At 46.2% G+C, this 116341-nt stretch overlaps 4 protein-coding genes, 1 long non-coding RNA gene and 2 other non-coding genes across 10 annotated transcripts; 2 read left to right on the plus strand and 5 right to left on the minus strand.

Moving 5' to 3' along the window:
- Positions 1–1191: 1191 nt before the first annotated feature.
- Themis2 (thymocyte selection associated family member 2) lies at positions 1192–16441 on the minus strand. 2 transcript variants are annotated; one of them, XM_063288271.1, is made up of 7 exons: positions 16333–16441; positions 15159–15289; positions 12367–12507; positions 9117–9527; positions 4871–5940; positions 2759–2906; positions 1192–2422 (listed from the first exon to the last, which is right to left on the minus strand). In XM_063288271.1, exons 4-7 carry the CDS (start codon positions 9463–9465, stop codon positions 2313–2315), a joined length of 1677 nt encoding a protein of 558 aa, XP_063144341.1. In that variant the 5' UTR covers positions 9466–9527; positions 12367–12507; positions 15159–15289; positions 16333–16441; the 3' UTR covers positions 1192–2312. The 2 variants fall into 2 exon arrangements, with proteins under 2 accessions (XP_063144341.1, NP_001258409.1); NM_001271480.2 differs by lacking the exon at positions 15159–15289.
- Positions 16442–16616: 175 nt separating this feature from the next.
- Positions 16617–18798, plus strand: LOC120102994 (uncharacterized). The gene is made up of 3 exons (XR_005505028.2): positions 16617–17781; positions 17881–17965; positions 18510–18798. It is a non-coding gene; the product is annotated as an uncharacterized LOC120102994 (long non-coding RNA).
- Positions 18799–24052: 5254 nt separating this feature from the next.
- On the minus strand, positions 24053–24691 carry Swi5l1 (SWI5 homologous recombination repair protein like 1). The gene has a single exon (XM_039111568.2). It carries the CDS (start codon positions 24582–24584, stop codon positions 24336–24338), a length of 249 nt encoding a protein of 82 aa, XP_038967496.1. The 5' UTR covers positions 24585–24691; the 3' UTR covers positions 24053–24335.
- Positions 24692–41704: 17013 nt separating this feature from the next.
- Ppp1r8 (protein phosphatase 1, regulatory subunit 8) lies at positions 41705–58824 on the minus strand. The gene is made up of 7 exons (NM_001107911.1): positions 58756–58824; positions 56408–56468; positions 50367–50520; positions 48775–48995; positions 46479–46623; positions 45194–45258; positions 41705–42782 (listed from the first exon to the last, which is right to left on the minus strand). The coding sequence occupies exons 1-7, from the start codon at positions 58809–58811 to the stop codon at positions 42429–42431; spliced, it is 1056 nt and encodes a 351-aa protein (NP_001101381.1). The 5' UTR covers positions 58812–58824; the 3' UTR covers positions 41705–42428.
- LOC120103195 (U6 spliceosomal RNA) lies at positions 46281–46387 on the plus strand. Its single transcript, XR_005505290.1, has one exon. It is a non-coding gene; the product is annotated as a U6 spliceosomal RNA (small nuclear RNA).
- On the minus strand, positions 54057–54220 carry Scarna1 (small Cajal body-specific RNA 1). The gene has a single exon (XR_005505365.1). It is a non-coding gene; the product is annotated as a small Cajal body-specific RNA 1 (non-coding RNA).
- Positions 58825–73651: 14827 nt separating the features above from the next.
- Stx12 (syntaxin 12) lies at positions 73652–102524 on the minus strand. 3 transcript variants are annotated; one of them, XM_006239066.5, is made up of 9 exons: positions 102249–102524; positions 90763–90832; positions 87324–87423; positions 82416–82553; positions 81817–81860; positions 80535–80640; positions 78947–79019; positions 77689–77771; positions 73652–74011 (listed from the first exon to the last, which is right to left on the minus strand). In XM_006239066.5, the coding sequence occupies exons 1-9, from the start codon at positions 102364–102366 to the stop codon at positions 73778–73780; spliced, it is 966 nt and encodes a 321-aa protein (XP_006239128.1). In that variant the 5' UTR covers positions 102367–102524; the 3' UTR covers positions 73652–73777. The 3 variants fall into 3 exon arrangements, with proteins under 3 accessions (XP_006239128.1, NP_075228.2, XP_063144435.1); NM_022939.2 differs by lacking the exon at positions 73652–74011 and adding an exon at positions 74203–75705 and having other exon boundaries at positions 102249–102444; XM_063288365.1 differs by lacking the exon at positions 73652–74011 and having other exon boundaries at positions 74203–77771; positions 102249–102495.
- Between the last annotated feature and the right edge of the window lie 13817 nt (positions 102525–116341).

Below are 116341 nucleotides of genomic sequence, written 5' to 3' on the forward strand. Positions count from 1 at the left end.
GTCAAAATCTTGTTCAAATCAGTGGTAGAGCGCTTGCCTAGCAAGCGCAAGGCCCTGGGTTCGGTCCCCAGCTCCGAAAAAAAGAAAAAAGAAATCTTGTTCATTGCTTTTCTCTGGGATCTGTCCCTGGATCTCCCAGTACAATGAACACTGGCTTCTGGGGAGAGACAGGTAGAAACTGTGGATGAGGTCCCCATAGTTGGGATTGGCCAACAGGCTGTAGGAATTACCTGGAGAACTCCATTCCAAGGTTCAAAGGTCAGGGAACTTGCTAGAACAGGTCAAGGCCGCCCAGAGAGGAGCAGACACAGGAGCACACATGGGTGCAGTGTCTAAAATCTGACCCAAGTTGGACCCAGTCTCAGGACAGCTGTAAACTCAGTACCGTTTTATCTGTTCCCTGTCTTCTCTGGTGGCTAAATTCTGTGGTTCATTTCCCAGGCTGTGGATAACATCACCCAACACGCCTAGACCCACCTTGGAGGGTGCATGAACAAAGTTCGTATTTGTTCTCTTAGCTCCAGCTCTGAACACAGGTTAAGCCACGCTGTTAAGAGTCCAGGGAACCGGGGCTGGAGAGGTGGCTCAGAGGTTAAGAGCACTGACTGCTCTTCCAGAGGTCCTGAGTTCAATTCCCAGCAACCACATGGTGGCTCACAACCATCCTTCTTCCGGTGTGTCTGAAGACAGCTACAGTGTATTCATATAAATAAAATAAATCTAAAAAAAAAAAAAAAAAAAAAAGAGTCCAGGGAACCAGTGGGGATTTTTGGTCTGTTTTTAACACAGTGACTTCCGTGAGGAGATGACAGGCTTGGAGGCCAGTGCCTGAGACATAACTGTGACACTGGTTATCAATGACACTAACAGTGAGTGCCAGGTACAGGTACTAGATGCCTTGTAAATATCTCAGTTGATCCTTAAATAAGTTTACATGTCATGAAACTAAAGCCTAAACTGAAATAAACGCTCAAATCGGCAGCTGGTCCATGGTGCGCTGGGAACCCAAACCCAGACTGTTGCCTTTGGAGCCCTCTAACCACTGATCTAGTCTACCTCCTTGACCATCAGTCACTAAGCCTGTTGCCTAATCTTAAAATCAGGCAGCCGTTTCTCTGTAAGAGTTCAAGGTTTGGATGTGGTTTCTAAAGGGCCTGGTGCACAGACAAGATAATAAATATCACTCACACAGAAGCATGTGTCGTTTTTATTCTGAGGCTTTACCATGAGATGATCTTGGGTCGTCAAGTCACCTAACAGCTTTCTTTTTAACAGTGTCAGAGCATCACCCAGATTTCCACAACTTTGGGTCTCCCCAGCTTCTCAGTTTTGTTTAATAAATAAATAGGTAAGTCAGGCTGGCCTGGAATTCAGATATCCACCTGCTTCTGCCTCCAGAGGTTAAAGGTGTGCACCACAAACCCCGGCTTTAAATTTTTAGATTGTGTCTAACTGTGGAGGCTTGCAGGGGCTCGGCTCTGTACATGAACTGAGTGCTCACAGCGTCCAGAAGCAGGTGACCCCTGGAGCTGGAGTTACAGGCAGTTGTGAAACACCTGATGTAGGTGCTGGGAACTGAACTTGGGTCCTCTGTAGCACCAAAGTGCTTTTTTTTTTTCTTTTCTTTTTTTCGGAGCTGGGGACCGAACCTAGGGCCTTGTGCTTGCTAGGCAAGCGCTCTACCACTGAGCTAAATCCCCAACCCACCAAAGTGCTCTTAACCACTGAACCATCTCTCCAGTCCCTCTGCCTTTGTAAATTAGCTCTCTTAGTTCCACTAACAGACTTGATGAACTAGTGTCCTCCCTAGGATTTTATTCTTGGAAGCACATGCCCACATTTAGTCCCACAAGGCCATTTACTGGGTACCGATCATGAGCTGGGTTCTAGCCCCCGTGAGAATACTGTCTGCCCCCCGGCACAGGGCAGAGCAGGCAAAGGCGGCAGCCTACACTGGGTGACATAATGAAGACTGAGTTCTCTTTACTGAGAGGCAGGCAGCACTGAAGGGTGGCCTCTGATTCTTCTCTGTGCCTAGTAGTGGGTCAGCTGATGGGTACAAGATGAGCCAGAACCTGAATGGCTTCTCTGGACACCAGTGTTCTAAGGCTGAGGGTGTCACATGCAACTTTCTGGGACCAAGCCGACCTGGAACCCAAAGAGGCAGGAGTAGTGTCAGTCTCACGCCCATCGGAGTCTAAGTCCCTTGAGACTCTGCCCTAGGTCCTCCAAGAGTTAGCTGGTAACCCTGTGAGGCGGCAGCTGGGAAGTGTGGCTTTCCCCGAGCACCTAGATGTTTTTTCTGAAAGTGCTCAAATTTCTTCATAGTCGTGGTCATCTATATCTGGGTCAGGCGGGAGATGTGACTCAGTGGTGGAGTACTTCCCCAGCGAGCTCGAGGATTTGGGTTTCATACTCAGCACTGAAGAAGAAAGGAAAGTCCAGGTCATTCAGAATCTTTGCCTTTAGGCAAGTTCCTTCCCCCTTCAGTTTCATCCCCTGAACAGGGAAGGGACTGGCCTGACTGTGGCTCAGAACCACTCTCCTTACACACTGTAGCTGTTTATTGTCACAGAGGACACCATGCCTTAGGACTGGACTCATTGCATCGCTGGGGTCTGGAGTCTATAGAGAAAGACTAGCGAGGCCTTTCCCTGATCCGCTCCATATAAGGTTGGCTTTCAAACTAGGACCATGACAGGGTCCCCCTGGGTAGAGCCATCAGAGATGGGAGACGGCTGTGATGGGTCAAACTCACCTGAATTCTGTGCTTGGGGATTGGATTTGTGGTCTTTCTTGTTAGAAATCTTGCTGTACACACTTGACTTGTTCGCGGGGAAGGCTTCCAAGGTCTTCGCCTTGCGTTCAAGCTGTGGGCAGGATGGCTTCGGTTCTACAACTCGAGCCTGAGCAAGATGAGAAGAAAAAAACAAAAGCTAGAAAGCAGTAACGGTGCAAGACTCGGCTGCTGGGACCGAGTCGCCTGACAGGGACAATTGGCTGTGCGCTTTTCTGGGTCAGGTTTCTCATGGACAGAAGTCCCTCGTGAGACTGAAACTACTCAAGGACTCATCATTTTACCCACTATCACATGACTTATACGATAATAAATTCAGGCCTCCTGAGGTCCCAGCACAGGATACCTGTTGAGCTCACCAAGCAGACTTTGGATAGCTCACTCAGTCACCCTGGCTATGTAGTCAGGGCTGAATCAAACCCAGCCTAGCCATCCTCCTAGCTGTGTGAGCTCAGATGACTCGGCTCTCTTATCTCAGCTGTAAAGAGAAAAAGAGAACACTGGTGCCTCTCTCTCTCTCTCTTTCTCTCTCTCTCTCTCTGTGTATGAATACACATGCATGCATAGGCGTGTGGGCTGTGAGAGTAGGTGGGGTCAGCCACCAAGTTAGCAAGCTATCGACAAACAGGAAGTAGCTAACTAAAGGGCTTGTGGGAGAAGTCCTAGCATGTCAATCACCAAGAGAGATGGATGCTCAAAGAGCTAGTCTAAGCCGGGATCCCACTCTCCCGCCTTTGATTCCCCTTGGTTCATTCAGCAGCCTTGAAGTGGTGGAATTTTTGCTTTTCACCCCGCCCCCACCCCCATATCCTGCCCCACTCTTATTAGGAAGAGAGACAGTGAGTGAAAAATGGCGGTGAACACAGTGAGGTGACAGAACAGGGCCAGCTCTGCCCAGAAGTCAGGGCCTCACTTCCGTAGCCTGAAGGAGGAATAAAGTTTCTAGCCCTGGGTCTAATGGGTCAACAGGCCGAACCTGAGCCTTCCTGTGGCTGGAGTGGGAAACAGGAAGTAGTGGTGGGAGGGGGCCCAGGAATGCCAGGCTGCAGCCAACCCATGAGAGACCCTGATGCCGTGTGAGCCACTGAAGCCTTTAACACCGAGCCCAGCAGTTGAAGATGAGGAGCCCTGGAGGTCAGATTTAACTTAACTTAGCACGACCTAGAATTTCCTGGACCTCTGTCAGATCAGGTAAGGTCTGTGGGTACGTCTATGGGGATTGTCTTGACTGCCAATCAATATAGGACAATTGAGAGCACTGTGGAGGACATCATTTCCTACGCTGGACTCTGAATTCTATAAAAGTAAGAAAGTCAGCAAGGAGTTTGTAGAGCATTTGATGCACCCGCTCTTTCTGCTCTTGACATGGCGTGGCCAGCTGTCCCCGGCCTCTGTGCCTTCCCTACAGGGACCGACTAAACTGGAATGGTGAACTAAAACCCTTCTTCCTCTAAGCTGCTTTTGGTTCAGGGCATTTTATCACAGGACCATAAGTCAAACTAGGACAGGAGGCCATCCTAAGAGCCATGGGGAGGACTGCAAACGTTTAGGTAAGAACAGAGGATGCTCTGCCTGGAAGAAGCATGAAAGTGACAGAGAGGAAACGCTCTAGGAACTTGGAGTCAGAATGCGTCCACACTCAAAGTCAAGCTTTCTCTTTGCTGACCCCGTCAGAGTCTTGATCTTCATTTTCCCAATCATAAAACACTGATAACTACCCCGGCTTTAAGATCGTGAGGACTAACCAAGTGGGAATACCTGGTACAAAGACTAGAGAGATGACTCAGAGGTTAAGAGCACCGGCTGCTCTTCCAGAGGTCCTGAGTTCAGTTCCCAGCAACCACATGGTGGCTCACAACCATCTTTAGGGGGAACCTGACGCCCTCTTCAGGCAGGCAGGTGCATATGCAGCAGAGCACTGATACATTAAACAAATAAAATATTTAAAGAAAAAGAATTGAACCCAATGAGCTGCAAATTCAGTACAACTGAGAATCATTGCAGGCAAAAAAGCAAGGCCCCAGGGTGAGCCTCACAGGTGACCCCTCCCTGCCGCTGAGGTTCTGTCCATACCTTTACGCCACCCTCCTTACAGCGCTGTGTGTTCTGCTGCTTCTTCGGGGGCCTAGGCGGAGGAGCTTGGTTCCCAGAGACTGGCAGCTTCCGGAGGCCGTAGTAAAAAGCTTCTGACAGTTCCTCCACCGTAGGGACAGACAGCGGCCCAGCCACCTGGCCTGGCCGTCCCTCAATCTCCACCACAGTCAGATCCAGCCACCTGGGAGGGATCTCGAAGCACATTTCCGGCTGGGAGTCCAGGCTTACTACCAAAAAGGGCTCTGTGAGCTTCTCCTCCAGGCGCAAGCCAGGGAAGGAGGTCAGAGGGTCAGTGGGGTGATGGGAATCTTTGGCCACCACCTTGACCTCACAGGGCAGGGTATACTGGGCAGTGAGATCTGCTAGGCTATAGCGTCGGCTGTCATTTACCTCCTCCACAAAGCTACCAGAGAGGTAGAGGGGTAGCAGAACCTGTTCTTTGTCCTCTACCTCCTCCCCTTCCTCTTCTTCCTCCTCCTCCTCCTCCCCAGACTGCTCATTCAACCGCTGACATATCAAGACATCTATGTCCTGCCCTTGGGCCCCACAGACCTGGCCGGACCTCAACACCTCCAGCCGATCACCCACAGCCAAGAAAGAAAACTCAGGATTCTCCTCTTCGTTCCCATCACAGTCTTTCGTGGCCACCACCCGGAGGGGCCGGCCCGGCTGGAGAGCACCCAAAAGGTCATAGGCCGTGGGGAACTCCCTTGGCCTCCGTTTGAGCTTGCCCTGGTAGGCTCCGGAGAGCAAGAAGTATCTGGGAACTTTTCGGCTCTTGCTTGAGGCCACAACCCGCCACGGTGATGAGGCTGGACCATAGATGCAAAGCCTCTGGCCTTTGCGTAGGAAGCTCATCCACGGGCTGAGGAAGATGGGTGGACCATCAGGAACCTCCAGGATCTCCGTGGACAGAGGGAAGGGGCCTCCCCGGGCCAGCACCTCGCTCAGCCGCAATGGTTTGAAGAAGTGGATGTGCTGGGAAGAGGCCGTGACATCTTCTACCTCCACCTCCAGAGTAGACGGGATCTTGACGACGCTGCTGCGCACTGTAGGGAGAAGGCAGTTCCGGAGCCCGGCACAAAACATCCGGTCGCAGCCCCAAGCCTAGCTCTGACTCCTTTCCCGCCATCCTTTTCCTACTATATAGATTTTTCAGCTCAGTCTTTTTTTATTTTTATTTTTACTTTTACTTAATTTAATGTTTTTATTTAAGAATTTAAATTTGTCGGGGCTGGAGAGATGGCTCAGTGGTTAAGAGCACTGACTGCTCTTCCACAGGTCCTGAGTTCAAATCCCAGCAACCACATGGTGGCTCACAACCATCTGTAGTGAGATCTGATGCTCTCTTCTGGTGTGTCTGAAGACAGTTACAGTGTGTTTATATATAATAAATAATCTCTAAAAAATAATTTAAATTTGTCTTTTAAAAAAGATTTATTTATTTTATTTATATGGGACTACACTGTAGTTGTTTTCAGACTCACCAGAAGAGGGCGTCAGATCTCATTACAGATGGCTGTGAGCCACCATGTGGTTGCTGGGAATTGAACTCAGGACCTCTGGAAGAGCAGCCAGTGCTCTTAACCGCTGAGCCATCTCTCCAGCCTTTAAAATTGTCTTTCTTACTTTTAACTGTGCATAGATGTGGGCACATGAATACAGGGGACCACAGAGGCCAGAGCAGTTGGGCCCTGCAGGGGCTGGAATTATGGGGGGTTGTGAGCCACCTAGCCTAGAACTCCAGTTCCAGAGATGCGATGCTCTTTTCCGGCCTCCATAGGCACCAGGCACATACATGCTGCACAGACATACATGCAGCCAAAACACCATACATGCAAATTTTAAAACTTATTATTATTATTATTATTATTATTATTATTACTTTGTTTGAGGCAGAATTTCTCTGTTAACAGTCCTGACTGTCTTAGAATTTGCCTTCTAAACCAGGCTGGCCTCCAACTCACAGAGATCCTCCTGCCTTTGCCTCCTGAGCACTGGGATTAAAGGCCTGCACCACCACACCCAGCCCAATAATTAATTAAAAAAAAAAACCTCTTTATTAAAATAGCAATAAACACATGATCCAGGTATAATGCCACATCATCACAGTGTCCGAGCTTGGGAGACAGAGGCAGGACTCTCAGGAAAGAGTTCGAGGCTGGGAAGGCTACATGAGATGCTGCGTCAAAAATTTAGAACATGCTAATTAAGGAGGCTGTGGAGAGGGTCGAAATATCGCTGAAGGGTAATGTAAGGGGCGTGCCGTGTTGAGGAAGCCAGGAAAGTCAGAGTGAGGTACTTAAATGGAAACTTTGAGGACGAAAAAGGTGACCGAGTTAGGAGTGGTGTGAACTCTGACAGAGGAAATGCTGGTGCTAGGAAAAAGGGACACCTGCCGCTCCTCCTGTCTGTCTCTTCCACAGTGACCTGGAAAAGCATTTGCTTTTCTTCTCCATAAGCAAAATAAAATCTACTTTATCAAGCCAGAGGTATGCATCTTTAAAAGGGGGATAACTAATTTAAAAGCTTTCAGGCGTGTTTGGTTTTTAACCGGGTATGGTGCCACAGATACAGACACCAGCACTGGACTCGGGAGGCAGAGGCAGGAAGATCAGGAGCTGGAGACCAGCCTGGGCTACGTGAGACCCTCTCTTTGTTTTATTCAATTTTGGAAATGCTGGAGATCAAGGGCTAGCAAATGCCCCACACCGAGCCAGACCCCAACCTCTTTTTTTGTTCGATTTTTGGTTCTTTTTCTTTTTTTTTTTTTTTTTTTTTTTTTTTTTTGGTTCTTTTTTTTCCGGAGCTGGGGACCGAACCCAGGGCCTTGCGCTTCCTAGGCAAGCGCTCTACCACTGAGCTAAATCCCCAACCCCTTGTTCGATTTTTGTTTGGTTTTTTTGGGTTTTTTTTTTCTTTTTTTTTCGGAGCTGGGGACCGAACCCAGGGCCTTGCACTTGCTAGGCAAGCGCTCTACCACTGAGCTAAATCGCCAACCCCTTGTTTTGTTTTTAAAGACAGGGTTTCTCTGTGTAGCCCTGACTGTCTGGGGCTCACTCTGTAGGCCAGGCTGCTCTCAAACTCGGAGATCTGCCCACCTCTGCCTCCCAAATGCTGGAGTTAAAGGTGTGTGCCACCACCCGACCCTGTTCCCCTCTATTGATTTTACTATTTCTAAAACCTTTTTGTGTTTACACTTATTCATTTATTTTTATGGTTGTGTGGTTTTTTTTTGTCTGTCCACCTATATATGTGCAGGCGTGTGTTTGTGCCATGCTGTGAGTGCGAAGGTCAAAGGACAATGTGCAGAAGTCAGTTCTTCTACTGTTTAGGTCCCAGGGATGAAACTTGTGCATGATGGGGCAGGACCCTTACCTGCTGAGTCACTCCTGCTTTATTTATTTACTTATGTGTGTATGTATGTATGTAAGTATGTATGTATGTATTATATATAAGTACACTGTAGATGTCTTCAGACACACCAGAAGAGGGCATCAGATCTCATTACAGATGGTTGTGAGCCACCATGTGGTTGCTGGAATTTGAACTCAGGACCTCTGGAAGAGCAGTCAGTGCTCTTAACCGCTGAGCCATCTCTCCAGCCCCACCCCTACTTTTAAAAACAATTGTAGGGCTGGGGATTTAGCTCAGTGGTAGAGCACTTGCCTAGGAAGCGCAAGGCCCTGGGTTCGGTCCCCAGCTCCGAAAAAAAAGAACCAAAAAAAAAAAAAAAAACCAATTGTAATTTTATTATTGGTGTGTGTGTGTGTGTGCACATGCCAGGGAACATGGAGGTCAGAGGGCCATTTTCACAGCAAGTGCTTTTATACACTGAGCTGCCCCCGCCCCTTTAATTAATTAATTGTTTGTTTTTTTTTTTTCGGAGCTGGGGACCGAACCCAGGGCCTTGCGCTTGCTAGGCAAGTGCTCTACCACTGAGCTAAATCCCCAACCCCAATTGTTTTGTTTCTCAATTTTGAGACAGCATCTATGCAGCTGGTGTGGAGCCTAACCTTCATAAAGCATGGAGGAGAGCTTAGGTGCCTTTATCCCTTTTTCTCATCTCTTTTCATACCACATTTCCGTTTTCACAGGCCATCGGTATCCAGTCACATTGCGGACATTAGGTAAGCAGCCTGGAGCCCCCGGCCTATGCACGGATCGGGGCTATCTTCGACGGTACAGCTCCCAGCCACCCATGCCCGTGCCCCAGGGAACTTACTGTGCATGATGGCCTGGAGCTGGTACTGGGGCTTTAGTATCACAGAGGCCCAGGGGAGGCTGGGGCAGGTGAGCCTAAGGCCCTTCATAGCTGGGTCCTGCAGGATTTGGAGCAGGGTTTGTGGAGCACTGGGCTTGCATCTCCAGAAGGGTCCCTTCTGGGAAAGGGGCAGATGAAGGATGATCTCCTGGGTCTTTGAGGCCTGCACACAGCGTGCATAGCGGGTCCCGTGGTGTACTTCCACGGCCTCAAGTCTGAGGGGCTGATCCTCAGGCACCACCCTGGCCTCCGTGACAATTCTTTGAGTTGACTTGAAGTAAATGGGACACTGTGTGGAGTTCTGGGGCATGGCGGAGACGAGATCCTCCAGGGTTCTATAGCTCTGCAGGCTGGTGAGTGTGCTGAAGAGGCCTGTGGGATTCAGCAGAGGGAGGAAGCATGAGGAGGGAGGGGTGTGCTGGGGACAGGCTCTGCAGATAACCCAGCCAGACCCTCCCAGGACGGGTGTCAAGGATGGACCTGCATCTGGACATCTAGACTAAAGGTATAAGGACAGAGGCTGAATGACAGTGTGCAAACAGTGAGGGCAGAAATGATGACACAAGGGACACAGGGAACAGAATCAGGGCACATTCTCTCTCTCTCTCTCTCTCTCTCTCTCTCTCTCTCTCTCTCACACACACACACACACACACACACACACACACACACACACCCTCCTCAACGTTTCCGTCTTTAACTTAGCCAACCCATTTTTTTCCTTTAGACCCCTCCCCCAGAGCTCTGGAGCTCCAAGCCCACACACCCAGTCTATCTCTCCATCTCGGGGTAGCACCGGTTGTCTCTTTGTCCCAAGTGAGAGCCCCAGAATCTACTAGCCCAGGGGCCCTACCACTCAGTGGCTCTGCCACAACCAAACGACAACCTCCTCCCATTCCTGCAGCTCCCAGACATTCTGCCACCAGGCTGCCCAATTGCCCAACTTCTAGAAACAGTAGTTTCCAGTCCCAAAAGTCACGGCCCAAATCTAATCAAGGAAATCTCACAGAGCTTAGACTGGAGCACATCCTCCAGAAATACTGGTCTGGGACCTCGGGAAATAGTTCAGTGAAACAGAAAGCTTAGAACATCTGTTATCTGAGCTTACGCTCGGTGTGGAGGGAACACTGCCTGGTGTCCACAGGATGGTTGACAGACTTCAGATTTAAGCTGTGAGGTAGACAATAGCATGGCATTGAAACTAAGTCCCCTGACTTTGCTCGCTCCCCTCTTAGTGGTCTGCGAGCAAGTGAGGGAACTGGTTTCTGGAAAGAGGCATCACACTCTCAGTCAAAGCATCCCAAGGAAACATGTCTACGCACCCATGTATGTGTGCGCAGGTGTGGGCCTGGATGCGCACTGTCGTGTGGGTGATGGACCTGTGTGTACAAGTGTGTAGACTGGTTGGACCTAGTGGTAGGTATTCGAGAGCTCAAAGAAGTCTTCTGTAGAAAAACAGAGCCCTCAAAGCGCAGCAGGAAATGCCTCATTTAAATATCTGAAAAGCCCCGGATTCCTCAACACGTTCACCAGCCAGAGTGTGTTCGTCCAGCCGAAGGGATCAGCTTCTGTTCCCATCTGTGTGTGCACACACGTGTGCTCAGAACGCGCCTGCTCTGTGCCAGCCCCTCTTCTACTCTGTCTCCTCTTCAAAGCTCACATCAGTCCTGGGGCTCCCAACAGAGGAGGAAGCTGAGGCCACCAGTGTCAGGCTTTCTACCTACGCTGCTCCCAGCCACAAACAACACACCTCCTGTTTTGTAATAACTAAACCCTTTCAGGGTTCATTTTTCTGTGTGGCTTGCTTGCTTGTTTTCCAGACAGGGTCTCATGGATCTCAGGCTGGCCTTGAAATCCAAAAAGACCTTTTTTTTTTTAAAAATTATATATATTTTTTGGGGTTGGGGATTTAGCTCAGTGGTAGAGTGCTTGCCTAGGAAGCGCAAGGCCCTGGGTTCGGTCCCCAGCTCTGGAAAAAAAATATATATATATTTTTATTTCACGTCCACTGGTGTTTTGCCCGCATGTATATCTGTATATACATATACATCTGTATATCTGTGTGAAGGTGTCAGATCCCCGGAAACTGGAGTGGTAGACAGTTCTGAGCTGCCATGTAGGTGGATGGGAATTGAACCTGAGTCCTCTGGAAGAGCAACCAGTGTTCTCAACCATCTCTCCAGCCCTCCAAAGAGATTAATATTACTTTAAATTAAAAAAAAAAGTCACCTTTAAGCCAGGCATGGCAGTACACGCCTTTAAATCCCAGGACTCAGGAGGCTGATCAGCATGAGTCTGAGGCTGGCATGATTTACACGGAGACCAACCAAGGCTATACAGTGATACCTTGCACCAATAAAATAAATCACATTTATTTATTGTGTGCATGCATGTGCGTGCTACAGCACATATGAAGAAGCCAGAGGACTACTTGTAGGAATCACTCTCTCCTTCCAGCATGTAGGTGCGGGGAATTGAACTCGGATCATCCGGCTTCAGCAGAATCTGCTATTATCTCCCAGGCGTGAGACCTACTCCTGCTCCTCCTGCCTCCCTTCCAGGATTACCGGAATGTGCCGCTACCCCCGTTGAAGTACACAGTGCTGGCGACACGACCCGGGACTTCATGTTCACGCGGGAAGCACCTACCAGCTGAGCTATGTCTTCGTCCCTGACCCTTTCTGAGATGGAGCCCCATGCATCCTCGTCTGACTCACTATGAAGCTAAGGCTGGCCAGGACTCCCCAGTCTTCAGTCTCTACCTCCCCTATGCTAGAATCCAGGCTGTTTCCCCTGGGGTTGCTCGCGCCTCTACAGACCCACCCCACCCTGAGCTGTGCCTGCTTCATATTGCCCTTGTCTTTGCTCCCTGTCACTCCAGAAAGGCCTAGTTCGTCCTGAGTCTACACATCCAGCTCCCCAAAGGACACGTGGGTGTCAGGAGATGTTTGATGAATGAAGAATGGGTGAGCAAACACAAGGACCAAAACTTGAAGACCTAGAGGCAGATGCCATCCGAAGAAGGCTGGGACAAGCCAGACTCAGGGATGGCCTCTGAATATGCCCTTGGCCTTCCAGTTACATAATGGTAGTTATGTCGCCCTCATATGCAAAGCCAGAGGGGCAGGCATACTGCCCAAAGTGGCGAGCCAACCCACAAGTGGTTCAAGATTCACCTACACGATGCTAGAGCACCAGGTACAAGCCTTACCTGTGAAATTGGGGTTGAGCTCCAACGTCTGACCCGTCTCTGGGTCCTCACACACAACCTTCTCGAGGTGGATATGGGTGACCTTGATTAGGTCCCCCGTGGAGAGGCAACATTCATTCCCAAAGAGCTCATAGACGGAACCTGTGGAGACATGGACTCAGTTTTTCCTTTTGGCAAAGGCCTGGGTGGCCTGTTCCATACAAACACTACACAGCGGTTCCTGCTGCCGTATCTTTCTACTTTGAAGTACTCGGGACTGGACCTAGTTCCAAACATACCCGTAAGTACTCCAGCCCACCCCACCCCTCGCCCCACTGGAGTAGCAGGCTTCTTCCTTGCCTTTCCCTGCTAAAGGGAAGCCAGCCTCAGCCTGCTTACTCGGTCTCCTCTGACCACTGCAGGCCTGATGGTGCCCTTTCTCCCAGCTCTCCTGGAGTGAGCACACAGTCAGGGCTGGTCTCTTTCAACATCTTTGCAGTCTCTAGGGGTAGATTTCACCCAAGAGGCAGGAACTAACCAGGCACCCACAACACCTGTACTACATTTGCAAAATCAAGCTCAGAGTAGGTGGGCTTCGCAAAGATACAGGCGACCAGGCAGGCACCTAGCTCCTCCCACTCCCTGCTCTCTGCTTCAGATGAATGAGCTGCGCGCTGTCTGTCTGTCTGTCTGTCTGTCTGTCTTTCTTTCGAAGCAGGCTCTCTGGTAGTTCAGCTTGCCCTGGAACTCTTTCTACTAATGATGATTGATCTGCTGATCAACTCTACCTCCAGGGTGCTAGGAAGGCAGGTGTATGCCACCGTGCCAAATTCTTTGGAGTACTCAGTACTCGGAATCAAATCTAGGATTTCCTGCATGCTAGATGAGCGCTGTACTAATTGAAGTACACGCTTCCGGCCCAGCGAATAGCTTTTCGCTTTTGTTTTTTAAATCAGGCTTATCTAGAATGCATATCTAGAATGCAGGCTTATCTAGAATTCCACCAAAGGTGTGGAAGTCAGGACAACCTCCCGAGTCAGTTCTTTCTTTCGACCCTGCGAGACCCAGGGATTGGATTGGGTTGTCAAGGGCAGCAACCACGCCCCTCCGCCCCGCCTACCAGCTAACTCACCCTCCCGCCAGCCAGCCCCGCAATCTATTGAGTTGCTCTTAAGAGGACAGAGAGGAGATTGAGGATCTGAGAGCCACCTCCAAGTTCAGCAGCCACTTGCCTGCATGCAAAGTGCTAAAGCTATAAAGAACACTGGGAAATAAACAGTAAAGCTCTCACAGTGCTGTGTGCCCGAGTCCATGTCCAGCGGCAGAGGATGGGAAACCGCAGGTGACAGGACCTTGAGGCAACCAGGGAAAGTCCTAGGAGAGCTGCTTACAGGGTCGGGAGAAACTGGTGTAAGCCTCACCCTAACAACTCAGGAAAGTGCACACAGTCGGTCAGAGGCGGACCTTACAGCCGAGGAGTGTGTTAGCCACGGAGTTATATATACCTGGCTCTGTACTGAGTGTTAACTGACGCTTCAGTGCCCTGAAGACGCGTGACTCCCCTTCCGGGAACAGGCCAGCAGTTTCCCTTTTCTAAATAAATAGCGACAGCAAGTTTCTCATTCCTAAAAGTGACAGCTTGGAGAGGCGGTACCAGCTCTTCAATGATCAATAAAGGGGAAGAGTAGGAACTCAAACAAGCTCACCCCTGGCTTCAGTAGGGTGTTCCAGGTCAGCCTCAAAAATATCAAAAAAGAGCCAGCAAGATATTTTCAGGTAAAGACTCTTCACTCCCCAAGTCCCATATGACAGAAGAAAATGGAAGAAGACAAAAGTCCTGTGACCTTCACATGCATACTGTGACACATGCACGCTCGTCCCACAAACAGACAAACAAACAAACAAACAAATAAATAAATGTAAACAAAGGCTCAGACGGCCAGCTGTGGTGGTACACATCTGTAAACAGAGAGTCTGGAGAAGTCTGGGCTACACAAGAACAACTTGTCTTAAACAGGGGCGAGGGGTGGGGGAGGTTAAGGGTGTTAGCCAAGAGTGCTGATCTAGGGCTGGAGAGATGGCTCAGTGGTTAAGAGCACCTGACTGCTCTTCCAGAGGTCCTGAGTTCAATTCCCAGCAACCACATGGTGGCTCACAGCATCTGTAATGGGATCTGATGCCCTCTTTTGGTGTATCTGAAGACAGCTACAGTGTACTTAAATATAATAAATGAATAAATCTTTAAAAAAAAAAACAATTAGGGGTTGGGGATTTAGCTCAGTGGTAGAGCGCTTGCCTAGCAAGCACAAGGCCCTGGGTTCGTTCCCCAGCTCCGAAAAAAAGAAAAAAAGAAAAAAAGAGAAAAAGAGAAAAAGAGAAAAAAAAAAGAAAAAAAAGGAGTGCTGATCTAGGATGTTAGATGGCCCGTCCCCACTGCAGCAGGGAGGGTAAAGTGGGGATTGGAGGCGGAAGATGTGAGGGTAACAGGAGGAGGGTATGAAGTCCAGGGTATTTACCTCCAAAACTGGAATTCCACTGCATCTTGCCCTCACGCATAGTTATCTACCCTCCAGGTAACTTCATTTGCATACCGACACTCTGTGACATCCGACATCCGTCTGTCCTCACGTCACCACCCCAATTTCTTCCACTTCCCACCACCCCAGGTCAGAGCAGATGAGGAAACTCAGATATTGTGACATAAGTAAGCAAGAGAGGCTGGGAGGATGTCCTGAGCTGGAGAAAGAAAGACCAGACTCCCAGAGCCCTGCTTCAGGGACCCTTCGGGGTTCCGATGGACGGGAGAGACTCACCCTTGTGTGGTCCTCCTTCGTCTACAATCCACTTGGCCAACAGAACACGTTGCTGGCAGCTGCTGTGGCAGAGCCTGGTTCCCTCATCCCAGAGAGCAGGATGAAGCAGGCATCCGTGAGAAGCTTGTCCTCTGAGGGAGAAGCCCTGAATCTCAGTGTCTCCCTCCACAGTCTCCTCTGCCCTCCTCAGAGCAGCCTGGTGGGTCTTGCTCACTCACATCCACATCTCTTTTCTTCCCTCCCTTACCCAAGTGGCCACTTGCTATTTGGCCAGTAACTGGTGGCTGCGTCCTGATATGTCCATCTCTTCTTTACTATGAGACGGGGAGAGCCATGGGCAAATGTGCAAGCGAAAAGCGGCAAGGCTTCAGGGGGTGGCAGGACCATTCCAACTGAGAATCCAGCAAAGAGGAGAAACAGGGAGGCAGGGAGGCAAGGAGCAGAGAGCGCACGGGGTGGGGTGTGGGGCTGATCTGGTGCTTAAATAATGAACTGGAATGTATCTCATCAGCGAGAGTTCAGGGTCCTGGGTTGGATCCCTGAAGAAAGGGAGAGAAGATAAGAAAAGAGAACGGAGGGAGGGAGAGAGAAAGAAGAAAGAAAAGTGAACCGGGCATGGCAAATTCAGCCAGAGGCAGAAGGATCGTTGCAAATTTGAGGCCAACCTGGGTTACAAAACAAGATCCTCTCAAAACAAAACAAAACAAAAACCCAGTGAGCATCCTAGTGCCTGCCCGACACAATGAACAGTGACCTCCATTCACTTACTAATCCATTTATTATAATTGTTCTCGGTGCTTGAGACAGGATTTCCTAGGCTGTTCAGGTTGCCCCTGCCTAGCTGCTACCCAGTTTCTGTTAGGATTACCCAGCAACCTCAGTTGAGAAAATGCCTCTGTGTTAAACTCAGGATTTATCGCCTGCGGGACCGAAGCTGAGACGCAGGGAGGTGGCGCCTTTTGGTGCGGATTCCTAAACTTCGAGCAAGTAGCAGCCTCCGAACTCAACCCCCAAGTTCCTCAGGGTCTCACACTGTATCCCAGACTGACCTGGCATCATTTTATAGGCCAGGCTAGCCTCGAACTCGTGCCAATACTCCTGCCTCAGCCCCCCAGTATTGGGATTACAGGCATGACCCATCATGCCTGGCTCCTTCCACCCAAAGCCCGCTCACCCTCGAAGTAGACTCCGGAGCAGACCCGCAGCACGCGCGGAAGGGAGGCGGGGTCCAGGCTGCTCGCAAAGTCCTGCAGCGGCACAGGCTCCATGGTCGCGACCCAACTAAAGTGGCTCAGACCAGTCCGCAGTTTGCGGAGGACTGTCCGGAAGCCACGCCCACTAGAGACCACGCCCCCAGGTCCGGTTGGTAGGAGCCCCACCGGGTTCTCTGAAACCCCGAACTCTCGAATGAGGACTTTATTCCTCCTGATCTGTCTCTTCAACTCTAAAATGGGATCATTTCTTAGGGCTTCTACTGTTGTGATAAAAACAATTTGGGGAGGGAAGGGGTTATTTCATCTTACCACCCTGGGATCACAGAGGGTAGTCGGAGCAGGAACTTGGGACAGATACAGGAACTGGGACTGGTCCAGAAGCCATCAAGGAACACAGCTTACTGGTTTGCTCAGCTTGCTTTTTTTACACAGCTCAGGACCACCTGTCCAGGGTTGGCTCTATCCACGCCCTCTGGGCTGGGTCCACCCACATCAATCGTAAGTGGAGAAAATGCACTACAGACTCTGATGGAGGAGGCATTCTCTCAACAGAAGTTCCCAGATAGTTCTAGCTTGGGTCAAATCGATCAAAGAACAACCAGGACAATACCTTTCTTTACTTTGCTCCTTGGGACAGATCTAACATAAAGACTTGGTAATTTGATACCCAAAGGTCTTGTGTGTGTGTGTGTGTGTGTGTGTGTGTGTGTGTGTGTGTGTGAGAGAGAGAGAGAGAGAGAGAGAGAGAGAAACAGAGAGAGAGAGACAGAGAGAGACAGAGACAGAGAGACAGAGACACAGAGAGATAGAGATACAGATAGAGACAGACAGAGACGCACAGAGAGACACGGAGAGACAGAGAGAATCCTGTAGCACAAATTGTACTCAAAATTTCTGTGTAGCTGAAGATGACCTTGAACTTCTTCTTTTTTTTTTTTTTTTTTTTTTTCTTTTCTTTTTTTTCAGAGCTGGGGACCGAACCCAGGGCCTTGTGCTTGCTAGGCAAGTGCCCCTACCGCTGAGCTAAATCCCCAACCCCGACCTTGAACTTCTGATTGTCCCTCCCCCACCATCTGAAATGTGTGCATCCACACACACTTACTCTATTAGGTGCTGAGGATCAAGGCTAGGGCTTTATGCATTCAAAGCAAGCACTCTACCAAGTAAGCTACATCCTCTTCCTTGTTCTGGGTTTTTGAAGTAGGATTTCATGTGACCCACTGTGTAGCTGAGGCTGACTTCCTTAGACTCCTGATGTTCTTGCTGCCTCTCCTGCCAGGTTCTGGGATAACAGGCATGTACCACTTACCGCTTCAGGCCAGGAAGATATTGAACAGATAAAAAACGGTTCCACTTCCCCAGCAGTGCCCAGAGGAATACTCTTCCACAGTATTCCAAGTCCAAACGAGGTACCACAGCTCCCTTGTGTTGTTGGGGGTCTGTCAGGACATACACACTCTTACCCTTTGGGTCTGAGGAAGAAGACATATTGTCCTGTCCATCCCCAGATACACCCTGGTCCTCTGCCCGGATGCCTCTAGTGATGAGAAATGGCTACCGATCTCTCTAAGACACTCAGGTCCTCTGACACGGGTGAGTAAAAATGGCGCCGTGGCACAGGCTGTGATCCCAGCACTTGGGAGGCTCAGGATTCAAGTCATCTCTGGGTTATAAAGAGCATGGTCGCCATGAGAGCCTAGCTTAAAAACAGAAGGCAGGGGGTTGGGGATTTAGCTCAGTGGTAGAGCGCTTGCCTAGGAAGCACAAGGCCCTGGGTTCGGTCCGCAGCTCCGGAAAAAAAGAACCAAAAAAAAAAAAAAAAAAAAAAACCAAACAAACAAACAGAAGGCAGTTTCTCCTAATGCCCTGCCTCCTGCTTTAGGAAATAAGACTTGGAAATAAGAATGGAATGACTTGGGGTTGGGGATTTAGCTCAGTGGTAGAGCGCTTGCCTAGCAAGTGCAAGGCCCTGGGTTCGGTCCCCGGCTCCGAAAAAAAGAAAAAAAAAAAAAAAAAAGAATGGAATGACTTCCTCCTGCTGAAAAAAAAAAAGTGTAAGTAGAAAAACAGAAGTTCTCATGGCTCCTGGGAACCCTGGTGGTGAAGGGCTATCCACTGTCTCTCAACTATTTTCTAGAGTTTTCCATCATAGACACTACGAACGGCTCAACAAGGCTCAACAAGAATCATGGGACATTGGGCTGGAGAGATGGTTTATCGGTTAAGAGCACCGACTACTCTTCCAGAGGTCCTGAGTTCAATTCCCAGCAACCACATGGTGGTTCACAACCATCTGTAATGGGATCTGATGCCTGAAGACAGCAACAGTGTACTTATATATAATAAATGAATAAATCTTTTTTTTTAAAGTGAAAAATCCAAACAGAGATTTAAAAAAAAAAAAAAGAATCACGGGACATGCAGGAGACAGCCAGGAACACCTCCCTCTTCAGGGCATTAGCTCAGGGGTGGAAGAAGGGGAGGAGGGGGAAGGGAGGGGGAGAGGAGGGGAGGGGGAGGGGGAGGAATGAGAAGATGAAGGAGCACAAGGGAGAGAGGAGGGGAGGAGGGGGGGAGGGGAGGAGGGGAGGAGGAGGTGGGGAGGAAGAGAAAACAAAGAAGACTGAGGAAGGGAGGAGGCTCCTACACTCAGGGATGCTTAGGGAATTGTGAAACTGAGAACGAAGGACTTTTGGAGGCTTGTCCTGTTGTCTCTAGATTCTTTTAATTATTTTTTTAATCATTTTTATTTCGTTTTCTAATTTTTGAGATGAGCTTCGTAGCTCAGGCTGGTGGGAAGCTCAGGTCCCCCTGCCTTAGTCCGGGACTACAGGCACGTGCCAGTGCCACCGTGTTCAGCTTCCAGCTTTACTTAAAAAAAAAAAATTGGGGGTTTGGGGATTTAGCTCAGTGGTAGAGCGCTTGCCTAGGAAGCGCAAGGCCCTGGGTTCGGTCCCCAGCTCCGAAAAAAAGAACAAAAAAAAAAAAAAAAAATTGGGGAACTAGAGAAATGGCCATCGGTTAAGATTTCCCTCAGGGGCTGGAGAGATGGCTCGGCGGTTAAGAGCACTCGACTGCTCTTCCAGAGGTCCTGAGTTCAATTCCCAGCAACCACATGGTGGCTCGCAACCATCTGTAATGAGATCTGATGCCCTCTTCTGGTGTGTCTGGAGACAGCTATAGTGTACTTATATATAATAAATGAATAAATCTTTAAAAAAAAAAAAAAAGACTTCCCTCAGGCGACCCCAGGCTCATTCCCAGCACCCACACGCCAGCTCACACAACTGTTGGTAACCCCAACAGTAACTTGACGCAAGACACATATGCTGGCAAAACACTCATGCATGTAAGGTAAAGTCAGTAAATCTAAAAAGGATTCCTTTCAGTTTTATTTCACGCGCATTGGCGTTTTGCCGGTGCGTGTGTCTGTGTTGAGGGTGTCAGATGTCCTGGAACTGGAGTTACAGGCAATTGTGAGCCACCGTGGCGATGCTAGGAGTCCAACCTGTGCAAAAGCAGCCTGTGCTCTTAACCTCTGACTCATCTCTCCTCCTTTCCTCCCATTTTATTCAAAGCAGAAGCAGGCTTCCTTAATAATGACCACAGAAGAGTTGGACGTGAGTGAAACTCGTAAGAGCTAGGTTTCCAAGTTTCAAATGTTCTAGAGGCTGGAGGGATGACCCGGTAGTTAAGAAGAGTGCTGTACGGAGGACTCAAATCAGTCAGTTCATGACTACCTGTAAAGCCAGCTCCAGGAATCACCCTCTTCTGGGCTTTCTCTAGGCACACACACACACACACACACACACACACACACACACACACACACACCTCTTAAGTCTTAAACCTTGAAAAAGCCAGACATGGTGACTTACACCTTTAATCTTTAAGCCCAGTTCTTGGGGGCAGAGGTATGCAAATCTCTGTGAGTTCGAGTCTACCCTGGTCTACCTACAGTTCCAGGCCAGCCAGAGCTACATAATCAGACTCTGTCTCAAAACCACTTCTTGTGGCTGGGGCTGTAACTCAGTTTGTAGAAGTCTTTCCCGGCATGCAGGAAGTCTGTTATGCAGGCATAAACAGAACATGGTGTTGGGAGGTAGAGGCAGGAGGGTCAGAAGTTCAGCGTTATCCTCAGAACACAGTGAGTTCAAGATCAGCCTGAGATACATAACCTTGCCTGAAAACACATACTGTATATGTTACTAATTTTTGACAAGGCTGGTGGTCCAGCACTTAGGTAGAGGCAGGTGGATCAAGTAGACCAGGTAGTTCAAGGCCAGCCTGGTCTACAGAGCAAGTTCAAGGCTGGCCAGAGCTACACAGTGAGACCCTGTGTCTCATTTTTCTTTTCTTTCTTTTTTTGTTTAGCTCTCCTCCACCTCCTTACCCTCTTTTCTCTTCTTTTTCTTTTGTTTTTCAAGACAAGGTTTTACTGTGTAACCCCGGCTGTCCTAGAACTCACACTATAGACCAGGCTGGCCTTGAACTCAGATCCACCTATGTCTGCCCCCCAAGCACCCATGCAAATGCAAACACACAGGCGAGTACACACAGACCCACAATTTAAAGATAAAATTTGTTTGAAACCACCAAATTTGGAAGCATAAAGAACACTTCCCACGGAAGCCATGCTGTGAACAGGGACTGAACTGTGACCTCGTATGCTCACGCTAATGGAGTACTTCCTAGCCAGCAGCCATCTTCCCTACCTGCGTCCCTTGTACCCCTGACTCTTCTCTTAGCTGCCACCTGCTATATCCTCTTTTGTAAAGTGTCCTTTGTAAATCGGCACCCTGTAACGGGGGTAAAATACAGGTTGGGTATTTAAACGGAGAGGCCCAGGGAGGTACCTCTTGGGATTCCCACAGCGGCCTTGAGAAAGCACAGAGCAGAGCCTCGACCCAAAGTGAAACTGGTTCTGGGTCTGGGGAAGTGGCTTAGAGTGAGGAGGAATTTTTTTCCTTCCCTGTTTTGGCAATGCCCAGATGAAAGCCAGGGTGCTGCACCCTCACCAGGTCAGAGGTTCTTCTCGAATCTGATACCCACAAGTTGGAATAGGAAGAGGAAGAAGCCACAGCCCTGATTGCTATGCCAGATGACTTTATTTTCCCTACCGCCGCAAATGTTTCTGTCATTTCTGACGTTCAGGGAGGCAGCTGAGGCTCCTGTCCCCTTCACACACATACATACATACAGACAGACAGACATACACACACACACACACACACACACACACAAATACACACACATACACTACATAAACACACATACACACACACACACACACACACACACACACACACACACACACACACTTCTAGTGGCTGAGACAATGGTTCAGTGGGTAAAGCGCTTGCCCAGTAAGCCTGGCAGCTTGAGTCTGAACCCTGGAACCTACATAGCAGTAGAAGGCAAGAATCAGCTGTGCTTACGAAGTTGTCCTCTGACTTGCACAGGCCACCACAGGACTAGTGCCTTCTTCTCCCACGCCCTACACCATCGTAACCAACCAGGATTACTAGTTGGGCTGGTGATGGTGGCACACACCTCGAATCTCAGAATCCAGAAGGCTAAGATGGGAATGTTCAAGGTCAGCCAGGGCTGCAGAATAAAACCCTACATTAAAAAAAAAAAAAAAAAAAAAAAAAAAAGGAATAATTTCCGACTCAGTGATTCCATGCGACTAGATGCTCAGAAAAACTGAAACTAGGGAATCTGGAGAGAAGGCTCAGTGGTTAGAGCAGCAGCTGCTCTTGCAGAGGACCTGAGTTCAGATCTCAGTACCTACATGGTGGTTTACAACCATCTGTAACTCCAGCTCTAGGAGATCTGATGGCCTTTTCCGACCTCCTCTGGCAGCAGGCACATAGGTGACCCAATGCATACATACAGGTAAAACTGCTACACGCGTGAAGAATCGAAGAAATAAATCTAAAACAAGAGCTTTGAGAGAGACGTTTGCACATCGCCGTCCTAGCAGCCAACAGGAGAGGCAGCCCAGTGATGGATGAGCCGCTACCATAATGTAGACTTCGCTTACAGTGGGGGAAACGTGTTGAAAGGGAGACACACATGGGAACATGGGTAAGTCTTGGGGCTCACAGGTAACTAGGGCGGGATTCCACTCACATGCAGAAGCTACAACGGTCAAAGCCACAGATACAGGAAAGGCATGCAGGGACAAACAGCAACTGATCTGGAGCAGGGCAGAGCTCTGGCTCAGCCGGGAAGGATTTCAGTTGTGCAAGACCAAAAACTTCTAGAGATACGACGAGATGACGACGACGTCACAGAACGCTTTCTGGGCTACCGCTGTTGCAGGGAATAGCTTAGCTGAAGCCCTGGATTTCAAAATCTTCGGCTCTGAAAAAAGTTTGTGAATTTTATGTTATGTGTGTATCTTCCCGTATTCTTCTTTGGCGGCCTAGAAGCATTTAATAAACCTTTATAAAAATCTGGTGAAAGCCTGGTGTGGGGGTAGCGCCTTTAAATCCCAGCACTTGGGACACGGGGGTTGTTCACACAGGGGGTCAGCTAGGTTTGCACACAGTCTCAAAAAAGAATCAAAAAGGAGGGGGCTGGGGATTTAGCTCAGTGGTAGAACGCTTACCTAGGAAGCGCAAGGCCCTGGGTTCGGTCCCCAGCTCCGAAAAAAAGAACCAAAAAAAAAAAAATAAATAAAAGAATCAAAAAGGAGAGGGGAGACGGGGTGGGGGTGGGAGGGAGGAAGGAAGATAGGAAAGAAGCTATCTGTGGAGAGATTTCTCAGTAGTTAAGAGCTGCTTTTGCAGAAGTTCAGGTTCAGTTCCCAGCACGCACAACAGATCATTCACAACTGTCCAGAACTCCAGTTCCAGGGGAACTAAGGCCCCTCATTCAGCCGCTGCAGACATCTAAAGTGTGCATATGCACCCCACGCCCCCCTCTGTCTTTTCTGACTTTTTCACCTTCATTTTTATTTTAAGTGTACCGCTGTTCTGCTTGTTGTGGCTGTCCTGGGACTTTCTCTGTAGACCAGACTGGCCTCGAACTCAAAGATCCACCTTCCTCTGCCTCCCTAGTGCTGGGATTAAAGACCTGCACCACCACAGTCCCTGTTAGGATTTTTTTTTTTTAAATGGGTGGTGGGGGTGGGACTTGCTGGAGAGATGTCCCTTCAATTAAGAGCACTTTTGTTTTCTGCAGGGGTCCCAGATCTGGTTCCTGGCACACGGTGTGTCACAGTTATATTTAATGTGTTAATTTTTTAATTTAACCTCATGTTATACTGACTAATGCTAATCTTACTGTAAAGATTTCTCCTTGTGGACCCCCCAGTGTAGGGGAATGTCAGAGTGGGGAGGTGGGAAGGGGGGTGGTTAGGGAGAGGGGAACACCCTTATAGAAGAAGGGGAGGGGGATGGGATAGGGGGCTTATGGATGGGAAACCTGAAAAGGGAATAACATTTGAAATGTAAATAAAAAAATATCCAATAAAAATAATGAAGAAAAATATCCAATAAAAATAATGAAGATAAAATTTTTTTTAAAAAAGAAGAAAAAGATTTCTCCTTGTAACTAACTAACTTTCTTTCTTTCTTTTTTTTTTTTTTTTTTCCGGAGCTGGGGACCGAACCCAGGGCCTTGCGCTTCCTAGGCAAGCGCTCTACCACTGAGCTAAATCCCCAACCCCTCTTTCTTTCTTTTCTTTTCTTTTTTTTTTTTTTTGTTGCTCATAGGTTTATTAACAAAAGGGACAACCACACATCCACTCACAAGAATGTTTAGAAACCTTAGCACTGACAATACCCACACCTCCCAAGACCCCTCTTCTCTAGGACCCACTCCAAACTCTGGAGGGCTTTTAGCATTTTTTTAAATCTGGAAACCATACGAAAATACTGTCTGGGCTCTCTGCCTCTTATGCCTCCATCCTCCTGTCCCTGTGGACTGCAGATAGAGATCTCCGAGGAGCTGCTCAGTCATTTGGGTTTAGATCAAAATCCAGATATGACTCCTTGGTGGTAACACCTCGAGTCACAGTCGGTTTGCCCGGCAGCATCTGCGACGTGTTCTTGATGTTGTTGTATTCATAGAACTCAATCACACGGTAGCCCTCTGCTATTAGCTGGGAGATCTCCTTGTCCAGCATGTCCTGCTTCTCCTTCAGTTTCTGAATGTCAGAATTCAAGGTCTCCTCGGTGACTTCCTCACCCTCATCAATCATGGGGAATGGCCGTTGGGGTGATCGGTAGCCCCCATGGTAAATTCGGCTGAATTCTGACTCACCCCTCCTGAACCCTAAGGTCCCGGGACACCCGGAGCAGCGTGGGCTTAAACTCTGAAGGGTCCAGGGTTGGGGTTAAATGGCTGCTTTTCAGGTAACCAGAAATCGAAGATGGAGACCACCAACTGCCTCATGGCCGGATGCCGTAACTTTGTTTCTTAATGTTCCCCACAAGGTTATACAGATATTACCTTCTGACTTACTTTCTGGATCTTTGGCAGCTCCTTGGATGAACCCTCTTCTGAGCTATTCTAACTGCTGCCACCCTCTCTTTGCCTTTCTGTAACCTTGAAGCAGTTACTGAACCCTAAGCCCCTAAAAGAAGTTTGGGTGATGTCTTAGGGTTGTACTGCTGTGAACAGACACCGTGACCAAGACAAGTCTTATCAACGACACCATTTAATTGGGACTGTCTTACAGGTTCAGAGGTTCAGTCCTTTATCATCAAGGCAGGAACAAGGCAGCATCCAGGCAGACATGGTGCAGGAGGAGCTGAGAGTTCTACATCTTCATCTGAAGGAAGCCAGGAACAGACTGGGCACCCTCGGGCAGCTAGGAGGAGGGCCTCCAAGCCCACCCCTACAGTGACAAACTTCCTCCAAAAAAGGTCACAACTTCTAATAGTGCCACTCTGTGGGCTGAGCATATGCAAACCATCACTGGTGACTTCTAAAAGGAGACTAAGGGGCCATTGGGCACCCACTCATGCCTCTTCTTGCCACTCTGGACTTTGTTTTGGAGACTAGAACTGAAACAGTTGGACGGAAGCTGTTAGGTATCAGTGAAGCTCTCCCAAAAGCTCTTCAAAAACCCACAGCAGACACCCCATCAGCCTCAGCTTCTTGGCTGCTACAGAACAGCATCTGTGCCCCCCTCCACAAACAATGCTGTTTCCACACCAACAAACTCTGACTGGTTTGAGATGGAGCCTAGAGTCAGGGACCAGAAAAACTTCAACCTCAACCCTCCTTCGGTGTATGGGCTACCAGTTCCCTCTCCTCTGGCCCTCCCCTGGATCACCGTCTCCTTCACAGGGGCCTCATCCTCACTTTTATAAATGTTTTAATTACCAAACAAAGTGTCCCGGGCTCTCGAAGGGGACCACATTGTTACTATGGTCATCATGTTGCTGGCTTGTGATGAGCGCTTGGCAACCATGACTCTGTTTCAAGGGGTTGTCACGAGCACTTCCTTGTGCTTGTGTTCTGTTTCTGTACCCCCAACTCTTTGCCTACCAAATCCCCCATTTGGAAACTTCCTACTTCTGGATTATATTTTTTTTTTAAAAAAAGTCCTTATTTTCTCCATGTCCAAGGCTGATCTCTTGAACCCCATCCTAGGGAGAGACAGCCCCATGTACATGAATTAAAAACGAAGCTTACTTTGATGAATTAGGCCATGGTGATTGGGTCAATGGTTTCCTCCTCGAATCTGTGTGATTAGCAAGAGCCTTGCAGGTTTAAGACAGAAGGGGGTCTCATCCCTAACCAAAGAGCTACCTCCAAGTGACATCTGCTCGCCAAGGACAATTTAGTTTCTCCAATGGGGTCTCTCTGCCAGTAGTGGATGACCGGTAGAAAAATGAACTCAGTCGTATTTTCAAAAACCAAACAACCTGAGTCGAATTCCTGGAAACCACGTGATAAAAAGACAGGACTGATTCTTGCAATTTGTCATCTGACAACTTGTCACACACACTCCCACGCCCAATCAATCAATCAATCAATCAATAAAAGTGCATAAAGAAATAGCTTCCCGGCGGCTGGAGAGATGGCTCAGTGGTTAAGAGCACTGACTGGGGGTTGGGGATTTGGCTCAGTGGTAGAGCGCTTGCCTAGCAAGCGCAAGGCCCTGGGTTCAGTCCCCAGCTCTAAAAAAAAGAATAGAAAAAAAAAAAAAAAAAGAGCACTGACTGCTCTTCCAGAGGTCCTGAGTTCAAATCCCAGCAACCACATGGTGGCTCACAACCACCTGTAATGGGATCTGATGCCCTCTTCTGGTGTGTCTGAAGACAGCTACAGTGTACTCATATACATAAAATAAATAAATAAACATTTAACAAAAAAAGAAAGAAAGAAATAGCCTCCTTTGGCTGGCAAGATGGCTTAGTGGGTGAAGCCTGACATGAGTTTGAGCCCTGGCTTCTGCGTGGAGAAGGAGAAAACTGACTCCTGCAAGATGTCTTCTGATTTCCAAGGGCTTGCTTTGTCACCCGTGAGCACAAATCACACAGTAAATAAATGCCAAATGGCTTGTGTGTAGGGGTGTTTTCCCTACATGTAACTTTGTGCACCATGTGCATGTCCCACACCCAAGAAATCCAGAAGATCCCCTGGGACTGGAGTTACAGAGGGTCCTAAACCAACAAGTAGATGTCGTGAATCAAACCCAGGTCTTCTGGAAGAGTAGCCACTTAACCACTGAGCCTTCTCTCCAGTCCCTTAAAAAAAAATGTTTTTTAAAGAAATACCTTCCTCCTAGCACTTGTGGGGCAGAAGCAGGCAGATCTAGAACAGCCAAGGCTGCACAGAGAAACCCTGTCTCAAAAAAAAAAAAAAAAAAAAAGAAAAGAAAAAGAAAAAGTGCTTGCAAAGCTTGAGCTGCCCCTCCCCCAACCCCTTCGAGCCTTCCTTAACAAATCAGCCTGGCCCTGTGGCACACCTCTGGAGGCACATCCGTGGATCTCTTCACCAGTGTAAAGACAGACTCATCTACATAGCAAGTTCCAAGACCGCCAGGGCTATGTAGAAAGACCCTGTGTCACCATTGTGAGACAAAAACAACAGAAAGATTTGTTTTATTTGTGTGTGTGTGTGTGTGTGTGTGTGCGCGCGCGCGCGTGTGTTTGGATATGTGTGTGTAAGTGCAGGTGTCCACAGAGGCCAAAAGGCTCCTCCTCTTCTGTAACCTCCAGGCTGTTGGACTCAGATGCTGCAAACCAAACTTGGGTCCCCTGGAAGAACATCACGGGAAGTAACATTGTATTACAGCTCCGACCTCAAGCCCAGCAGTTTGAAGCCAGTCTGAGCAACGGCGATGAGACCATGTCTGAAAAACAAAAAAACAAACCAGAAAACCAACCCACCAACCAAACCCACAAAACAAGACAGAAACTCTCCCTAGAGAGAAGATTGACGTTCCTGCTTCTTGTTCTCACTTGGGAGTGTGGGGGAAGGATGCTGATTTTTGGAGAAAGAGAGCAAAAGGCAATGCCCTCCCAGCTCCTTCTTGAAGACGCAAACGGAAGGCCCAGGTGTCCTGCTTTCTCACGCACAGGGTATCATTTATTTACGCAGCAGCTCTGCTGGAATTCGTGCCAGCCCCAGCTGGCCACCATGCTGTGCTCACAGTTTCAACTTACACTTCACCCTCTGACTGTCCACAGAGCACACCCTGTCTTTCAGTTCACTGCAGTATGATGACCTCTCTCCCACACTCTCCTCAGCCGGCATGCGCGTCTATGGTCTCTCTCCGCAGAAAGAGCCTGAGGCCTGGACGATTTCTTTTACTCTTAGACTCGCCCTAGAGCCTAGTGTTTTCTGACTGGTGGAAGATTTTGGAATGTGAGGTCTCCCTCACTCCTTCACCCCCACACTCCTTATCCTTGATGCTTGAGTGTGATTCGGCTAGAGCCTGTGTACCTGTCCCGTCTCCCACCCCTTTCCCAGGGCACCAGCCTCTGAGTAATGCTTAGGGTCAGTAACAGCCATTGCTCCCTTTCAGACTCAGTTTCCCCAGCAGCAGCCAAATGGGACTGACACTGAAAATCAAAGATCCCTTTCCCTCAGTCCTTTATGCAACAAAACCATCAAACTAGGTCACACCATACGAGGAAAGAAGGTTTATTTGGGGGAGTTCAAAGCTCCCATGACCGCCTCTGAGGGGCACAGAGTATAACAGAAAAGACGGGAAAAACCTTGCCAGTTAGCAAGGAAACAGGTGGAGGTGGGGCGGAGCCTGTACACTGGAGCAGCCTGGAAGTTAGAGTAGCAATGGGGACTGTTTGCATCGTGACCTCCACAGAAGAGCCAGGGCGGTAGTATAGAAGCTTTGGCACATTAGAGATAAATGGTAACAGGTCTGTTCCTCATTTGCCTGAGGTGAAAGAACACAGGAGAAGTTGTGGTTCTTTCTGACAGACAGATTTCTAAGGATGGCTGAGTGTAAGGTGTGTGTCCATCCGTCTGTTCACCCACCCTGCCAGAGTGTATCTTGAGCTCAGCCAGGCTGTCATGTAGGACAGCACAGCGTCAGTGCCAATGCCATTTTGATGGCTTGGGGAGGGCTCTTTAGACTTAACACCCAGTACCAGGGCTCACTCCACAGGCAGCATATATGTGCAGACACCCTCTGTTCCCCCCTGCTGGGTCTGTCCCGATCAGCTTCGGTCTCAGTGAGTATCGCACACGTTTGGATCTTCCCTTGGTGACTCATTTTGCTCCCAGTAATCTTTAGAAATCCGGCCTGGGACAGGATCAGCTCACTGCAGAGCCCCACAGCTTGTGAGAGGCCCACACATGTGGGAAGGCCCCTGTCAAGTTCCCCTTTCAGGCCAGGGATGCCTCCCACAACTCTTCTCTATTTCCTGACTACTCTTACTTCCCTGAAAGGCCTAAGTTTTGTCGAAACCAAGCTTAGTTTGTTTGCATCCCACCCCCAAGCATATCCCGGATCCCTAGATTCAGGGCCAAGACCGTGGGTGTCACAGGGGAAAAGCCATTTGTTAGGTTCAAATTAAACTCCAGTTCCCTGAACTTTAAAAGGCAGGCCAATGAACTCCGCCTGGACGACAGGAGGATTTCTGGTCGTTAGATAAAAGCCAGCATTCCTCAGGAACTTGTGACACTGGTCTACCAAAGGGAGTCATTTACCTAAGTGTGGCAGAAGGCACACATGGCGACCTGTGGTCCCTACAGCCTATCAAAGGTTCTGCTGATCTCTAGTTTCCCTCAGCATCAGCATCCCAAGTACCTGCTAACACATTCCAAAGACCATGCTAGCAACTTAGCTCTTCCCACCTCTTCCACTTAATGAACAAGCCTGCCTCCATTTTAGGCTTAAAAGATACCTTATAGTAAAGACAAAACAAGTCCATTCCTACCTATAACTGATGCTCCAGGAATCGGCTAGGCCCCACCTGTACACTTAGTTACGAGTGGGTCTGTATTGCCTCTTCCAGGAAATGGAAACCATGTCTTTGTTTCAAAAAGGTGTGTGTGTGTGTGTGTGTGTGTGTGTGTGTGTGTGTGTGTGTGTAAAATCACCCTGCAACCCTATCTTCATTTCAAAAGGTTGTCATCACTACTGTGTTACACCAGCCTTTCGACGCTATCTTTGTTTCAGGAGGTTGTTATGACTAACTTATTACGCCATGTTCTGCTCCTATAATCAAGCCTAGTTTGCCCACCAAGTCCCCTATTTGCAATCCCCCTATGCCTGAGCTATAAACACCTTGTCTTTCTTGCATCCAAGGTTGATCTCTCGAACACCACCTTAGGGGAAGGCAGCTCGTGTACATGAATACAAGGATTGCTTTAATTACTTGTTTGCTTTAATTAATTAGCCATGATGATTTGGACTAGTTGGTCTTTCTCCTCCCATCTTTGGGATTAACGTTTGGAGGCCCCAGCCAGATCAAGACCATAACTCAACCCTTGGCCCTCTGGGACTAAAGAGAAGCTCTCTAGAGGGTACATACACACCTTGGAGACATCCCAAGGTTCTGAGACACTTTGGTTTGGCAGACTGCCCGACAGAATTGACAAAAAGAAAACAGCAAGCACCTTTATTCTTTTCTTTTTTTTTTTCCCCCCCGGAGCTGAGGACCGAACCCAGGGCCTTGCGCTTACTAGGCAAGCGCTCTACCACTGAGCTAAATCCCCAACCCCCTTTTTTTTTTTTTTTAAATTGAGGTCTCCTCTAGTGAGTCACAGAAACTTTTTTTTAAAAATAAATTTGTTATTTATTTTATGTAATAAGTACAGATGGTTGTGAGCCACCATGTGGTTGCTGGGAATTGAACTCAGGACCTCTGGAAGAGCAGTCAGTGCTCTTAACCGCTGAGCCATGTCTCCAGCCCTGAAACTTTTTTTTTTTTTAACTCTTTCTGTAATATCTGTTGCTGTTTATGCTTCTGTTCTGGTTCTGTGGATCCCATTCTGGGCCTGTGGAGACCAGTATCTGATGAGATCCAACATTTTCCCTGTCCAGGACAACGATCAAGAAGTTGTGTACTGGTTGGGGATTTAGCTCAGTGGTAGAGCGCTTGCCTAGCAAGCACAAGGCCCTGGGTTCGGTCCCCAGCTCCGAAAAAAAAATTTTTTTTAAGAAGTTGTGTAGTCCATCAGCTTATTTCTGGTTATTTGGGAATTCCACTGGAACCATCAGTTCTTTTTTTGACCTATCCTAGGGTTCTGAAGACACCCTGACAAGACCGAGGCCTGAGAAACTAGAAACCTTGGAACCCGAGTGCCCATTGGTCAGGGTTTCAACACCTTGGCTGCACAACAGAACTCAGGAACCCCGAGGACCTTCCTTGATGGGGAAAGAGTTGCAAGAGATTGGATAGGCCCGGGACGAATGTCAGGCAGGCAGGCATTACCAGGAGCTGAGACAGAACTCAGAGAGGCCCAGACTATCTAAACTAACAGGAAGTCTCTGACAGGTTCCCCGAGCCTGGATTGTGCAAAGAATAATTTGAGAAAAAGCCTCCTATCTGAAAAAAACAAAACGAAACAAAGGCAAGAACAACAGAAACCACATCAGTCAAACTGGCGAACCTTGGATACCCCTCCCACTCTGTTGTCCTCCTTCTGCTGTGTGGGTTTCATTTGCTACCTCAGTCTCCTGCATGTCCTGGGTTCTGTCAGGTGCTCTGGGTTCCTTCCTTTCTTCTGTCTCCCTTCCTTGTATGTGTTTCCAAGCCTCAGTGAATCTTCTCCAGTTACAGACAGACTTGGGAGTCAGATCAAGCTCTAGTGGCTGCCACTCCCACTCAGTCACGTTGGGGCAATGTAGACACCTTCCTCCATAACAAGCCTCCCTGACCAGCTATGTGCACCGCCCACCCCACTCCCAACTCCCCACCCAGGCCCAAATCCACCACTGCTGCTTGCCAACGACTTCAATAGCTAAAGCTGGAAACTTCTCTCTGGTGACTGGATTCAGTTTAGCAGGGATTCAAATGTCTCTTGGGTATGGGTAATGTTGAAATACTGTCTTGTGCTATTTGTGCTATTGTGTTGTATTGAAAAGCTGGTTTTGGGGCTGGAGAGACGGCTCAGTGGTTGAGAGCTCTGGCTGCTCTTCCAGAGGTCCTGAGTTCAAATCCCAGCAACCACATGGTGGTTCACACCCATCTGTAATGGGATCTGATGCCCTCTTCTGGTGTGTCTGAAGACAGTGACTGTACTCACATACATAAAATGAATATTTTTTAGAAAAAAAATGAAAAGAAAAGCTGGCTCTGGAGTTGGAAAGTTTCTGTCCTATGTCAGGCAAACCACCTGACTTAATGGTAACAAAACAAACGAACAAACAAACAAACAAAATTAATGAGGCGGGGCTAAAACAATTAGAATATTACTTCATTTAACTGTCTCAAACTGTACCCCAGGGTTTATAAATTTATTGGAAATGGTTTGAAATATGTAAAATCTGTAACAAAAGACAAAAGTTGGCTTAAAACATATAACACAGAATTAGTTAGAAAGCTACATAGTTCTTGAAGACCAAAGACCAAATCCATCAATGTCTACAGTCTTGGGGCAAGTCTTTCTCTCTCTCTCTCTCTCTCTCTCTCTCTCTCTCTCTCTCTCTCTCTCCCTCTTAACCTTGATTTCTTAACTCCTGTAGTTCTGCTTCTGGCTAACTATTCTTGTTAGTGTGGTTTAAATGTTCGAGGGCTCACCCTGAGGAAGTGCTCAATACTGCAATACTGCACTGGAATTGAAAACGCCCAATGTCAATGTTGTCATCAGACAACTAAAGTCAGAGTCACAAGGACTGACCACCCGAAACCGGAATATTCGTATTCTCTGATGCAGGAAGACGATGACCTAAGTGGTCTGGCAAAGAACCTAGAGAATGCCTCTCCTTACCTAAGGTCTTCTCTTCAGGCTAACAGAGGCTGACAAGAATGTAAAAACAAACAAACAAACAAACAAACAAATAAATAAATAAATAAATAAAATGTAAAAAAAGTATATCTACCATCTTGTCTTTGTCAACTTTGTCTAACTAAACTTAGTTTAGATAAACTGAGTCATACAAGAAACTGTGACCTTATGCAATGACACACTATGAAAGAATTGGGGGCGGGGAGGGGGCGCAGAAATGGCTCAGCGGTTAAGAGCACCTTCCAGAGGTCCTGAGTTCAAATCCCAGCAACCACATGGTGGCTTACAACCATCTTTATTGGGATCTGATGCCCTCTTCTGGTGTGACTGAGGACAGCTACGGTGTACTCTTTTATACTAAAAGAGCTTCAATTCAAGAGCTGTAGTTTTTTAAGGCTAAATTTAACAGGAACAAAACTACAAACTCCTGAGCCAAGTGGTAGTGGCAGGCACGTTTGATCCCAGCCCTTGGGAGGCAGAGGCAGGAGGAATCTCTGTGAGTTCAAAGTCAGCCTGATCTATAGAGCCAGAAGAATCAGGACTACACAGAGAAACCCTGTCTTGAAAAACCATAAAAAGAAAAAGGTACATTTCATAAATTTATAAAAGCTACTAACTTATAAACTATTAAAAACTATTAAAGGTAATTAAAACGTGCAGAATAGTAGTCACCTCATAAATGATCAAATTATTTATAAATACAACCCCTTTACAAGGACAAGTTATTTTTTTGTTTGTTTGTTTTTTCAGAGCTGAGGACCGAACCCAGGGCCTTGTGCTTGCTAGACAAGCGCTCTACCACTGAGCTAAATCCCAAACCCCTCACAAGGACAAGTTTGATTTAGCTTCCTGTATATGTTTTCTGTAAAAATGAAAAAGAAACATAGAGATCTGCATTTCCTTCCTAGTCCTCCTCCTGGAAATGGGTGGGCCACACATTTTGGTTCATCCCCTGGCTAGTGCATAGCTTACTTAACCCATTCAAAGGAGTCTATGGTTACCTTTTCTGAGTTACCTGTCGCTCAGGTCCGGCCCACTTCCTCCTTCACGGCTCCTCTGCTTCCTTGGTCTGTCTCCCTCCCTGGTCTCTTCCATTTCTCTTTTCTCTCTTACCAGTTCCCAGAATCCTCTCTCTTCCTGCCAGTGTCCCACCTCCTACTTCCTGCCTCACCTCAGTGTCAGTCACAAGATTTTAAATTTCCTTTTGGATGTCATCCAAATAGAGACTTAAATATGCTTCTCATCATGCTAAAACTGCAGCACTGTCCAATCTCTGTCCAGCCCTCTGGACAGAAAAAAACATACATGCTTTTAACCCGAAGCCATCGCTTCAACTGTGACTCAAAGGCACGGGTGGACTGAAGATGTTTTACAGACTTTTAGTGTAGATCACAATGTAAGCTTCAAAAAATGGAAAATGTCGTGAGACTTGAATCCACCTCTCAGAGGTCAGACAGACTCCAGACCTGTCAATCAGCAGCCTAAGGGTCCCTGACTGTTGTTACCGATTCCTGATGGGGAAGCTCCAAATGTAAGCGTTTCCTTTAAGCTCTTGAACTTTAGTTCCCGTCCTTATTCTAAATCTGTCTTGGCAGAGCTCCACTAGGCTGGTAGTCGCCACCCAGAAATCAGCTACAAACTATCAACTGCCTCAGAGATGATGTTCGCCGCCCCACCAGCCCCAGGTCATCTACAAATCCAGAAAGGCCTGGACTTGCTGGAGGGTGATGTGAACCGGTCCAGCGGATGTGACTGTTCCCCATGTCCTCAGCTGGGCCAGCAAACGATGCTTCTGATGAATACCCCATTACCCTAACCTTCCCCCTGGCCTTTGCCTAATATTATAGCCTTCCTGGGCCTGGACAACAGCTTCCTATTCCAGCAGGAAGTAGTTTCAGAGGACAGTGGATCACCCCCGGTCCTCAAGAGGCTGGAAGATTAGATCCAAAGGAAACTCCCTGACTAAGGGGACAAAACATCTGCCTAGTAGTATACCATATTTGTAAACTATTTGTTCTAGGCTCACCAAATAGGCATAATTCATAAGCAGGCCTGCATCTTTTGATGCATTACACTTTGTCCCTCCCCCCACTCCCCGGTAAAGAACATTAAGATCCAATCAGAAATTTGACAGGGACACTTGAGATAAGGAGGGAAATTGAGCTAGTTCTCCTCGTCTTAGGTGTAAAAGCTGTCTTATAGCACAGACAAACTGGGCTCAGTCCTGTTTATAATTAAGCCTGGTTTTCAGGGTTCGGATATGCTCCACCCGTAACCTTAACTACGCTCCACCCGTAACCTTAACTACGACTGCTTCCGTACTGCTACCATGACCTTGTTTAAGAAAGTTGTTTATAACCATCTTGCTTCCCTACCACTGTTTAAAAAGGTTGCTATGACTACCTTGCTACCACCCCTTGCAACCACGTCTTTGTGTCAGGGGGCAGATTTGACTAATGTGTTAGGCTTGCACTCAGCTCTTATCACCACACATATTTTGACCACTAAATCCCCCATTTGAAAACACCTGGGCTGGAGAGATGGCTCAGTGGTTAAGAGCTCTGGCTGCTCTTCCAGAGGTCCTGAGTTCAATTCCCAGCAACCACATGGTGGCTCACAGCCATCCATAATGGGAACTGATGCCCTCTTCTGGTGTATCTGAAGACAGCTACAGTGTATTCATATATAATAAATAAATAAATCTTAAAAAAAAAAAAAAAAAAGCTTGCTTTAACTAAATTGGCCACAGTGATTTAGGCCAGGGGACTTTCTTCTTCCATGGTTGGGATTCGAACCTGACCCTAAACTTCCTCCAGCTCTCATGCCTCCCTCCCTGGCTACTCCTCCTTATAACCCTGCTAACCCTGCCTGCTTTGTCATACTCTGCTCTGTCAGTGTGTCTTCTCTCTCTTCTCTCTCTTGCTCTTCCCCCACTTCCTCTCACAGCCCTGGCCACATCCAATCTGCTGGCCATGTTCAGTCTACTCTCCCTTTCTGCTCTGGACTCTTCCAGATGTTTCCGGCTGTTCTCTCCTATCTAAAACCAAGACCTTCCCATTCACCATATGGTGGAATGTCCATATTGTCAGTTTCTACACTACCAAGCTGGACTCTGGGCTGCTCTTTCTGGCTGGGAGGGAGAGTAGTTCACAGATGATGTAGAACCTAGGCACCAAGAGAAGGAAGAAAAGGAGTCCCCGAGGCGGGCCTTGTTTAAAGGCCGAAGTGTAGTTCCCAGGGAAACAGTTGTCACAATAGACAAGACAGTTTCCGTGTGTAAGGGTTACTCAAGTGGCCTTCCTGCTGATGCAGCCTGGGAACCAGAGAAAGCTGGTCTGAGGAAGTAACAGGGCCGCAGAGGGGGAGGTGTGGAGACCAACAGGAGGCAAGACAAGAGGACAGCGAGGAACTGAAAGGACTTTCTTTCATATGGAAGGCAGAGTTTGGCCTTTATCTTAAAAGGCTCTGGGGAGCTGGAGAGATGGCTTATTGGTTAAGCAACTGAGTGCTCTTCCAGAGGTCCTGAGTTCAATTCCCAGCAACCACATGAAGGTCTAAGGAACACATGGTGCTTGTAAAGCACTAGGTTGCCTGTCACTGAAGGAAACGAGAGGCCTTCAGAGAACTCTCGGCAGAGATCCAGCTGTGAACCTAGTGGGACTAGGGGAGACTCCCTGGGGATGGAGGGAAGAATTGGAGGGCACAGTGGAGCAGAGAAGTGGGCATGAACTGAGCTAGATGCTTAAGGACTTAGAGAGGAGACATTTTTGCTTTGTTTTCCTGTATTATCAGAATAATGCCCACCCCTTTTGAGATGGGGTTTTATGTAGCCTAGGCTGTCCTGGAACTTACTTCATAGTCCAGGATTGTTTTGAACTCCTCTTCCTCCTTCAGATTTATTTATTTACTATGCCCAGTGTTCTGACTGCATATATGCCTGCCCACCAGAAGAGGGTGGCAGATCCCATTATAGGTGAATGTGACCACCATGTGGTTGCTGGGATTTGAACTCAGAACCTGGAAGAGACGTCAGTGTTCTTAATTGCTGAGCCATCTCTCCAGCTCTGAACCGAGTCTTCTATCCTCACTCCTCAAAAAAACTATCATTTTTTTTTGGTTCTTTTTTATCTTATTGATAAATTACAATTAGAACTTTGATACAGCCTGGAGAGGGTGGCTTTAGAATGCCTGGGGCTAGTGTGGCATGGCGCCATGCTAGAACGGCCCTCAGAATGGATGTATGTGTCAGGTGTGGTAAAAACCTGCCAAGGGGACAGTGTGAGAAAACAGCTGGCAGAGAGACGGCCAGAACGCAAGGCTCCCACGGATCTGCCAGGAGTGGGAATGTGCAGGTACGGGTAACTACCAAACTATTTTTTTTTTTTTTGGTTCTTTTTTTCGGAGCTGGGGACCGAACCCAGGGCCTTGCACTTCCTAGGTAAGCACTCTACCACTGAGCTAAATCCCCAGCCCCCAAAAATCTATCATTAAAGGTATGTGCTGCCAGGGCTGGAGAGATGGCTCAGTGGTTAAGAGCACTGACTGCTCTTCTAGAGGTCCTGAGTTCAATTCCCAGCACCCACATGGTGGCTCACAACCACCTAGAATGGGATTCGATGTCCTTCTCTACCATGTAGGCATACATGCAAATAGAGCACTCATGGACATAGATACATCTTTAAAAACAATAAGGTATGTGCTACCACACCCAGTGTATGTGGCACTGGGAGATGGAGCCTCATACATCCTAACAACCTCTCCAGCAACTAAGCTACAGTCCCAGGTCCCCACAGAATGCTGCTGTGAATGAACCGGAAAAGAGGCAGGTGTGGATGTCAGCACTGCAGGGCAATGACAGCAGGTGAGCAGACAGCCTCCACGAAGCTGCAGCAGCAGGCAGGGTGTGGCAAGGAGAACCTGGAGAGTCTCTTTTGATGGCCATTTTAAACATCTCACCTGCCTTTCCTGGCAGTACCCTTAACCCAGGGGAGAGCATCCCAAACCCACACCCTGCTCCAAGTATGGATTCAGTACTTGAAAGCTTCACCCACCACCAAAAAGCCCAGAGGTGGAGACAGATAGGTAGGCAATGGGTAAGAGAGATTAAAAAAAAAAAATCAGAAAGGGGGCTGGAGAGATCGGCTCGGCAGTCAAGAGCACTCCTGTTCTTCCAAACACCTGCAACTCCAGCTCTAAGGAATCTACTGCCCTCTTCTGGATTCTGCAGGTACTGCACTTGTGCACACAACACTCTCCACCATACGCATAATGAACACTCTAATCTTTTTTAAAAATAAGGAAGGGAACGAAAATCCTAGACTCTCTCCTGTCCTAGGAATACAAATGGCGGCGGCGGCAGCCAGAAACTGCCTGTGCTGTGTTATGGATCTCCTTGAGTTGTGGGCACTAAACCTTGAGTGATCCATTAGTAAAGTGGAGACACTTCTGTCCTCCCTTGGGGGCTCCTGGGGACAACACACAGAGAATGCTCTGCAGCGCGCTCAACAGTGAGTCCTTCCCTTCCCTTTCTTCCAACGTCCTTGCCTAGCACTTGCCTTAGGAACCTGGATGCTTGCCGAGTGGCTCCAATGGTAAACACAGAGCCCCACCTGCTGGTAACAGCTGGAACTGCACCCAGCCTAGCCTGCTCTCTTTAGGACACAGGACACTAGACCTTCCCACCCATCACATGCCAGGGCTCACATTCACTGTGTCCTATCATTGCTTCTGCAGAGTGAAGTGGCCTCTCCTCCATTTCTTGGTGACAGTAAGTTTCACACTCCTTGGAAGAGTCCACAACTTTCTCTATTTTGTTCCCTCCTGCTCTGCCAATAAGAAAATGAAATATTCTCTTTCATTTTTCTCAATATTTGGATTTATATCTAAATTTGCTAGACAGACAGACATGGGAGGACCTAGAACATCTGCCTGCCCCTTACTTGGGAGAGACTCCCAGAGGCCAGGGCCAGCCTTACTCACCTGTTTCCAGGGTGTCCTTGCATAATTAGTCACTGTCCCACCTGAAATCTCCCCAAGGAAGCTCTCCCCTAGTGGGTGAGGTGACATGTGTACATCGTTTTCTGGATCTTCCAAAATATCTGACTATGTCTTTTGTACTGTTTAGGAAATTTTTTTTGAGCTGGGCAGTAGTGGTGCTTGTCTTTAATCCCAGCACTTGGGAGGCAGAGGCAGGCAACTCTCTGAGTTTGAGGCCAGCTAGGACTACAGAGAATCCCTGTCTTGAAAACCAAGGGGGGCATGGAGGGACAAAGACAGAGAGACAGACAGAGACAGGATGTCTCTAGCCTTGGGGAACATATGTAGATCAGGCTGGCCTTGAACTCCTTACAGATCTGCTCTGCTTCCCAAGCCTGACCTATGTATGTATGTATGTATGTATGTATGTATGTATGTATGTATGTATGTATGTATATATGTATGTACGTACGTATGCATGCATGCATGTATGTTTGTATGTATGCATGCTCATACACGTGTGCCCAAATGTTTACAGCACTGTATGCAATTGGAGGTCAGAGGACAGCTGTGTGCAGTCCATTTCAGGGATTGAACTCCCTCCACCAGGCTTGGGAAGCAGTGCCTTAGCCACTGAGTGACCCACCCCCTTTTTGAGGCAGTCTTGCTAAAGTAGCCCCTGGAACTTGAAATCCTCCCAACTCAGACCCCCATGTTGAAATTACAGGTGTTTAACACCACATCCAGCTGAAAAAAAATTTTTTTTAAAAAAACTATTTCCTCTTCTTTTCCAGAATTATTTTGTGTATATGAGTACACTGTGGCTGTCTTCAGATACACCAGAAGAGGGCATCAGATCTCATTACAGATGGTTGTGAGCCACCATGTGGTTGCTGGGAATTGAACTCAGGACCTCTGGAAGAGCAGCCAGTGCTCTTAACTGCTGAGCCATCTCTCCAGCCCCCAGGTGAAAATTTTTTTTTTCCAGAGCTGGGGACCGAACCCAGGGCCTTGTGCTTCCTAGGCAAGCGCTCTACAACTGAGCTAAATCCCCAACCCCCCAGCTGAAATTTTTAACTAGCATGAGGAGAGATCCTTTAAGTACTTCTCAATTCTCCAGCAAAGCTTGTGTTCTCTTCCAGCGACTGACCATTCCATTGCCGTGTCCCCCTTCGATGGATCTCCCATCAGTTCCTCTGCCTGCAAACCTTGGTCCTCTTCTGGGTACAGTTCTTCAGTTCTCAGCTACAGCGTCATCCAAAATCTACGTTGACCTTCTAGGAATGATGGGTCTTGCTGGGCTCATCTAGCTTTGTCAGAGCCTTCCAGTTTAGACAGGAGTTTAGCGAGGCCATTTCTTTCTGGCTTGTCTAAAACAAGGTCTCACCTATCCCAGGCTGGATCCTAAACTCATGAAACCGAGGATAGGCCGGAGCTCATGATCCTCCTGCCCCCAGCTCTCCAGTGCTGGGATTTCAGGCGTGCACCATCACACCCAGCTGTAATTGAAGTACCTTTTGAGGGTGTGTGCGTTCCCCATGGGGTGTGCGCACATATCCCTCCATTTGTTGAGACAGACTCACAGAGCCTGGAATTTTTGGATTTGGCTTGACAGGATGGCCAAAGAGCTCTGGGGACAGACCTGTCTCTGCCTCCCACACTTCCCTGTCCCAGTGGCTAGGGCTTATACGCCTATGCCATAGTTCTTGGGGTATGAAGGATTTAGACTCCAATCCATGTACTTGTGTGCCAGGCACTTTACTGAGGCAACGCCTAGCTCCTGGATCCTTTCTAAAACTTCTTACATGTATGTTTGTATACCGGTGCCCTGGCAGTCAAGAGGGCATTTGATTCCCTGGAATTACAATTAAATTGTAAGTCTGTACTGGGAACAGACCTGGGCTTCTTTGCCAAGACAGCAAGTGCCTTTAACCCGAGACATGTCTTTAGCCAAACCTTCTACAATTTACATTCATTCATTTTTGAGACAGGGTTTCTATATAACCCTGACTGTAGGCCAGGCTAACCTCAAACTCTGGGATCACCCTGCTTCTCCCTCCTGGGTAAGGGGATTAAAAGTGATATATATATATATATATATATATATATATATATATATATATATATTTTTTTTTTTTTTTTTTTTTTTTGGTTCTTTTTTTCGGAGCTGGGGACCGAACCCAGGGCCTTGCGCTTCCTAGGTAAGCGCTCTACCACTGAGCTAAATCCCCAGCCCCTAGATATTTTTAAACTTCAAAACAGAGTACTGAGACACAGCCAGGCAATTGAAGCAGCCACACAGACACGAACTGAGATTTCCCTTCCCCAAGGTGCTCACCGGCAAGCTAATCCGAGTCCAATTCTCCTAAGAATAGAAAAGTCAATGAGCTGTAAATGGCTCCATAGGATGCAGGATCTCAGTGAATGACTGCAGATCCGAAGGCTTTGCTTCAAAGACGAGATCTTCATGAGACCTTATCTGTACAAACTGAAGCCAATCCTGTACCACGGTTACAGCTCTCCACTCTTAGATGTCGCTAATCCTCTTAACCAGGCATGGGCTTGTGAGGGTTTGTGTTGCTCAGGCTGGCCCTGAACTCCTTTCACAACCAAGGACAATGCTGAGCCCCTGGTCCTACCCGGTCCTCGATTCCCAGATGTTGAATTCACCTGTGCAACTGGAACTTGGTCCCTTCCTAGAAGCCATGTCTCTGCACGGTGAATGAGACTCCAGGACATACCAGCCTTAATGGTGCCCACACCTCAGAAGGGGCAACCTCTTCAAACCCGAACCTTGGGGTCTCAGGATGGGAATTAGAATATTCAATGATAATTTTTTATTCTTTAGGGCCTAATTTTATTTGCGGTAATTAATGGGGGGGGGGTGCAGGGCACCAATTCTCAGGACCACTTTCCTGGGTCTGACAAGTGGCCCCTGGCAACAAAACTCAAGACTGCACCCAAATGACAAAAGTTACATTTAATTTACAATGTAATAAAGGTGACAGGTAAAAAGCTACACTTAAAGCAGAAAAGGCCTATTACACAAATGTACAAATCTGTACAAAGCTCATACAATGGTTCCTACCTTGTCTCCTGTTAACCAGGTCTATTCTGGAGATTTGAATAACCAGAACTCTCCATGGGGGTCAGGGGAGCCTCCAAACCAATGCCTGAGTGTCTTCTCCTAACAACACCCGGTCCCTGCAAAGTAGTCTTCCTGTCCACCAGAACTGCCCCAACGGGTCACTCCTTAAGGAACTGCCTCATGGCACCCGTAAACAGCGAGGCCACAGGGGAGGCTGCAGTGGAACTAAATGAGTTCTCAATGTGGACAAGGAAACTAGGTAACGTCCAGCAACACTGTACAAACCCATTAGCCTGTCCTGTGACACTGGTTACAAACTGGCCTCATGCCACCAGACAGGACAGGACCTCTCCACTGGGAGAGGGCCAGGACAGTCTGCTCAGAAGGCCTGGGCAGCCTTTCTCTGCACTTCAGTGTTCTGACTCAGGTCTTTACTGGTCCTCTAGCCCCGCCCCTAGTCTCAGTATTACATGGTTAGGGCCTTAGGAGACTTTCTCAAAGACGATACTGCACACATGGAAAGTTTTCTCCCTAGTTCAGTAGCTCCCCTTGTCACCCCTCCACCCTCCCCAGCCCTCCCCACCCTCTCCATAACCAAAAATATCAAATCAGTAAGGAAGGCGTGGGCTTCTTGCCGGGCCAAGCCTCCTTCGCGTATTTCTTCTTCTTGGGTTCATTTACAGCTTCAGGGTTATACACTGCGGGGTTTGGTGTGGGATTTATGGTCACTGCTGACGGCACAACAGGAGTCAAGTCCACATCAGGGGCGAGGTTCGGGTATGGCATGGGCAAGCCACCAATGAGCGCTGTCCCGTGAATGCCATGTGGTTGGGAGCCTGGTTCACTGTGTGTGGGGGGCAGGCCCCCGTATAGTCCTCCGCTGAAGGCAAAGTTCTGCATGCGCCTGCTCCCTGACTCCTCCAGGCCCAGGGAGCCTGAGCCCTCCATCCGCTTCTTCTGTGGTTTGCCACGGGGAGGGGAGAAAACAGAAAGGACATATGAGATGACGCCCTGTCTGTGTTTTTCATTCTAGCTGTAGAAAGCTAACATCTGGGAAAAGTCCCACCATGCACCAAGCCCATTTCTGAAATCTCAGGGTCTGATCCGATCCATCAGAGCAATGGCTCTTTTTATTTGAGACAGTCTCTCTCTAACACAGCCTTGGCTGTCCTAGAACTCACTCTGTAAACCAGGATGGCCTCGAACTCAGAGATCTGCCTGTCTCTCAAGTCCTGGGATTAAAAGCCTGGCCTTTGGAAATTTAAAATGAAAGGCAGAGGCTCACTGTACCGCAGAGGCCATCCATGGGCACTGCTCATCAGTTCCGAACTCCACGAGGCTGCTTTACTCCTCCTTAGGTGACGTGGTCTCTATGCCCAGGAAGTCACTGTGATGCTCACCCAATTGGCACTATGTACTATAGTTTTTGAACTTCTAAACCACAGCAATCCTCCTGTCTCTGCCTTCTAACTAGCATGCACCACTCACCCAGCTAGGTGCCATCTCCCCTGCCCCTCCTCCCCTTTTTTTGAGACAGGGCCTCTCAACACAGCTCTGGGTGCTGTGGAACTCATGTGCACCAGGCTGCCCTTGAACTCACAGAGACCCACCTGTCCCGGCCTTCTAAAGGCGTAGAAGGTAGAGACCACACCTGCCTGGCTCTGAGTACCCAGTTTTTTTGTTTTTTGGTTTTTTTTTTTTGGTTCTTTTTTTCGGAGCTGGGGACTGAACCCAGGGCCTTGCACTTCCTAGGCAAGCGCTCTACCACTGAGCTAAATCCCCAACCCCGAGTACCCAGTTTTTAAACAGCAAATGTTTTTAACATTGAAACAATGACTTAAATAATCACATGGGTCAAACACATGGGTTCCTGGGGCTGAGCTGAGTGGGAGGAGGCTTGTGTTGAAGGGTGAGCGAGGAGTGCCCTGTCTTGCCGGGGTGGTGGCTAAGCACATGCACCCAGACGTTAAACTCGAACCACACACACGAACTGTCATGCTTTCCTAGCTGCACATATGACGCCACAGTAACAGCGACATGATGATACTTGCTGGGTTTGTATGTTAACAACAGAACATAAGAAAAGAAAAACAGAAAGAAGGAGCTCTGGGCGGGGGAGGGGGCATCAGATTACATAATCCTGCAGAAAACAATCTCCGGTCCACTTAGCGTGCTGCACAGCACCCTGGGAAGGAGCCGCCCTGTCCGAGACTCTGTTGTTGCATCTAAAAATTTATTTATTATGTGTGCACATGTGCAAGTCTGTCACAACACACATGTCCTAGAAGAGGACAAGCTTAGGAGTTAGGCTTCTCCTGCTACCCTGGAGGGGAGTGGGTTTGAACTCAGGACCCCAGGCTGAGCCATCTTGTTAGCAACTTTTTAGTAAAAGTAGCCAGGCTGGTTTCAAACTCAGTCATGCAGCAGAGAGTGATTCATGACCCTCTTGCTTGTGTTGAGAATTATGAACACCATCATGCCCTAGAGTTTTATTTTCAGAAAAACCTGAAAACTTAGGCTGGAGGGATGGCTCAGTGGTTAAGAGCACTGACTGCTCTTCCAGAGGTCCCAAGTTCAATTCCCAGCAACCACATGGTGGCTCACAACCATTTGTAATGGGATCTGATGCCCTCTTCTGGTGTGTCTGAAGATAGTGGCAGTGTACTCATATATAGTAAATAAATCTTAAAAAAAAAAAAAAAGAGTAACAGTAATTTTTTAAGAGGACATGGCAAAAGCCGCATGCTAATGCATCTCTTTTATTTTGAGTCAGCAGAGAGGACAAAGGAAGGCGGCCCTCTGCACTTAGGGAAGGCAACTACACTTCCACGGCAGCGGTTAGTACACTTATTCTCGATGTCCACCTGCAGTCCTTTTGCAGCACTCCCCGGTTTCTGAGACACGGGTGAGGGAAGGGTATTCCCAGAGAATGAGAAACGGGAGAGAGGGCTGGAGAGATGGCTTAGGAGCTGGGAGAGCACTGGCTGCTCCTCCTCCAGAGGACCAGGTTCAGTCACAGCACTGACAGTTCCTAGTTCTTACACAGCAGCTCCAGGAACCCAATGACCCCTCAAGCCTCCTGGGGCACCAGACATGTATGGGTTACACATACACGTATGAGTCAAAAAATTCATACATACAAAAGAAAAATAAATTAAAAATAATTTTTTAAAGGGAGAGAAACACAGAATGTGTTTCAAACAGACTAACATCCATCTACACAAAGTGGGGTTTTCTCCCTTTTTCTTTTTGTATTGCTGGGATCAAAGCCAGGACCTTCTAAGTGGACACACTAAAACTGAGTTATAGACCTAAACTGGGGTTTGGAGACCAGACCATCTCAGAGGCTCTCAAAAGGGGCTTCCTACCTTGACTGGAACCACTGCAGTCTGCACCATGTTCCGGAAGCGACCAACAGACGGATCCACATCCTCTGCAAAAAGACGGGAGCAGGGTTGGGAGGATACAGGGTCACCCAGCCAAACACCGTTCAAACAGGAAAATACAGCGGACGCTAAGGGCCTTATGTGCGAAGCCTTCCCAGCGGCTCCACGAGGCAGGGGCCAGGGCAACAGCACCATATACTCGAGGAACAGACCAAGGCAGGTCAAACAGCAGACATCACCATCTTAGTGACAAGGTGCAACCACATACTCCTGTTTGCTCATCAGATGTAGGCCTCAGAGCCAGGGTTTCACAGTCCCAGCTCTCTCGTGAGGGTCTGAGTGGCCCATCAAAGCAGCTTCTTTTCACAGCTTGTGACACGCACGGCCACCCTACAGAACACCTGGCTTCACTCCAAAGGGAGCAACCATCAAGGTAGGTAAGGGACGAGCTTCCATGGCTTCCAAGCCTCCGGCTTGCCGGTTTTTCTGTCTCCTGTAGGCTAAACCCCCTGGTACCACAGGCTCTGGTTTTGGCCTAATGGAGCCTTGCTTGGTCCCATAGTCCCCTTATACCCCAGCATCCAGAGGATTCCATACATGGCTGAGAAGCAGGCCTTACAGGTCACTCAGGACTGCACCACACATCAGGGTGAGTTCTATTATTTGCGCACTGGTAACTGGGGTGACAATCCACGACCTTCTCTTAATGCAAGTTATATTTAATTGGTTTCTACATACCCTGATGGCCCATGTTTTTTTTTTTTGTTTTTTTTTTTTTTTCTTTTTCTTTTTCTTTTTTTCGGAGCTGGGGACTGAACCCAGGGCCTTGCGGTTGCTAGGCAAGCTCTACCACTGAGCTAAATCCCCAACCCCGATGGCCCACGTTTTAAATTAAGTAAAACCCTCAAAGTCATTGGTCATCCCCTGCCCCACAGCCTACCACACACGGCCTGGCTGTCAGTGGAGATCTTTCACAGAACTGGAAATTGCTCTCACAGCATCTGCACTCACTAAGCATGGGCTGCTCCTCTGTGCAGCCACCTATCAGGGCACTTACAATGTCACAGGAGTGGTCGCTTTGGCAGCACACATACTAACATTGGAACGACACAGAGAAGATTAGCATGGCCCCTGCGAGAGGATGACACGCAAATCCGTGAAGCGGTCCATATTAAAAAAAGAAAAAGACGGTCTAGTGGCGCTCCAGAGGTCCAGGCTCGCGCTCGTGCTCTCTCTCTCTCTCTCTCTATCTTTCTCTCTCTCTCACCTGGGTTGATGATCTCATCATCATCACTGAAGGTCACCCTCGAGTTCTTCCTCTTCCTCTTTGGTCTCTGAATGTCCAGATTTCCCTCTTCAATAGTGAGGGTTGAAATCCGCTTGTTGTGGGCAGTGTTGAACTCTGTCAGGTTCTAAGCCAAAGTTCATATAGGAAGGACCAGAATTAGTACACAGGGAGTTTTCTGGAGAAAATACCAAACACTGGGCAAAAAGACATTTGGGGCTTACTCTGATCTCCCAAGGTAAGCCAGACAGCCGTCTGTATTCAGAGGACTTGGACTGTCCTAATTAAGACTATTAATAGAGAACTCGGAACATCCTTATTGGTCATGAGAGTTTAAGAGGAGGTGAAAGGCTGAGTGAGAACAGGTCTCCCTTGAAATGAGGGTGTGGCTCTTTCTTGACTTTCCTGGTTTGAAGGATGCTATTGTGACTTGATGTCAAGAACTAAAGGAGAATTAACTAGGAAGAACATTTTATTCTAGAGGGCTGGAGAGATGGCTCAGCGGTGAAGAGCACCGACTGCTCTTCCAGAGGTCCTGAGTTCAATTCCCAGCAACCACATGGTGGCTCACAACCATCTGTAATGGGATCTTATGCCCTCTTCTGGTGTGTCTGAACACAGTGACAGTGTGCTTACATATAATAAATGAATAAATCTTTAAAAAAGATTTACTTTAAAACTGCAAAATAGATGAGAATGACAACCGAATGCTTCTCAGTAGCTGGCCGTAAGACCACCCTGAACTGTCTGTTCCACCCCCATGTGCTTGTGTTTGTGTCTGTGTGAATGTATGTGTGGTGTGTGCATGTGTGTGCGTGGTGGTGGGGGCAAAGACAGACAAGATCTACGTAGAGTAGACTGGCTTCAAATTTCTAACAATCCTCTTGCCTCAATGTCTGCAGTGCTGGGATCACAATAAAGCCACCACATCTTACTGTCCCCTTTGAAACTCCTAAGGACACTGGCATTGCATTTAAGTCTTGGCAGACTCTCCGTCCTACATCTGGCCCCAGGTCCATTCACAATCACCCACCCACCCACCCACCCACCCACCCACCCACCCATCCACCCATCCATCCATCCATCCATCCATCCATCCATCCATCCATCCATCCATCCATCCATCCATCCATCCATCTCATGATTAGTGTGGCCTTAGCACTGCTTCCTGCTTCTTCCCTTCACTGGACTCATCCAACCTGCAGTGCGGCTTGAGATATTCCCAACCCAGAGAGAGCTAACAGGCTGATCCGAGAGACAGGGATGCACAACAGCCTGGAGGGGAGACACAGTGACCACCAAGGCCCTCCGATGTGGGGCTGCTCAAGGGGTGACAGACTAGGGTTCTCAGTAGCCTTTAAATCACCCCCAGTTCCATGTGGCTGCTGGGAACCAACCAGGGACCTCTCTGGAAGCAGCCTGTGAACTTAGAGCCACCTCTCCAGCCCAAAGACCTCTGGGCTGTCTGGTGAGTACCAGAAAGGCTAAGTGGATGAAAATTTTGACTTGGTAAGCTAGCGTTTTTCAATAGAACTTATTCTGAGGATGGACATGATAGTGTTCCGTGGGTATCCAAGGCGTGTGTCTGTGTACTTTCAAGGACTCCCATGGATAACAAAATATACTGGATTCTCAGATGCCTAGGCAGTGTCCCACAGACAGCGCTAGATCATAGCTAATGAGAATATCTGATTCCTACTACAATATGACTGTGGTAAGAAGTTATAGTCAGAGACTCTCCTGACACAGATGGCTGAATACCCAATGTGTCACCCCTACCCTAGAGATGAAAAGACAGAATGCAGGAATGTGGTCAGTGATGGCCACGCTGGACAGTGAAGCGCAGTGCAGTGCTGAAGGATGTAGAACACGGGCTGGAGAGAGGGCTCAGCGGGGAAGAGCAGGGGCTGCTCTGCGCAGGACCTGGGTTTGATTTCCAGAGCCACATGCTAGCTCACGACTATCTGTAGTTTCAGGGTACCTAATGTCATATCCTGAAAACACACACATACACACAGGCAAAACATTCTAAAACATAAAATAAATAAAATGTAAAACAAAACAAAAGCTAAAACAGAAAAAAGCAACTCCTTGTTCTCGGCCTCTAAGTTTCCTGGATCTAGTGCAGGGAGCTCTGGTCACACAGCGGCCATATGCATTGCTGAAGGCTCACAGGCCGAAAGAGCCCCCTGATGCTAGAGCACTGTCATTTCAAACTGGGACGAAAAGCTCCACACTGCAAAAGCAAGAACCCAAGAGACAATGACGAGAGAATTACATCCAGCTCGGTCTCCTCCTCAGGAAGTCCCAACAAGCCCTTAAGTTCATCGTCCTCTCCGCCCATCTTCTCATCTCCTTTCACAGCCGATGGCAGTGTCTGAGGCTTCTCTCGCAGAGTGTACGCCCTCGTGGACGCGCCGAACGAGACCGTGGAGTCAATGGGAATCTGCTGAGGCTTGTGCGGTTCCAGCCGGATATGACCCAAAAAAGTGCCATGTGCTGCAAAACCAAGTCAGAAGGGTAAGGGGGAGACCAGGACGGAGGCAGCCAGCGCACGAGGAAAGCATCGCCTCGGACGCTCACAGGAAGTCGGTCGGCTCCCACAGCACATTAAGTTTGCCTTTCTGATGTCAGATTTTAATGATAATAAATGTCACATTCAGGATCATAAACACAAAAGCACCTCTCCTGTTTGTTGTCTTTTGAGTCAGGTGTCACTCTATAGTCAGGACTGGCTTTCAACTTACTATGTAGCCAGTCTGGAGTCAAACAAACTACGTCAACCAGGCTGAACTCACAATTCTCCTGCCTCATCCTCCTGAGTGCTGCAAATATAAACATGTGTCATTATGTATATAAAAAAAAAAAAAAAAACCTTAAAAGTTTATATGCCACTGGGTTCACTTCGCCCTGTCTTCTGTTAAAGGAAGAAGGAAGCTCTGAATCCCTTCAGTGGATCTGTTACACACCTTTAAATCTGCTGCCTGGTCTCTGCGGCCAGAAAGGTTTGGCTCCACTCTGGGTCCAACAGAAATGGTTCCAACCTAGCAGAGGCCATGATCTCCAAGGCAAACATGGGCAGTGGTCTGCTTCTCTAGCCCCAACTCTAAGGACCATGAACTGCTGCTCTGCTGGCCTAAGACTTTAGCTTTCCCCAGGACAGCGAGATTGGCCAACACAGATGCAATGCCAGTACCAAGGCAAGCCAAAATCCTAACAGGGACTCTGAACGTGTCCTTGCCAGCATTTCTGCATGTTATAAAGTGGGAAGAAGAGTTAAGCACCTGTAAGACAAGGCTCACCGAGTCTGTATGTAATCAGACCGAGCCGTGTGTCTGTATGCGCCACGGTGGGGGGAGGGCTAACCTGGCGAGCAGAGGAAGTATGACTGCGAATTATACTCTACTAACCATGGCAAACAAGTAAACTGTAGCAGTCCCCAGCCCAGTCTCAACTGTATCTCTGTAGATTATTTTAGGCAAACTTATGAAATTAAATTGTTGTGATTCAGTTAAAATAAGGTATATTCAGGATAAACTGTCTATTGCTCAAAACAAGCATTCTGTAAACACTCTGTATTGATGCACTTAATGACTCTATTCAGACTCCAGCTTAAACTGATCACCTGGCCTCGTGAGGACCTGAACACCAGCACCTCAGTCAGTTCCTTCATGCCATTCTCATTGTCTATATACAAATGTCTCCCAGAAGAATCCCCCAAACTATCTTTTCTCCTTAGTCAACTATTTCAGGAGAGTAAAAGAATCTCAGAAATAAAGACAAGACAATTAAAAAAAAGTTCTCCAAACCAAGAGCCCAAGCAGCATTTCCGTGCCCGTGGATGACAGGACACAGGAACCGGGTACTTACTGCTGTTGAGATCTATCAAGAAAACTCTCTTCAGGTGCTTGTGGTACACCAGTGCTGCGTGGACCCGAGAGCAAGACTGGTGGTCGATGGTAAAGTCGCACAGATCGGGGTTCCTCCCAAATAAATAATACTTCTTCTCATCAATAATCAGCTTCTAAATGAATATGAGAGTGAGTGTTACTTCCCTTCCGCTGCAAGCCAGCTTAGTAAAAACTCCCCATCCTGTAAGTAGAGGGTCCTACATAGCTAAAATGTCTGGCCATGGAGAATAGCATCTCTCACTGTCTTTAAGTACTGCATCTGGTAAGATTAGTGCAGGCACTTGCTTTCCCCAGCACACAAGCGTCTGACACCGTAAGATCCAGATCAGGAATATCTTTCACACATGACACACACTAGCTCCCTGGTTCCTAAACAGCCAGCAGTGCCCTCCTACTTGTTGCTAAGGCTGACAGCACTAATGCTGTTGCATTAGGTCACTCCTACTGGGGACATCATTCACCCAGTTCCAAGCATGCCACTGAAATCTCCTCAGGGCCATGGGCTGTCAGCTGAAGAACTGCCTTTGCATTTCAAAGCACTCCTTCAAGTCAGTGGCATGACTTACCTCAAGAACGCTCTCCATATGCCCCCCCTGTGTGTACCCGAACAGCAATTTACTAAGCTAACACTTTCTGTCAGGGAATTAGAGCTCATCTCTCTAAATATTATCTTCCACTGGATAGTGCTGGTATGAAAAACAAAACAAAAGAAACAAAACAAAAACTGTTCTCAACCCTATGAGATGTAAGTAGCTTCTCCCTATGAGATATGGATTCTCATGATCCCCTTTGTCTTTTTTAAATGTAACTCTAGCTGGCTTAGAACTGTATAGAGATCAGACTAGCCTTAAACTCGGATCCCCCTGCCTCTGCCTCCTAGGTGTTAGGATTAAAAGCACCAGCCACCATACCTTGCTGAAATAAGAATTCCACCAAGGGCTGGAATGATAGCTGAATTCCTTTAATTCCACCACTCGGGAAGCAGAAGTGGGGATGAGGGCAGGGGTAGGTCTCAGAATTGGAGGCCAGCCTGGTCTATATAGTGAGTTCCAGTCCAGTCAAGGTTAGGTAGTAAGGCCCCATCTCAAAGGGCAAAGAAAGAGAGAGGGCTGGAGAGAGGGCACAGGATTAAGAGCACTCAAGCCAGGTTCTGATCCCCAGCACCACACAGTAGCTCCTCACTGTCTGAGACCCCAGCTCCAGGGTACAGCCCTTCTGGCCTCTGTCAGCACACAGTACACATAAAATGGAGGCAAAACACTCATATACGTAAAGTAAATTTTTTTTAAAGATTATTTGATTAGCAAGTGAGTAAGAAGGGCAGAAAAAGGAAGTGTATTCCTCCAGCTGAATCATGCTCTATGAAAAGCTACTGTTGTCACAGATGGTTACAAACCACAGTGCATATCTGAAGGACACGGGGGAATTGTTACTAACACTTTCCTAATTCCAGCCCAATATTAGTGGCCGAGCACCTGAGGACCCCATTTAATATGCTGTCCGTTCCCTTTAAATACGAGGTCTTATAAGCTCTAGTTCACACTCCACCCTAGATTCCTAAAATCCCTGGGAAACCAGGAATTGGCCAAGCATGGTGGTGCATGCCTTTAATCCCAGGCAGGCAGATCCGAGAGTTTGAGGCCAGCCTGGCCTACAAGTTCTAGGACAGCTAGAACTATACAGAGAAACCCTGTCTTGAAAAACACAAAATAAGGGGTTGGGGATTTAGCTCAGTGGTAGAGCGCTTGCCTAGGAAGCGCAAGGCCCTGGGTTCGGTCCCCAGCTCCGAGGGAAAAAAAAAAAAAAAAAAAAAGAAAAACACAAAATAAAAAAGGAATTTCAGATGTTAAGGCAAGATGATGCCAAGTTCAAAGTTAGCCTGGGTAGTAAGGCCCTATTCTAAGACAGACAGACAGATAGACAGACGCACGCCCCACCACTACCACTTCCAAGAAAAGCTAAAAAGCTAGAATGAAAGCTCAGAGAGGATGTAAAGTGAAGTCAGTATAAGGATAGAAATCAAGGGGTTGGGGATTTAGCTCAGTGGTAGAGCGCATGCCTAGGAAGCGCAAGGCCCTGGGTTCGGTCCCCAGCTCCGAAAAAAAGAACAAAAAAAAAAAAAAAAAAAAAAAAAAAAGAAATCAAGAGCTATCCCCTGTGAACTCCCAGTAGGCGGTGCCCAGGGAGAGGCTCCCCACTCAGGATACATGCGTCAGTGTCCTCACACCTCATGTGCTGTTAGCAGCAGCAACTGCTGTGCACTTACCTGCCATACACTTGCATGAGCTTTAATTGTCTCACTGGTGAGGACCATGCCCTAGGGTTGACACCCCTTCCATTTGTAGAGATATGATATGGAGACACCCCCCACTGTAATAATTTCTTTAAATAAATACAATTCAAATTTATGCGATTTTACAGTTTAAAATTATTTAAGTATAGGAGTACACCATCACTCTCTTCAGACACACCAGAGAAGGGCATCAGATCCCATTACAGATGGCTGTGAGCCACCATGTGGTTGCTGGGAATTGAACTCAGGACTTCTGGAAGAGCAGTCAGTGCTCTTAACCGCTGAGCCATCTCTCTATGGATGTAAACCACCTGGGAACAAATATTTTGAGTATTCATATTCTTATCCCCAACCCCCGCCCATTAAAGCTCTGAGCTCTGGGAAGCTTAGCTTTAAGATTCAATCAATTCAAGTAGTCTGTGGACTCCTACGTGACAGTTCACACCTGCTGCTGCTACAGCTCAGTCAGGGCCACACTGCTATGGAGACCCAGTTTAGCAATGGCCCGACAGCCAATCAGTCACCCCAATGTTACATTTTAAAACATGGATCAAGATAGGCAGTGGCTGTGTACACCTGTAACCCCAGCATTCAGGAAGCAGAAGCACGAGGACGGCAGCCAGAGGGGACCTTCTCAAAAACACAGGCCCACTCCCAACCCCCAAAACAAACCAAAACAGAAAGATCCGTGTAACTAATAAGACACGAGAAGCCAGTGTAGTAGTTGCTGCCTTTAACCCAAGCACTGTGGAAGCTGAGGCAGGAGGGTCATTGTGGGTTAAGGCCCACCTGGGTGTCACAGTCTAAATACCCATAGCAAATGGTGACAGGGAACTCACTCAGCACACAGGCAGAGCTCTGGGTGAAGCGGCCTGATCTCCACACAGTGAGTTACTGGCCAGCCAGGGCTACATGATGAGCCCTTGTCTCAAAAAACAGAACAAAACCCCCAATTATTAAGACAACATAAATTTAAGATTAGTGGCGGGGTCTGAAAGCATAGCGTGTCTTCGAGGAAGCATGCATGCAGGTTTATCTCACCCCACCTTCCACTCATATACTGTTGTTTATTAAGATGGTGTCATCACAGACTTGTTTGCTAATAAGCACACTGCATCGAGAGCAACCATTCTAGAGTGCAAGAGATTGCGTTAAGGAAAAAGAGAGGGCTCTCATGTTACAGACACACAATCACCATCAACAGCACCCCAAGCAAAGAAATGTTAAAAGGGAATTTAAATGAAAAATAATACCTCTTAGAATTAAGGAAATATAACAAAAAGTGAATGAATCATGCCTTGTTCTTTCTGGTTCCTAAGGCTGTGACTTTTGGCTAGCCACGGCTGATCACTATCCAAATGTGCCTCTGAGTTATAACTCAGAGTGTGTCTTTACACACTGGGCCTAAAAGACTCATGGCTTTGACTTTAATATCGCACTTCTGCAACCCAACTATCACAACATATCCAAGCCTTTAGACAGGACGAGGATATAGATAGCTCGGTTAGTATCAAGTGCTGGTCACATCTAAATCCTTAAAATAAATACAGCTATGCTGAGGGCTAGAGTTGAGCAGTAGCACACTTAACCAGAATGCACAAGACCCTTGTCTGAACGCTAACATGACAAACTAAATACAAACTCACACATGTGTACACACACACACACACCCTAACACACATCTCAGGCCCATTCCTTTAACAGCTATGTAGTGATATCTAAAAACTGTAACCTGACAACGTTGTACAACTCAGCATCATGCAGGAGACCTGAGATACAAGAACAGCAGATGGAGACCAGTAACCAGAGAGTGGGGAATAAGGTGAAGGGACTTTGAAAAGGTTCATCTTCTATAATGAAATGTAAAGTTATCTGGGCCTCTTTGCCTCTTTACTCTTGTTGCAAATTAAAGATTTACTAAATTCCAATAACAAAATATATTTCATCTTTTAGTCTGCTATTATACTTTCTCTTTGTGTCTGTGTATATTGGAAGAAACAGGCAGTAGAGCCAAGGGGCAACTGTGTGTAGTCGGTTCCTGTCTGCCATGTTTACACGGGTTCCAGGATCCCGCCAAGTTGTTAGGCTTGCAGAGCAAGCCTTCTACATGTTGAGACATCTCCCCAGCCCACAAAGTGTATCTCTAGAAGTCTTCAAACTTAACACTATTCTATGCAACAACAACAAAAATTCTTCTATCTATGGTACCACCTGTAGTGAAAGAGGTTTCGGGATATTTTTAATTATTTCCTTGAATAATTATTTGAGTTTTGGGCTGTGTAAAACTACATTTCTGGGGTTGGGGATTTAGCTCAGTGGTAGAGCGCTTGCCTAGGAAGCGGAAGGCCCTGGGTTCGGTCCCCAGCTCCGAAAAAAAGAACCAAAAAAAAAAAAAAAACCTACATTTCTTCTACCACCACCCCAAAACCTCTTACTTTTCAAGCTACCATCTGTAAAATGTCAGTTTTTTTTTTTATTGAATACACCAAGGAAAAATAATAATAGAGCTTTGAACTTAATTTGTAACTATGAAATCAGTGGGTTTATTCTCTTTTCCTTGGTAAATAACTATATATCTTAATATGTAAGTCAGATATGGTGACTCACACAATCCCAGTATTTGGAAAAGGGGGTGGGGGTGGGGGTGGGGGATTGGATTATCACAGAGTCAGAAACCAGCTAGGGCTACACAGTGAGTTCAAGACTAATATGGGCTAGAGTGGAAATCTATTTCAAATATAAAAGAACACCCAGCCCTTGGGAGGCAGAGGCAGGTGGATCACTTTGAGTTCCAGGCCAACCAGGGTTACAGGGTAAGACCCTATCTCAAACCGGTTGAACAAAATAATACCCAGTTACTATACTGTAAAATCTGATGTGACTCTAGAAACTTTCTGTAGAAGCTGGAATTCCATTAAACTTACTTTATAATACTTAACTGCGATGATGTATTTTTATGTGTGTGATTCTGTCTCTCCTTAGTTTTTTTCAGACAGGGCCCCACTATAGAGCCCTTATGGCCTCCAACTCACAGGCACTGGCCTGGGCCTGGGCCTGGGCCTGGGCCTGCCCCTGCCTGTGGCACGAGAGCTGACCTTCCCCTTAGTTTAAATGAATGAATTTTAGCTCCATTTCATTTTCTTTTTTGACAAGTGCCCTTCCTGACCATACTACCCTGAAGGAACTAATCCTGAATCTCACAGAAGCAGCTTAAATGTTAAACTTAATCTAGATCACAGCTTTCTGTAGTTAATAAGAACTATGCACTCCACAAACTCCAAATCAGTGGGTTTCCAGTCTGTGTGGGTGCCCTGGACCTATGACCTGTCAAAAATATCTTCATTTGTGAGGGCAGAGGAGTAACCGTGGGAGAGTGTTGCCTGCTGGAGAATGAATCCAAAACAGTTTCCGAATGCCAGCCAGCCACTCTGTCACAGAGCTACACCATCAGTCCCTGGGAGCTTTTAGCAGGGGGACCCAAAAGAGGCATGGCAGCCCACGTCTTTCCTTACAGGACTGGGAGGCAGAGGCATTCAATCTTTGTTGAGTTCAAGGCCAGGCTGCCCTATATAGGGAGCTCCAGGATACCCAAGGCTAACTCTGCCTTAAAAAACAGAAACAGAGCAGAAAAGTAACAGCGATGAAAACAAAGCAAAGGGAGCAAAGGGAGACAGGGTGGGGAAGCCAGTCACAGCAGGCTGCAGTACCTCAATTAGCTTGTCTCCTTTCACTACATCCAGATGTAAGCCTGGTGGCGGTTTACCTGCCCTGAAAGAGAAGAGTGAAAACAGCGGTTTCAAGGAGGAGTCCAAGACTGTTTTTAATAATCAACACCGAGGCTCCCCTACCAGCCTAGAGTTAGTTCATATTTAAACAAAAATGTCATATTTCACTGTGTTAGAGTGAAATGTGTTTGACATTTTCTTCCTAAGTGATTCAGTTGTTCCAGAGATTTTTCTGTGGGTCTGTATTTAGAGCAGACCCCCCCCCAAAAAACTCCTGCATTTTAACACTAGCTATGCTCTTCAGAGACAATGCAACTCAATGTCCTGTCCCCTGAGGAGGTTTTTCCTTCTTGCTTGTTTTTGGAGACAGAGTCTCATGTCTCGGAAAACAAGCTAGGCTCTAACCTTAGTGGGTTTGGATCTGAGGATGACCTTGAACATCTAAACCTCTAACCTCCACCTTCCCTGTGCTAGACTACATTGTGGTGTATGCCACCAAGCTTGGTCTAACCTGGGGTTTTTTAAATAAATTTATTTTTTTTTTGTTCTTTTTTTCGGAGCTGGGGACCGAACCCAGGGCCTTGCGCTTCCTAGGCAAGCGCTCTACCACTGAGCTAAATCCCCAACCCCTTAACCTGGGGTTTTAATCTAAGATTTACTACTCCTAATATTAAAAAACAAAAACAAAAACAAAAAACCCAGTTATTTTGCTGGGTACAGAAGTACACATGAGAATTCCCATCAGAGAGATCATTTCAAGGCCATCCTACTTTGTATAGCAAGTTCTAGACCAGCTACAATTACATATGGAGATCTTGCCTCAAAATAAATAAATGTTAAAACAATCAAACAACAAAAACTATTTGTTTGGGGACTGATCAATATTATTCTCATCAGAAAATAAACAAAAACCATTACCCAAATGAACTCTTGGTACCAATCAGAGATAATGTAATTAGGGAACTTGAGTGAATCAAAGTCACGCCCACGAAATCAAGTTCCAAATGAATAAGAGGTGTATCCTGAACAGGTCTTTCTGAAAAATTCTAAGTCATCAAACTTTTCTCTATACTTCATCATCCAAGGGGTTGTGAGAGTGTCAAATTACCTGACACAATTCCTAGTATGCACCAGATTCTGAAGTAATGACAGGTGATCTCAAAGAGTCTCTTTATATTTGGCTGGCCCAAATTTGAAATAAGTGCAGCCAGGGACCAGTGTGGATAAAGAATGTGTAGGCTGAAGCACATGGTTATGTTAAAAGTATAAAGAAATCCAGTGAATAGCCAAACATTCACTTGCTTCCTGGGCTTGTTCTTTTGAACCTTCTGGGGCCCTTACATTTGCACAGAAGAAACGGTATCCTGTCTAACTGTATCTATCTAATTGGAGATTCAACGCAGTCATCTCACAGTTCTGCTCGGATCTTTTTTATAGCTAAAAGGACAGTGCATTGGACAAAAGCCCCCCCCCCTTTGAGAAACAGGTTAAAAATGAACATTAAAACCAAAATATATTTTCTAAATATCCTATTATGTGATTGACTCAGGCCTAGGAGCTGAGAATGATGCAAGGGTTTTTGCCCTTGAAGATCTCAATGTAACAGAAGCCTGAGAAGTAACATGTTAACAACCGGGAAAAGCCGCAACAGCAGAAAGCGCTTTCACTCGGATGCATCTTCCTGCAAAGCAATTCCTATGTATTCATCTTGCACCTTACTCAACGCCTAAACCATCCTACTACTATGAACGTCCCAGGGAATGAAAACGATATAAGCTAACAACTTCTGGTGTCTTTTGTACCGGGCTTCGTACTGGTCTGGTCAGAGAACAGGGGGAATAGTTCGGCGCCATCCATGCCCTCAAGGAGCTCCTAGTCCTCTTGGAGGATGCAGCAGCCACAGACGGATGCAGCATCAGGTTGGGCTGGGGTAGGGAAGCTAGCTCATGCGGGCTCTGGACGTTCAACACCCGGGGAAGCTAGGAAGCTCCCTGAGAGCATCAAGCACTCAATGATGAGTTAGGGCAAGTTAGGGGCCAAGGCCTGAAAGCACCCCGGTGAGCGGCTGACCTCCCAAGCGCTGTCTAAACTGAATGCCTTCGAGCCCCCAAACCTCGGGTTTCCTCAGAGCCTGGGCCCCAGCTCCAGGTTCCTCCACACAGCGTCGCCCGGCCCCTCACAGCGGACAGTTTTCCCTCAATCATTTCAGGATCTTTTTGAGCCGCTCGTTTCATCGCAAAAAAAAAGGAAAAAGAAAAAAATACAACCTCCTTTTCTGCCCTGGTTAACTCACACCAAGATGCTCTAGCCCCAGAAATCGTATTACTCACCAAGTCGGGCAGTCGAACAGCGGGAGGCTGGAGCCGGAGTTCACGGCTGCCGCCATCTTGCGTCTCCCCCTCCCATTTGGCGGGCCTGAAGCACGCCGGGAAACTGGGAGGTCGGGAGGGAAGAGGCGGCCTCCCAGCAGCCTGTGCGCAGCGCGTGCGTGCGCACGCGTAACGCCAGGACGCTCGCCTGGGAGCGCCTATGGTGGAGGGGATTAGGGGTTGATTTTGAAGTCTGCAGTGTTTGCTGGGGAGGGTTGGGAGGGGAGGTTCTCCTTGATCACGGGGTCAGAAGTGGTTTGTACCGAGGTATGGGCTTCTCGCTCCGTTCTCCTCCAGAAACTCTTGGGCTCTGTAATCTGCATTAACTCCCAGCACTCCAACCATTCACACTTCATCTAGCGATAAGCAAGTGATCACTAGAGATAAGACGTGACCGCTCATTCATTTTTCTAGCCCTCCTTCGGAAAGCACCCCCGAAAGCAGAATCCTTACTCATTTGTCCTTTCTAATCCAAGTCTAGATTGTTTAGCTTAATGTTAGTGTGTTGAGCATGCGCGAGCGAGGCCACTGATTCAATTCCCCAGAATCAGTAATTTTCTGAGGTTTGGGGGCTTCCATAGATTAGAAGTCTGTCAGAAATCAGGTAGTCTGTTTTTGAAAACTTTGACAAACTGCACCAAGGCACAAACTCAAACAGAAAAGGGCGTCCAATTTTATTTTATTTTTTTACAGACTTCACCAATTCTCAAATGTTTAATAAATGGCCCCTTAGGACTTCCTAGGTGGGTAACAGTGACTGTACTATACAAAGAGGCATTAGGGTTGTCATCTTCCTCTAAGCCATTAGCTTGCGGGTTGTAATCGCTTTGTCTATTGAGTGCTTACTGGGAAGTATATATTCTATATGGATCATTTCACTCGGTAATCCCACAACTCAAGACAAATTGATACCAGAAGAGAGGCTCAGAGTGAGAGTTATCCAGCCTCACCTTACAAGGAGTGGGATTCAAACCTGAGTCTGTATAAAGCTAAAGGCCAGGCTCCACTAGTCTCATGCATTTCTGACAACATACCATTACTTAGTATGCACTTGATGGTCCTTTTTGCACTTTTACAGAAAATCTGGGATGATGACTTCACAGTTTTGTTTTGTTTTTTAAGGAGGGTGTGGCAGCACAGGTCTGAAATCCCGTCTGCCTCTGCTTCCTGAGCGCTAGGATTAAAGGTATGCAACACCACACCCTGCTAGACAGCAAAATAAATAATAAACAAACTCCAGGTTTCAGGAAGCAATGGCATTGGTTTGAATGTGCTTGGCCCAGGGAGTCACACTATTTGGAGGTTTGGACTTTTTGGAATAAGTGTATCACTGTGGGTGTGGGCTTAAGACCCTCATCCCAGCTGCCTGGAAGTCAGTCTTCCACTAAAGCAGCCTTCAGGTGAAGATGGAGAACTGTGCTTGCACCATACCTGCGTGGATGCTGCCATACTCCTGCCTTGATGATACCGGACCTGTAAGCCAGCCCCAATTAAATGTTTTCTTTTAGGAGTTGCCTTGGTCGTGGTGTCCACAGCAGAAAAGCCCTAAGACCATGAGTTGGTACCAGGAACTGGGGTGTTGCTGTGATAGGCCTGACCATGCTTTTGTCTGGAAGAATGTGGATTTTGGGACTTTGGCTTTGGAAAGCAGTGGAGTGCTTTCAATGGGGTTTAATGGATCATCCTAGTAAGAATATGAAAGATTTGTTGTTATGATTGACTTGAACTGTGCAGACCTGACCCAAGTGAGTTCAGCGGAGAAGAATTCCAGTATGTGGCCTAGAGACTGTTGTGGTATTTTGGTGAAGAATTTGGCTGCTTTTTGCCCTAGTCTACATGAGTCTAAGGTAAAAAAGATTTATGTTAATTGTATTGACAAAAGAAGTCTCAAAAAAGCCCAGCAAAGACTTTGTTCTCTGGTTAAGTCTCATGAAGAGTATTTTGATCAAACTTAGCAAGCTTAGAGGAAAAATATAAAATATGTGGTTCAGGTATTAAAGGGGCACCAGGAAGTGAAAGGGAGCTGAATCCTATGCTCTAGGAGATAACAGATTCAGGGATTTGGAGCAAAATCACATCCAGCTAAATTTAGTTCCAGGCATGGTGGATCCCAGAAGACAGAGCCAAACAGATCAAGGCCAGCCTGGGACAAAGCAGGTTGTAGGTGAAGAAAAGCTTAAATGCAGGCATGGTGGTACACACCTTTATTCCCAACATTATAGGAGACAGAGTCACGCAGATTTCTGAGTTCAAGGTCAATCTACAGAGTAAGTTCCAGGAAAGCCAAGCTTAGGCAGTGAGAGAGTTGGGAAGCAGAAAGCCCCTAATAGAATGGGTGGGAGGTAGGCATGTTGGTAGCCCCAGCAAGCAGCAGAACACAGCAGTTTTAGCCATGTGGCTCTGGGTTTAGAGTGAAAAACAGAAGGGACTGCTGGGACAATTGATGCTGGGTGGCTGGAGCTAAGAAATTAGTGGTGATTAAGAAGACACCAGTATCACTGAGGTGAAATCTTCTGGGTAGTGTTTTCTGAGAGCACAAAGAAGCTGTGCTTCAGAGATGGCCAAGGTTGTACCTCAGGCTGCAGCTGTACTTAGTAATATGTGAGAGTCGCCCAGCTGATACAGGCTTTGAAGGCATGAAGGGGTCATGCATAGCAGCTGAGGCTTGGCACTGTGAGAGGCCATGGAAGGCCATTGGTGAAGGTGCAGCCTCAGTTGCAGTTGATGGCCCAGGACTGAAGGGGTCATGCTGCAAAGGGTTTGAGGCTTGGCACCATAAAGAGAGCCTATGAGAGGCTATTGGTAAAGCCTAGTTGCAGCAGAAGACCCCAGTGTATTGGTGATGCCGGTACCATGGGATGATCACCAAGAACAGCAGCAGCAGTGGAGTGGATCGACCTGAGTTTAGAGCGCTACAGAGGGCAGAGCTGGAGAAGTGACGCCAGCCCTTTCGAGGAGCTCAGAAGATCGTTCGTGGATCTCAGACACTGAAAAAAAAGAAGCTGTAAATTTAAAGTTGCCTTGGAGACCCCAAGATGTTTGAGATGCCAGAGCCATGGGCTATTGCTGAGGAAAGCTGCTAACAGGGAGTAGAACCAGCCCATGCAAAGAAGTTTGTTGCCGTCAACAAAGATGAAAACAGAGTTGGAGATCTGAAGACTCTCTGACGTCAGACATGGAGATGCAGGTTGGAGTTTGCCCGGCTGGTTTCATGTCTTGATTTAGGGATTACAGTTAAGTGATTGGATGGATCTCAGAAGGGACTTTGAACATTGGGTTTTTCACATTGTTGATACTGCTATAGACTATGGGGATTTTGGAAGTTGAGCTGAATGTATTTTTTAAATTATGGTCTGACTAGATATGGTCCCCAGACTCATGTGTTTGAACAAGCCTATGAGGACAAGGGAGTGGATGTCATGGTTTGAATATACTTGGCCCAGGGAGTGGCACTATTAGATGTAGCCCTGTTGGAGTAGGTGTGTCACTGTGGGCATGGGTTTTAAGACCCTCATCCTAGCTTCCTTGCAGTCAGTCTTCCACTAGCACCTTTAAGTGAAGATGTAGAACTCCCAGCTCTGGGCTGGAGAAATGGCTCAGCGGTTAAAAGCACCGACTGCTCTTCCAAAGGTCCTGAGTTCAATTCCCAGCAACCACATGGTGGCTCACGACCATCTGTAATGAGACCTGATGCCCTCTTCTGGTGCATCTAAAGATAGCTACAGGCTACAGTGTACACATATAAATAAAGTAAATCTTTAAAAAAAAAAAAAAAAGTCCTTATGAGAACTGCCTTGGTCATGGGGTTTGTTCACAGTAAAACCCTGAGACCAAACACCAGCTGACTTTTTAAGTTATCAACTTTATTAGGTAGATTACAAAATTTTTCCTCTGGCCTTCAAAGCACATTTTATCCAAAAAGAGTAGCAACTAATCAGGTCACTTATCAAATGACTTAGTAAGGGGCTGGGCTTGTAGCTCTGGTGGAAGAAGATTTGCCCTGAAAAAGTTACATTCACTATAAAGTCCTGTGTAAAAGTGGATGTGATGACACCCACCTATAATCCCAGAACTCAGGAGGTAGAGATGGCAGGGCCAGAAGTTCAAAGTCACCATCATTCCATAGGCAGTTGGAGGCCTGCCTGAACTACAGAAAACCCCGTGTCAATGAGATAAAACGTCAAGCCTGATGTAGAGGTGCACACCCTTTATTCAGGAATGAGGGAAGCAGAGGCAAATGGATCTCTGAGTTCCCGACTAGCTTGATCCATATAGTGAGTTCCAAGACAGTCAGGGCCATAGAAAGAGATCTTGTCTCAAAAAGTCAAATAAAATAATATACAAAAGGACTACTGATATCCCCCATTCATTGTGGTGAGCCCAAGGACCAAGCTGACAGGAAGAGAGAAAAAAAATCCCAATTCTAACTTGACTTTAAAGAAATAATCCCGGCCGCTCTCTAACGCCAGCACCGTCTCTCACTTGCTGAGCTCCAGCAGGAGAAGTGGGTAAGTAAGGAGGTGCTCATACCATGGCTCATACAAAGCCGACTGCCCGCAAATCCACCGGTGGTAAAGCACCCAGGAAACAACTGGCTACAAAAGCCGTTCGCATGAGTGCGCCCTCTACTGGAGGGGCGAAGAAACCTCATCGTTACAGGCCTGGTACTGTAGCACTGGGAGAAATCAGACGCTATCAGAAGTCCACTGAACTGATTCGCAAGCTCCCCTTTCAGTGTCTGGAGCGAGAAATTGCTCAGGACCTCAAAACAGACCTTCGCTTCCAGAGAGCAGCTATTGGTGCTTTGCAGGGGGCAAGTGAGGCCTATCTGGTTGGCCTTTTGAAGATACCAATCTGTGTGCTATAGACATCCAGCTAGCACGTCGCATACGTGGAGAATGTGCTTAAGAGTCCACTATGAGGGGAAATATTTCATCCTCAAAAAAAATTTTTTCCCTCTTCTTCCTGTTATCAGTAGTTCTGAATGTTAGATATTTTTTCCATGGGGTCAAAGGTACCTAAGTACATGATTGCGAGTGGAAACGTAGGGGACAGAATCAGGTATTGGCAGTTTCTCCACGTTCATTTGTGTGTGAATTTTTAATATAAATGCAAGATGTAAAGCATTAATGCAAGCAAAGTGTTTCAGTGAACACATTTCAATAGTTCAACTTTATAACAATTATAAATAAACCTGTTAAAATTTTCTGGGCAATGCCAGCATTTGGATTTTTAAAAAATAAGTAAATTTCTTATTGACAGCAAAAAAAAAGGGGGGGGGAGGGGGCTGGAGAGATGGCTCAGGGGTTAAGAGCACTGGCTGCTCTTCCAGAGGTTCTGAGTTCAATTCCCAGCAACCACATGGCAGTTTCTCCACGTTCATCTGTAATGGGATCCGATGCCCTCTTCTGGTGTGTCTGAAGACAGGGACAGTGTACTCATATACATAAAATAAATAAATATTAAAAACAAACGAACAGGGGCTGGGGATTTAGCTCAGTGGTAGAGCGCTCACCTAGGAAGCGCAAGGCCCTGGGTTCGGTCCCCAGCTCCAAAAAAAAAAAAAAAACAAAAAAAAAAAAAAAAACGAACAAACAAAAAACCATGACTCCCTATTTGGAGCACAGGATACGATTTTCTGAGACATAATCCTGAGTGTAAAAATGTAACCTATATTTGTAAAGATTGTTTTAAAATGATGCGAGCTGGGTGGTGATAGTGACAGATGTCCTTAATTCCAGCATTTGGGAGGCAGAGGCAGGTCTATCTCTGCGAGTTTGAGGTTAGCTTGTTGTATGCATGGGGACCACATGCATGTCTGGCACCCTCAGTGGTCAGAAGAGGGTGTCAGATTCCCGGAAGTAGAATTATATATAGATAATTATGGTCTGCCACGTGGGTGGTTGTGGATGATGTCATTATGCAGCAAGGCAGGTCCGGGATAAAGCAAAGCCTATCATTAGATGAGAAGGAAGGGGGAAAGTCTATCTAGGAACGAGAGGAGGAAGAGAAGTGGGGGGAATCAAGATGGAGACGACAGAGCAGGATGATCCAGGACTATGTCAATTTTATCTTGTCTAGGTGGGTGGTTTATATCTTGATTAATTGGCAGTGAATTTATTGTGTGGATATATTGTAGATTGAGAATCTAACAGATAAATCTTATTGATAAATTACAATTAGAACTTTGATACAGCCTGGAGAGGGTGGCTTTAGAATGCCTGGGGCTAGTGTGGCATGGCGCCATGCTAGAACGGCCCTCAGAATGGATGTATGTGTCAGGTGTGGTAAAAACCTGCCAAGGGGACAGTGTGAGAAAACAGCTGGCAGAGAGACGGCCAGAACGCAAGGCTCCCACGGATCTGCCAGGAGTGGGAATGTGCAGGTACCGGTAACTACCAAACTATTTTTTTTTTTTTTGGTTCTTTTTTTCGGAGCTGGGGACCGAACCCAGGGCCTTGTGCTTCCTAGGTAAGCGCTCTACCACTGAGCTAAATCCCCACCCCCCCAAACTATTTTTTATTTTTTTACCGCAGTGGTTGGTAGGAACCAAACCTAGGTCATATGCAAGACCAACAAGTGCTCTTAACTGCTGCGGCATCTGCCCAAGCTCTACAAAATCCAACACTTTTGACTGAGTGTAGTTGTTTAAGGGGCAGGGATGCTTGCTTAGCTTGTGCAAGGCAGTGCATTCCACAGCACCACACACACATACGCAGGCATCTGGCAATCGGTGTAGGAATTTTGAGTTTTGAATTCCCTTTCGGCCATGAGGTAGGGCTGGTTATTTTGAGCCAGCAGCGACTGGATGAGATCTTGAAGTTCAACTTTCAACTCCTCATCTGTGGTCTACTGGTGTGATCCCCAGAAATCCAAGAGGTGTATTCTTAGCTTTAGGATTCTCTACTCCACTGTCATACCCTCTCAACCATCCCAAGTACAGCTTCGGGGTATTGGCTCTTTAGACTCAACAAGGCCCTTACAGTGCAAAATATTCTTTGTTTAGGGGCCAATGGTGTTAGTGCAGACCAGTAAACTGGAGGACAACGATACAGTTAACCTTTTGAAAGGAAGGCTGTAAGGTTAGCTATTATGGCATATGGTCAAAGAGAAGTTAATTTCTTAAGTCTCTGACAGATTTCTTTAAAATTGACTTTTTTAAAATTTATTTTATTCTGTGTATATGAGTTACACTGTAGCTGTCTTCAGACACACCAGAAGAGGGCATTGGATTCCATTACAGATGGTTGTGAGCCACCGTGTGGTTGCTGGGAATTGAACTCAGGACCTCTGGAAGAGCAGACAGTGCTCTTAACCGCTGAGCCATCTCTCCAGCCCTTGAAAGACTTTTAAAAAAAAGTTTAAAAAAACAAAACAAAACTGTGTGGTGGTGGCACATGTCTTAGTTTCAGAACTCTGGAGGCAGAGGTGGACACAGAGGAAGGCATATCTATGCCAGTTCAAGGGCAGCTTGTCTACAGAGTGAGTTCCCAGACAGACAGCCTACATAGAGAAACCCTGTTGCAGAGAGGGACAGGGGATGATACAACAACAAGACATTAAAAGCTACCTGTACTGGAAAAAACAAAACAAAAAAACTTAAAATGGTCAGATGTGGTGACATGTTACCTGTAAGCTTAGCACCTGAAGGCACTGAATCATAAGCTTTCCTATACAGTCAGTTGGACCTGGTGATCAACGGAAAAAAAAAAAAAAAAAAAAAAACCCAACCAACCAAACAAAAATCCATGATATAGGAGAGATGGTTCAGCAGCACCCAACTCCCTATGTCTTTGGCCTCCTCTGCTGGCCTTCGTTTGTACACGAGTGGCATACATATGTACATAAGTCAAAATGAATCTTAAAATCTTTGCTATGGGCCTAGAGAGATGGCTCAGTGGTCAAGAGCCCTGACTGCTCTTCCAGAGGTCGTGAGTTCAAATCCCAGCAACCACACGGTGGCTCACAACCATCTGTACTGAGATCTGATGCCCTCTTCTGGTGTGTCTGAAGACAGCTACAGTGTACTTATATATAATAAATAAATCTTAAAAAAACCAACTTTGGTATGATCAAATGAAGACAGTGAAAAAATTATATGATGCAGTGGTTTGAATATTTGGCTCAGAGAATGGCACTGTCTGGAGGTATGGTCTTGAGTGGGTATGTCACTGTGGGTTTGGGCTTAAGACCCTCATCCTAGCTGTATTCTGCTAGCAGCCTTCAGATGATGTAGAACTCTCAGCTCTGCCTCCACCATGCCTACCAGGACGCTGTCATGTTTCTACCTTGATGATAATGGGCCAAACCTCTGAACCTATAAACCAGCCCCGATTAAATGCTGTCCTTGTAAGAGTTGCCTTGGTCACGGTATCTGTTCACAGCAGTAAAACCCTAAGACAGAAGTTGGTATCAGGAATGGGGTATTGCCATGATAGACCTGACTATGCTTTTGTCTAGAATACTGTGGATTTGGGACTTTGGATTTGGAAAGCAGTGGGATGCTTTAAATGCTTTAATGTGCTATCCTAGTAGGAATTTGGAAGACTAAGTTACTAAGAATGATTTGAATTGTGGGGACCTGGCCCAAGAGGTTTCAGTGAAGAATGTCAATATGTGACCTACAGACTGTTTTGTGCTATTATGGTGAAGAATGTGGCTACTTTTTGCCTTTGTCTGAAGAGTCTGCTTGAGGCTAAAGAAACTCAGATTAATTGCATTGACAAAGGAAGGCTCGGAAATGTCCATCATAGACTTTGTTTTCTGGGTAAATCTCATGAGGAACACTTTAAACAAGCATAGCAAGCTGAGAAAGGAAAAATATAAAATATATGGTTCAAGTATTTAAAGGGGTACGAGGAAGTGAAATGGAGTTGAATCCTGTGATTTAATTAAGGGAGTAGTGACCTTGGGGCAAGATCCCACCCAGCTAAATTTAGTTTGAGGCAATGGTAGTACAAGCCTTTAATCCCAGGAGGCAAAGACAAACAGGTCTCTAAATTCAAGGCCAGCCTAGAACAGAGCAGTTCTAGGTGAAGAAAAATTTAAATCCAGGTTTAGTGGCCATACCTTTAATCCTAGTGTTTAGGAGACGGACAAGCAGATCTCTGAGTTCACTATCAATCTACAGAGCAAGCTCCAGAACAGCCAAGCTTATGGGGATGGAAAACAGAAAGCTGGTGATGATGTTATAGAAAAGGGGGACCATGTTCCAGCTCCTGCAAGCAGCAGAACTTGGCAGATGTGTCTCTGGCTTTAGCGTGAAAAACAGAAGGGACCCCTGGGACAATTGACACTGGTTGCCTAGAGCTAAGAAATTAGCAATGAGTAAGAAGAGCCCAGCATCACTGAAGTGAAATCTGGGAAGTGTTTTCTGAGAGCACAAGGAAGCTGTGTTCCAGAGATAGCCAAGGTTGTACCTCATGCTGCAGCTGGACTTGGTAATGTGTAAGAGTCACCCAGGTGGTACTGGTTTTGAAGGCATGAAGGGGTCATGAAGAGCAGCTGAGGCTTGGCACTGTGAGAGGCCAGGGAAGGCCATTGGTGAAGGTGCAGCCTCAGTTGCAGTTGATGGTCCAGGACTGATGGGATCATCCAAAGAAGTTGAGGCTTGGCACCATGAAGAGAGCCTGTGAGAGGCTATTGGTTAAACCAAGTCGCTGTGGGAGACCCCAGTGTATTAGAGATGCCAGTACCATGGGATGACCAACAAGAACAGCAGCAGTAATGGAGTGGAGTCAACCAGAGCCTAGAAAGCTAGAGGGCAAAGATGGAGATGTGACCTAAGCCTTTTAGAGGAGCCCAGAAGATCATTGTGTAGATCCCAGACATTGGAACAAGAAGCTGTGAGGTTGAAGTTGCCTTGGAGACCCGAAGATTTCAAGATGTCAGAGCCCTGGGATACCTGCCAAGGAAAGTTGCTAATAAAGAGTGGAACCAGCCCAGGAGAAATAAGTTTGTTGCAGTTAATAAAGGTGAAAAAGGAGTTGGAGATCTGAAAACAGCCTTGGAATCAGACGTGGAGATGCGGAGTTTGGAGTCTGCCCAGCTGGTTTCCTGTCTTGCTTTGGGGATTACAGGTAAGTGATTGGATGAGTCTCAGAATAGACTTTGACCTTTGGACTTTTTTTTTTGGTTCTTTTTTTTTCGGAGCTGGGGATCGAACCCAGGGTCTTGCGCTTGCTAGGTAAGCGCTCTACCACTGAGCTAAATCCCCAACCCCCGACCTTTGGACTTTTTTTTTTTTTTTTTTTTGGTTCTTTTTTTTCGGAGCTGGGGACCGAACCCAGGGCCTTGCGCTTCCTAGGTAAGCGCTCTACCACTGAGCTAAACCCCCAACCCCGACCTTTGGACTTTTAACATTGAGATGGCTATAGACTATGGAGACCTTTGAAGTTGGAGTAAATGTATTTTCCATTATGCTACATTTAGGTATGGCTCCCACAGACTCATGTTTGAACTAGCCTATGAGGGCCAGGGAGTGGAATGTGGCGATTTGAGTATGTTTGGCCTAAGGAATGGCACTATTTGGAGATGTGCCTTTGAAGTGGCTGTGTCACTGTGGGCATGGGCTTAAGACCCTCATCCTAGCTGACTGGAAGTAGCCGCCTTCAGATGAAGATGTAGAACTCTCAGCTCTGCCTGCACCAGGCCTGCCTGGATGCTGCCATGTTCCTGCCTTGATGATAATGGACTGAACCTCTGAACCTGTAAGCCAGCCCCAGTTAAATGTTGTCTTTTATAAGACTTGCCTTGGTCATGGTGTCTGTTCACAGCAGTAAAACCCTAAGACATATGGCTAGACATTATAAGCAGGACAGTTCATTTAGCAGGGTGACAAAGAGTGCACAAAGTGGTGTGAAGGAGATGATGCTGGTGAAAATTTAAGGAGGAAGTGCTGTTTTTCTAGATTTGTCTTAGAGGAAGCAGTCTGAAGATGTGGTGAGGGCCGCTTCGGTCAATGTTGTATACACTGTATACACTGGATAATGGTAGTTTGGAGTATGAACACTCAAGATGACCATCCTTAAAGCTGTGTGATCATGGGAAGTTTACCTGTCTTAGCTTCTTTTTTTTTTTTTTTTCCCTTTTTTCGGATCTGGGGACCGAACCCAGGGCCTTGCACTTGCTAGGCAAGCACTCTACCGCTGAGCTAAATCCCCAACCCCCTGTCTTAGCTTCTTGATCCACTGTTAAAGAGTACACAGGCCCTGGGTTCGGTCCCCAGCTCCGAAAAAAGAAAAGAAAAAAAAAAAAAAAGAGTACACAGGGCTGGCAAGATGGCTCTGCTACCCTAACAACCTAGTTCAATCCCTAGAGCCAGATGGTGAAAGGACAGTGTCCTGCAAGCTGTCCTCTGACATGCATTCTGACATATACATGACCTTTCCAAATAAATGTAATTGGCTCTATCAATGGCTCAGCCTTAGAGAGCACTTGTTGCTCTCACAGAAGACTTGGTTTTGATTCCCAACACCTACATGGCTGCTATAATCATCTGTAACTCCATTTCCAGGGATCCGACTCCCTCTTCTAAGACTTCCCAGCACCAGGCATGCATGTGGTGTATAGACACGCATGAAGGCAAAATACATGTAAAATAAAAATAAAAGATGGAAAAGGGCTGCAATAAACCTCCCAGATAGCCTTTCAGGTATACTAGTGTATGAAGATCTAGCACAGTAGCTTACTGGCACTAAAGGCTCCATTATTCCACAAGGGATGTCTACGCACAACAGACCTCTACCCTCTGAATCCCAATTTCAAGCTGTCATTCCTGCCTTGAACCTTTGCGTGTGTGTATGTGTGGGGAGGTGAAATCGGTGTGGGGAGGTGAAATCGGTGTGTGTCGATTTTTATTTTGCCAACTCAGAGCTACAAATGAAGCTGCCGTCTACCATCACCTTTTCCTGCCAGTGCTTGGGGTTGAATTCAGGGATTCACCTATGTTGATCACGCAGTTTACCACTGAACTGTAGCCTAAGCTCTATCCTCTCGTTTTAATATTTAAATACTCCTTTTTTAAAAAATTGGCTTTGTAGCACAGGGTCTTTGATGCAGAATCCAGGTCCGTGTGCATGACATGTATGAAGTCTCAGGTTTGTTCTCCACCATCAACAAAAATGGTGGTGGGAGCTAAAGTGATGATTCAGCCAAAAAAGCACTTGTCTTGCAAGCCTGAGGGCCTACGTTTAGGGCTCTCAAACCCAAGTCAAAAGCTAGGAATGATGGTGAATGTCAGTCTGAATGAAAGCAGACAGATCCAGGACACTGAGCTGGCCCACCCCAACACCTACTCCATCTATGAGCTGCTGGAGCATGTGAAGGGCTGGATCCTCCAGAACTAAAGCTGAAGGGCCTCCATGATACAGAGCAACAGCAGGGATCAGCGAGGGGTGCCAGTGAGGATTACAGTGCAGTAGAAGCCGGAGGAGAATCATTGCAAGGAATATTTGCAAGTAAAGCTGTCTGGACGAAGGGCTATACTGTGGGACACACCAGTTTCCATGGCAAGACATTTTTCATCTTTTATTTTTTTATTTTCTACTTTCTTTTGTGGGGGGTTAGAAGGGAAGAGAGAGCAAACATGGAAGGACTGGGAAATTAGTGGGATTGGTTGGGGTGTATGATATGTAATTCACACACACACACACACACACACACACACACACAAATCAATAAATTACAGGGGGTAGAAAATAGAAAGGCAAAGCTATGGAAGCTCACTGGCCAGCTAGTCTCGCCTACTGGGCAAAGTCAGTTTGAAAGAGACCCTGTCTCAAACAGACACCAGAGGAACAATATCCAAGGTTATTGTTATATGTAGCATAAACTCTACACATATGCATACCTACACATACATATAAACCTCAGTTCCCACCATACAAACAATTGGAACGAATATTCTCTCAGACACAATTAAAATTACAAAACAAAGCCTTACTATAGCATTATTCTCATTTCTCCAGAGGTGAAAACTTTAAAACTTGTACTTTGAACATCTATTCCTCTTGCTATATCAGACTTGGCTTTATCTGATCCACCTGCCTCTGGCTCACAAGTGCCACCATGACCAACATACGTTTATTCTTTGAAAAGTAAATGCTTTTTAAATCTGTAACTCCAGTCTCAGGGGACCTGATGCTCTCTGTCCTCACCTCCATGGGCATCAGGTACACGCAAGGAACACACACACACACACACACACACACACACACATATCTTCTAAACTATAGTTAGATTTTAAAGGACTTATACTTTGAAGTGCTAGAGAGCCATATTGGAAAGAATCCTTTGAAGCTTAGAGCTAAACATCCATGTCTGGAAAACATGGAAGAAAGCTGGGGCTCCTAACCCTAGGAAATGGCATGCACTGAGGGCTGACATGAGTTCTGTGGTCTGCACTTAGTGACATAAGCAAAAGCTTCATTCCCATGACGAAGATAGTCTCTGAACAGAAAATACAAATCAAGTCACATAGTGGAGTATGAGGGGCTTAGTGTTTTATTTTGCCGACTGAATGGTAATTTATTTTCCTTTTTTTTTTTTTTTTTTTTTTTGGTTCTTTTTTTTTCGGAGCGGGGACCGAACCCAGGGCCTTGCACTTCCTAGGTAAGCGCTCTACCACTGAGCTAAATCCCCAGCCCCTTTTTTTTTTAAAACAAAATACGAAATACAAACAAACCAAAACAAAGCAAGGTGGCCTGGCTGGCCTGGAACTTACTCTATAGGCCAGGACAGCGTTGAATTCATAGAGATCTACCTCCCTCTATTCCCTGAGTGCTAAGACTCATGGCCTGTAGTGCTGTACCTGCCTGGGACTTTCACTTTGAGGTATATGTTTAGTTCGAATGTTAGACTGCATACTGCGTGGGTAAGTACTCAGTGAAATAAGAAGATGTGTGTGATGTGGGTATGCACATACACAAACGCTCAAAGAGCAACAATCTAATACGTGTCAAGGTCTTATTGTGAAGCATTACTAGTGAAGTGGGCAGAGTATTTTTATTAACTCTACATAGCACTAATTCATTTTAAGAGACTGCTGGAGGGACTGATTAGACAGCTCAGCAGTCAGGAGTATTTGTTGCTCATGTAGAGAATAAAGGGTCAGTTCCCAGCACCCACATGGTAGCTTACAATCATCTAACATCAGTGCCAGGCATCTGACTTCTGCTCTGAATTCTGAGGGCAGCAGGCATGCACGCAATACGTGGTCACAGATGCAGGCAAAACATTCATACACAGAAAATAAATTTTAAAAATCTATTTTTTCTTTCTAAAAAGTACACAGCACTTCTAGAACTTTTCAATGTCACTAGAGGAAACAGAATATGAGATACAGAGTGGAAAGGAATACAGAAACAAATTTACAACTTGGATGTACAGACTAGACCTCTGTTAGGAATTTTATAGTAATAAACAGATAGACAGACAGACAGATGCATGCAAGCGACTGAGAAAACACGGTGCTTATGAGCTGGGCGACTTGTCCGAACACCCTCAGTAAGTCACTGGTGGGCCAGGGCTCCCAGGCCTCCTTTCCACTTGCAAACAAAGCTCTTAGCTGCGGCTGCACGCAGAATGCATGTGGAGCGTTAATCAATTCTCATGTCCAGGAAATACAGCAGACTAATGAAAGTTGAATCTCTGAGTAGGGAGACCATGGCTTCAGCACTTTTTAAAACTCTTTCTACTATGCAGGCAAGAGCCACTGTCCCAGACCACAGTGCCTCCAAAGACAATCCAGTACAAAGCAGGTTCTAGGAATGGGTTTATTGGCGCTTCCTGAAAACCGCTACTAGCCCAGACCAAGTCCCTACTTATTCCCATAGCCATCGTGACAACCACCACAGTATTATGCAATCACAGCCACTTTATTGTTCCCAATAGCTTGTAACAACAGATCCCATTTTTTAATTCTTGAACTGTCACAAATGACGTATCCAAGTCCAGCTATGATCTGAGAACAAGGGTTTCTCTCTCAAGTTGCCACGTGTTCTGCAGCCAGCTGTCTTTCCTTCCTCTCCATCTTTCTCTTAAAAACAGAGTCTGGGGGTTGGGGATTTAGCTCAGCGCAAGGCCCTGGGTTCGGTCCCCAGTTCCGAAAAAAAGAAAAAAAAAAAAAAAACAAAAAACAGAGTCTGATCTCAAATCTCTCATTGTCCCAGTCTGGCCTTGAACTCACAGCCCGCCTGTCTTCTTGTCTTCTCAGGTCCTAGGATTAGAAGTGTGTGCAAACCACAGTTGCTCTCTGTCCTGCTTTTCAAAGGAAGGCAGCGCTGCCTTTTCCACTCCCAAGCCCAACCTTACCTGCTCTCCAGTCTTCTTGCAGCTGAGTTTTTTTCATGGCTGACCAATACCTGAAGGCTATATCGTTAGGACGGTAACTCACAAAATAACTACAAAAGCTTTTAAACGTTTATTGTGTTGAGTAGGGATGGTGCAACAGTGCGGAGAAACCTATGCATTTGGGCCCTTGCTTCTCCACTGGTCACATTAGTGTGGGACAGCAGTAAGTGACAGCATGAGGGATAGAAGGAACAAACACAGATATTGCCACAGCAGCCAGATCCTCTACGTCAGCCAAGGATGTGCTGCTGACATTTCCGGCCTCAATCCACATTTATCTGAGAGCCCAAACCAATTACACGCTCTCTGACTGTTCTAGGTCTGTGAAAAAGGGCAGTAGACAACATTTATATACAAGACAGAAACCTTTTATTAAAACTGTTTTTATCTAAAACTACACAGAGTTTGATCTCTTGTTCATAAATTAGGCTAATTCTGACATCACTAAACCAGTGTTATTTACAAAGTGAACCTTTGCTTTGCTTTATCAATAGGTTCACAGACCGAGTTTTAAACCGCACTTCAGTCTAAATTTCAAAATCTTGCCATCAAAGCCAGGCAACCCTTCCAAGGGCCTGGATCAGCCTTTGACAGCAGCGTTTATCATTCATCAGAATGAAAGCCACACGTGGACGAGAGGGACTCAATCATTCCAAACAGTCCTCATCTGCTCTCCAAAGTCATGCTGGGCTGAGCGAATCCCCCTTCTATGCAGACAGGTGGGAGAGAGACCTGATTGATTAGAACAATGGTAATGAACTGATCCTCTCTAAACCAGGAGCGGGATGGCTTAGTGTGCGAGGATGGACTCCGTAAACAACACCCGCAGACAATAAGGTCAGTTTAACCCAAACCCAGACTTTCCCACAAACCCTGGCAGCGGGCCCACTCTGACAAGTTTTTCTCATTTCCTCTGAAGTCATGGGTGCAGTGTTCTTACTCCCCAGTTATTTATAGTGCCAAAACCTTGCAAAACAGAGAACAGACCCCTCAGAAACTCAAAGCAAAACGTTAAATAATAAAAATTGCTGGCATATTGTACAGCTTCTCAGACTCTGATAGGCTGGCTCCAGAAGGAAATTTATCTCAGATATGCATAAAAAGGTATAGTTTGTGTATATACAAAAAGACAGTACTATGATGTAGTGTCACCTGTCACAAAGAATATCCACAGTGGGACTGTCAATAAACACTTGCAATAAAGGGCAATCAAAATACAAGAGAAAGGAAAATACACATAAGTTAATTCGTTCTTTGAGAAATGAAGAGAATATATGCATAAATTGATAAATACTGCCTCCATGGTCACTAATTCCAAGGACTAGTTAGTAGTTAGTTTCTAGCTAAATTATCACAGGACACTGTGGTACACACTCTCTTCTGTGGTCAGTTTGTTCTGGCAAGACTCCATCAAACACTTGCCCTCGAAAACAACTCAGCAGGAGAAGGCTCTGAGGCAACCACACTTCACTTAGAAGCAACCCAGATAACAACTACCAAGACTGTAACAATCACTGAGAGGACAAGCACGAGGATACACATCTTCTTGCGAGATTTTTTCTGAGGAAAGAAATATTTAAAGACACTCATGAAACAAGTAAGCATTTTTCTACCTAAGATTCAGAGTGCATCATAATCTGACTCCTTATCATTCAGAACATCCTTATATTTCACTGCTGAGATTTAACCCAGGATCTTATGCACACTGGGTGAGCACCCCACTTCTGAGTGGCATCCCCAGCCTATAATTAACTCTTTTTTTTTTATTTATTCATTTTATTTATATGAGTACACCATAGCTATCTTCAGGCACACCAGAAGAGGGCATCAGATCTCATTACAGATGGTTGGGAGCCACCATGTGGTTGCTGGGAATTGAACTCAGGACCTCTGGAAGAGCAGTCGGTGCTCTTAACCACTGAGCCATCTCTCCAGCCCTTATAATTAACTCTTACCACCCACAAAGATGCAAACATCTTCTCAAAATTCTCAAGTTGCCCGTTCTCAGTAGTGCTGCAAGTGTCACTGTTCCCAAATACAGTTTTGCAGAGGAGCTGTGCCTTGGTCCTACGTGACATCTGCTGTGACCCGCCTCACACTAGCCAGTCCGCTCCTCCATGGCTGGATTACAAGCAGCTGCCACAACCAAGTTGGATTCCAGGGCTAGTGCTTGCTCTAACCACTGAGCCTTCTCCCGAGGCCCTTGGGTGTGTATTTTAATAACCTACTTCACACCTATCACAGATTGTATGCTCATTATAAAATATATGAGCAGTAGAAAGAAAATAATCACCTATAGATATGACTGTTAGCATAAGATTCTATTTCTTTCTGCTGTCTTGTTTGTTTGTTTGTTTGTTGAGATAAGGTCTCGCTGTGTAGTCATGGCTGGCCTGGAGTACTCTCTCTCTAGTCCAGGTGAGCTTAATCCAGAGTGATCACTATCTTGGCCTCCTGAATGCTGGGTTCAAGACCCATGCCTGCAGGCCAGGCTCCGCCTACTCTCTCACCTGGGCGCATTCCTGTTGGGAATGACTGGATCATACTGTGTGTTCGTCTTGTTAGCGCTTAACACGAGCTCTCCTTTCCTGCCATAAGCTCATTAACATCTTTTAGTCCCCACAGACTACAATGCTGGGAAGATATAATCTTCTAAAATCATCAGTTTTTCAAGAACACCGTTATGAAACTCAACTTCCTCAAGCGTATTCCCAGGTAAAATACAGCTACCCTGGGAATACAGAAAATGACTAAAATGCTAGCTACTTCTAAAAAGCCATGCAACATCAAATGAGGACATCATTTTTAGTATCTAAAACCTGGATTATAGACTGGAAGAAGAGTAGGGTCTTATGCCACACGCCTTTAATCCCAGCACATAGGAGGCAGAGGCAGGAGAATCTGTGAGTTCCAAGCCAGCCTGCTCTACAAAGTGTGAAGTCCAAGCCGGCCAGGACTACACAGTGAGGCCCTGTCTCAAAAAAACAGAACAAAAAAGACTCATAAAAGCCATAAAACTATAAAAATCACCTCCTGGGCACAGCTTCATGATGATTAAAGCCTACACTGAGCTGTGTGCACAGCTGGCTCTAAGGCACCCTGCTGAGCTAGCAGTCCACGTGGTGTCTCCTGTCTCTGTAGCTCGGCCTTTACTGCAGCTCTCCTGACAGCCCCTCCATTTATTTAGGATACAAAGTTTTCTTTTTTTTTTTCGGAGCTGGGGACCGAACCCAGGGCCTTGCGCTTGCTAGGCAAGCACTCTACCACTGAGCCAAATCCCCAACAGGATACAAAGTTTTACGCATCACGCTGGCTCCTGACATTAGCTTTACAGCCACACAGCTTCTGTATAGAATTCAGGATTTGATGGTGTTGGATATCTGGTTGCAAAGATAAATACTAAAAATGGGACTGGAGCTGCAAATTATGACTGCCGGTCTCCAGCTTAAACTCAGGCAAAAGACTGCAGCTGCAGCACTGTGTGAGCACAGCCTGGAGGGTCACTGAGTCTGAGCACAGAGTGACTCTGACATTGGCATTTACCTGATAGTAAGCAGCTCTCTGTAGCTGATCAGAGGCTCTTTCCACATGCACCTCTGAGCTTTCCACATTGGCTTCTATGCTATCTGTAAAAGATGCAATGAGATTTCAGCAATTCAGGTATTTCAATACTGAGACAAACAAGCACATTTTCTTCCTTTTTATTTAAAGCCTATGGGTGTTGTGCCTGCATGTATGTCTGTATACCATGTACATGCCTGGAAGGTGTTGGATCCCTTCAACTTGAGGTACAAATGGTTGTGAGCTGGCGTGTAGGTGCTGAGAATCAAAGTCTTCTGGAGGAGCAGCCGCTGTTCTTAGCTGCTGTGCCATTATCCAGCCCCTCTGAGCAGATCTGATGGCTCAGGCCTTAGAGTCACCATTACCATCCAGACTAGCCAGCATGAGAACGAAAATTTACTTCTTTTCATTTTATTTTTTTAAAGATTTATTTATTTATGTTATGAGTACACTGTAGCCATCTTCAGACACACCATAAGAGGGCTTCAGATCCCACTACAGATGGTTGTGAGCCACCATGTGGTTGCTGGGATTTGAACTCAGGACCTCTGGAAGAGCAGTCAGTGCTCTTAACCACTGAGCCATCTCTCCAGCTCGCATTTAATTTTTTTCGATAGCGTCTCATGTAGTCTAAGACAGCCTCAACGTCCTCAACAGCATGCCATGTGGCTGAGGCTGGCCTGAATTCCTGACCTCATGTCTCTACAGGAGTACGGAGGTTACAGGCCTCATTACCATTCCCAGCTACACGTTTCTAACATGATAAAGAACAGCACTATTCCTCAGAAATAAATACTGACATTTAATAGCAAGGAGTTACTAATTATGTAATTCACCTATATAGGGTTCAAGAAAAAAAAAGACCAGGGGTGGGGGGGTCGTCCAGGTCACATGCTTGTGTATCTACACATACAGATAGAATACATCGCAAAGTAAATGGGGCAAAAATGTTATTAACTAGGAAAATTCTGCGCAGGGATATATAAAAGATTCCTTGTACTTTTTTTTTTTATTTTGCAGCTCAAAGCTGGGGTGCCGACAGCTCTTGCTCTAACAGACTTGCAGGCTCTAAAAGTGAGCAGGGCTTAACACAAAGCACCCTCTTTAGCCTCAACAGTTGACTGCATAAGAAAGTGAATTCAGATATTAAAACAAAGATATTTCTAAAGTAAGTTCATAACGACCCATCTTGCTGAGCTCTTTGTACTCACCCTAAGGCTAGATGGATTATAGTACGTACCAATCAGATCACCTTGGTCGTGGATCATCATAGCTAAGTCTTTAAAGATCTGATTGACATCCAAAATGTCAGCCTAAGGGAGATTTAGAAAAAAAAAATTAGCTCACATTAAGCAACATGTTAGAAATTTCTTTCCTTCCCTTCCCTAAAGATTAACAATCACCTGTCTTTAAAGTTTCTCCATGAATAGGAAACTATCTACTGCTGCTTACCTAACACTGTAGAACAAAAGTCAGGAGACCCACTCATTGAGCTGTGTTAACTGCTCATGTTTCCTGGGAACGGGTCAAGTCATTTTAGCCTGAGCCGTACCCAACGGAAGCTGGAGTCCTGTGGTGGACATGTGCTCAGTAGGGCAGCTCTAGGAAGAGCAAATATCAGTGACGACTACGACTTATGACTAGAGAATTTAAATGGCTTCTATAGGACTGTGCTGCCTGGGGAACACAATGGAAGACAAACAAACTGTCAAGGAGATGGCTTCCCAGGACAGACTCGGTCTGTGTGAGGAACTACCGGGTCTGTGTCACTTGGATGACAGCCTGTAAACAGCTTCCAGCTGACAAATAGCTCCGAGGCTGGGGAACAATTGGGAGAGTGAAAGGACATCCGTTGTGCAGGAAAAAGTTCCGAACTTCCCAGCGTGGTGGGCTCAGCCGCACAGTATTATCTCCAGGAGTAATGGAGGGAAGATTCTCCATGTTCAGGTTTTTACTTTCCTAGGTAATAAGCCAAGGCCTGACACAAGTCAAGTGGAAGAACAGTGCTCTGGCACCTGTTAAAGGTGTGCTCAGATGGTGTGGTCTGAATAAGTATTGCCCCAGGAGGTGTGGTCTGAGTAAGTATTGCCCCAGGAGGTGTGGTCTGAGTAAGTATTCCCCCAGGAGGTGTGGTCTGAGTAAGTATTGCCCCAGGAGGTGTGGTCTGAATAAGTATTGCCCAGAGGTGGGCCATGCAGGAAGGATAGGGAGGTGGGCACTTGTTAGAGGAGGTTCCGAAAGCCCAAGCCAGGCCGGGTTTCTCTCTCTGCCTCATGCCATGCCTGCCTGTCTAAACTGTAAGCAGCCCCCAGTAATCGCTCCCTTTAGGAGGCTGGAGAGTGGCTCGGCACCTAGGAGCCCTCGCTGATCTTGCAGAGGACCCCGGTTCAGTTGCCAGCGTACACATGGCAGCCTACAGCCACCCAGAACTCCAGTTCCAAGGAACCTGACCCCTTCGTCTGATCCCCAGGAGCACTCATAAACTTAAAAATACAAAACAAACTAAATTTTAAAAATTTTAAAGTTCAGGGGTTGGGGATTTAGCTCAGTGGTAGAGCGCTTGCCTAGCAAGCGCAAGGCCCTGGGTTTGGTCCCCAGCTCCGAAAAAAAGAAAAAAGAAAAAGAAAAAAAAAAAAAAGAATCTGGGCGCTTTTGAGTGCCCAGGCCAACGAGACTGAGCAGTAGTTGAATTTTGCCAAAACTAAATTGATAGATAATGTAAAACACACAAAGACTCAATCCAACCCTTTCCATATTAGTCTGGGGGAAAAAAATCCCCTAATACCTGCAGACACCTGAGCCAAACCAACGCCATAGCCTGCTCTCACCTCCAGCTGCTGAATCGCCGTTTCCCTCTCTTTAATAAGTTCCAGGTCTTGCTCAGTGATGGCCGCCTCTTCCTCCTGGCTCTGCATCTGGTTCCACTCCTCATGGCTACGGGGAGACAAGCACTCGGTTGATTCCTTCTCTCTACCGTGAGGAGACATAGCTACATTTCTGCTAACAGCAGAGCCTAGGTAAATGCTGCTCAGGACCCAACTCTTCTGCTACCAATACCATCCCTGTGGGCCTGGTCTTTTCCACTTAGGGTTTTCTTTTCCTTCTTCTTTGCAGTCTTGCTAGACAAGGAAAGTATCCAGAGGTTTAACGTGATGAATTAACTGCACAGACCCAGCTCTGCAGGAAACTCTCCAAGTGTAAGCAGGGCTGGTGCCAGGGGCACTAAATGGAGGAAAATACTCTAAGCCACCACACAGCTTTCACGGACTCATCTGTCAGAGCCACATCTGGCGCACAGGAATCCCTTGGGGCTGTGATTTGGGATCGACTCCACTTAAGAGAAAAGCAAACTAAAAGCTAATGGAACGTGTGCAACTTGATTTCTTTTCAGGTAATGCTGTGCACCATGTGGAAGCCTGGTGCCTACAAAGGCCAGAGAGAGCTTTGGACCCCTTGACTGGAGTTTTAGATGGTTGTGAGTGCACTTAGAAGGAAAATGTACTATTTACTGAACTAATGTGAGCCACCGTATGAGTACTGGGAACTGAACCCGCTGCTCTGCAGAAGCAGCCAGTATTCTCAACCACTGAGTCATCTGCATGCTTTACCGTGCCTGGCTCAACTCCTCCTCTTACTTACTTATGCTCTTTTTCTTTTTTCTTTTCTCAAGATAGGTTCTCACTGTGGCTCTCGCTGTCCTAGAACTCACTATGTAAACCACGCCAGCCTTGAATTCACAGAGATCCACTTGCCTCTGCTTATCAAGTGCTGGGATTAAAGGAATATGCCACTACGACCAGCCCTGATTTTTTTTTTTTTCATTTTTAAGTAAAATTGTCACAGAGAGACTGGAGAGATGGATCAACAGACAGCACTGGTTGCTCTTACAAAGGACCAGGTTTGATTCCTAGCACCTACATGGTAGCTCACAACTCTCTGGAACTCCAGTTTCAAGGGATCCAAAGGTCTCTTCTGGCCCTTGTGGGCACCAGGCATACACACGGTATACAGACTTACACGCAAGCAAAACCTCCATACAGAAAAACCTCCATGGACACAAAGGTATGGATTCACAGTGACTATCCAGCAGACTGCAAGAGTGACTTTTACCTGTCAAATGAGACGAGCTGCTCTTCTCTTTGCCTGTCTTCTGCCTAGAAAACAGACGGTTATCGGGCTGTTATCCAAAAAACATGAGAGATGCACAAAACAAGAGCTGCCTTAGCTTCAGTACTAAGGAGTGACAACCCTCCACTCTGATGGCATCTGTAAGATGGATAACACTCTGTCGATCTGTCTTGAGTAAGAAACAAGTATAAAATAGGAGAAAGTGGGGCTGGAGAGATGGCTCAGCGGTTAAGAGTGCTGACTGCTCTTCCAGAGGTCCTGAGTTCAAATCCCAGCAACCACATGGTGGCTCACAACCATCTGTAATGGGATCTGATGCCCTCTTCTGGCTTGCAAGTGTACATGCAGGCAGAACTCCATACACAATAAATAAATAAATCTTTTAAAAACAATGAAAAAACAAAGGTAGGAAGTAAATCTGCCTTTCAGTTGGACCGAGAACATAAAGCATGTTATCTGGTGGAGAAAGGGGACGTGTTGGGTGCACCCTCTGGGCTGGTAAAAGCCTCTCTGGTGGAGAAAGGGGACGTGTTGGGTGCACCCTCTGGGCTGGTAAAAGCCTCTCTGGGGAGTCAACTTACAGAAAGACGGGATCCAGCCCTCGCTCTCGCGATGCTTTCTTTCTCCTTCTCAGATACCTTTCTCTGCACAACCTGGAAATTGTTCAAGGCCGACGAGAAGTCATTCATGAGCCGCTCCTTCTGAAGCTTCTGTTGGCGCTGAAGACAGTAAGCAAGAAGTTTAAATCTCAAGAGAACTCAGATTCATTTGGTTTAATATTGATTAAAAGCACAATTATATACTTAAGAGATTTCGAGGTACAAAAGTCATTACAAAACGGGCTTTTCCTTAAATCCTAAGTTGTTCCTTCCTGAGTCAAATCCCCAGTTAACCCACGTAAGAACATACAGGTGAGCGTGGGAACCAGGTGACGTTTACACGACACTGAAATGGAAGTGCAATTTGGAATATCTGGGCCCTGGAGAATCTAAATGCATAGTGGAGGCCTTTGAGCTCAGAGCGTCTAGTTTTTTTGGGGGGGGAAAATATTAAAACTACTTTTCTATACTAAGTTATTAGTTTTCCTGAAGATTACCATTATTTTCCTTTATAGTTTTTTTTTGAATTTTAAAAAATTTCAAGAACTTAAAAAAAAACTTATAACTTATAGTTACCTTCACAACACTACTTATTTAACTACTTAACTATAAACCGAGAACCCGCTCTGGGCTACGCATCTGACTTAAATACTGTATTCTTCTTCTCCTCCTGCTCTTCCTCTCCATTCTCCTCCTCAGTCTCTTCTTTTTTAATGGTTTTTCAAGACAGGGTTTCTCTGTGCAGTCCTGGCTGGCCTCCAAAAGTCATAGAAATCCACCTACCTATGCCTCCCAAATGCTGGGATTAAAGCCATGTGCCTCCACTGCCCAGCCAACAAATACTATATTTTTTAAATAGCTTATTTTCCTACATCATAAAGCTGGAAAATATCAGAACTTAACAAAGGGGCGGAGCTGGAGAGATGGCTCAGTGGTTAAGAGCACCGACTGCTCTTCCAGAGGTCCTGAGTTCAATTCCCAGCAACCACATGGTGGCTCACAACCATCTGTAATGGGATCTGATGCCCTCTTCTGGTGTGACTGAAGACAGCTACAGTGCACTTACATACATAAAATAAATAAATCTTTAAAAAAAAAAAATAAAAAGAAGGTAGTTTGGTTGGATCCAAAGGTATATTGGTAAGAGAACTAAAACAGAAAAACAGGGAAGCAGGGAAGGGCTGACTAGCCAGTTCTAAAGGTCAAACTAGTACACATAGGGTCACCTCTGAGGAGCCGACCAACAGCAACTGAGTGGGGGACACTGCCTGGCAAGGACAACCTACTAACGTAGAGACCAGGCTGTGATGCTTGCTAGCTGGAATGAGCAATAAAAAAAATGACTGTAGCAATGTAGTTTAACGGGTAGAGGACATAATGGTAGTAATGGGCCCAGAAAGGAGTTTAAGAAACATTATGACTTGGTGACTAGGACGGAGGAAGAGCATAGGTCAGAAGGACTCACACTTCAAACCCGGGAAGTGATAGCAATACTGAAAGACACTTTAGGTGAGGAAAGTTTTCTTCCTTCTGGGATTTTCATCTCTGCATTAAGAAGATTTTAGCAGGCTGGACACAGTGATGTACGCCTTTGATGCCAGCACTTGGGAGGCAGAGGCAGGCAGTGAGTGCAAGGCCAGCCTGAGAAAGTCAGTTCTAGGCCAGCCAGAGGCCACAGTGAAACTCTGTCTCAAACAAACAAACAACCCCAAAGAATTCTGTGGACTGTAATCCCAGCACTCAGGGCAAAGCCAGGAGGACTGTGGCAGGAAGGAAAGAACGCCACTCCTGACCTCACCATCTACAATTGCTGAAGCTGGGCATGGTGGTACATGCCTTTGAGCTCAACACTGGGGAGGCAGAGGCAGGTGGATCTCTGTGAGTTTGAAGCCAGCCTGGTCTACATAGAGAGTTTTAGTAGAGCCGGGACTATACAGAGAGATCAACCAACCAACAAATAAATAAAAATTACTCATTGGGTCAAACACATGACCTTATACATACAAATCAAGGAACCATACATACTGAGTTTCCCTAGGCCCCAAAATGCCATTTTTAAAGTGTATCATACTTTCTGCATTAATATATTCTTTTTTCTTTTCTTTTTTTCGGAGCTGGGGACCAAACCCAGGGCCTTGCGTTTGCTAGGCAAGTGCTCTACCACTGAGCTACATCCCCAACCCCTAATATATTCTTTAAAATAAGAAATTTTAATTATTGCCTTCATTTTAAGAACTTTTTTTACTACATTTTTTGTAAAAATTCCTTCCACTATTATCAGTTTTAAATCACTATAAATAAAGTTAAAAGTGAGCTTCATTGTAATAATTAGTAATTTACACTTTCCTTCAAATTCTTTTCTTTAGAACAAATTTATATGAGTGTGATTAGATCAAAAGGCACATTTTGTCTTTCCTATGCTGGGGATAGAACCAAAGATCTTGCGCATACCTGTGAGTCATATAGACCCAGTCCTTATTTGTCAATTATTTCTATGATGATAAATATCCTCAGTCAACTTATTTCCTGGGTTTGAATGGGAAACGGAATAAGACCATTACTACCATACTTTATACGGAGGTAATACATTCAAGAGGAGACAGCCAGAGCCGGACATATAGTTCAGTGTAGGTCACATATCCGGCATAGGTAAGGCCCTGCATTCCACCCCCAGCACCACAAATAAGTCTGAAACAGAGTTGAACAAGGGCTGGTAATAGCAGCTGGCAGCATGATGAAGTAACCCAAGGCTTGGGAGCTCAAGTTTGGGAACTATCTGGCGCCACCATTATTCAGATGGCACTGACGTCATTAAATAAGTGAGGCTCCTGGGGAAGAATGGCTGAGGTAAGGAAATCAGAAGATCAATAGCAGAACTCTGGGCATGCCAACTTTGAGAAGAATCAGTGAAGAAGGCTGAAACTCATCTTGGGCACCATCAGTGAAATAAGTGTCTCAAAAGAAAGGGGGTTCAAAAAAAAAAAAGAAAGGGGGTTCAAAAAAGGCCACAGTAGTCAGCAGCTGAGAGATCCCCTAACAGAATGCATGCATGGGAAATAGAAAGCACCTTCCTAATGCTGTGACCCTTAAATACAGCTCCTCATGTTGTGGTGACTCCAGCCATAAAACTATTTTTATTGCTATTTCGTAACCGTAATTTTGCTAGCTAAGAGTTGTAATGTAAATATCTAATATTCGGGATATCTGATGTGTGACCCCTGTGAAAAGGTCATGTGACTCCCAAAGAGCTCATGATGCGCAGGCTAAGAGCCGCCGATTTAACAGACAGGCACTGGTAGGATGAGGAACGGGGCTGAGCCGGATTAGATATGGAAGGCAAAGGAAGGCAGCAAACGGCTGAAACAGAGTTGTACTTCACTGAGGAGAGCATGTCTGCAACTCCATTTGTCCTTAATGACTAGGGCTAATTGAGGGAACAATAGCATGTATAATCCAAAAACATGTCTTTGGCTTTAGAACCCCGCAGATGAAGGCTTTGGGAGCAGACCTAACTTTCTGTTTATACGTTGCTGGGGCTAATATTTCATTCTCAAGCTCTTACACGACTTTGCCTGCATCAGGCAATTAGACGCCTTTGTCATTACTATAAAAGCACAGGCAAATGTGTACTCCTCTGTACACAGCTACAAGAAGGATGATTTGCAAGCAAGGTGGAGAGAATGGGTGGAAGGAGAGCAGGCCCATTACTAAAGAATCAGCATGAGTAAGGACCAAAGCAGCCACCCAGAGCTAACCAGAGGACACATGCACTAAAATGGTTATTGTCAGTGACACCGGGGATCAAACCAAAGGCTGTACGTAAGCCAGGTAAGCGCTCAATGCGAGAGCATCTCCAGCTGGCAAAAAGTCTTCTCTGAGCATTCTTTTATCCTAAGACCTAAGGGTGACCTGAGATACAAAAGTGACTGCAAAATATAAAAGCTATTCAGTCAAAATGTATATAAATGAGGCATTAAACAAACTAAAGACCCAGCCTGCAAGCCCAGCTGACACCAAAGCCCAGAGATGCAACCACGGAGATTCCTCCTTGGCTAAGTACATTCCAATGTGTTATTAATAATAGCAGGTCATCACGCACACAGCACATGATGGACGCCAGGCACTTTGCTACACCTGGTACACACAGTATTGCCACAATAGTCATACTGTCTCTCTGTATGGGTAGTTTAATGGTCATCTTTATGTAATCTATAATTATTTGGAAGGGAGTCTCAATGAGTGATTGTTTACATTGGGTTAGCCTGTCAACATGTCTATAGGAGATTGTCTTAACTAAAGGGATTAGTGTGGGAGAATCCAGCCCACTGTAGGTAGCACCATTCCCTAGGTAGGAGATCATGAACTGTGCAAGAGTAGAAAAATGGAGGCTGGAGAGATGGCTCATCGGTTAAGAGTACTGACTGCTTTTCCAGAGGTCCTGAGTTCAATTCCCAGCAACCACATGGTGGCTCACAACCATCTGTAATGAGATCCGATGCCCTCTTCTGGTGTCTGAGGACAGCTACTGTACTTACATACATGAAATAAGTACTTTAAAAAAAGTAGAAAACTGGAGCTAAGCACAGCGAGTGAGGACAGGACAAGCAGGTATGCATTCATCTCTCTCTTGAGTGTGGACGAGACATGACTAGTTGCTCCAAGCTCCTGTACCTTGATTTTCCCACAACAACAGACTATAATATGGAACTGTAAATTCTCCTCTAGGTTGCTTCTTGTTGCGGTATTTTATCATAACAACAGAAATGAAACTGGGGAATGTGGTAAGAAAATTAGGATTAGAGAATGTCTATCAAGAAACAAAGCCCTACTAGCTCCACTCCACCAGAACAAAGCCCTTCTCTATTAATAAACAAACCGGGAAATACCAACCTGCTCTGATGCAGACAAGGGTAGGGGCAAGGACCCTAACTCCTTCAGCAACTCATTTGTCTCCTTGGCAAGCTGATTTGTGGAGTGCTGGAACTGTTGCCTAAGAGAGAAGAGACAGGTGTCAGGATGCTGTGGCTTCTTGAGAGCTCTCTTATCATGACTTTGTGCTCAGGGACTCCCAGTACAAGGCATGAAGAGCCATTAGAACAGTAGCTTCAGTGCTGTGCTCACACGCCCACTGAAAGGCCTTCATTGCTGAAGCAGTCCACTGAGCGGAAAGATGCTCGCTCAATGACACCTGCCTGCTGAAGGAAGCCCAGCCCAGGAACCTCAACTCTGTGGGAGGAAATGCCTGTCTGTACTCTGACAGAAACAGAGGAGTAATTACGACCTGCACCCAAACCTAATGGCTTTCCACACTCAACTCACTCTGGATTCTTTTTTTTTTTTTTTTTTTGGTTCTTTTTTTTCGGAGCTGGGGACCGAACCCAGGGCCTTGCGCTTCCTAGGCAAGCGCTCTACCACTGAGCTAAATCCCCAGCCCCACACTCTGGATTCTGGACAACTTCCCAGGAGCTCTGTGCGCTCAGCACCTGTAACAGTCCACGGACTGGGCGGTTGCATGGAACATGCAGTAAAGCATGGAGCGCTTCCTACATACCTGGGAAAAGGCTCCGAAGAGCCACTCACACAGTCTTGCTTAAAAACTGGTTTTTGGGGTGGATTTTCCCTTTGCTCCCCAATCTCTTCATCATTGTGCTGCCCTCTGGGCCCTAGGCTGTTCTGAGCACTTACCTCTTGTGCAAGATACTGGACTCAGTCTCTAGTGCCATAAACACTAACAACCAAAACACACAGAAGCTAGGTGATGGGTGCAGAGGCCTCCATCATGGCCCTAGCCCCTCTGAAGCTGACATAGGAGGAACGTTTTGAGGCCAGTCTCTGAGACAAAGTGGGATGGATGGATGGAAGGGAGGAGGAAAATGAAATTCAAGGGGAAGAACAGGAATATAAAAACGATGCAATGGGAATAAAAATAAATTAACACAAGGATCTTCCCACCATGGCTCCCTCTCCTCTCCAGCCGTTTCTACAAAGGTTTTTTGGGGTGACAGGGAAGCCAACCACATGCTGTGGTCTGAATTTGTGTCGAACTCCTAGCCCCCGAGTGATGGTATTAGGAGGTAGGATTAGAACGTCATCAGCCTGTGATGGGCCTTTAAGAATACATTCCGGGGCTGGGGATTTAGCTCAGTGGTAGAGCGCTTACCTAGGAAGCGCAAGGCCCTGGGTTCGGTCCCCAGCTCCGGGAAAAAAAAGAACCAAAAAAAAAAAAAATACATTCCACCAAGTGAGGACATAGTAAGAAAGCACCATCCGCCTCACGTGATGGTGAATGCCTACACTTGGGAGGCAGAGACAGGTAGATTTCTAGTAGTTCCAGGGCAGCCAGGGCTTTATAGTGAAATCATTTCAAAAGGAAAACAAAACCCAAACATCCTCTATTGAAAAAGAGGGCCCTCGGGGTTGGGGATTTAGCTCAGTGGTAGAGCACTTGCCTAGCAAGCACAAGGCCTTGGGTTCGGTCCCCAGCTCTGAAAAAAAGGAAAAAAAAAAAAAAAAAAGAGGGCCTTCATCTGTCAGAGCCTTGATCTTCATTCAACCTCTCAGCCTTAGGGACTGTGATTGTTTATAAACTTCCTGGCCTGTGATCTATTGTTGCAGCACCTTAGTGGCTAGGACACCACAGTGTTTTTTCACTGCAAGCGGGCTTCTAAGATTAGAAAACCAGAGAGATAACAAGAGGAGCCAATCAGGAGCCAGAGCATCGTAGGAACACTAACAGGCAGACGTGTCACCTCTCCTTAGAATAGCTCCCTGTGCTAACAGTTCCTCGCTCGTTTCACACCATCTAGAGGAAACAAACAACGCTGCTCCACAGACTTCAGAGACGAAGAACAGAGCTGGGCTATGGTGGCGCACGTCTTTAATCCCAGCAGGGGCAGGTGGATCTCCGTGAGTTTGAGCCCAGCCAGAGATAAAAACCAGAACTTTAGAGAAAAAAATTACATTTTATTTGGTGTGTGTGTGTGTGTGTGTGTGTGTGTGTGTGTGTGTGTAGGTGTGTGTGTATGTGTGTATGTGTGTGTAGGTGTGTAGGTGTGTGTGTAGGGGGTGTGTGTGTGCATGTGTATATATGTGTAAGTGTGTGTATGTGTGTGTATAGGTGTGTGTGTATGTGTGTCTGTGTAGGGGTGTGTGTGTATATGTGTGTAGGTGTGTGTGTGTAGGTATGTGTGTGTAGGTGTGTAGGTGTGTGTGTGTCTGTGTGGGTGTGTGTGCGTGTGTGTGTAGGTGTGTGTGTGGGTGTCTGTGTGGGTGTGTATGTATGTGTGTGTGTGTGTCTGTGTGTGTGTATGTGTATGTGTGTGTAGGGGTGTGTGTGTAGGGGTGTGTGTGTGTGTGTAGTTGTGTATGTGTGTGTGTGTGTATGTGTGTGTGTGATGCACTTGGACCCAGGCGTGCCAGGATGCACATGAGACGTGCTGACATTACAGAACACCTTTCTAGTTAGATCTCTCCTCTACCATGTGAGTTCCAAGCACTTTTCTTTACTTGCTGAGCCATTTTTCTGGCACCATAGAATAAAATTTTTACTTTATTATTTTATGTGTACAGGTGATTTGCCTGTAACGTATGTCTGTGCACTATACATGTGCAGTGCCCGTAAAGGCCAGAAAAGAGAGCTAGACCCCACAGAGACAGAGCTGCCAACAGTCCCAACCCACCAAGCTGGTGCTGGGAATTGAACCTCGGTCTTCCAGAAGACTGGCCAGTGCAAGAGTACTACTGAACTGTTTCCACTCCTAAGCATAGAACAGTTCTGTTCTGTGTAGCCCTGGCTGTCCTGGAACTCGCTCTGTAGACCAGGCTGGCATCCAACTCAGAGATCCACCTGCCTGTGCCTCCCCAGTGCTGGGATTAAAGGTGTGCGCCACCACACCCAGCAAGAATAGAACTTTTAAAACAAAAATATGGAGAAAAATGCGATTTAAAAAAGAGTTGGTTCTCCCACCAGACCATTTATTCTCTCCCTCATGGTCCCTTTGTGTGACTGAGAATAGTATTTTTGTATTTAGAGTTAGATAGGAAGGTCGTTCACACAGGTCATCCACACGGGTTACACAAGTCCTGGAGGCAGTGGACGAGTGGAGGGAGTTCCTTCTCTACCTGTCTAAACTACTCTGCAAACCAGACCAAGAAAAGAAACAGTTCAAGGCAGCATTATCTGGATGCATTAGTATACTCTGCTCCTCTCTTCCAGGTTCAGTTATTACCGCCCACCCTCGCCTCGCCCACGCTGATCTCACCGCCCTCAGGAAGGCCTATGTCCTCAAAGGGCCCTCACAAAACTCAACCTTTTGGGGGAGCTACTCACAAATTTTCCTGGAGTTTGCTTGAGTCCTGCTTAGTTCCAAGTTGGCTCATCAAATTCTTTATCTGAGCAGCTAGAAAGAAGGGGGAAAGATTTATTTAAAAAAAATAAATAAACACGTTCATCATGAGCACCATATTCTGCAGAGTCTGGTCACCCCATAGCCTACACACACTCAACTCACAGGAACCATGCTAAGGCCACGATCATGACAAACACATTCCTCCACGGTGCTTTTGCAAGGTTCATTAAACTGAAGGTGGTTTGTTTATCCAAAGAACTGAGTAATTCTTCTGATGTCCCCGACACTAAACACTTCCCCGTTGGTAATGGGAAGGCAGGAAACTGGCAGTGTGAGTGCCCACGGCCTGGGGTTCTATCCCAGCAGCATAAAAAGGCAAGAAGGCAGTCATCGCCTTTGGAAGAGTCTCGAAGCTACAACAGTCTGCAACAGTATCTTCTGACTTGTTTTTCTGAGACAGAGTCTCCATCTGTAGCCTAGGCTAGCTCCACCTCCTATCTTCTTGCCTCAACATCAGATGAGTTAGACTCCTGACGATTTAGTCTAGTTAGATTTCAAGTCGTAAATTAAAAAGAAAAATTATTTTCAGTGATCCAAAGGGGTCATGAGGGAGAGAATAACTGGTCTAGTGGGAGAACTCCTGATTCTCTTTTATTAATCACATTTTTCTTGACATTACAAGTGAGAGTCACTATACCAGCTTTCGACAAACAATTTTAGTCTGTGGGGGGCTAGGATACAGTTTAACTGGTAGGGAGCTTGCCTAGCATGCATGAAGCCCTGGGTTAAATCCCCAACACTGCATAAAAAAATAGGGTGGTGCATGCCATTAAGTTCAAAGTTATCCTCGGATATACAGCAAATTCAAAGCCAGCCTGGAATACAGGAAATCCTGTATCCACAATACAAACTAGCTTTCTATAGCAAATGCTTTCAGAAGACAATGTACATTTATTTTCAGTAACATGGGGACACTGATTAAGTACTTTTAGTATCAAGCACTCTATTAAAATGTGTACACGCCCTCTAACTTTCATAAAAATGGTCTGAAACAGATATGTGAGGCAATGCATGTATCTTATCTATATACACACAAAAAGTAACAATTAAAAAAAAAACCAACCCCAGGCATATAGACTCCAATGGAGAATGTTCTTTTCCCATACAGCATCGCAGCCAAATATAGTTTTATTTAGCTCTTTCTTTTCCCTAGACATCTGGTAGCCTGGGAATGCTCATGTTCGAATCCTTGACCTTTAACCTCCTTGGCAGAGGAGGCCTAGGCCTATCAATAGGGAACTTGCTAGCAGCGCTCCCTGCCCCGGACCAGTTTCTGCAACGCAGACAGAGCCCTGGCTTTCCTCTTGCCTTGCTTTCTATTCTCTCTCCCGGGCTGTCAGAGGAGGTGGGGGGAGATTTACTAAGTTGGTGGATAATTGTCTATTATATGTATGTATGTGTGTGTATGCTGTCTGACTGTCTGTCTGTCTATCTGTCTGTCTCCTTAATAATTGAACCCAGGACCTCATACAAGCAAACTCATGAACAGAACTCATTAACAGACCATTCTTAGTTTGTCCACATGAAGTAGTTTACAACTAATTTTGTTTGTTGTTTGTTTTAGTTTTTCAAGGAAGGGTTTCTCTGTAATCCTGGCTGTTCTAGAACTCACTCAGTAGACCAGGCTGGCCTTGAACTCACAGATCCACCTGCCCCTGCCTCCCTAGTGCTGGGAGGCACTACCACTGCCAGGCTGGTGTTTAGCTGATGGAGCACAGCCTTTCCTTCCTTCTCCACTCTCACTTATCTTGTGGAAGAAGGTGCAAACAAAGGAAACCTATTTTCAAGCTGTTGCAGAATTTCAACAGATAACATAGCACAGAGGAAGGTAGTTCCTCCGTGGGCAAGCATCTTTCCTGTTCCCTCCAGATCAACGTCCAAGCGTCACTCATGCTATGAGACTACAGAAGAACAGGCTTAGTCAAGCAAGTGAGGAGGCCAGTGCTATTGTCTAATGTCAATATCACACAGATAATACACATGCGGTGCTTCCAGAGCTAAGCAGAGTGGGTGTCTGCTTACCACAAGTTTGAAGTTTAAAAAAATCTATCGTTTAGTAGTTGGACAGCTTAGTGGCTAAAGACATCTGCTGTAAAGTCTGACACCTGAGTCCCAACCCACATGGGAGAAAGAAACAACTTCCATCCTCAGTCACCTGAAACTGTTTCAAAAGAGAGGAGGAGCAGACATGAGCTCTGAGCACCTCCTATGCAGGCACTGGGTTAGTGGCTCAGCATGCTCCCACTGGACATAAGCAATGCTAGAAAGCATTAGCATGCCCCTGCCTCATGTGAGCAAATGAAGCTCAAGAGTGACAGGCCCGACTTGTTCACTCGGGGAACCGTGCTTATACTCCACACTGTCCTAGACATTAGCAGGCACTTGCTTCAGGAAGCTGACGCTCTCAAGGGTGGATGATAAAAACACACTGGGCGATAACAATCCGACCAAAGGAAATAAGCTGAGGTGAGGGCGGAGGAGTAGGCAGAGGGCACTAGCTTACATGAATGGCCAGATAAGGAAACAATGAGCACAGACCTAAAGAAAATGCAAGGCAGGGCAGTGCACTTATGGGGAAGGGGCCATCCGGGCAAAGAGAGTAATTAACCAGGGCAAAGTCCTCCAAGGGAGCTCCCGTGGTGCGACAGCCAGCGCTGGAGCTGAGTGAGCAAGAGATAAGCGCTGGCCAAAGAGGACCTTGTGCAATTACAATGAGATTTGAATTAAACAGCGAGCGACTGATGGGTTATGAACAGCATGCCATAACTAGAACTCAAACACAGGGCTGTTCCGAAGACTATATGCTTTGAGTCACATAGTGCTACTCTCCGAGGGCTGAGTCTTGAAGGAAATAGAATGCAGTCACACAGGGCTGGTCTGACTTCCCAGAGTTCCACTTTGCCCCACCCTGTTTATCTGACAGTACCTTAACCTAACTCCAGGTAGACTGATATCCCGACTCTAACCTGCTCCCTCCCCAGTGCCTCCCATTTCTGGGAATACATATGCCTCTGTACTTACTAGAGTCCAGCAGAGAGGGCCAGGCACTCAGAGGGTGCAAGAATACTGACTCAGCCTCTTCCCTTCAACTTTATGGCATTCAAGTTAAGGCAAAAGATGTGAATCAAGGTAAATTAGGAATAAAAAGACTTAACATCTTAGCCATACTTGACCATTAACAGATGTGTGGAGCCGAGTGTGTTATTTTATTTTGCTGGGCCTTTTTTACCACTTGCAGATTATATCCAGATTTAACTGTTTATTGAAGACTTATTACATGTGTGGAGTTTTCAATGTTTCTCACCAAATCTCGTAGTTTATTGAGACAGGCTTCTACTTTGCCAAGGTTGGCCTCCTTACATAACTCAAGATGGCTTTGAATTTCTGATCTTCCTGCCTCCACTTCTGGAGTACTGGGGTGATTTCGGGCATGGGTTATCACACCCGACTTTTGTGGGGCTAGAGATTAAGCCTAAGGTTTGGGTGTGCTGAGCAAGTTCTGTGCCAGCTGAGTTACCTCCCAGCCTCTCACTACAGTGCTACTCCTGAGGACTAAAAGATCTCCAAGTCCTCCCACACGGGTGAGCCCCAAAGTCAGTTACAATGAAACACTCTAGTCCCAGAAGTATGGTGGATAATCATAGAGTTTCTCTGTAACCGGAATGTGAGCCTCGGAGATAGACATGTGTGACTTTCCTAATCTTATAAATGCAAGGTGTAAACTGGGCATAGTGCACATGCCTTCCTTAATACCAACACTTGGCAGGCCCATGTTGGTATGCTCAAGGCCAGAGTAGTCTACACAGTGAGTTCCAAGGCAGAAAGAAAGAAAGAAAGAAAGAAAGAAAGAAAGAAAGAAAGAAAGAAAGAAAGGAAGGAAGGAAGGAAGGAAGAAAAAAAGTAAGAAAGAAAGAAAGAAAGAAAGAAAGAAAGAAAGAAAGAAAGAAAGAAAGAAAGAGAGGAAAGAAGGAAGAGTGAGTCAGGCAGACATGTACAGCGGCACACACCTGAACTGCCAGCCAGCACTCAGGAGGATGGGGGAGATCTGAACCTCAAGGCCAACCTGGACTACAGAATGAAGCTGTTCTGAAAGTAGGCTGATGCCGGGCAGGGGTGGACAGGCAGAGGCAGGCAGATCTCTGAGTTTCAGGCTAGCCTGGTCTACAGAGTGAGTTCCAGGTCAGCCAGGGCTACACAGAGAAACTGTTTTGGGGGAAGGGGAAAAGATAAACTGGGGCTATCTAAAGGTGCATCAGGGTGTGTAACTAGCGATTCATCCCATCCAAGAATTACACACTCTAGGAAGCTGTCGTGATCTGAGAGAATATGGAGACAGCCATAATCAGTTGTTTTCTGTGCACTTACAAATGACACAGAACTTTCCCCCCATTATTTGGTTTCCTTTGCTGAAATCATGTGAACTTACTAGTTAAGGACTTTAGGGAAGTCAGCTTGGGAGTTTGGAGTCATTTGCTTACTAAGCACTAGCATGAATGTAGCCTTCGTTGGCTCTTTCTATATTTCTGAACACCAAGAAGCTACAAGTTTCCATCTAGACTCATCAGACACCCTAAAATCCAATGCAAAAGGATGACAGGTTCTTTTATTTACCTGACACTAAGGCTTGCAGACTGCTTTTTGTAAGCACAGCATGAGGACCTGAGACTAATAACTAGGGACCACTAGCCCACACAGCTTACACCCAAGAGTTGCAACCTTCCCAAAATTAAAGCACAAAACAGAAACATTTACACAAAGATTTATTTTCACTTGAGTGTGCTTAAAATATTAAAATGATACATTTGAAAGATATTTTTATCAAAGTGAATTAAATTTAAAAGGACTTTCTGTCCACTTGATTAATGTGAACACTCCTTTTATTTAATTCTTAAAAATTTTATATGTATGAGTATTTTGCCTCCATGTATGTCTGTGCACCACTTGTGTGCTTAGTACCTGAGGAGACCAGAGGAACACACCAATCTCTTGGAAGTGAAGTCAGGGGTGGTTGTGAGTCACCATCTGAGTTCTGGGAATTGAACCCAGATCCTCTTAACCCCTCAGCCAACTCTTTTTTTTTTTTCCCCGGAGCTGGGGACCGAACCCAGCGCCTTGCGCTCGCTAGGCAAGCGCTCTACCACTGAGCTAAATCCCCAACCCTCAGCCAACTCTTTAAACCTGGACACTCCTTTTCCAAGAATTCTAGCAAATGAAAGTTTTATTTTGGGGGTGAGGAAAATGTGTGGGAGTGTGTGGGCAGTTAACAATCCTAGGGGTCATCCCTCAAGTGTCATACACCTTGGCTTGCCTTTGATTTCCAAGGATTCAATTGTCTCAGTCTGCCTGGCACTTGAAGTACGACATCTGGGTTCTGAAGATCAAACTCAGATCCTCAAATGAGCTATCTCCTCAGTCCACTTTGACTGACATGTTACTGTTAGGGATACAGTTCCAGTGGGAGATGCTTGCCAACCATATATGTGAAGCCCTGGGTTCAATCCCCAGCACATGAAGTAGATCAATACAACATTTTATAATATGATTTTGCACGTGTAGATCATCTGGGGAGTGAGCCAAGGATCTCACACATGCTAGGCATGTGCTCTACCACTGAACTACCTTCCCCACCCGTGGTAAAATACTCTAGATATGGACTGGAGAGGTGGTTCAGTGCTCTTCAGAGGACTCAGGTTCAATTCCCAACACCTACATGACAACTCATGACTGTCTTCAGGGCCATATACATACAGGCAAATGCTCATACACTTGAAATAAATTAAAAATATTTTACATAAAGACAATTGAGTACGTCCTATGAAATGCTACCTAATATTAGAAACTTTACATTTGGTTTAAACTTTACATTTGTCCTCCCATTTAAAAGTGTGTCCTGGCTAAAACTCTTCTTTAAAAAAAAAAAAATGAGGGGTTGGGGATTTAGCTCAGTGGTAGAGCGCTTGCCTAGGAAGTGCAAGGCCCTGGGTCCGGTCCCCAGCTCCGGAAAAAAAAGAAAAAAAAAAAAAGATGAATAATAATAAATCAATTATTGTACACCAGGAATAATTATAACTTGAACACTTCGTATCCACTTTTAACAGATATCAGCAAAATCTAAATACCCACTAACTACAGTCCAAACCTATTTAACCGCATTGAAAGTAGCTTCCATCACACAGATGGGACAAAAATTCTCTTGAGACAATCTAATGCTCTAATTCAATCCACTAAAAACATGTTGTTCTTGCAGAGGACCTGGATTTGGTTCCTAGCACACGTGTCTGCTCACAACCACCTGTAACTCCAGTTCCACCTGACTCCCATCTTCTGACCTATGAGGGTACCAGGCATGCATGCGGAACACATACCTACCCATAGGCACACACTCATAAACAAACATATTTAACGTAGAAAGCATTAGTTGTACTAAAACATAAAACAAGGCTATGTGTGGTGACACATGCCTTTAATTCCAGCACTCAAGAGGCAGAGGCAGGCAAAACTCTATGAGTTCCCAGCCAACCAAGAATACATAGTGAAAACCTGTCTCCAAAACACACACACACACACACACACACACACACACACACACACACACACACACAGACACACACACACACGCGCACACACAAAACAAAAACAAAAAAACAAACCCTATGAATGATTGAATGAATAAATAAATAAGAGAGAAAGAAAGACAGAAAGTAAAGAAAATACGCAGACCTAAATCCTGATCTTCTTGCCTCAGCCTCTTTTTTTTTTTTTTTTCTTTTTTTCGGAGCTGGGGACCGAACCCAGGGCCTTGTGCTTGCTAGGCAAGTGCTCTACCACTGAGCTAACTCCCCAGCCCCCTGACTGTGCCTCTTAAGTGACAGAATCACAGGCATGGAGCAGCGTGACAGCAAGACAGCCTATGCTTGATTCTTGGTTCCAGCACTTCCTAGCTGAGTGATCTAGAGTAAAACGATGACACTCTTCTGTCCTGTTTCCTCACCTAAGAAGTGGGAGTAACAAGGGACACTTCCTTTGGTTGATGTGAGGATGAAATAAGATGATATGGGCTAAGTTTAGAATGCTGTCTGCCACATAAAAGCACTCAGCTAAGGACGGCTATTATTATCAAACTCAAGACCAAGAAGAATGAATGTACTTAGCAACGATAAAAATCAATTAAGTACATACTAAATGCCAACATTCCACTGCTGTGCCAGGCACTGTCCAAAGAGAAGTGTGTCATGCCTAGTCCTTCATCCCACCAAACTAGTACTGCTCTAGGGACAAGGTCAAAAAGCTTGGCTTAATTAAGGAATATAGAATTTAAGTAGGTATTAAACTGTGAGAAAAATTGGCTTGTTATGTTTAATCAAAAAGAACCAAATGACAGAAAACATGTTTTGTGTATTCACTCAGTAGGGGGCAGGTACTGTTTGCCTTTTTAAGACAGGGTCTCACATAGCCAAGCCAGTCTCAAACTTGCTATGTAGCTGAGGCTGGCCTTGAACTCCAGCCTCCTGCCTCCACTTCCCAAGGGTGAGAATTACAGGAACCCGCTTTGTAGCAGGCACTGTCTTAGCATTTCACGCAAATTATCTCAGTTCTCAGAACTCTATGAAATAATTATAACCATAGATGAGGAGACAGCAGGAGAGGTAAAGCAAAATTCACCGAAACATTACAAAACTACCAAGAAGCTGAGGGAAAATCTAAACTCAGTTAACAAACCTCGAAAAGTTCAAAGATCTTAGCTTTTCAGTTAATAATGTAGAGACTGGTATAGGCACATCCCTTTAGTCCCACCACTCTAGAGGCTGAGGCAGGTGGATCTCTATGAGTTCCTGACCAGTCTGGTTTCATAGCCAGGTTCAGGCTAGCCAGAACTACACAGTGAGATCCTGTCTCGAAAAACAAAAAAGCACTCAGGAGGCAGAGTCTGAAGCTAGCCTGGTCTATCTACAGAGCAAGTTCCATGACAGCCAGGGCTACAGAGACACCTTGTCTCAAAACACAAAATAAACCAAGCCAAACAAACAAAATGACAGGGAAACCTCATCCCCTCAAATTAACTGAAAACAATTAGTAAGCTTTCATGTGCCCTGACCCCGGCTACCACTCTGGTGTCTTTTCCTTCTTTACTCCCTGCCTTTCATCCAGCCACGCCTGCCTCCTTGCTACTCTTTGTCCCCTGAAAGTCCTTGCATTTGCCCTCAGCACACACTGCCTTTCTCCACCACTCACAAAGCTCCCTCCATTCTGGTATCTGCTGATTCAGGCATCATCCTACCCAGGCAGTGGTGGTGCAGGTCTTTAATCCCAGCATTTAGGAGGCAGAGGCAAGTGGATCTCTGAGTTTGACGACAGCCTGGTCTACAGAGCAAGTTCCAGGACAGCCAGGGCTACACAGAGAACCCTGTCTTAGAAAAAATAAATCATCTCCTGAGAGAGGCTGTCCTCACCAGGGGATGGTAATTCTCCCTTCCCTCCATGCACTTAGCCTGCTCCATTTCCTTCGCACCACCTGCTATGACTTGATATTATTGGTAAATGCATGCAAACATCCACACGATGTCATGCAGAAGTTCGTTCTCTGCTCCTTACCAGTGAACATCAGTGCTCAAAGAATGGTCGCTGCACCCTGAGTGAAAGAACCCATCATATGCTTGGGACAGAGGTAAACAGCAGAAAAACAAAGATGAATGAACCATGTTTCCTACCTCAAACAGCTAACAATCTAGCAGAGAAGATGAGTATATTACAAAGAAAAAACAAAAAGAAATGAAAAACACACATTCAGCTAGGCAATTCTTTCTTTTTTTTCTTTTTTAAAGATTTTATTTTATGTGAGTACACTGTCTTCAGAAGAGGGCATCGGATCCCATTACAGATGGTTGTGAGCCACCATGTGATTGCTGGGAATTGAACTCAGGACCTCTGGAAGAGCAGTCAGTGCTCTTAACCACTGAGCCATCTCTCCAGCCCCAGCTAGGCAATTCTTTAACTTTTCTCAGCCTGTTTCCTACCTCATAACCTAGGAATATTTGTAATTACTCTACAGGGCTGTTACCGGTTAGGATATTACATGTAAAGCACTTTGCATATGGCCTAGCACACTATGTACTTAAACAGCAGCTAGTAACATTATTAATTATTGACTCTAAGGATCCAATGCCTAATCAGCACTAAATCAGTATCTATCACCAAGAAAACCACTCCTATTCCCCACCATCACCTTTCTTCGTTGTTTTGCTTTAAGACTCACTCTATAGCTCAGGCTGGCTTTGAACCCATGGAAACTGTCTTGCCTTGGTCTCCTGAGAGCCAGGGTTACAGACCTGACTCATCACACCTAGGCTTTGGTTTTAAACCCCTTCTCTGTTCCTCCTTCCTCTTATCCCTTTTTCCTTTTGAAAAGAGACTCAGATGTGGCCCAGGATGGCCTTGAACACACTAGTCAGTCTAGATTTGCCTCTAAGTAATGATAATCCTCCTGCTTCGGCCTCTCAAATGCTATTGTGTGCCAACTATGCCCAGTTTCAACTCTAAATTTTGATTTAAGTGAACACAGACTTGTGATTAAAAGAATCTGTATCAGTTCCTAAGCTTACTATACAACTTAATGCTCAGATATGAAATACCCACAGATAGACATTCAAACTAGGTTAGTGTCAATGAGAAAACTCCAGTCTTGAGAAAACACAATTTTTCTTTCTTTCTCCCTCACACCCCCTTTTTTTTTCTTCTTTCTGGTGGTTCAAAACAAGGTTCCTCTGTATAGCCCTGGCTGTCCTGGAACGCTACCAACAGGCTAGCCTCTGACACTCAGAGATCTGCCTGCCTCTACCTCTCAAGTGCTGGAATGAAAGGTCTGCCCCACCAACACCTTGCACAAAATTCTCTTTAAAATTTTTTTATTATTATTGTATTATGATATGTGGAATATACACACAAATTAATATAAACACACACTCTATGTGCCAGGGAACGAGTATGGATGAGTGTGGAGGTCAGAGGACAGTTCTGTGGAGTCAATTTGCTCCTTCCACGTTATCTGGGTTCTGGGGCTCAAATCAGGTTGTTAGGCCTTCGCAGCAAGCACTTTACCTAAGCCATCTTGCCAGCCCCTTGAATAAGAAATTTCTGATTTAACCTGTATTACAGCTCCAAAATAAAAGGAAACTGGGACACAAAGTACCATACTGTCTGTCTAGTCATCAATAGTATTATTGTGTTTTTAATATCTGGGTTGACAAGCTGACTATCCTTCCTACCTCCAAATCTAACCCTTCCCACCTGAAATCATCTACCTCTCAAATTCTACAGTATACATTTAGATTTAAAAGCAAAGTAACAAGCTGGGTGTGGTGGTGCACATTATTAATTCCAGCACTTGGGAGGCAGGTGGATCTCTCATTTTGAAGCCAGCCTGGTCTACAGGATGAGTTGCAGGGCAGTCAGAGCTATCGAAAAACTGTTTCAAAAATTAAAGTAAAAGCAAAGTGATAGCTTATGTTTTAAAGTTTAGGACATAATTGTAATTTAGAACTGACTCTACCTATTAACAGAGTATAGCTAAGCTCACAAAAAAACACAATGATAAACCCCATAGATGGTTGTCACTATTTTAAAAGTAAAATTGCTTCTGTTGTTCTGTTTACAAGGCTCTGGGCCGATTCTGAGGCTCAAAAAACCACTTTACACTTTAATGGTGAGAAGGGAGTTTTAAGGTAAGCAGTTACAAACTGACTTTGTACCAGGCAGAAAATGAAATCTTCATGTTTTGAAATTTTAAAAACGTCTTTGCTACAAAAGACAACCTAAACTAAAATGTTCCCGGTGCATTCTCCGCCATAAAACAGGAGTCCCTCCCCCCTTAAATACCAGTCATTGACTGATTTCCAGATTAATTACCAGGAAGCACAGTGTGTTAAATCACCCAAAATGCACGCATTCTCCACTTCCCTTAATTGAAAGTTGCTGATGTCCGAGGACCCAACCGCCGAGCAGAATGTGAACCTAAAGTCGCAACCAGTAAGCACCCCCCTGATCCGAACTGAGGAAAACAAGGTGGGTGGGGAGACGGGGACGACTGGAAAAACTCGGCTGACCACTGCGCCATGTCAACCCTGTGCTCACAGTCCTAGAGATGACACACACTCTCTCCCACCCTCTGGCTGTCGGCTCTGTTGACCCCCAGCACCGTCAACTCACAACCCCGAAGACAGGGGTGTGGACCTAAAGGGCCCGAGCCTGACCGACCCGGGAGAAGGCAGCTCGCCGCGCCGGGAGTGGAGGCTCGCGGCTGCCTCAGGTTTGGCCGTAGCTGAGGCCCCGATCCGGCTCCGCGTCTTAGCAGCTTCACCCAGGCCTGTCCCTGAGGCCGCACCCCCGCTCCCGGCTGGGTCCCCTCGCTCACTGGCTTGGCTGATCCGCTGGATGTTGCCACTGCATGTCTGGATGATGCTGTTGAAGTCACGGGGCTGAGGCCCCGACGGCCCGGGATTCCGATACATGTCTAAGGGACCGTAGGACATGACACGGAGCAGAGACCGGGGTCGCGCTTCACGGCGCTCCTACCGGAAGCTGCCACTGACCGGGCCCAGTAGCTGAGAGGAAAACCGGGAAGAGAGAGGGCGGGGAAGGGGCCGTGACTGCGTACACACTGACCCCGCCCATTGCGGTGCGCATGCGCACGCCCCGCCCCATCCCGCAGTGCGCGTGTGCTGCTGGAACTGACGGTAGGTAGTGTCTTGAGAGTTTTCAAACTGCTGGGAGTAAGCGTTCTCGCAAGACTGGACACCTCTAGCTATGCAGCCAACTCAGGACCTGACTTCTTACCCCAGTCTCCTACAGACGGCGTGCCCCGCGCTCAACAACCTGCCTGCCACCAACATGCTCGTCCGCATCCTGCTGCTCGGCGCAGCACTGCTGCTCAGCCACCCTGCAAATTCTCGCTTTTTCAACCCATGGCAAAACAGAGGTGAATGCACGAGCATGGGATTGGACCAGTACAATTCTGTTGTACCCGACAGAATTCGATGGTGAAAACTGTTCAACACCTACATTTCTAACAAGAATGAAGTTACTACCGAAACCAACCGCCAACACGGTGTACTCCGTGCTTACCCACTTCAAGGGATTCTGGAACATTGTCAATATCATTTCCTAACTTTGAGGCCATTCTGGTATACAGGCCATTCTGTGAGTTCCAGGACAGCTAAGGTGACACAGAGAAACCCTGTCTCGAAACACACACACACACACACACACACACACACACACAAAACCAACAAATAAAAAACATTCCCTTCCTGCGGAATTCAGTCATGAGATATATTGCCAGTTAGATCGCATTTGGCTGACAGCCCACCAACTTAAAATGTGCACCACACCGACGAAAACTGGGCTGCCTTCCCCAGCCTCTCCTACTACATCAAAGCCCCTCCTCCTGTGACAGATAACTAACTGCTTGACTCCCGACTCCGACTCTGGATGTGTAAAAGGGAAGAAGAGACTTTCTGATTCAAAAGGTTATGGGAAAAGTTCTAAGAAAAAAATTCATTCCTGATCCCCGAGGCATGAATATGATTTTGCATTCTTCTCCCAGTATTTCAAGACAGACCAGAGACTTACATTCGCCAGAGGATTGGGCCACGGAGTTGCCATAAGCCATGTTTTTGGTGAAACTCCAGATAGACACCATAAACTGCTCCTTTCCTTTTATTTTAATTATTTTTATGCTCAGCGGTGTTTTGCCTATGTGAGGGTGTCAGAAGCCCTGGAATTGGGGTTACAGACAGCTGTGAGCTGCTGTGTGGTTGCTGGGAATTGAGCCTGTGTCCTTTGGAAGAGCAGCCAGTGTTCTTGACTGTTCAACCATCTCTCCAGCCCCAAACTTTGCCTTTTCAAGGATGAAAAATTGAAGTGTCAGGTAATTGATGAAAAGGTATATTCTTTCATCAGAGAGATCAGGGACACTCAGGTGGAGGCAAGCTACCCACATCACACCCCAAACACCTGCAGTTAGCTGCGGGGGGCGAGAGATCTTGGGTCTGACAACTGGTCACATGGTATAAGCTACAATATGAACCAGCCCCACAAATCCCACGGAAGCCTTACTAATCATTTGAGGAGCTCAGGAGAAAAAGAGGCGGCTAAGTTGGAAGCTTTCTGTGGTGACATCGATCCTGTCCTCTCCTGCTGTTAGAAAAGCCTCTTCCAGATGCTGTCTCTGGGGAGACCCTAGTTGAAATCGAGGCACCATTCTCCTTGGAAGGGCTTACATCTAATCTTATCTGTTCTCACTACTAGAAGCCAAGCACGTTTGGGGAAGTAGGTTTTAAGATCACCAATGCTGCCTCAATTCAGTGTCTCAACTTCAGTAACATGAAGGTCCCTTCATTCAATGTTCAGGGCTTCCCCAGACAACCGCCATGATTAGTACAAGTGCTTTGACTCCAGATAAATAGTGACTTAAGTATCAGATCTCTCCAGGTTTGGAACATGCTAGACAGGACAATGAAGTGAAATAGGAGATGCCTTTGGACAAGTTTTCCTACCCATGTTGTATCTCCCCAAAGTCCAGGTCATCATGCAAGAAATTTTGATTTACATTAAATTGTGCCAGATTACCCCAACCGTTACTTCCTTTTCTGCTCTATTCTGAGAACCCAGGCTCAAATATAGGCAAATTAAGCAACCTTGACGTTCAGATCTATAGCCGATTGGTGAGTTTTAAGGGTTTCAAAGTACTTTTATTTCTCCCTCCTCTCTTTTTTTTAAATATTTATTTTTTTATTTATTGTATTATGTGAGTATACTGTTGCTGTCTTCAGACACACCAGAAGGGCACATCGGATCCCATTACAAATGGTTGTGAGCCACCGCGTGGTTGCTGGGAATTGAACTCAGGACCTCTAGAGGAGCAGTCAGTGCTCTTAACCGCTGAACTGTCTCTCCAGCCCCTCTCCCTCCTAATTACTCAATAAAGTAACAATCATATTTTGGGGGCACATACTATGTGTGAATTCTCATTTTAAGTTGCTGGTTTTATAAACACTTTACAGCAAGGAAAGCATCCCCATTTTTATCTTTAAATGTATTTTGTTTGGTTTGAATTTTTGTTTGTTTTTCAAGACAGCGTTTTTCTGTATAACCCTGGCTGTCCTGGAACTTACTTTGTAGACCAAGCTGGCCTCGAACTCAAAGACCTGCGTACCTCTCTGCATCTGCCTCCCAAGTGCTGGGATTAAAAGCAATGGCATCTTGGCTGGACAGTGTGGCACACAGCCTTAATCTCAGCACCTGGAAGGCAGAGGCAGGCAGATCTCTGAATTCAAGACCAACTACACAGTAAGTTCTGGGCCATCAAGGAATACACGGTGAGACCCTGTTTCAAACAAAAACAATGGAGCCAGGAATGGTAGTGCAAGCCTTTAAGGCAGGCAGATCTCAGAGTTCCAGGCCAGCCTGGCCTTCAAAGTAAGTTCCAGAACAGCCAGGGCTACACAAAGAAACTCTGCCTTGAACGCCCCCCCCCAAAAAAAAACCCCAAATGAGGGCCAAGGAGATGGGGTATTAGGTAAGAGCCTTTGTTCTACACAAAGAGCCTGAATTCGAATCCCTGAAGCAGCCAGGTAAAGAGCTGAATGCCATGGCTGGAGAGATAGCTTAGCCGTCAAGAGTGAGATCCTTGCAGATGACCTGAGTTGGTTGATTCCCAGAACCCTTAGGTTGGTTCACGACTGACTGTAACTCTAAGATCTGATGCCCTCTCCTGGCCTCTTCAGGCACTGAGTATACCCATGGCGCATATACATACATGTAGGCAAAAACACTCATGTACATAAAATAAATAAATCTAAAAAAAAAAAAAAAAAAAGGCTGGACATTGTCGCCCAGGCCTGCAAGTAGACATTAAGGAACAGATAGACGTGGGTCCCCAGAGTTCACTACTCAGCCAGCTTAGTCAAAGATCAGTGGGAGAGCCTGTCTCAAGGCATTAATGCGAAGACCAAAAAAAGAAGAAATTCTCCATCTTCTGAGTGTGCACACACAGGGTCATGCACTTGCGTATATATGTGCATGCACCATTCACACACACAGCAACACACACACACACACACACACACACACACACACAAACTAATACCTCCTTATGATTCACAGTTTTATGTTAAAGCCTATGTTTTACTGCACAGATTTAACAGATTAGATTCCCCACATGAGGCCCTAAAATGTATCAGTTTGAATGCATTCGTAAACACTGGGTCACTAATAATACACTGATGTCACATTAAGGACGGAAATCAAACACTTCCCCTTTGTGTCCTTTAGCCAAGAGTGAGCGGCGGAGGCTGAATTCTCTACTTCACTCGCCCTGTGTCTTCCATTGTCCGTCGCAAAGGGCTGCCTGCTGCCCTGTGTCTCCGAACAGCCCAGAAAGCATGGGAGAAGGAATGAGGGACACTTTGTCCAAATGCCACTGCCGTAATTTATGGTGGATTCTCACTTTCTAAGGCTTTCGGCCTCTTTCCTGTTTTCAGCTAAAGATTACCAGCACGCACATGCACTACTCTATGTGAAGGGCATGGGAGGACACGAAACATAGGATTGCACTTACATATTAGCTTGGGCAGTAAATGTGGATTGTGTAGGAAATCCAGGGCAAATAAGGCCGGTTTTTTTTTTTTTTTTTTTATTTTGCAACTTGTATTTTGGTCTCTTATACACTAGGATAGCACTTTGAAGTCTTTTTTAATATTTATTTTTATTTATTTATTTATTTTTAAGATTTATTTATTATAGATGAGTACACTGTAGCTGTCTTCAGACACACCAGAAGAGGACATCAGATCCCATTACAGATGGTTGTGAGCCACCATATGGTTGCTGGGAATTGAACTCAAGACCTCTGGAAGGGCAGTCAGTGCTCCTAACCGCTGAGCCCTGTTATTGTTTATCAAGACAGAGTCTCACTCTGTAGCCCCTGGCTGGCCTGGAACTCACAGAGATCCAGCTGCCTCTGCCTCCCAAATGCTGGTGTGATGACAAATAAATAAAGTTTAAAACCCTCCATTTTCTGTTAGGCGCCCATCTTGGTACTCGCTAGCCATTTATGGATGACTTCAAGTTCTGGAAGATAGTTCCCAATGACTCTGACTCAATAAAGCCACTGTGCTGGCTGGTTTTGTGAGTTAACTTGACACAAGCTAGAGTCATCAGAGAGGAAGGAACCTCCCCTGAGGAAATGTCTCCATGAGATTCAGCCATAAGGCATTTTTCTCAATTAGTGATCAGCGGGGGAGGGCCATCCCTGGGCTGGTGGTTCTGGGTTCTGTAAGAAGGAAGGCTGAGGGGCTGGGGATTTAGCTCAGTGGTAGAGCGCTTGCCTAGGAAGCGCAAGGCCCTGAGTTCGGTCCCCAGCTCCGAAAAAAAGAACCAAAAAAAAAAAAAGAAATCCTAACTAAGACACACACACACACACACACACACACACACACACACACACATACACACACACACACACAGAAATGTAAAGCCACGACCATGTATTTACTTGTTACACTTTTTACAGCAGTTTGACTGTTTTCTGCTTTTTTGTCTTCTTTTAACCTGCTTGTGCAGATATCCAGGTCATCTTGACAACTTAATCTAGGCAGAGCAAAACAGCTCCTGGCTTGCCTGTGCCAATGCTCAAGCTCCTTTTGCTGGTTTCCCTTTAAAAATTCTCTCAGGGCTGGAGAGGTAGTTCATTGGTTAAGAGTATTGACTGCTAGGCTGGAGAGACGGCTCAGTGGTTAGAGCACTGACTGCTCTTCCAGAGTTCTGAGTTCAATCCCCAGCACCTACATGGTGGCTCACAACCATCTATAATGAGATCTGATGCCCTTTTCTGGTGTGTCTGTAGAGAATGACAGTGTACTCACATACATTAAATATAAAATTCTTTTTTTTTTTTTTTCGGGGCTGGGGACCGAACCCAGGACCTTGCGCTTCCTAGGCAAGCGCTTTACCACTGAGCCAAATCCCCAACCCATTTTTTTTTTAATTTCTTAAAAAATAATTCTTCCCTCACCGCCTTCTCACAGCGATCTCAAGTCTGGCTTAGAGGTTGTTGCCCTGCTAGCAATAATTAATAAACCTTTTAGTTGATTGAGTCTATGGTCTTTTCCCAGGAGTGAGGAAAACCAAAACACTGAGGTTCAAGGCATGCTCCTCTACAATAGGCAGCACTGACTGTAACAGTAGCAGTTAGCAACTGTAATACCATAACAGTATTATTAACTTTAGCCGAGAGGCCCAGCAAAGGTTCCAGTCCCTGAGCATGAATTAGATATTTTTATCATAATGTAGTGCCACAGTACAGCATATTACAATAAACTATATTTTTTTCTCTTTTAGTTTCATGTGTGTGTGTGTAGGTGGGTGGGTAGGTGCACATGTGTCTTCCTGTGCGTGGGTACACTTGTGTGCAACTTTAATTTTTGCAAACTTTATTTTTAATGTTGGTTCTTAAATGCTTTAACCTCCGTCCACCAGAGACAGGCAGCTGCAGCTCGATCCACTCACAAACACTTCATGGATACCCCAGCAGTCCAGCTTGGTTGCGTTGGAATATCAAACAGGAATCAGTAGCAATGACATGACCTAGCAGAGACAGCCAAGCCTCAACCTCGGCTCCAGTCAGCAGGAAGGGCCAGGAGGAATGTCAAGAGAAGCTCTCGGCTCTGCCTCTCTCAGGGAAGTGAAGATCGTTGAAGACTTGAGACCCACAAGCGTCACACAGCTAGCTGTACCAGCAAGCCAGGCTCCATCTCCATCACTCTAGGGCTCTGTGGAGTCCTATTTATACTCCTGTATCACGTGTCCTCACATGCCTTACCTCAGCATGGGTCTTGCCTCACAACACGTTATTCCAGTCAGCTAGAGTCCTCGGAGTTCCAACAAATGCATGTAAGGCTGACCAATGCATTGTTGGCAATACGTGTCCTTCATCATGTGTCCTTTCATGTGTTTGCTTTAGCAGAACACTCTCTCTCCTGTGTCTACTTCAGTGAAGCATTCCTTCACGAGTCTGCCTTAGTCTTTCACCTGCGTCCACCTGAGGAAAACGCTCCTTCATGTGTTGGTCCCAGCGAAACACCGTCCAACACAACTGATTCTCCAAAGAGCCCTCAGGTTCCCACATCACTTGTGTATTCCTGGGTGTGAAAGCCCAAAGCTGATGCCAGGAATCACCCTCACTCTCCCTTCTACCTTATTCATTGAGGCAGAGTCTCTCCCTCAAACCCAGAATTTCCTGTGGGGATCCTGTCTCCATTGTCACAGGCTGGAGTATTGGTGGATGAGCATTTCTGAGGATTGAAACTCCACACATCACTCTTGCAAGGCAAGCTGTTTAACCACCGAGCCATCTCCCTAGGGCCCTAAATTGCACTTTAAAAAAAAGATTTATTTATTTATATATATGAATACACTGTCACTGTCTTACTGTCTTCAGGCACACCCCGGAAGAGGGCATCGGATCCCATTACAGATGGTTGTGAGCCACCATGTGGTTGCTGGGAATTGAACTCAGGACCTCTGGAAGAGCAGTCAGTGCTCCTAACCGCTGAGCCATCTCTCCAACCCTGAACTTTTTTTTTTTTTTTAAAAATGGATTTATTTATTATATAGGAGTACACTGTAGCTGTCTTCAGACACACCAGGAGCACGCATCAGATCTTATTACAGATGGTTGTGAGCCACCATGTGGTTGCTGGGAATTGAACTCAGGACCTCTGGAAGAGCAGTCAGTGCTCTTAACCACTGAGCCATTTCTCCAGCCCCCTGAACTTTTTTTTTAACCTGTAAAAAAGCCTTACCTTTTTTTTTAATTTTTGATACTATTTAAACCAAAACTCTGTGAAAGTCATTTTCTCCCAGAAATGAAAAATACGTTAGTGCTTCTTTCTGCATCACCTATGCGTCTCTCACAGAAACACAACTGCCCCTTGCAAATGCTAAATACTCAATATTTATTGTATGAATACATGAGGGATGTGGTTCCAAGCTTAGACCTTGTCTCACAGTGGGATTTAGCAGCTGACATAAGGTCTAGATGTCCCAAGGTCCTCCTGCGAGGTACTCCTCCAAGGGGATACCTACCTACTTGTTCAGAATCACCTCCAGTCTTGTGGAGTCCCAGATCTATGGAGAACATTCTGAACAAGTTTCAGAATAGTGAGGATAAGGGCAGAACCAGAGATCTGCAGAGCACATCAAGTTCCTGACAAGATCCTAGAGCAAGAATCCAGAAAAGGGCTGGAGAGACGGCTCAGTGGTTAACAGCACCCGACTACTCTTCCAGAGGTCCTGAGTTCAATTCCCAGCAACCACATGGTGGCTCACAACCATCTGTAATGAGATCTGATGCCCTCTTCTGGTGTGTCTGAAGACAGCAAGTAAGAGTGTGCTCATATAAATTTAAAAAAAAAATCCAGATAAAACAACTTTCCCGGGGCTGGAGAGATGGCTCAGTGGTTAACAGCACTGGCTGCTCTTCCTGAAGACCCCAGGTTTACTTCCCAGCACCCACGTAGAGGTTTACAATAGTCTATAACTCTAGTTGTAAGGGGATCTGATGCCCTCTTCTGGCCTCCGAGGGGCACCAGGCATACTCATGGTGCACAGATATACACATAGGCAAAATACACACACACACACACACACACACACACACACACACACACACACACACCACACACAGAGCCTGCTGAAGAAGCTTTAGCACAAACAAGGCAGCAAAAGACCGTGACTCTAACCTCATCCCACATAGCATCAGTGACTTTCTGTAGCTCAGCTTAAGGGCTACTTAGAAAGTCTACCTAAGGTCACCATTTCTACATGGCCATGCATGCTTTCCCGTGGTAAGAGAATATGTGCTTTCAGCTGGGCGCGATGCTGCAAGCCCATAGTCTCAACTCTCAGGAAGGGCGGCAGGAAAGGCACAAGTTCAAGTGGGCCTCTGCTAAAGAGTGAATTACAGACCAACTCTTGAAGAGGACCCAGGTTCAATTCCCAGAGTCCGCATGGTGGCTCACAACCATCTCTAACTCTAATTTCAGGGGATCCAAAGCTGAGTTCTGAGAGCACCAGGCCCCACTGGTGGTGCACAGATAGACATGCAGGCAAATACTCACACAAATCATGAAGTTAACTTTAGAACAAACAGGCGTGGTGGAGCATGCCCGCAATCCCAACACTCCTGAGGTAGAGGAGGCAAGAGGAAGGTCAGAAACTCTCCAGGTCATCTTTGGTTATGTGGCAAGGTCACAGTGAGTCTGAGCTGTATAAAACTCTGTCTCAAAGAAAAAAGAATGAGCCAGAAAGATGGCTGGCTCAGTGGTTAAGAGCACTGACTGCCCTTCCTAAAGGTCCTGAGTTCAATTCCCGGCAACCACAGGGTGGTTTACAACCATCTGAAATGGGATCTGATGCCCTCTTCTGGTGTGTCTGAAGACAGCTACAGTGTACTCACATACAGAAAATAAATCTTAAAAACTTTTTTGAAAAAATTCTAAAAAATAAAGAAAAAAGAACTGATATATAAGCTCAGTGGTAAAGCACTTACTTACCTACAAGAGAAAAGAGAATAAATTAACATAGAACTGGGTACTTCTTTATATCATTCTTAAAACAAACAAAACAAAAAAAAAAAAAAAAACCTGACAGGAGCCAAGTGGCAGTGGCAGTCCAATGGTAGTGCCAGTGGCAACTCCACCTTTAGTTCCAGGACTCAGGAGGCCGAGGCAAGCCAGTCTCTGAGTTCAAGGCCAGCCTGGTCCACAGACAGAGCTCCAGGACAGCCAGGACTCTGCAGAGAAACCGTGCCTCAAAACACCGAAACAAACAAACAAAAAAAGCCCGACAGCCTGTACGAGGACACTAATTATTGACTTGAGAACTTTCTTTTCCTTTTTTTTATTATTTACTTATTCCATGTATGTGAATATGCTCTTACTGTCTTCAGACACACCAGAAGAGGGCATCGGCTCCCATTACAGATGGTTGTGAGCCACCATGAGGGTGCTGGGAGTTGAACTCAGTAGTCAATGGTCTTAACTCCTCAGCCATCTCGCCAGGCCTCGACTTGGGATTTTTTTTTTTTTTTTTTTTGGTTCTTTTTTTCGGAGCTGGGGACCGAACCCAGGGCCTTGCGCTTCCTAGGTAAGCGCTCTACCACTGAGCTAAATCCCCAACCCCTCGACTTGGGATTTTTAATGTTAAAATTTAATTAATTCACTGATATTTTATGTTTTAAAGATTTGTTTTTATTCTAAATTAGTTTGTGTCTGTCTGTCTGTGGGTGTATGTGTCTGAGAGAGGCTGCCCGAGTCCGAGTCCAGAAGAAGGTCTCAGAGTTGGAGTTACAGGCAGTGTGAGTTTTGTTGGGAACTGAGCTCAAAGGCTTTGCAAGAGCAGTGTTTGCTTTTGTTTTGTTTTGTTTTGTTTGTTTGTTTCGACTGTAGAACTCACTCTGTAGACCAGGCTGATCTCGAACTCAGAGATCCACTTCCCTCTGCCGCCAGAGTGCTGGGATTAAAAGTGTTGTCCCACTACTCAGCTAGCAGTACTTGGCCTTAACCACTGAGTCATTTCTCCAGTTCTATATATGTGTTTTATATTGATAATTTTATGGCATACCACTTAAAATGTTATGTGATACCTTTGAAATGATAAAGTTGAGGGGGATTAAATATACTATGCTTCAGAGGCAGGTCATTTCCTTTTCCTTTTTTCTTTAAGATTTATTTACTATATATAAGTACACTGTAGACTTCAGACACACCAGAAGAGGGCATCAGATCCCATTACAGATGGTTGTGAGCCACCATGTGGTTGCTGGGAATTGAACTCAGGACCTCTGGAGAGCAGTCAGTGCTCTTAACCACTGAGCCATCTCTCTAGTCCAGGTCATTTCTTGAAATGTATAAATTCACCTCAATCAACAATTTGTGTATTGTGTTTTGCACCTGGAGGGGTTGTGATTTGAGACAAGGTCTCACTTTTTTTAGGTTTACTTCAAATCCACCACAATCCTCCCATCTCAGGCTCCCCAGTGCTGGAATTACGGAGGGTAACATGCCTCATTAATTCTACTAGTGTGTGTGTGTGTGTGTGTGTGTGTGTGTGTGTGTGTGTGTGTGTGTGTGAAAGAGAGAGAGAGAGAGACAGAGAGAGAGAGAGACAGAGACAGAGACAGAGAGAGACAGAGAGAGAGAGAGAGGAGAGAGGCTTCTGTTAGGGCTCTTCCTCAGTCACTATCTTTTTTTGAGACACAGACTCTCTCTGAACCTGGAGTCACCAATTCAGGAGCTGGGCTACAGAGCCTCAGGGATCCTGTCTCCCAGCACTGAGGTTGCAGGTAAGTGGGCCACACCCATCTTTTATGTGGGTGCTGGGATTCAGCTCCTGTGCCTTGAGCACCACTTTAGCAATGTGATGGAGATCTTCCTAGCCTCTGCCCTCTTTGCGATTTTTTTCCCCTGAGTAAGGATCTTTTTCACTGATGTGAAACTTGCCAAGTAGGCTGGACTGGCTCTGTGGTCAGCACTAGGGAACTGCCTGTCTCTGCCTCCCCAGCTCTAGGGTTATAAGTATCTGTCAGTAGATGTGGCTTTTTTAAAGAGGGGACTGAGGATCAAACTCTAGTCCTCTCACTTGCAAGGCAAACAATTTACCAACTGAGCTATACTCCCCCCAGACAGCCCTAACTCGATCATTTCTTAAGTACTGTTTCTAAGCCATGTATTAGAAACATTTTTTTTTAATGCACAGTGATCCCCAAGGTAATGTGTGGGTAATGAAGAGGATGGGCAATCTGACAAAGCTACATTCATTGCTGCGAGGGAAACAACACACTGCAAGACTGTGTCACCAGACACCAGGTGAGAGGAAGTTATCTGTTTACGGGACAGGGAGCGGGTAGAGAACATAAGTTAAACCGAACAGAAACAGGGGTGGGCTTCACCACTTTGTTTTGGTTTGGATCAGCCCTTAGGGTGAGCCTGCCAGGTGAGTGCTCCCACTGAGACCAGCCTCCAGTCTAGAATCAGTATTCTGATCGCTTCAAAGCACACTGGGCTGTGTAAAGGGATTATCAGCGGGTTTGAGCTATCAGGACGACTCAGGATACTGTTTCCTTGGAAACTACCGTGTGGAGATAAAAGGGGGATGCTGTCGCTGGATATTTCTTATCTGAAGCTCTACACTTGCCTTAGGAACCCAGGATGCTCCTCTGCCCAAATAACTCAAACCTTCCAGGTAAAACATCCTGTTCTTACAGTTATCTCAGAACAAAATTTCCGACCACCTCTGACTTTGGAGACTAAGATCTCTCGGCACCAGTCCTTCTGTTAATTAACAAAAGCAGTCGTCCCAGGATTGTCCCCATTGAGGTTTGATTTGCCTTTTTTGGTACAGATAAGAGAAACACTCTGAGATTCCCGGTGTCATAACCCTCTTAAGTGGAAGCCAGACATACCCTGCAACCACAGATTACCAGTCCAGCCCAAAAGATGCGCATGCGCGGGTTAGCCAGTTGTGGCTTGCTCACAGCAGCGCTAAGACTGAACAGCGTTTCTCAGAACTTTATCGAATGAGAACCATTCTGCAATGGGATGCTGCCATTAGTAAAACATATGCTGGTTCACTCCACGAATTCTTTTTTTCTCCTGCTTTGACATTTCTGTTATTTATTTATTTATTTATTTATTTATTTATTTATTTATTTCTAGGGGAGGAAAGGGTTTGGTTTTTTGTTTATTTGTTTGTTTGTTTTTAGGGGGAGGAAAGGGTTTTTTGTTTGTTTGTTTAGGGAAGATAAACTATAAACTCTCATGGGAGAGAAAAACTCTAAGGCTGGGCACAGTGGCACACTTTAATCCTAGTACTTAGGAGGCTAGCCTGGTCTACAAAGCATGTTCCAGGACAATCAGGGTGACAAAGATATTGTCCCAAAGAAAAAGAGAGAGAGAAAATATACAATATATTTTATACCAACCATTGTTAGGCCTCTTATTGGTGCAAGGGGAAGATAATTACAATTAATTATTTGGAAAATTAATTGACTATAAAGAATTAGCTAAAATGAAAACAGGCAGCAGGCTGACTGTGTTTTGTTTTGTTTTGTTTTGCTTTTTTTTTTTTTTTTTGAGTCAGGGTCTCACTTTGTAGCTCTGGCTATCTTAGAACTTGTAATATACAGCAGCCTGACCTCAACCTTCCCTGATTCTCCTGGTTACAGGCATGAACCATCATGCCAGGCTCAAGGTCTCAGTTTGAAGCCCAGAGTGACTTCAAAACTCGCCTAGTCCCAGGAACTGGGATTACAGGCATGTGCCACATTGTTCAGCTGGTGGCAAAAAAAATTAATTTAATGGAAGTAAAAAACGAGTGGCCGGGGCTAGAGATGAGTCTTAATGGTAGAACACTGGCCTAGTATACCTAAGGCCCAGCAGAGGAGAGGGAGGGAGAGGGGAGAGGGGGAAGGTTCATTCTAATTTGTCTTTATAGGTCACCTTCTGTTTCAAGTAACAGAAAGGGATGGAGATGGAGAGATGGGTCAGCTGTTAGGACCACTGGCTGCTCTTCCAGAGGACTTGTAACTCTCAATTCTGGGAGATCTGGTTCTCTCTTCTGGCCTCAGTGGGTACCGCGTACAGATACATGCAGGCAAAACACCTATAGGCATTACATAAGAAGCAGAAGATGAGTGCGGTGTGGTGACACACCCCTTTAATTCAGTACTTGGGAAGCAGAGGTGGGGGATTTCTGAGTCCCAAAACAGCCAAAGGCACAGTGGGACCCCCAACAGGAGATGTTGCTGCTGTAAAGCACACATGCTTACAGCTTACATAACTGAGTGAATACCATGCAGAGCCCTGTCCTAAGGTTTCTATGTGTGTTATTTCAACCTCAGGACAAGCTCGAGAGACAAGATTGAAGCCTAGGCCCTCTGACTTGCTAGCACACCACGATCTCAGTTTCATCATTGCTGGTAGCGGTGGTATCTTTTTGAGACTAGATCTATGTAGCTCAGGCTAGCCTTGAACTCACGATCCTCCTCTTTCTCCTCCCTTAGCCGTCTGAGGGCTGGAACGATAAGCATGTGCCCCCATATGCAGCATGACCTTAGTTCTCAAGGCATAGAAAATGCGCCTCTAAACTGCCGAGAAACAGTGAAGTCCTCTATTAAAGTGACAGTTAAGGTGTCTATGAGCTACTTTTGAAAAATGCTGACTAACTTTAGAACTTAACCCTACAAGCCAAGATCAGTGTGGGTGCCAGCTCCAAGCTAGACACCAGCAGGTCTTTTAATATTGTGTGTGTGCCTGAGTGTACATATGTATGCCATGTGCAGGCAGGAGCCTGAAGAAGTCAGAGAGAGTGTCAGATCACCCACGACTACTGTTTCAGACTTGGCTAAGTACTGTAACTGCCTCGTCAGTGCTGAGAACTGAGACC

This window comes from Rattus norvegicus, chromosome 5 (genome assembly GCF_036323735.1).
Source record: "Rattus norvegicus strain BN/NHsdMcwi chromosome 5, GRCr8, whole genome shotgun sequence".
NCBI classification, from domain to species: domain Eukaryota; kingdom Metazoa; phylum Chordata; class Mammalia; order Rodentia; family Muridae; genus Rattus; species Rattus norvegicus.

Excerpts from the sequence above, each read along its gene's own strand:
- Themis2 (NM_001271480.2), bottom strand. The coding sequence starts at position 16,426 with ATGGAGCCTGTGCCGCTGCAGGACTTTGCGAGCAGCCTGGACCCCGCC. Across the intron at positions 5,941-9,116 it reads GCTCCAGGCCATCATGCACA|TGCGCAGCAGCGTCGTCAAG; the intron begins GTAAGTTCCCTG and ends TTCTCCCTACAG. Across the intron at positions 2,423-2,758 it reads TCCCCAAGCACAGAATTCAG|TGCTGAGTATGAAACCCAAA; the intron begins GTGAGTTTGACC and ends TTTCTTCTTCAG.
- Swi5l1 (XM_039111568.2), bottom strand. The coding sequence starts at position 24,584 with ATGATTGATGAGGGTGAGGAAGTCACCGAGGAGACCTTGAATTCTGAC.
- Ppp1r8 (NM_001107911.1), bottom strand. The coding sequence starts at position 58,811 with ATGGCGGCAGCCGTGAACTCCGGCTCCAGCCTCCCGCTGTTCGACTGC. Across the intron at positions 56,469-58,755 it reads CTGTTCGACTGCCCGACTTG|GGCAGGTAAACCGCCACCAG; the intron begins GTGAGTAATACG and ends CTTCTCTTTCAG. Across the intron at positions 50,521-56,407 it reads AAGGAGACAAGCTAATTGAG|AAGCTGATTATTGATGAGAA; the intron begins GTACTGCAGCCT and ends ATATTCATTTAG.
- Stx12 (XM_006239066.5), bottom strand. The coding sequence starts at position 102,366 with ATGTCCTACGGTCCCTTAGACATGTATCGGAATCCCGGGCCGTCGGGG. Across the intron at positions 80,641-81,816 it reads CAGCTCGTCTCATTTGACAG|CCATGAGGAGTGGAACCAGA; the intron begins GTAAAAGTCACT and ends GTCTCCCCGTAG. Across the intron at positions 79,020-80,534 it reads CGGCGATTCAGCAGCTGGAG|GCTGACATTTTGGATGTCAA; the intron begins GTGAGAGCAGGC and ends AATCTCCCTTAG.